Genomic DNA, 144,179 nt, shown 5'->3' with positions numbered 1-144,179 from the left:
AAAGGACAGTTATCAAATCTAAAAATTAAAACTAAGATTTATTGTCAATCAATATCCAAAATCTGGGAGGTATTTGTACTATTAAGGCAGTGGAGATGAAATTGGTGCTAATTAGAGAAAAAATAAAATAAAAAAATGAGACCACCATTAAACTCCAGGTGTATCTATTAATGATAGCATTCGGCTGTGAAGACCAAACATTTGACAAACAGGGACTTAAACAGGATTGGTGTTTTTATTTTGTTTATATGCTAAGTGTGGAGATGGGTAATTGCTGCTGTAATTAAACAAATAAAAACACAAGAAAATAGAAATGAATTAATCTGAAAGCAGAGAGTAGAATAAATTTAAAAGCTGATTGTTTAAAAATTTTAATGTGAAAGACATTCAGGAAAACTGAAATTCACAATAGGAATCTGAAGGAGGCCCTAACCCCTCTTCCCCACCCCACACAGTCCTCCAAGTAACTAAGTCCTCCCAGGAGTCATCACGAGAAGGTAAGAGAAACAGAGATGGATGCCGAAGTATTTTTAATTCCTTTGTGATGTACACAGGCATACCTCGGAGATTGTGGGTTTCAGTCCAGACCATTGAAATAAAGTGAGTCCCACAATAAAGCAAGTTGTGATTTTTTTTGCTGGTAGAGGGTCATATCTTCAGTTTGTAAAAAATGCAATATCTGTGAGGCTCAAGTGAGGAAATGCAATATAATGAGGTATGGCTGGACGGACAAAGGGAAAGGGCAACAAGATATCTCAAGAATAACTCAAAAGAGTCAACTTGCATCTGACTTTATAAAAAAAAAGAAAAAAGCCCTCCAAGGTTCACCGTTTCCCCGAACCCCTCCTGCTATGCCATTCTCTCATCACCATAGCAACTCTTGTCCCTTAATAAACAGCAACTGCCAATGTAAGAAAATGGAGTAAACAAGCCTGAAATGTGATTTTTCTCCCAAATCACAGGAATTTCCTTGCATGTGGGTGACCTTGTAGACTTCAAAGTTTCCAGCCCATCAGGTTTAGAAGGACTACCTCCTGGGCCTGCGCCTCCGGACTTCTTGTATTAGTGACATCCACTCAGAACCACGTATGCTGTCCCCAAAGCAAAGTTACTTAAATGTTATGTAGCATCTATGAGGAATGTGACTGTTGAACTGAGTCTTTCTGAAATGTTACAGTGGGAAGAAAAGATCAGAGATGACTAGAAAATTTTTCAAATTTCAAATCAAACTGCTCCTATCTTCCCATGCAAAGATTTAGTTTTGTCCCCAGTCCCATCTCTTGTCCCCAGTTCCACAGCCCAGATTTATCTAATCACCATCACGGTCAACTCCTGTTGGAGGGGTGTAGGAAAAATACAGTACCTATGGCCCAATTAATATCACAATCAAAATGGAGAATGTGAACAGTACAACATGAAAGAGAAGGTTGGAGGTCCCTGGGATGCACCAGCCAACAGGAAAAGTCAATATGCAGAAGGGACTAGGAATAAAGACAAGATGATGCAGATAAATTTGAATTTGATCTTTCCTCTGGAAACCAATTATATTTCACCAAACTTCTGTTATTCCTTTTTTCAAACATTTCTAAAAAGCGTGTCTATCTTACACATAGAACAAATTAAATGTCAATATTTTGGGGATCTGAGTGAAGGTACACAGGCTCTCCTTGTTCTGTCTTGGCAACTTCTACTTAACTTTAAAATTATTTCAAATAAAAAGAAAAAATATTTCAAAGAGGAAACATGGCTTCTGGCTCCACATGCAAGAAGCTTGGAAGTCACAAACCCATTCCAACAACTGAACCGACAGAAAAATTAATTTTTTGAGTCCATTTGAGAGAGTAGGACACAGGGCAAACCACCACCCGAAAGATTAAAAGGACAGGACAATAAAAAAGCCACAACTCACCAGAGAAGAGACGCAAGAGCAAAAAACGCCGTGGGAACCAGTGCCTGGGCAGGAAAACCTGAACTCAAATTGATGAATTGCTGGAAGCTCAGTGTGGACAATTGAGCTTTAAAAACTCTAGAGGAGACTCACTCCTAACAGTGGCCCTCACAATAGGGTGAGATTTACCTCCAAAAGCTCTATCTCCAGTAAATTTCAGAGCTTCCTTATCTTCGGGTAGGAATAGGGGGCAACGAGCCATTTTCAAATACTCTAGAGCACTCTGTTTCTCTTAACAAGGTCTGCCCTCAGCGGATACTAGTTAACCAAAGCCCAGCCTGTGGGGGAATTATCAGGACCTCACTCACCTGGGGGAGGGGAAACTCGAATCCCAGCCCACTCTAGCCGTCCTGTCTCACCTAAGAAGGAGAACACCACTGAGAAACACCTGTGAAGTTTGCAGTCCAGAGGCACAGGTTCCCTAAAGGGCTGAGACCCAATCACAAGACTAAATAAACACATCCCCTCCCGCTCTACCGCACATCACATTACTGAAGACCTATTTACAGCTGTTCCTTTTACCCACAACCTCATGTTTACCCATCAAGAAAAAGTTAAAAGGCATACAAACACAATTTAAAGAGACAGTAAGTAACAGAACCAGACCTGGCAGGGATGTTGGAATTATCAGACCAGGAATTTAAAACACCTGTGGTAAACAAGCTAGGGCTCTAACGGTATCGCAGATAGCATACAAGAATAAAGGGGTAGTGTCAGCCGAGAGGTGGAAATTCTAAGAGAGAAACCAAAATAAAGGCTGCAGGTTAAAACAAAAAACAAAAACGAAAACACCTGAACAGAAAATCCAAGGACTGTGAGACAACTGCACAACGTGTAACATATGAGTGACAGGAATGCCACAAAGAGGAGAGAATGGGGAACAAGAAATATTTGAAACGATGATGACAGAATTTCTCCAAGTTAATATCAAACAGCAAACCGCATGTCCAGGAAGTTCAGAGAACACTAACTAGGATAAATGCCATAACAAAAAAGAAAACTGAAACTAAAATAAAACTACACCTAGGCATGTTTTCTTCAAACTACAGACAATCAACATAAAGGGAAAATTCCAAAAGACACTGCCGGGCAGGGAAGAGGGGAGGAGGTGGGGGTAGGTAACCCTACCTACTGAGGAACAAAGGTGAAAATTATATCCAACTTCTCAGAAACCGTGCACACAAGAAGAGAGTAGAGTAGAATATTTAAAGTCTTGGAGAGAAGAAAAACCTACTATTCTATACCCTGTGAAATTATCCTTGTAAAGTGAAGGAGAAATGAGTTTCTCAAACAAAACTCAAGGGAATTTTTTGCCAAAAGACCTGCCTTGCAAAAAAAAAAAAATGTTAAAAGAAGTTCTTTAGAGAGAAGGAAAATGTCAGAAACTGAGCTCTACATAAAGAAAGGAAGAGCACTGAAAAAGAAATACGTGAAAGTAATACAAAAACTTTTATTTTTCCTATTTTTAATTAATCTCACATGTAACAGTTTATTCAAAATAGCAGCAATGATGTATTTGATTATGTATGCTTATGTATACATCTGATGTATATTTAATATGCTGTATCTGCTAACATACAAGGAACTGGAGGAAGAAATTGGGTTACTGTATTTTATTATTACAAGGTATTTACACTACCTATGAAGTGGTACAGTGGAGGGTTTTTGGTTTGTGTGTTTGGGCTTTTTTTATCTTGTAATAAAGAGAATATATTTGCTAAATTGGTATAGTGTTATTTGAAAGTGAACTTGGATTATTTGTAAATTTATATTGCAAACTCTAGGGCAATCACTAGAAAAAATAAGTAAAAAAATAAAGTATAACTGATATGCTAAAAGGGGAAATACAAGGCTAGTAAAAGTATGAAGGCATTTCAACTTAATCAGTTGGTAGAAAAATACAGATAAAAATAATGTAACATTTTAAAATTATAATATTCATTACTGGTGTCACCGCAGTATGTTAGTAGAACCTCTTAAATGTTCATATAATTTGCCTCTATCTATTCTAGGAATTTACCTTGAAGAGCTATAGAAATTCATTCAAAGATTAATGTGGGAAAATGTTCATCATAGTATTATTTATAACCAGAAAAAGTAGAGTTGATCTACACATACAATAGGAAAATATTTTTTAAATTACGGTATTCCATACTAATAACTGTTAATAATATTAATCACAGCTAACTTTTAAACATGAAATAGTGTAGTTTAAATTAAAAATTGTTTATAATATAATATGAATTGGAAAGAGTAGGATACAAATCTGTATATAAATTATGGACCTAATGTACAATAGTAGGAGCTATCTCAGAATTACATTTTTCTCCACTTCTAAAGATTTTAGTTTAATGGAAATACACTGTTTTTATTATTTCAAAAGTTAACATTTTTAAAGATTGAGTTACTTTTCTCCTCACTATGTAGAATGGTTGATTTCCTAAACACATTTGTTGGGGACCTACAGAAAAGAAGTATCTAGACATCAGGTAAATTGTCTAAAATACCCATGCTGAAGTCATCAAAAATTGGAAAATCCAACACTTAAGACACATTCTGTCCTCTATCACTTCTAGTTTATAAAAGGTTGTCAATTTATTCGATTAACCTGCATTGAGCTCAATAAATCAATAGAAAAGTATTATTTCTTTAATTTTGAAATTGAAATTGCAGGTCACTGCAACCTGAAAATCCAGCTGTCCCAACAGATCACTATATTCAAATTAATAGGTTTAGTATGAAAGCCAACCTAGTGTTTATAAAGACAAAAGTGTTTCCTTTTACTGTTTTAACTAAATTAGTAACTATTTAATTGGGAAGAATCAACCAGTGGGATAAGCTAATCCCAAAGTTGTGTGTGTACAGAGGGTGTCCAAGTGGTCATGGTAAATATATCCACTTCTGAATGGGTGAGCAGAATTCAGGGTCCTGAGCTTCTAATCCAGTGTTCTTCCAATGATTTTCACTGTGCCTTTATCAATGTTTTTAACTGAACATGCCTTTCCCCATATTTTATATATGTACTTCTGCTGCTACCTAATACCCTAAGATAAAATATGAGACAGTTTATTAATATTAGTGATGAGTGTATAGCTGTAATTCAAATAGCCTTCCTGATTGGTTGAATTTTTTACAATGTCTTGTCAGATTATTGCTTTTACTCTCCAGGTGACAGCTAAAGACCTCATTCAACTCATAGAGAAGAAGCAACTGTGCCTTTTCTGTCTGCATTATTAGAACACACTTCACACTATGTGTTCTCTGAAGAATCTTCTTAAGTTATTTCTCCATTGTTGAGGATTACTTCAAGTTGAAACTAGATAATATCGCCTAACCAGTCACAAGTAAATCGCATGTATCACAAACCATTAAAAATAGATGGAATGAGAACACTCTTGGCAATGGCACTCTAACTTTCTACTCCAAATTATCAATGAATCTTGTGTAATAAGTCCAGGCCCTTTTAGCTGCTATTACAGAGAAACCCCCAAATTTCTCTAACTCAACACAAAAGTTCAAAATGGTTGTTCAGGGGCAGCTTTCCTCCAAAAAATGATTTAGGGCCCCAGGTCCCTTCCTTTCTCCCGCATGTGGCTCCCAAGGTCTCCATGTTCGTGTCCACCAACTCATGAAGACCCTGTAGGAGGTCTGTCATGGGACAATAGTTTGAGAGTGATATACATCACTTACATTCATATTTTATATCCAGAATTCAGCCAAATGGCCACACCCAACTATGTAGTCAACGGTGCCAGGAGGAAGAAAGGGATTTTGAGAAGAGCTAGCCAGTGTCCAACCATTTCCATCGCAGACAGACTGAATTTTGGTATCAGTGACAAACTGAGTATTAAACATGTCATGTTTAACATGTTTCTCTTAAAAGAATCATATCCATTAAGGTTGTTTAATGTTTCCAATATACCAGTAAATAGAAGGATGCCAATATAAAATGAATGGACGTCTACCTTCATGTCTTCTGCTGACATTACTGAAGGTATGAAACCCGTAGACCTCAGGAAAACCCTAGTCTGCGATCAGAAAACTCACATCAAGATCAAGCTATCATAAAGCAGTGGCTCCCGATCAAGGGTCCATGGACTATCAAAGATCTATGGGTTTTGCGTCAGAGGTCATACTGTTTATGTTGTAAGCAAGTTGTGTGCATATGAGTTTTGTGTGTGTGGGCATGTGTATATGTTTGTGTGTTCATTTTTGCAGAAAGGACAGGTATATATCATCAGAATTTGGAATGGGGGTGTGACAAAAATAATATCTTCTTTAAAAAACAGCAATGAAGAGTTAAACTTTTCTCAAACTGATGAGCAAACATAAATCTATTCATCTGTTCCCTAGATACTACAGAGGTCATTACACATACAAGCTAGAATAGTATGTTGCTCCAGCACTGTTCTATTATCAATAAAGCAAAGAAACAGTTACCCCATTATATGTGAAAGGATGGAGATCACTGTAAAAACAATCACGTCCATGTGCTTGTATTCTGTGCTTCTTACCTTGACAGCATGGGGAATTGAGGGATGTGTGGGTGGGATTCGAACAGTTATATGGCAACAGGAAGGTTAACAAGCCTCCAAGGGCAGTTTGGCAAAATTACATTTCCTTTAACTCTCAGATTACCCCCTCTCCTGGGGGGAACTTGGACCTGTAAGACAATAATCCATTCCATAGGGTGAATTATTGTGTAATGTGTATATATGTATTGTAATACAAATGATAACATAAATCCATTTTTCCTAACATGAACGCTGTAACACAATTTAAGACACACAAGGGAATCTAACAGAATTTTGTTTTGGTATTTGCAGCCTGGTGCCTTAGTTATTAGAGAGTTGATAATATATTACTTTTGCAATATTTAAAGCTCTTCTGTAATGTGGACTACCCAGTCCTTTGGCTATGTTTTGCAAAATAGACAATACCATATTTTAAAATCTCCTGGTCGTCTGTCACCCTCCCCTTAATAATCTTTGTGATTTTAAAACCCATTCACTTAGCCCTGGCCACTGTGGTTGAGTTGCTTGGAGCATCATTCCATAAGGGAAGGGTTGCAGGTTCAACTCCTGGAGAGGGCAAATGCCTAGGTTGCCAGTTCTATCCCCAGTCCTGGTGTGGATGATCCCTGGTCCAGGCACATGCGGGAGGCAACTAATCACTGTTTCTCTCCCTTCCTCTCTCCCTTCTTCTCTTCCTACAGAGGTCACAGGTGATCTAAGAGACACAAACACACTTTTCCTTAAATATTATTACATCTATCGGGTACATACACATTTGTACATGACTAATGTTAAGCCATAGTGTTCAAGCTAGTCATGACCTTGAACCTATGCACCCCATATACGTAACAATATTTAAGAAAAGAGTTTATTTGTATCTTTCAGATCAGCCATGACCTCTGCAGGGTAAAAGCATTGAAAAAATGTCCTCAGGTGAGGGGAAAAAAACAACACTCACCTAAAACTCAGTGTTTTCTCAAGAGTTATACAGCAAGTATTGGCAAAACTAACATTGCCCACCCACCCACCCTGAAATAATTTTTTCCTTCCAGATTAATGGCATTTTGAATAAATTACTTGAAGGTTGTCTTTGTAAATGAGATAGGAGGAAGGAGATGATTCAGTATTAGGTTTTCCTCACACTGTAAATTCTATGGTGTGAGGCTAAGCCCCTTTTACTGGTTAAGGGAGATCTTTGGTTTCTTGGGAAATACTCCCTCAAGTTAACAGTTCAACTCAGAGATAAGGGAGGCCAGAATTCCGTAAGGTGGGCTAGAAGAGGGGACTGTAGCCACACTTCAGGGAGCACAAGGCAGTGTCTGTGCCGCTGGAGTTCTCTACTGCCTGCTCTGCACAGGGCAATACACATGCCACTTAGAACAGAATACTCCTCCATGCAGTGGGAGGAGAAAGTATCATCCAGAAGTCTTTATTTTCTTTGCAATAGGTGTGACTCTGTGATGGGAGTGGACTAACATGAATTAGGTAAAAAGCAAAGCAATAACTGGTTTTAAAGCATATCAACCTCCATCCTTTGCTGGATTAGTGCTATAATAAATTTGCATTTCAGAAAAAAATATGATTTGATTGGCCCCTAAATATAGTAGGCATACAAACAGCCAGGAATTCAGCTGGGCTAGAATAATCTACTTGTTAGAAATATAGATTGATTTTTGTATATATGTATTTGTATGGTTTACATTTGTATAATTTACATTTATATGATGCTATTCTTTAGAGGCAATAACTGAAAAGAAACTTTATTAAACTATGCTCATGTGGATTGTCTAATCTTACATCATTTGTGTTTATTTAGTGAACATATCTTGAGTAGCTGCTCTGTTCCAGGCATCATCTGAAAGGGCTTCTTCCTGTGGGTCGTCGGATTGCATGGGCATTTGGGTGCAATCTGCCCCAGTGTAGCTTCATTATCTGCAACTAAGGGAGCTGGCTGATGTCTTGCAAGAACAGCAACAAAATGGCAAAGTCATTCTGCTACTACTTTGTAGCCAAAACCCCCCCAAAAAGAAGCCACCAAGGCCACTACATTATGCCATCCAGAAGTGTTTCATTTCAACTATCTATGTTGCTTACTGCATTTCTTAAGGTTGCCCTTATTTTCTCTGATTCTGAATTCTAACATTGCCTCCATTATGTAAAAATATATCTTAAGATTTGGGGGTTGATGCTGCAGCTCTGCTACTTAACTTGGCTAAATTCTTCACACACAGTCCAGATCACACTTGTTTAAACCACTTCGGCCCAACCCAACCCATTTTATCTCCTGGCAATTCAGCCCACTCATGCTACTTCACCCCAACAGGCACTGCCTCATGGGGAACACCAGCCAAGAAGAACTCAGGATGAGAAAATTACAGCTATTCTCCCGGAGAGGTAGAGGGATGGCCCTCTCCTCTAAATAATTTCAAAAGTGCTCATAGCCCTGAAATTCTAAGTAAAAGGGAAAGAAGCCAATAGGCAAATAATTTTTAACTACAAATTAACTATTTCATATTCTCAGTTTCTTTTCTTTCCAACCGGATATATTCCAGGTATGAGGTACTAATTTGCTTGACTGTGTTAATAATACCCACACTGATAAATTTTAAGTATCAGTTTCTAGGTGAAAGGCACTAATTTCCTTTGCAAACGACTAGAGCCACCTCTTTTAAAATAACATTTTTTTAAGATTCTGCTCTGACTACTTGCAAATCTGAGTGCGATAAAGATGTAGGTTTAGTATATCTCTTAAACTGAGGGTCAAGGGTATTTTCTGTAAAGGACCAGATAGTAAATACTGTAGACTTTGCAGGCCATACTTTCTCTGTTGCAACTACTCAGCTCAACTATTGTACCACAAAGCAAAATAATATGTCAACAAATGAACTGTGTTACAATACAACTTTATTTAGAAAAACAGACAAGTAGGTGGGCCATCATTTTCTGACTCCAGTCGCAGATCATGATTTTTCTTAAGATGTAACATATCCTTCTCATTTCATTTGTTTAAAAATATCTTACCAATATGTGATTTCTGATAAGAGAGACTAGAGATACCCAAATCTGGGAAGTTAAATAATATCACGGAACACCTCCCCTATATCTGGCATATAGTAAACATGAAATAAATGTTGGCTGAATTAAAAATCTAGTTCCCATATCAAAAATATATAGCACAGTTAGCCAAATTCTAAAATAACAACCTTGAAAATAATTTTCTCATTTCATGACTTTTTTCTGTCTTTACCTTCCAATTACCAGACATTTGTTTTAGGTTTTCTCAGTGTCTTCATTATTATGCATATCCATTTTTTATCATTATTCAGCAACTATAAGCTTTCATCAAACTGGGACTCTTCGATATTGCTGTATTAAGGGAAATTATAATAGCTCATTGACCGTGGTTCAATGATCCATTCATTATTCTGTCTTGAAGGCTAAGCTGGTGAAATAACGGATGCGATTATCACAAAAGTCAATATAAGTATAAATGTGAGGATGGAACCAACAATGAGCCCAAGCAGTTAACTTACATTTTTGTACCATTTCACAAACACATGCAACTGGACTTGGACATCCTTCTCCGTCCGTGGTCTACTTCAGCAATCTTCTGAGTAAGGTGTGGGCATGGCAACGGGTTGGCAAGATGTTCTGTTGTGGTGTCAAGCAAAACTTTTGGTCAGAATTACTAGTGTTATCTCGTGTATCTATCTTCTGTTTTGCGAATTTTATAATGTACTCAAAATATTATTATAGGTGTGCATGTATGTAATTGGTGCTGCAAGTTCAAAGAAATTTGGAAAAGTATTGATTTACACGGTGCCCTGTAAGATTGTCAAATGCTCTTCTAAATGCCTAACGTAAATATTCAGAGGAATGCTCAAGTTTTAACACAATTTATATACCCTTTATATAAAAATATACATATATTTCTATAAGTGGATCGGGAAGGTAGATTCAAAGATGGCTTGGCTTGTGTAATTAGCAGCACTCTGCAATATCATATTATAATTTGTTTAATTCGTTTGCTAGTCTGAGTCTTTTACACATACATGCCATAAGGAAAGCATAAAGAAGTACATATCATTCAGAAAAATTACAATGAATTTTGCTGCCTCAAAAACCAATTCAAACTTAGTGGCATAAAACAGCAATCATTGTATTAAGCACATGAATGGGTTCGTATGGACTCCACAGCACTGGGTAACTCCACACAATTTAGCTCTTACCTCTTTCATAGCACTTGACATCTACGGCTTTACAACCATGTAGCTTTGCGTCTCCCTTCCCCACTGGACTGGATGTTCCCTGAAACTTAGAACTTCATTATACTCAGTGGTGTGCCCCTTGCACCTAGTAGTATCTGACACCCAGATATGATCAAAATAGTGTCTTAATTCGGTTAAACTCTGAAATGGATAGGCTTAACTGATTAGAGGCAACTGACCAAAAGCAAGGCCTCAAAAATGTTTATTTTAGGGGTAGAAGTTTCATTGCTATCGATCCTGTTTCCTAATTATTCCCCAGCTATCTCTTTGCCAGGCCATTCCTGACACCCTCCCCAGTGGCTGGTTGGAATCATGAGACTGGTTCTGCCCAATGAGGTACGAAGGGAAGTGGAGAGTGGCACTTCAACGTCAGCACGTTAAATTGCTGGCGTGAAGTGACCCATGACTTTATTTTCCTTGTGCCGGAGGAAGTAGCAATATCCCAAATGGTGGCTGTTCCATCCCCCAAATCTCAGTGTACATCTTAAAGATGAGGTAAGCAGAAGCGCTTGCTAATCTGCAATAGACATGAGATTAAATTAAGCAAGAACAAACCTTTGTTGCTTTTAAGCTACTGAGATTTGGGTGTTCTGTGTTACCAGAGTGTAACCTAACTATCCTGATAGGAAAATGGACAAAATTGAGACCTTCTCTTCCCTCCCTTGACCACAAATCATTTTTAACATAGTAATAACTATTGAAAGAAGGGATTAGCACAAATGATTTAGAAGAAAAAAACAGAAAAGGAAAAGCCGGTACCTCAGAGAACAGAAAGAAAGAAAGCTGCCCCTAAGTAGGTGTACCAGCCATTGCTCACCTGCTCGCCGTGTGAGCTGCACAGTTAAGAAAAACGGAGGCCACAGGATGAAATTACGTAGAAATGGGGCGTTCATTTTTGGCAGAAAAAAAGTGACAATAGTACTTAAAACTATAAGCATAAAAGCAACACAGCTTCAAAAAGGCAATGAGGCAGAAGGAAGGCCTAATAATAGACTGAAAGGGGTTTTTTCCCCCTTTGCAGCGGCCAGCTGGTATCTAACAAGACTGCGTGATAATACTCTGCAGATTCCAGCAAAACTTTCTTTCTTTGTTCATGGTCATTTATTTTCCCTGTAACACTTACATAAAATTCTGAGTGCTCTTGGAATGCTGGGATTTGACTGTCATTTTTAGGGCCTGAATTACTAAATTTTAATGGAAGAGCAACTCAAGGTCTGACATCTCCAAATTTATATTTGCAAAAGTTCCACTGCTATTGTTAAAATGGGTTTTGTGTTGAGGCAAATCACTAAGTTCTTACACAGTCTTTCAGGGCTGTGTGTTTATTTCTAAGAATGCTTAATGTTTTTATTGTTGCCCAGAACTATAGAAAGCAGAGAAAAAACAAAAAGAAAAATAAAAGCTCTCAAGTCTCATATGTAGAAGAAACTAAGGTGGCCATTTTGACGCAAAGCCATACAAATGTTTTTCTTTCTAGACATTCAGTATGCATTTTAACATGATTTTAGTATTGAGACCCCTGTGTTTTTCTTTAAACAGCATTTAGTCATAGGCACTATTCTAGAAGATTCAAAATATCTTTAAAAATGTATACAATTATTTATTGAATTATGCCCCTGTTATTTTGTAGGTCAAGAGCTCTCTCTCTTGCTTAATGGTTATAAATTATACTCAGATGAACCAAAATGCCTTCCACACCTGTAAGTATTACCTAGAAGAAGAACTAATGAAGCACAGGATGGGTGTTTTAAGATTCCTAAAATAACAAGGCCAACTAGTTGCCATGAAGTCTTTTATAATTTGTTTGACAATGTTCTTGCAGTCCTGTATTAATTTGCTTTGCTTGACTAATAGTAAACATAAACATTTCTTGATGTATTTAAAAAGTTATTTGCATTTCTTATTTTTGGTTTGAATTTCTATTCCCAATTTTTTTCTATTTAAAGTATCAGTAATGTTTCTATTGATTTTTAAATTTCCTTTACATAGTTAGCCTATTAAACTTTGGTCGTATTATTTCTTTCCAAGATTAGCTTCAGATTCAAGATATTCGGGGGGTCAATAAACTGAAATAAAGTATATATGAAAGTTGCTTTTAAGCATGAAGTGCTATAGAATTGTTTGTTTTATTGATTGTTTTTTCGTTTTTCAAATTTTCAATGTGTACAACTCCTGTTTCTGTTTTGATATTACTAAACAACTGAACCTAACACCAAGTGTTTGATTGGCACACGCAAGTGCAACATAATTCCATAAACAGATAATTTTTAGAGTTCCTTAGCATTAGTATTGTGTTGTGGTGGTTTAAGCACATAGCGGAGAGCCAGACTCCCCTGGTGTCAAAACCAGGTCTGTGTTCTATTACTTGTATGAACTTGAACAAGTTATTTAACCTCTCTAGGCCTCATGTATATGACCTGCAAAATTGTCAGAATAATTTGTAAAACAAGGCAGTAGCAGACCTCACAGTATTAGTGTGAGGATTAAATAAGATAACTGATACAACTAGACAGCTATTTTAATTAATCTTGGAAACTGAGGCCGGGCTTCTAGTAAACCTATATAAGGGTTAACTCTTTTTTTTTTTTAGGTTTTATTTATTTATTTTTAGAGAGGGGAAGGGAGAGAGAAACATCAATGTGTGGTTGCCTCTCACATGCCCCCTACTGGGGACCTGGCCCACAACCCAGGCATGTGCCCTGACTGGGAATCGAACCAGTGACCCTTTGGTTCACAGGCCAGCCGTCAATCTACCGAGCCACACCAGCCAGGGCATATAAGTGTTAGCTCTTGATATGACATTTTACATGCTCATTAACTAGAGACAAGCCTTTGATTTAGTTTATTTTTTAGGCATTTGGAGTGAAATATATTTCGCCCTGTAATAAAAATAGTTACCATTTTCTGGATCACCTTCCAAAACTTATTGATATTCATTACTCATTCAACAATTAGTCATTACATACCTGAGCTGTCAGGCGATATTCTAAACACCTCAGCTGTGAACAAAACCAATAAGGTCTCCCAGATACGGAGTTTTCATTATCAGAGAGAAAAAATAGGTAGAAGAAACAAATGCAAATAAATAAGTTACTTTCAGAGGGGAATAAATGATATGAAGCCAATGAGGCAGGAAGACGCACTGGAATGTGATTGTTGAGCTAATTCTATCAGGTGGTCAGGGCAAGCCAGAGGGGGAGGCAATGTTCTAAAAACTAGTGACAATGATCCTGTGCCGTGCCCATCACTCTGACTCCCATTTTATAAACAGGATGATGAGGTTACGGAAACCAAATGGTTCTTGCTTTAATAAAGTACATATGCTTTTCTCTGCAAATGGGATGCTTGTTCATAATAGCAAATACAGCTCCAAAGGAAAAGAAAACGCAGCTGTGACCCACTGGCTAATACTGTGTGGGTGTTTTCTGTCCTTTTTCTGCATGTGTCCATACAATATCTTTAACAAAGAAAACCGTCCTATGCGTAACATTTGTAACCTGTTCTACCGTTGAGAAATGTTTGCCATGTCATTAACAAGTCCTCTGAAATATCACTGTTAATAGTTCATATGATATGCAACCTTAATGGCTTCTTTAATTAGTTTCTTACCAATTAATATTTATGGCATTTCAATTTTCCATTCTAAACAATGTTATGATAAATCACCAAATTATAATAATAATTACTATTATGTACTGACTAATATTTATTTAAGTGCTTTTATATAGCATGCATTGTGCTAGGCAGTTGATAACCCTAAACTAATTTAATATTTACAACAGTTCTATGAAATAGGTGTGGGGATAATTCTTCCTTTAGAAACTGAGGAAACTGACAAAAAAGAAGTTAAATAATTTGCTCAAGGTCACATATTTAATAAAGTACAGATCTACGATTTAAACTTGGATGTTCTGCTTCCAGCCTGAGCAAACACTTAACCTTTGCACTCTATTTCTGCCCCTGGCAGTATTTACACATAAGTCTTAATCCTCATCAGCCTTACTGCTGTAGAATAAATTTTTAGAAGCAAAATTAATCAGACCTTGACTCTAGACCTAATGCTTCTGTAGAAGAACCACAGCTCCTCTTATCTGAACCTAAGGCCGGAATACAAGATCTGAAACTCTGTTTCAGATTACACACCAGATTGTAAGAGAAACCCAGAGAGCATTGCAGTAGCCTAAGAAAAACAGATTGCAGCCCCTGCCACCTGCTTCCTCTTTTGGTTCTCTTGAAAGCCTTTGACTAGGAAAGCTGAGCAAAACAAAGAAGTTCCTGAAGTTCAGCCTGTATTCATTCATCCAGTCCATGGTCCCCTACAGAATATTCTCTGCACACATTTCCATAGTCGAAACAGAAAGAGAAATGAAAAGGCAGAGGGAAGACACAAGTGGCTTTGAACTCAGGAGGCGGTGGCTTTCCGTAATGCCCAGGGCGCTCCTCTTAGGCTGGCCGTACCTCCTTTGCAACTTTTGGTGCCTCCTTTCCTCCCTGTGTGGTCCTACAAGGCCATGAAACACTCGGTAGCAGATAATTGGGCTGCTCTCACACAACTGGAGGAGCCCCATGAATGCATGCTGCTAATTGAAACGCACAAAGCAGACCCTCCTGTGTGCTTTGGGCTCACGCTAACCTGAAATTATGACTCACTAGACACCATTTTATCTCATTTTTCAAAAAGTGGTTTTTTTTTTTTTCTTGAGAGGCTGCTCGGTCAACGAGATGAAACAATTCATCTCTGTTACTTTTTCCAGGCTTCAAAGGTAACCTAGAATCATAGGTTTTTATTTTACCAAGGAGGCTCCTGAGTATAGTAAACTTTTTGTTATCTCATCTGGTCAAATGATACAGGTTTTATTGGGGAGTGAAGAAATCAGTTGAGTTATTATGTCTACCCTGTAGATTATCGCTCTTCAAAGAAATAATAGAATATGGAAAAATAAATGTAAAAAATAGATTAAGGAACAAGTAATCATTCTTTGATAATTCAGAGGTCATTTCTGAATCTTAAAGAGCTTCAAGGTCATCATTACAATCTTGAATCATTGCACAAAAATAACTTCTTACTGACAACCTTGGGTTTCAACACTCTGCATGTCCATTTTCTTGTTGGAAACCAGAGGTTACATTTGTAATAAATAGTGCTGAGGGCCTGAGGGGAACCCACACAAGTACTCTTTAACCCATAATGTAGCTGAAGAAAAGGACTAACCACACCAAAGACCCTCACTATCATGTCTCATGTTATTCTAATGTTTCTATCAAGAAAGTGTGCTTCACATCAATAAAGGGAGACACCAGGAACACGTCTCCTGCATCTGGTGGCAGACAGAGGAGCCTGCACTTAGTGTCTTCTGTGGCAGAGCCAGGCTGGTGGGAGAGAGACAGCCTCCTGGACTTGAAACACTTGGGTCACACATAACAGGGAGAAGGCACGATATGGGTTGTATCAAATGGGCATAAAGAGTCACAGCTGCCTGCGCAATGCAGGTCCCATGAAGGCAGGCGGTTTTGTCTGTTTTGCTCACTGCTCTATTCCCAGAACCTAGAAGGGTGCCTGGGATATAGTAGGTGCTCAAAAAAAAAAGTGTTAAATGAAAGCAGGTAGTAGTGATAGAGGTGAAGAAACGCTGAGGAAGAAGAATCTAGATGCAAGAAATCATTTGAAAAGCAGTCAGCTTGCACCACGGTGGAGGATAAATGCTAGGTAATAAAGTCTTGTCGATAAAATGTCAAATAACAGAGAGATAGTATGACAACACAGGCACACAGGAAATTTAGCAAACCATGCAGATAATGCACACAATTTCCTAAAGTTCTGGGAATGAACACAGGTATCGAAGATAATAAAGTATATATAACCCAATTGCAAGCCAATAATTAGAAGACTGACTTAGCTGTGTCATTCTGGATTGATGAAGATGGAGATCAGTATCATGCCCCCTCTACAAAGAGGCATGTAGAAGAAAAAAACTTCTTCGTATATGAGAAAGTTAAAATGCCCTGGAAAATGAAGATGGGGAGAGCCACAGAAGCCACTCCCTCTGGGGGCACCAGTGCTAGAGAGTTCTACTGAAGGATAGGCAGCTTATTATACCCCTATTAACCATGAGAGTCTGGCCAAAGGGCCAAGTTCATATAGCTCAATGTGGTATTTTACAACCAATTTTAGACACAACCCACCTCTTTAAAACCCTGCAGAGCATCTAACTTCATGAGCCTAAGATTATGTTATAAAAACTAACGACCTTGACAATATGTCATCACAAAGACTGGGACTGCCACTGAAATTTCAACTACTGAGGAAGTGAGTGTCATGTCCTAAGTCTCCCATAAAATGACACCATGGCCACCAGGCCCTGGAACAAACCACAACCGCTCAATCTTTTCTCTAATCTAAGCTGGAGAGAGAAGCACTGGGCTCTGGCTCAGACAGAGGTGCCTTGGTTTCAAACATAGAGAGGCCATCACTTTTCCTTGGGAGTCAAGGAGGGTGAAATCCAAAGAACATCCTTGGGAAAGAGGAAGCTTGCTGCAAATCAGAAAATGCTGTCAGTCTGCAGACTCAGGGAAGAGACGGTATAAATATGTGAAGCAACAGAACATAGGCCTGGGACTCTATCTGAGTTCAAGATTACTAGTTAAAGGATGGGAGGCGGTACTTGGAACAACTCCCCAGATAAAGAGGGAAGCTGCTTGTTTTTATAGAATGCTTTTAATTTGAGCTTAGGCAAGGAGAGACACATTGAAGGTGCCAAAGGTATTCTAAGTCAGGAAAGGATTCACCATTTCCTTCTTTTCTTTTTTTTTTTCTTAAGAGTGGTATAAGTAGAGGGGAGGAACATGAAGTAAATTACGCAGGAATTTGGATTTTACCCCAGTCACACCGATAGAGCTGAGTTAGCCATTTATTAACTAGCATAACATTGGGTATTTCTGCAGTGCAATCCACTATTTTTAATCATAATCTACATTTTAGTACAACACTTATCTTCCTATTCTTAATCTCCAAGAGCTTTCTAATTAGCAGAGTGAAGCTTAATAATAATAATAAAAATCTCCTGATAGGAAAAAAAATATCTGCATTATCTTATTATTTCTTCGCAGAATATTATTCTGGAAAACTATAATGCAGAATATGAAAATGCACTAATTTGATTTGTCACAGAAATGTTCTTTCTTTTAAGATCCAAGATAAATCAGCAAATGCTTTCAAAGTTGACATTTAATCCATGAATTCAAATCATTTCCAAGATTTATGGTCCATTAGAAAGACAGTTTCAATTTCCCTTGCCCTTGTGAGAGTCTAATGTATAGCTGGCGGAAAATGCATTTACACTACACACACTCCATGACAACAATATCATTTATTGATAAGGCTTTCCAAGTTTAAAAAAATGATGTTGCTAGTTATGTTCATTTTGATTTGTTTGTATGTAAGGAGTAGATAGATGCTTCACTGTGGAAAAGTTTCCTAAAATGTAGCAGAGGAACAGATATCCATGTAACAAAGATCGCCTGCTAAAGATTAGAGGGAATCTCCCACAATAACTATAATAATCACAAATAGGTACAGATATCTAAAGATAGAGGAGATGTCCATAAATAGATACAGACTCAGACACAGATATAGATAAAAATATAAAGATAAAGAATCAAGCCACTCAAACTCACAAAAGAATGTAATCAACCCAGTTTTAATTTCCCTTTTTTTCCCCTTCTATTCTTCACCCCTTGGTCTAACCAGGAGTATTCTGCCTGTCAAAAAATACTAGCGAAATTTATTGGACTCTCAAGGGTAGATCTTGAAGCACATTCACCCAGCCTTACAATTCAGAGTTAATATCAGTGGGTGGGTGTCCTACCCAGGCGGGGAGACGCTACTCTTCTCCAGCAACTCAGGTTTCCAACATGTAGCTACTAAATAGTGCCTACCCCAATTACTGTACTAGAAGAGCAGCTCCAGGGGTGCACAGGATAGTCCTGCCTTTGAGGAGCTTAATACCCTTAGATTATAAATAAATAGATGTTATGTTAGTGGGTGAGTTAATGTGTCTGTGGTTAATTAAAGGAAAAGAGATGGTCTCCTTAGGAACGATTTGACTCTGGCATCATTAGGAGTTATAGAATTTGTTTAGTTCTCTACAGAAAAATTATATCGTGCTAGAATGTTAATTTCTTCACTGTACGTATGATGAAAAGGAATTCCAAAGAGCAAAGTTATTTCCCCAAGGTCATATAACCTAACTGCCAGAGCTATGTCTGCCCCAACCTGTGTATTAATTAGCAAAACAAAAAGTAAAAACATGTAAGTTAATGCCAGCTCACTAACTCTGTCTAATACTACCCAACAACTGTATTAGTTATCTATTGTTACACAACCGACTACGCCAGGCTTAGCACTTTAGAACAACAAATGTTCGTAATGTTACAGTTTCTGACTGTCAATAATCTAGGAAAGGCTTAGTTGGGTGATTTCAGGTCAGGGTCTCTAAGGTTCCAGCTGCATCTTGAAAGGCTTGACTGGGTCTGGAGGATCCTAACTCATTCATGTGGCTGTTAAGATGATACATCAGTTCCTCATGTGGTCTCTCTGTGGGGCTTTTACCAGAGCAAACAGTGATCAGAGAGAGAGAGAAAGATCACCAGAGAGAAACTGTATTTTTTGGAATCTTGGAAGTGACGGGCCGTCATTTCTACCATATGCTATTGGTCTAAGAGAGCAACCTAGGTACAATGCGGAGGAGACTACAAGAGGGTATGAATATCAGGCAGAAATCAATGAGAGGTCATCTTGAAAACTGGCTACCACAACAAACGTCTCAAAATCCTGGGGTCTTGCTCATACGTGAGAAGTATTACTTTCAGCAAATATTTTCTGATTCACAGATGACCCAGAACTCTCCCTGAATAACGCCTTCCACTCTCCCCTAGATCCAACCTGACTGCCTTACAATTGAAAAGAACAAGAACAATAGCAATTCTGGATGCTTTGCCCATATGTTCATGCAAAAAAAACTTTTTTGAGTAACTATCATATACCAGGAATTGCCCTGGGAGCTGAGAATACAATTGTAAAGAAGGTATCATTTCTGCCCTAAATTTATTTGACAATAAAGAGATAAGAGAAGAAAACTGGAAGGGGAGGAAGAGGAGAAAGAAAATAAATGAACCAGAGAGGGAGAGGAAGAAGGATGTGAGGAAGACAGGGAGAGGGAGACGAATGGAGATAGAGTCAACGTTGATGGGAAATAGGGGCAATCATGGGGTGTTTGCTTGTGGTGTCCTGCATTAAAGTTCATATATTGAAGTTTCAGAAGAAAAAAATAGGAAGATGTTTGCTTACCACATATAGCCACATGTTCAATGTATAAGTGCACTGGCCAATCTTTTCCTGAATGTGTGCTTTTCTTAATATGCAAGAAACTCACACCACAAATCAGAAGTTCTCAAGTCTTTGAGTAAAGAAACTGATGAAAACATTGCTGGAAACAGCCTAAGTGCCATCAGTAAATGAGTGGATCAAAAAACTGTGGTACATTTACACAATGGAATACTACGCAGCAGGAAGAAAGAAGGAGCTCCTACCCTTCATGACAGCGTGGATGGAACTGGAGAGCATTGTGCTCAGTGAAATAAGCCAGGCAGTGAAAGACAAATACCACACAATCTCACCTATAAGTGGAACCTAATCAACAAAACAAACAAGTGAGCAAAACAGAACCAGAGACATGGAAATAAAGAACAAACTGACAGTGAACAGAGAGGAAAGGCGGAGGGGGATAATGGGAAAAAAAGGGGGAAGGTGAAGTCAAGGAACATGTATAAAGGACCCATGGACAAAGACAAGGGGTGGGGAAGGGTTTAAATAGGGGAGGTGGGTGGGGCCAGGGAGAGTGGTAGGGAAAAAACAGGGACAACTATAACTGAACAACAATAAAAAAAAGAAAGTGTTGGACCCTTTCCTTTTCATAAGGAAAATGAGGAGGCATGCGCACTCATATACACATATTTGTAGAGTCCATGGGCCTGAAGTTAAAGACACTTGATCTTAAAATTATTATAAAGTAACATTGTAAATAATTTTCCATGTTAGCTGTCTTTGTCAATACTCAGGATAGACTCTCGAACAAGCCTTGCTGGATCCTCAGGAAATGATGATGCTTCTCCAGGAACAGGCTGAATATTAGAGTACATATTTGCTCTTAAGGATATTTTGCTAAGCTGACAGCTTCCAGCCTGAATGCAAAAATCTTGGCAACGCACAAGGTAAAGGGCATCATGTCAAAAGACAAGCTCAGGTCAAAGTTAATCAATCTAGATGTAAGAGCCATTTAGTCTAATTCTTTCATTTTGCAGATGGGAAATCTAAAGACCCAGTAGCTGACCAGGGCACGCTGGCTGCTAATGCAGTACAGCCAAGCATTCAGAATTTATGTAACCTCAGTCCAGATGGCAGGAGGCTTATCCACAGTGATCAGGATCACACTTGGTAAATTGAGGTTAAACTCCCCATTCCAGAAGGAGAACACTAAATGAAGCTGGATTACCTACAGACGCCTCAGTCCCGCAGGCTCTGGGTTGGATCTTGGATCAACCAAAGTAGGAGAAGTAAGACTGGCCAGACAGTCTTTGGGGCATGTCCTCGTAGTCATTTCTATGAATCTTTGTTTAATAGTCTGGGTTTCCTCCCCTCCAGAAGACATCTTGACACATTTATTCTGCACTGCCGTGATTTTATACCTGGAGGCAAAAGGAAGCTTGAGTTTGAATGCCAAATTCTCCCTTGGAAATATAATTGAAAGTCTCCAATGTACAAGCAATCCTGGTATGCTGCCACTTAAGCCTGGCATTTATGCCTGGAAAACAGAAAACGCTATCAAAAGCAGGTGAGTCAATGGCTGCTAGTGCTATCCCACTGCTGATAAGTTAGAACGGACTTAAAGAGGCACCGTGTCAAAGCTCTGCCAGACCTGCAGTGCCTAGTTACATAAAATCATCCCTGAGAACACACACTGCTGTTGGAGCAGTTATAAACCGATGCTGAAGGGAGCTGTGCTTTAAGATCAGATTACTTTCCAAAAGCTTTGAATGAAACCTCCTACATCTAAACTGCATGGAGAATGCTTAGGGCTCCACGAGAACTTTGTGGGTGTAGGTAAGGAGCCCTACCTTTTTCCCATTCCTCCTTAATTTTTCATGGATTAAAAAAAGAAAGAGACTGTAAGATTACAAAATTCATTCACCAGCTTTCATGCCCAGTCACAAATTTTTGAAAAACAATTTATTTTCAAATTGCTCTCAGGTATATATATAGATTCTCCAAATAAACACCAAAGAGCAATTTCCCTTTCAGTTGCATTCTCTCTGCCACCTTGATCTGGGCTGCTATTTGGTTTTCTGGACTTTCCCAATGAGCTTTTTTCAAAAGTTAGAGACTGTGCTGTGTGAGAGGTAGGATTGCACTGGGCAGACGGGTTGAGAGCAGTACACTTTCCAACTTTGTTTTGTTCTTTGAGCTGGAAAAAAAATGTCATACGCCATTTAGATTTTATTTGAATAAGAAATGACAATTCACCGTATTTATGCTAATATGCAAAAAGGGACATTTCTATAGATTGTGATAGTTTGCGGAAACTCCCAAAATGTCACTAGACATAGTCAAGAACTAATGAGATGGATAAGAGACAAAGTTGATTCACTAAAATACAAAGTGAATGTCGCTGCGCTTATTTTTATTGCTGTATGTAACATTCTATTTTATGAATCTACTATAATTGATATATCCAGTCCCTTCCAGTTTGGAGCAACTGCGAATAATCTCGCCATAAATATTCTTTACAAGAGTCCTAATTCACTTGTGTCCTGGAGGCTCAATACCATACAGATAAGAATGGAACGCTGGGGTCTTGCCCATCACTGTGCCAGAGGGTTTTCAAAAATGGTTGTACTATAAATTTTGCTCCCACCTGCAGTGTCAGAAAATTCTCACTGTTCTTCGTTCTCACCAATACAAAGTGTTGTCAAAGTCTTCATTTTTTCCAAATCCGGCAGATGAAGGGTAGGATTGTTTAGTGGTTGTTGCTTTGCATGTTCCTCATTGCTAATGAGGTTGTGCACTTTTTAACATAATGTTGGCCATTTAAGTTTCTTCCTTTTTGAAATCTCAGCTCAAGTCTTCCAGTTTTTCTATTAGATTATGTATAGTTTACCTGTTAACGTATATCTACTCAAAACCCCATGAATGAGTTTGACAACCATAATATTAAGCAAAAGTAGCAAGATACAAAAGAATATAAATGTATATGTGCACTTATATTAAGTTCAAAATCATGCAAAGCAAAACTATTTATTTAGAATACATAAGTAGGAAGACATAAGTAGGTGGCAATGTTTTAAAAAGCAAAGAAATAATTATATCACAATTCAGGACAGGTTTCTTCTAACACTAAACAGATTGTTCAGGAAAAATAGATTCTGTTTCCGGAGCTGTCATTGTTTCTAAAATTTGGTCAATAAACCCACAGTGCTCAGGCTCTTGAGCACTGAAAATTAATCAAATAAAAAATTCTATTAAGATAATAAGAAGAATCTATAATTTCATGTGTAGATTAATAGTAAAAATAAAGCACGTAAAAAGGGTAATGGTAGATAGTGGTAAGAAGTTCCAATGTTTAACAACATTTTATTTCTATAATTTAAAATACATGCTCCAGTGTACAATTTACACAATTACTTGAAGAAGACTTAAGAGTCTAATGTGTACGCTTCTCTCCCCATAACTCAGTGGGAGGGCAGGGCAATGTAAAGCAGATTTAGAATATCTTGACTTGAACTTCAGGCACATAAATTAGTATGTCTTTAGAAGAGAATATAAGGTAATCTCTAGAGCAAGCACTCGGGAAACTATTTTCAAAAATGCTAATGTTTCATTGGCAAGCCACGCCTATCGGACCTAATGACAGCCCACATCAAGGCAGTGTATTCTCTTTGACAATTCATTTCCCTGCACACTGCCCCTTAAAACCACCTAAAGTTGCATTGACACAAGAACTTATCACCCAAACATTCACAGTAAGGACAGAATTTGTCTTGCTATTCTAAAATCACAGTGGTCTCCTGCTTTAACTCTTTCTGAAGGTCTTTTATCCACTTCTTCACTGCTGTGCGACCCAAACCCAGATGACTGCAGTGCCGGAGATGAGAGCAACGGAGTATCTCCTCGGGAATGCACTCAGAAGCACGGTTACCTTCAAGTCCGAGTAACCTGCCTCATAGCTGGAATAAACTCTAAATTACTGTGCCTTTTTTTAATCTTCTTACCTGGCTGGTCCCCTATCAGATGTCATCTTTTTCCATTTTATTTTTTACTTACCTCCCTCCATATATTCACATGCTCATCAGAGAAGACTTAAGTTCTTCCAGCTTCGGATAATAATTTTTTTATTTTTTAAAGATTTTATTTTGTTTGTTTGTTTGTTTTTAGAGGTGGGGGGAGGGAGGGAGAAAGAGAAGGTGAGAAACATTGATGTGAGAGAGAAACGTCCATCAGCTACCTCTCGCAGCCAGTCTGGTCTCTGGTCAACTACCTTTCACTTTGTGGGATGGCACTCAATCAACTGAGCCACACAGGTCAGGGCAATAACTGCTTTTTAGAAACTGTAAAGTAGTTACAAGAGAACAGTTGCCCAAGATTTAGAATTTTTTTAAAAAATGGAGCATGTGTATTATGTGGCCAATGTCTTCGCTCTACCCTGGTTATGAGACTAAAACCATTCCTCACTGCTCTTCCGTGCTGAAGAAGTCATCTGAGGGGGAGGAAGATGGATGCTCAGTTGTCGCATCAAAGGAAGTGACATTATTCTAGCAGCATCCATCTTTGATTAAGCCTTCCACTGTTAGAGATCTGAGGTTACATAATAGACTTTATGCTGAGAACTGATGTGGCTGGAGAATTGGTATTGAATTTATAGCATCAACAGAACAGAAAATGTGATGTATTTTATGCATGTCAGTAAAGAAATGACCTGCTCTTGTTCCACAGAGAATGAAAATTGGAAGTCAAACACACTTTGTGTTTCAAAATAGGGTCTCAAACATTTTGCGATTTTTATTTAAATTGTTAGGAGGCTTGGAGCTATTAGTTTATCTTCCAATACAGTTGAGTATAACAGTGAATAAATGATGCAAGCTGACAATAAATGAGTGATCAACTAATAGTTCTGCTAGTAATTGATTTATTTTTCTTCAATAAAGTTGCAAAAAACAAAAACAAACCATTCTACAAAGATACATACTTTTAAAAAAACTGCAGATAAAGTAAAATATAACTCAAAATACATTCAAGTAACCCCCAGGTAAGGTAGAAAAGGGGAGAAAGAAACATAAAACAAAGAAAAAAACACAAATAACAAAGTGACAGATGACTTAAAACAATGTATCAAAAATTACATTAAATATAAAGGATTTAAATATAAAAATTAAAACAAAAATCAACAGAATAGGCTTTTTAATTACCCAACTATATGCTAACTATAAGAAACTCATTTTAAATATAATAATATATTAGCAAAGATATATGTAATATTATGAAGATATGTATATATACATATGTAACATATGTATATATAATATAATCATGGAAACACCAATTAAAAGAAAGCTGCATAGCTATACTAATATCAGATAAAGTGAGCTTCAGAGACAAGGAAACTACCAGGTACAGAGAGGGTCACTACAAGTAACAATGGAGTCAATCTACCAAGAAGACACAACTGTCCTTGATGTATCAGTAACAGAGCTTCAACAACAAGACAAAAAGGATAATGAGGAGATGATAACTTTTGTTTTGAAGGCAGCTAGTGTATGCTGCTAATATGTGCTAGACCCTGCTTCAAACTTTCTACATCCATTATCTCTATTAATTGTTACCCAAAGAAAAACAATTACAAAGTACACTTTATTATCTCCATTCTGCCTATGAGTAAATGAACTCTAAAGAAATTAAGTATCTAGCACAAGATCACACAGTTAGCAATTCTCAGGCCAAGTCCTTTTCATTCTTAATTCTGTCTCCTTTAAACACTGTTAGAAAATATGCTGTGTGATTAGCACATAGAACACTGCAGTTCAGTATCTCCTCTTCTGGGCCGGAAAGCCTCAGGTCAACTTTTAATGAAGAACAAACACTGGATTCTCAGTGACTCATAGGAATAAAGTGGCCCAAGAAGACATCAGTAAGTACAAGGAGGGAATGAACAAAGCCTGTGGCAAGAGTAGCTAATTACGGTGAAGGTGGAAGTCACATTATGGCCACAGTGACCCCAAACAGTGTCAAAACTGCCACATAAGGCCGGGAAAGCTGGGCACTGCACAGCATAGGACAACTCCACAGATGCCATGTACACAGACCTAAAATGGACTATCATGTAAATGGCATCACCTGGCACCTCAATCCACAACATTCCCTGCACCATTCATGGCATCCCTCACGATAATAGAGTTATGCTTTTGAAAGTAATAGACTCAAGTCTGCAAAGCAGAAAAATGGTCATTACAGCCTCTGTCTAGGCCCTGGGCTGGAGGGTCCAAACAACTGTCCAATTCAGTGTGTCTAAACCCAGGCAAGCTGCAAGAGCAGTGCCCAGGTGCTGGTGTTTCATGGGCCAGGAAAAGTGTCCAAAAAGTGTAATGAACCTACAAAAGATTGCAAAACTTTATTTTGCCAAGCAATTACTTTCTTTTCAAACTGTCATTGTCACCATCATAATTTCCTCAAAAAAGAATTTAAAACATTTTTTCTTATTTTTGCCAAGACTTGAATAATGTAATCACAGATTAACATTAATGTATCATGGAGCACCTAAAAACCATTGAGCTAGCCATTCAGGAGGGAAGAACCAAAGAGAAAAGACAGAAAGAGAGTATTTTCATTTGTATCTCTCCCACACAACCATGTTCTCCTTCTGCAAAGCCAAAGAATGCCCATTAGACTTAGAAGATCATTTCTGAAACTTATTCAGACATTTGGCCCACATGCCATCTGAAAAGCCCTGCTTCAATGGCAGCTATTGGCACCACGCCTTCATCAGATCTTTCCAAGGGTATCATCACCAAACTTGTTGCGTTGGGAGGTAGGCCACAACAGACCAAGAGAGAACAGCGGAGTCCAGGACCAAGAATAGCAGCTAAGATGCAAGTTTTCTGAATATCAAGAGTCCACTATAAGCCTGCTCTTTACATAGTACACTATCTGGGATACTTCGCAGAGTTCTTAACACGTCATAGGTGCTCAAAATGTTACTTGGATTAATTGCAATTGTTGAGTTGATAAAGCAAGTCTACAGAGGTCATTTAAGTAATGAAATACCCAAGATTACCAAGATGGGGCAAGTATAGAGATAGAGCCCAACATTCAAAAACAACAACAACAAAAAAGAGGTTTGTGGAAGAGGGGGAGAAGGAAGGCGGGGGCGGGGTAGGACAGATTATGTGCGTTTGAATGCTGGCCTTGGTTTAGAAACTGTGTGCTCTCTGGTGTGGACTGTTCGGCCTGTGAATTTCACTGTAGCCTGAAACAGGTAAAATTCTGCCTGCATGAGCACAGGGGCACAGGTGGACGATGGGGCTTCAGCTGAGAAAGCCTGTCCTTCCTGTTTGACTGATTCTAATGGCCAGGAGCCGTTGTTTCTGATACTGTTGGTTGCATGTGTGCATTACTTCAGTGGGGAAAAAATCAGCCCAGAAGAATTTAAAAAGCACAGATGCTGAAGTCAGCATTTGATTCTGAACTCTGCCCCTTACAGTTAACTTCTCGGAACTTCCATTTTCAGCTTGTAAAATGGTCGTGGGAGCATCCATCTCACAAGGTTTTGAAGGTAAAATGAGATAATCTGGTATGTTAAAGGCAATTTCCACTCTGAAAGGTTTTGTAAATGCTAGTTATTGTCACCCTTTGGATAATCCAATTGATTAGGAATTTGGAAGACTATTTCTGAGCTTTGATGTATGAGGGCAACATTTTTCTTTAAGACTTCAAAGAGGGATTTGAAGTTGAACAAAGATAAATACCACAGTGAGAAGTTTAAAAACATCATTTCTGATCAAGGAAAATAAATTGACTAATCTCCATTAGTGCTATCTACTAATTAATAATATATTTTATTTTTATTTTTAACAGATCAGTTATCTAATTAGGCTCTTTGTAAGATATTTAAAACACAATTTTGTGAAGATAAAGCCCATTTGTGAAAGCAAACAGAGCGGAAGCAGCCCTGGAATTGAGGGAAAGTTTTATTTTCAGCAGAATTTGCAAGTCCACTGCTTTCTGATCAACCTTGTGCTCCTCTGAAATCTTGTACTTCTCTTTCTCTGTGTCAAAATTCTCACACTCCTGGTGGCTTGGCTTGAGCAGCGTCTTGAAGTAAGATGTTTGGGGATTTCCACACCACAGATACCAATTTTGGTGGAGGTGGCAACAACAAATTTCTGGTGTGTTCTATGCAGAGGACCTCCATGAAGGACAGAGGTCCAGTCACGAGTCTCAAGACACTGCTCAGTGAATTGAGACACCCACCCTCTTGGCTCTGTAGCGCCCAGTGAGGATGACGGGAATGGTCCCAGGAGTGATGCTGGCCCGCAGTTGTCTGACTTGCTGGCTGAAGGGTTTCTTGTGATGGTTCAACTGCTTTTGAGGCACATCTTCAGTAGGATAATATCTAGGCATTTTGCAAAGTTTAACTACTCGGGTACCACCATTCTTGTCGCCACTGAGTGGTTTCGTGACAGTAGCAAGAACTTTCTCCTTTCTCTTTTTGATCCTGGATTTAGGTGCTGAATACTTCCTCTTATACATGGCCTTCGGGATTACATCACTGACCAAGAGTATCTGTCAATTCCCCTGAATAGTACGGGGTTTCAGCCACAATGAGGCTTCCCTTTCTTAGATGTCTTGGCCTTGAGGTTACCCTTCTTAACCTTGCCACCAGCATCAGCCTTCTTGGCTTCTGTTTTCTTCTCCTCAGTATCTGGCCTCTCAGTTTTTCACATGCCATCTTGAAAGATAGGAAAAGTTTTAATAATATATTTTAATTTAACAGAGTCAGAGAAGTTTTCATGGCAAAGAACACATTCTTTTCATTCATTTTGCTTAATTCCTTCTGCCATGTGAAAAGCAGTTCATTTCAAATATCAAAAAGCTCTGACAGACACTAGGGAACAGGCACTGAATGTAAGCATTCCTGCCCCCTGACCTCATATTTCCAGTGAATAGTATTCTTTTGTCTTGTAACAATTAAGGAGAATTGTTAGGATTCTCCACCATGCACGGGTTCTTACTGGGGTAAACAGAAAGTGATACTTGCCTTCTTCTTGCAACAAAGAGTAAAAAAAGCTACCCAAAACCTCCCAAAAGTGAACCCCCACAAAATACCAACTTGAAGTGGGATAATAATGATTTCACCTGAATGAAAGCTTTTCTCCCCTGCTTTTTCCAAAGAAAATAGTTTTTCAAGCAAATACATGAGATGATATCCAATTTAGAAAACAGAAAGTTGGATATGAAGAGAATTTCCATAAGTATCTACACAAGTAAGATCAACCAGCTTCTAGCTGTTCCTCCCCTTACGCTGTTCCCCACTACACCATTTTAAAAACTCTAATAGCTCCACATAGTACAAGCTTTTTACCTGGTGACAGTCCTTCAGAATTTTGGCTTCAGCCCAACTGAATTATTTCCCAAAGGAGTCCTAGTCTCAACTCCATCTGCAACTTTGCTTATGTTTCTCCTTCTGCAAGAAATGTGGCCTGGGGCTCCCATCCTCCACCTGGATAAGTTCTCTTATTCAAAGACTGCCTCTTCGTGAAGCCCCCTTCTAAACCACCTCTTCTGGCCCTCCAACAGTTATGTGTTCCTTATTCTAAACTCAATGGCTACTAAATTCACTTTTAGAGCATTTGTTCTGTGGCTAAGCTATTGCTGGAGCATCTGTGTCTCCCACAAGACTGTTAGCTCTTTGAGAGAAAATATTATATCCTTTATACTTAGATCCTATATATCCACCACATCGTAAAATGTTACACACTTAACAAATGTATCTTACATGAATGCATAATTGAGCATTTCGCAAATTACTTTGCAAGTAAATATTTCATCCATTTAGTCTGTAGTAATTCTGCTATAGTAGTCTACTCAGCCATGTTAGAGGAAAAGCACCCATAGTTGATATATAAACAAATGAATGTGATGTGTTTCAATAAAACTTTGGTTACTAAAATAGGTGGTGAGTCAGATTTGGCCCAGGGGCCATAGTTGGCTAATCCCTGATAAACTAAAACATAGAATGAATGAGAAGGCCCTCAAAAGTTATCCCTTCAAGACAAAGTCAAATCCAAGAGGATATCTGATGGTATAAGGGTAGAAAATGGTAACAGATCCCTTCTAAGCAGAAATAAAAGGGAAGGAGTGACATCATAACATTCCCTTGCCCACATCCTGTAAACTAGGATTAATCTAGGTTAACATGCATACGATGGGGAAAGTATGAGTCCATCAACAGCCTTATGAAGGCTGCAATTCAAATGTTTGCTATCACCATCTTCTAGTCATTAAACTTCTTAGTTCATAGATTAAGAGTGCCTACAAATAGAGGGCAATAGACTGCCTTACAGGGTACATTCTTTTTCCATATGCTCAGGAGAAGCTATATACCAAGGGAAAATGCTAGGTACCCAGCACATGATTGCCTACCCCAGAGAAAGGAAACAAAAGAGATGGAAATGCCAGTTGGTCTCAAGATTGGACATTTGGCAGAATTCCAAAAAAGAGAGTTCGGACAGGTAATCCTGAAATTAAAATGCAGAGGCAATGTAGGTGACACTGAGCGTATGTTTTTAATTACAAGCCAAAGTACCATACTAACATCATTGGACAAAGATGCATATAGAATCCAACACTCTTTGTTTTAAGGCATAATTCTGATGCATATATTTCATTTTTTCTTCTCCATGTTATATTTTCTCAGGGACTTTTGGGGGCACAAGAAGGACAATCAGAACAAAGAAGGACACTATAAAGAAAAGTGTTCATTTAGGTATCTATCTTGCACTCAAATGGAGATCCGAAGTTTGAGATGTATTTCCAAATGTAAACAACACAGACTAAGTGTTGGCATAGTGCCTGATCCATATAACCCCCTCCTCTGGAAGGTAAAACACCTGACAGCACCACAAATGCAGGAGCCAAATCCTCTTGTTGAAAGCAGCAACGTCACTCCCAGCCGCACCACCTGGCTTCTGTCGGATGGAGTGGAATTACGTGTGAAGGGGGATCCAGAGAATGGAGTTGCACATAAAAAGGCTCCAGCCATAAAATAAGCTAAGCATATTTACTGCCCTTTCGGGAGAAGTGTCTGAACAAATCAAATGATCATGTATGTTCCCAGCCTCCACACTTCTGCCTTTTCCTTCTTTCTGTAAAAAAGTATTTCCAGATTTCAAGAGGTGAACCAAGCTGCATAATACGTGAAAAAACAATTTATCACAAGAAGTCAGTAACCCTTGAAAAAATGTTGATACCATGCCTTTTCTGTTTAATGGGCTTCAGAGGACACATCCTGAATTGCTTTTCAAGCATCTCTGCTCTTTTTATCTGGACATGCCCACTGTGATAGAATGAACTCACTCAGGGAGCACAAACACTATAGACAGCGGCCCACTGACCTCACTTAAATACACTCCCTTTAGTGGAAGGGCACTATGGGAAACTGCTTGGAACCCAACAAGGAGCTTTTGGCCTTAATTTTCTGGACCAACCGTTTGCACATCCCAAGACCACCTGCAATTTTTCCACTTTGGCTCTAAAGACACAGCAAAACATAATAAAAGCTCTGTGAGTCCTTTAATCCCATTCTTTTCTCAATGAAAAATGATTCTGGTAATCAAAGCCATGAAAATATCATCTATCTAATTTACCATTGAGAATAGAAGAGCTCAACTTTGGTAAAGAACTTCTTAACCTCTTTTCTAAACTCTGAGGCCACACTTTAGTTAGTAGTCCTTAATTTTTTTGTTTCTATGCTATCAGTGTCAAGGGTCATAAATTAAGATACCTTGATGGGCCAAACAAAACAAAAATAAGTGAGGTTGGTTGGGTGGAAAAGTACTTGAGAAACAGTAAATCAGACATAGGGCCACCAGTTAGTTCTAACCAAATATTGCTATACAAGAATGTGTGCACGTATTGTTAGCTATTTTGACCTTCAGAGATTTTCAAAATCTAGGTTGTTATATATGTGTGTAGATTTTTTTGAAAATTTTATTTATTTTTGGAAAGGGGGGAAGGGAGAGAGAAAGAGAGGGGGAGAAACATCAATGTGTGGTTGCCTCTCGTATGCCCCCTACTAGGGACCGTGTGGTTGCCTCTCGTATGCCCCCTACTAGGGACCTAGCCCACAACCCAGGCATGTGCCCTGACTGGGAATTGAACCAATGACCTTTTGATTTGCAGGCCAGTGCTCAATCCACTGAGCCACACCAGCCAAGGCTGTATGTGTGTAGCTTTTAAACATTTTCAACTAATTTTGAAAAAGAAATTTTGGTTCCCATTGTGGCCCAAAAAACATATTTAAGGATCACCAATCACTCATGACTCATCTGTGTACCAATTTTCCTTAATATCAACGAAGACAAAAGTGACTCTACAAGTTCACCTGTTGTAAATTGTGTCAGAAGAGAAGAAACACACCAGATAAACACAGAGGCCAGTGTTTGAATTTTCCATTATCTAACCTTGGGGGAGTTAGATACACTAAGAGTATTAGGTTATTCATGCATTGTCAATACTTTCAAACTAACAGAAGGTCTAATTTTTAAAATATAATTCTTTTTGAATCTTAATGGGTTTTTTTTCTTCTGACATTAGTTAAGGGCTCAGCAATCTTCCCAGGAAGTATTGACCAGGAATGGGCAAACATTTTTTGTAAAAGACCAGACAGTATGAGAGGTTTTGTTGACCAGACAATCTTTGTTGCAACAACTCAACTGTGCCATTGAAGGCTGAAAACAGCCAAACACAACACAGAATGAGTAAGCATGGCTGTGTTCCAGTGAAAGGTTATTACAGAACAGGTGGCTGGTTGGACTTGACCCATGTGCTACTGTCGTCTGTAGTTTCCCAGCAGTGAATCTTAATGTTTTAAATATCAATGCAAATAAAAGCAATGATTTTGAAATTCTGAAAGTACAAAGACATTAAACAAGAAAAAGAAATTCATCAAATAAAGTTCAATTTAAAATGACTCTGCCTCACGGTGATAGAATAGTATGTTCTTCAGGTTCCACGTGACCCAAAAGTATTTATTGTTCAAAATCAAATATGCTTAGGATGCAAATTGTACATATTTATAAATGATATGCTCTAAGAGCTTATACAAAACAATTAACAAGATGATTCATTGCCACAGTGTCTAACAATGCATTCTATAAATAGGCAATACCTTTCAAAACATTCAACCAAATTATTAAAATTCATGAGTTGTCAATCATCTATGTTGCTAGATATCTCTATGACTGCCAAGAACTTGCCCGACGTTCAGAATCCAATTAGAAGGCGCAAGGTTTTGAATCTCCTGAATCAATTCAGAAATTAACCCCAAGATTCCCTATTAAATCTGTTTCCTTTTTCAATAAGGTTGGAGCTAAAAAGGAAAGTTTTAGCTATACTTGGAGGCATGATCCTACCTCATTCAGGAGACAAGCCAACCATTCACATACAATAGAGAAATGACAACCAAAGGGGCCTTAAAATACATGCACAAAGAACTAGCATATATGTAGCATATAAACAAAACCACAAGTATCTATATTCTAAGACCACAAATTCCCACATATACCAGTTCCTTGTCCTGATTTAGCCTCTTTGACTTCATTCTCTCATATTTGAGTAAATTGAAGGGTTTAAACTCCTATCAAATTTCCCTTCAAACTATTTCTCCTCTCTCTCTGACATAGTTTGAAGGGACAAAGCTCACTTTAGAACAAGTATTCAGAAGAAAGGTTCTCTGTCTTAGAGACAGTTGGCTAGAAACACATCTGCCTTTGTAACAAGTTTCCATCATAGAACTATTTCCCTAAGACCACTAAGATGACTGAGAACTTTACAAAATGCTGAAAAAAGTTCTACTTCAATAGACTCTTTCCTCAAACTTAGCATGACTGAAATGAGCCCTGTTTAGGTACCAAATGAGAAATCATTCCCAATGATTTCTCCCTACAGTCCATTAATCTCCTAATCACTATGTCAAACCACAGCATTTGCGGGGGGTGGGGAGGGGGATTTTTTAATTGTGGTAAAATCTACATAACATAAAAATTACCATTTTATTTATTTTTATGCGTACATTTCAGTGGCATCAAGTACATGTATATTATTGCGCAACTAGTACCTTTAGCCATCTGCAAAACGTTTCATCATCCTGTACCCATTAAATACTAATTCCCTGTTTCCTCCTCCCCCAGCTTCTAGCAACCCCTATTCTGTTTTTCGCCTCCATGAATTTGACTACTCTAGGAACCTCATGGAAGTGGAATATACAATACCTGTCCTTTGTGTCTGACTTAATTTCACTTAGCCCGCAGCATCTTCTTGGACTTTATTTCACTTGCTTTGAACTTCACTCACAAAATTTTATGAAGTCATCCTTCTCTATTACTTTGCAGCTGTTCTTTTTTTCTCAACATTCCCTACCATCTCATGCAACAATTCCTGCAGGAACTTTCTAACAGGTGCCCCTCTAACTTATTAACATTCAACTTTACATAAGAAAAACCTCTGGAAACACATTGTCACTTCAGAGACTTTGTCAGTGTCCCACAGATCCACAGGGAAAACTCCCAGCTCTTTAGCCCGGTATGCAAAGCCCTTCGCCCCTGTGGGTCTGCCTCGAGCCAGACAGACATTTACCCCATGGCACATTTGTGCCTAATCAAAACAATAAACCCTCTCTCCAAGCAAAACTCACTTGGGTATTTCCTGCCACCCCGTCCCCACCTTCTACACTCTTATTTCCTTGTATCTATATAAAACATGCTCTCAGGCATCCCTGTTAAGCCTGTCCCAGAGGGATCCCTCTGTCACCATATAATTCCATGGCAGCCACTTCCCAATGAATGCTTGCAACTTCCTCCTCCCTGCCTCTGCATTGTGGATCCTCCGACCTACGTTAGGATTCTGAACCCTACACCCACAGCTCCTGCCAGAGAGGGAGTGCTCCATCAGCGTTTATTTAACTTAGGAAATGGGAACGAAACACTTCAGACAGCTGGTTGTTACCTTTGTTAACTCGGTTACATTTTACCTAAAATTTTCTCAGAGTTTTCCTTTAGATCAAAGTTGGAAACATTCGATCTCTTAACTCTGGAGTAAACCTCACACCTTTACCAATACCGTGGATTACAGTTGAAGAGTAGATCTTGTAAAAAAAAAAAAAAGTTAAGTGAAAGTTTGGCCATTCGGCACACTGCTACAGCTGCCACTCCCACTGATGGGTTTGCACTTAACTTCATTTAAAATTTCTTTCCCAGGCTGAATATTTGGACTTTGTTGCAAATCATTTTCTCTTCATGTTTTAATACGTTTCCACTTGCTTACAATTTATTATGCCTCTATGGACTCAACAAACATATTTTAACAACGTACTAGTGCTCCATTACACAGGATGGTTGGCATCTCAGAGAAAAGTTAATTTGTGTCCAATGACAATGATTATGAACTTAGCTAAGTCATTTCCAATGATAGATATTATTCCCCAAAGGATAAGTATCCATCCATTTCTGTTACTTGGCATCAGTTTGCCAGATATCTGCTGACTACATTTCCCTTCTGTACTCTATATATTAAGACCAAATGCATAATTTCCACATTGGATTGTGCATTTGGTCTTTTGCTCCTAGCCTGAGCTGCTCCATTTTTCCTACACACTCTCTCTCAGTAAACCACACAATGCTGTTACAAATGGTTATACTCCGTTCTCTCCTTCCAGCCCTGCTCACTGTGACCCAGGCAGCTAAATGGAATGCCCGCATTGCAAACCATTTGGGATGCTTAACCTCAGAAGAAAGAGGAGTCAGATGGCAAAAGCTGTCATTTGAAAAACAAACCCATGAAGGAAAATATATTTTGCCCATCAGCAAAAGAGCTTCTCACACTGCAAACCAGAGTTAGGTAAACTGTTCTCTTGTGCAGAATTTAAGCTGCCTCCACTGTCTTAGAAAGAGTCCCAGGTAAGGAGCCTGAAAAGGGACATAAAGGACAAGCTCCCATGTGCTTTCATTTTGCAAACACAAACAAGCTTTTCTAGACCCCTCCCACATTCGGTTGAGGGAATTTTAAGTCAGAGTAATATATTCTGTCCTCACTGTTTTACTCACCAATCTGGAGTTACGCATTCAGTTTTCACCTTTGTTCAAATCATCCTCCTACTGCCCCTCCCTACTCGAATCCATCCTCAAAAGCCCCAATCTTGCAAAAAGGCTTCCCTGACTTACATCCTTCACTTCCCAAGTCTTCCAAAGCTTCCTGCCTCCACCAGAGATTCTGACTTGGTTATTTCCTGTCATCAGGTTTGATGGTTTCTGTGTCCATGTCCTCTAATACAATCTCTCTGAAAGGAGAAAGCCTGTCCGGTATTCTTTCAGGTTTAACACCAATGCTTTACCTAGAGTGAAAATGTAAAGGATAGTAGTGGATGAATTTTTCTTCTTCTCCCCAGTCCAAATTAGGTTCTCCTGCCCCAACACTGTATCTAGAGCATCATTTATTACAATGTGTCTCTATGACAGTGAAGTATGTGTGTCTCTGTGTGTATTGTGTCTACCAAAGTTCGTTTTGATTTCACAGAGGACAAGGACCAGCAAGCATGGATCACATAAGTATGTAGTGCCCGATAAAGCTGCTAGACTTACGCTTACCCCTGGAAACAAAGTATCATAGAATAAAAGCATCCTGGGTGAGGAATTTACTGAAGCAAGGGACAACATAATAGATAGGGAATGGACAAAACTTCAGGTGAAAAACCACAAAGACAATTTTGGAGAAGGCGAAAAAAATGAAAAAAAGAAATCATAATAAAAACCCATCAAGCGGGATATGGATACAGCAAGGAAATCCAGGCTCCTTCAGACCTCTCCTAGGAGCTCATCTGTCCTTAGCCAAGACAGTGCAATGACAAGCTGAAGAACACGTTGTGGACCCTTCAAGGCCATTGTATTTAAGAATTACACATCTTCCTCTTTCCTTAGTGTGAATTCCAAATAGACAGAGAGGAAATGCGAATGTCAACTAGGCAGAGGAAGCAAAGAGCCCTGTTGTCTCCTCATCCCCTCCTCCTCCTGACGCAAAGCCTTCCCTCCCTGTGCTGGGGTCCCATTCAGGATTCTGGACACCCAGAGGAAACCAGAGGGGTTTATCTGGAGCATCATCAGCTCAGCCTTGGAGAAGATAAGATTTCCTAGAGATAGGACTGTCTGTTTGTGAATTACATGCAAACACTGTAAAGTACCACATTGTCCAAATCCATGATGCCTGGCTACAGTGCAGGAGAGGAAATAGGGAAAAAGGAAGAAGCAAATAAAAAGCCAATCAGACAGAAACGGAAACAAACCAAAAAAGTATAATCGTCAAGAGAGTGTAAGTGTCAAGGGGCTCTGCTTGGAAATTCCTGCAGAATAGCATGCGTGCTTTAATATCTCACTACCATACATCTGGGGAAAGTACGGAGTAAGAAGACAGCTCCTAATCTTTCCTACTACCGCTAACCTAATTTTAGTCAGCAAAATTAAGCAACTTTTATTTTCTTGGCAAGTGAATAAAAGGAGAACTTTAAAGCAGTGGGAGCTTTAAGCTTTCACTGAAAGTTACAGGTAGCTGCCAAAGGAAAATCTTATCTGTTGAAAAAGCAAGTTCAGCACTGAGCTGTAGAGCTATGAAAGTCTGAAGATAAGAAGATGTGGTATCATTTAATTAACAGCCACCCAATGATGGCTCAGAGAAGATTAGTTCTCCTTCCTAAGAAGTTAAGAACAACCTTGGTCTCTACCAGAAAACACACTTTAACCTATGCTGTGCCTCTGCCTTTTTCCTCCCCCTTTCCTATACTTCAGAGATTGTCATACTCTCTCCCCATCCCTTCTCCCCTCTCTCACTTTTTTTCTCAAGACACCAGCCTTTTTTTTAAAGTGCCTATTTCAGTTGCTCAAGATATTTCTAGCAATGTGTAAACTTCTTGATTCTTCTAAAACATAAGCAGCTCTCACTAATGATCTTTAAGAACAAAGAAGGAAATCAATTAACTCCAATTTATATTTTTAGCGAAAGAGAACAGTGTTCTAAAATCCAAAGGGACATAGACATACAAAATTTTTACAATGACTAAACCAAAAGTGAAACTTTCCATTAAAACATAAAAGAAACTGACATCTCAAAATACTAGATATATGTAGAAATATATAGTGAAGAAAGGGGAATAATACTCTCACAAGTGCATGAAAATAAAATGTTAATATATAATATAATATATAATGTAATATAATAGTATAATGATATGATATGATATGATATGATATGTCAGGGAAAAGTATAACATGCCACTTTGGTTTTTGTCTTTCTTCCTTCTTCCCCATTTAACTGCTCCTCCCCTTCATCCTGTGGAGGGTTTCTCACCTTGTTGAAGATGCTTCAGAGGAGTAAAAAGCATCCGATACCATTTATATTTCCCTGTAGCAGAGAATCCCACTAAAATAGAGGGGTTTTTTTAAAGATTAATAAAGCATAAAAGAGAGCCATAAATATTTTAGTATTTGAGCGACAACAAAAATGGATGTGTATATAAATCTGACAGAGATTCTTCGCCTGAGACATGATTTGATACACTGTATTGGAAAGATATTACAGCTGGGCTCAAGAAAGAGTGAGTTATGGTGTCAAAAAGAGAACTTTCACCCAGTAATTTACCTTTGTGGATGTGAATCAATATGATACTAATAACTATATAAAGCAAAACCATGGCCTAAATAATTCTTAAGTACACAGAGACCACATTATAGGAGAAATAATAAAATTTAATTTAGCCACTAGAGTATTTCCCTGGGCCAAGCATAATTTTTTTCAATACTTGAATCTTCAACCTTACATAAATGAAGTATTGGGTTTAGTCAAATTGGTTAAATATACTCCCCCATTTATCCCTTCTCAAACCACAGGGCAATCTTACAGCTTCTGAAATGAAATAGAATAAAATTGGGTGTCTAGCAGTAACAGAAATTTTGACAGAGTGTTTCATTTTTATAGTCATATAAATATATTAATAGTTTGTAAGTATCAGATTTGTATAGCTTTATTATTTACATTAATAAAAGTAATAAATGGTTATTACAAAAATAATATTAAAACAGAGAATATCAGTAATACCACTAAGCCTAGTATTATTACTGTTAACACGCTAGAGTAGCAGTATAATCTCCCAGCTAGCTTCCTTGTATATGTACATATGCCTTTGTGCTTGTGTATCTTTTTTTTTACAAAAAAGGATCATAATAGATGGATTATGTGTAAGTTACTTATTCCCTTAAGAATATGTAGTAGCTTTTTATATTAACAATATACATCTATGTGACTTCAATGTATTATATCATATATTTGTACCATAATTATCAAACAAAACCCTTAGTGACAGATATTTGAGAATCTTTACAAATTTTGTTGTCACAATCAATGCTTCAGTAAACATCCTTATACATGTCTCTGTGTGTGTTATATCTTCACTTTCAAATTAAACATGAAATTTTTATCTCACAAATGTTAGAGCAACATTCTATAGTCCCCTCTTGATTTCCAAGTTGTTGTTTGATGACTCTATACATGGATAAATTCTTAGAAATGCACACACACAATATTCAAGAAAATCGAGGAAACATCTTGAAAAATGATGGGCAGATAGGTGACAATCTAGAATACAAATAGTAACTATGAAAGGTGTTACATAAGATGTGATACAAAGACAGCCCTGAAGATTTGGGGCATTGTGTAAACATGGCTATGGCATAATAGTGACCTTCTAAAAGGGTAATTTATTATGACTCTTTAAATTTAAATACATTTTGATATACAAGGAGTGCTGTAAGCTGGATGAGGAAATGTACCTGCAAAAGCTATTATGACTTAAATATTTAGATTAATACTCTTAAACCCAAAACTGCACATCCAGAATCTCGCATCATGGACTACTCCAGTTTTCCCAGAGAATGATGTATTGTAAATAATCACAGCTAGAAACGAAAGTAGAGTAGAAAATAAGACAAATTAGGTCTCCATTTTCCTGTTGGTCACATTCTAGTGGGAGAGAAGACAACCCCCCAAGAAATATATTAATTAGCAAGATCATTTCTAAGAGTGATAACTAATTGAGGTGGGGGAGGGAGCCACATCAGAAAAGCTTGTCCGGGGAGGCTGAAGGGGGTGACATCTCGTAAGCAACAGTCATGACAAAGAGGCAAACATGGAAAAATCAAGGAAGGGCATCCTTGGCATCCAACCGGCAGGTGCAAAAGTCCTGAGGTAAGAGTGAGGTGGGAATGTTGCAGAGGCAGACAAAGGCTAGTGCAGCCAGAGAGAGTGAGCAGGAGCAAAATATTAGGAGGCACGTCCACGAGGTGGGGGTCTTCTAACCAAGGGCTGGCAAACTGTCGTCCTCCTGCCACACCTGGACTGCTCCCTGTTCCTACAGACGCAGCAGCTAAGAATGGGGTTTACATTTTTAAAGGATTACATTTTAAATAGTTATATAAGTATGTATGTTTAATATAAGTATATGTATTATATTAAATATATACCCATGGTGGGGGGAAAGTAGGTTTATAGTTGTTCATATGAAAAATAATCCAATAATAAATAAGAATAAATATGTTACAAGATTAAATATTAATCCAATAATTAATAACTAAATACAAGAATAAATACAAGAATTCTTATACTCACAACTGTAAACCTGCTTTTGCCTCACCCTGTATATATATGTGGGTGTATGTATATGTACACATATATATACATGTACACACATATACATACACCCACATATATAATCCTCTTGACTCTCAAAGCCTAAAATACTTACTATCTTCTGGTCCTTTACAGGAACGGTTTGCTGCATCCTATTCTAGACCATGGGAAGGAGTTTCCATTTTAATCCAAGTGTTGATATAATAGGAGTGTGTTAAAGGTTTCACATGGAGGACAGTGGTGAGGAGCGTGTTTTGAAGATCATTCCCCTTCCGTGCAGGGATCGGATACAAGGAGTGCAGGAGGAGCACAGTTTGAGGCTGGAGCAGGCATCCAGGTGAGAGATAAGTAGCCCAAAAGAGAGAACTTCAAGGGTAGAAGGGTCTGGAACAAGAGCAAAGAAAGAGAGAACACTGCAACAGAACACTTGTGCTCTATTACCTAGACATGACCTGGCTCAGCGCTGCCTGCAGTTTCAAAGCTGGGAGTCTAAGCTGAAGATGAAGGGGAACATGGTCTGCCAGTGATTCAATGACAGGTGATCTAACCCAACCATTCTACTCTTCTCTATAACCTCCCTGATGCAAGGCTAATTTCTGCTCAGATATTTCCGGAAATAAGAAATTCACTTGTGACATAGAGCAGCAAATATGGTGTGTGCCTTGTTTTGATGACTCTGAAAAGGGGATCACTTAGCTGGTGTTGCCTCACTCTGGGCACCAACATTTTGATCCTATAAACTAAGGAGTTCACTGCTAGAGAACTTGCAGGAGAGTGATGAAGTCGGTTGTTAGAACTTCATGAAGATGTCACATCTTTCTTCTGCTATCATGAATCATGATGTGGTGCTAGCATTGGTTCAAGGCTCGGAAATGGAGATGGAATATAAGGACAAAGAAGAAACGAAGGCAGGAGTGGGAAGAATACTGCCCAGAACAGGTTGTGCAAATAATAACCTGAGCCCAAGATTCAGGTAAGATGAGAGATGAGTACCAGAAAATTGTGAGGAGAAACAGAGAGCTAACTACACATAGGGAAGAAGAGCAGAGAAGTAAGGAAACAGTGAAGTCTGGAGGTGAACGGAAAAAAAAAAAAAAAGGAAGTCACCAGTGTGAACTGACCGATGCACCCAAATGGCATCTTTCTTACTAGTGATAATTTCACAAGCAATGTTCGTGTTTCAATTCTTATTCCCATAATGCCTTACAGGCAGGCTCAACACTGAAGAAAACCAGCCACCAGTATACATGTATAATTGATCTTAAGTACAGGGGACCAGGAAAAGAATTTTTTTCCCATGGGTTGTAAGAGCATGGTAGGTCCATCTCCCCACTACCTATTCCCCAATCTTCCTCATATTTACTCCAGCTCAAGAGACTGAGTTTACCTGAAACCAGGGACTTTCTCTTGCACAATTGGTATCACCCCAAGGCCAATCACAGTGTCTTCCCATTATAACAATTAATTTAATGGAAGATAGTTCAGTGAGATATGGTCTCAACCCAGGATTTGAGATAGTTAACTCAAATCAGATAAGTCTGATGTCCTCCTCTCACTACTTCTGCCTCTTCAAACACACATACAAATACAGAAAAAGTGAAAAGACCCATGGACAAAGACAAAAGGGGTGGGAATTGAGGGTGGGAGGTGGGGGGGCAGAAAGTAGTGGCAGGAAAATGGAGACAACAGTACCTGAACAATAAAAAAAAGAAAAAGGAAGAAAAGCAAATACAGAAAGTTAAGTTGACTTGAAGATGATAATCCCTGCCCGGTCCCTCCAGTAGTTCAGCTAAATCTAGTATCTTAACTTTCTAAAAACATAAGGAAAGAACAAATCTCTTTGCTCTTTCTCTCCTTCTCAAGGTTTCTGAGCAGATCTCGAACACATAACCCTAGAGGAAGCATAGAACTATTTCTAGAGGAGTCCAAGTTCATCAGTAAACATGTCCTTCCAGCCTCAATTACGAAGCCCAACAGTTCTCTGGGAAGCTTTTGAAATTAACTATGGAGAGAAGTTGAATTTGTTAGTCAGATGTGATTTTTCAGCTTTTGATGTTATAAACCCTTAAATAATATGATTATTGCAATTTGAGAATTAGCAGTCCTTGGTTTTGGTCATCTTTCTCTTTGCTTCAGTGGTCTAAAAGTCCTTCATGGATATTTGCCTGAAAGCAAAGAATTTACCAGAGTAATGCTTAAACTTCTAAATCCCATTAGCCACTACGGACTCCCAGTAGAATAGGACATTAACTGAGTGGTCTTTTTAGATAAGTAAATGTGCAAAGATTTTATGTACTAATTATCCATCTGACTTGCTTCTTTCAGGTGTTGAAAAGAGAAAGAAATCCTCTTAGGCAATACTACTTTGACAAATGTATCTGCTCCTTCACTTAATTATTCATATTCTTCTGTGAGAAGTTTCATTAGTGTTGGAGCCAAATTTTTAGGCACACATCTCTGAAGTTATAATAAAAAGTAACATTTGATTAAACATACAAATATTCATTTTAGACATTATTATAGAGAGCACATGTAATTTATAAAGCAAGATCAAACCATGTTCTTATTGCAATCCTTCACTTGTATTGCTATCAACTTTGCTGATGCTAAATTGAAAGTCAGTAGCTGTTAGGATGAGTACATTTCTGTTATTATGTGTGGCAATAGATACAATATCAAAAAAAGTGTGAAGCAAAAGATGAATTTAATAGTATGAGATGGTTCCACGAATAGGATAGTAAAATGTTTCATGATATTTAGTATTAGAATATAAATTGGTATTCTTTCATTTCCTCTCTTTTGAAAGATGTTCCATTAATATAAGTGATTATATTATAAAACACCTTTAAGAAGAGATAACAATAAAGAAAAGAAGTGATTAATTATATGAGATCTTTGAAGCTTATTCTTGATTGCTTTCATTGTAACCCAAATGGAAAATCCCTTTAATATGGCAGTTTTGATTATTCAAAATTATCAGATCTAGCCTTAAATACTGAAAGCAACAGTAGGGAGAAACAAAGTCCAAATTAATAAAAAGAAGAAAAGAAAAACTTCCCCTGGTAGTTAAATGATCCTTATTTAAGTGCTAACGAATCAGGCCATTCACATTTTTCTCTCAATGGGATGACCCCCAACCCTCTGATTTGATAAAAAATGGAGGAAGCTAAGAAATAAGTTTTGCCTCCTTTTAATGTGTCATAAGTTTGTTACTGTGTCTTTTTTACTGCTCTCCAAGCAGAGGTAGCACAATCCAGTAAACATGTTCATTAAACAGCACTGGAAGCTGCTCACAAGGACAAAGAGCATTCAAATACTGATGCAAACATTTTACTCCAAGCGCGTAGCAATAACAGACACAATAGCTTAGAAAGAAAATCAAAAAGCCATCAACAAGTTCAAACACAAGTTAAAGGTCTTGGTAACTGAATCTGTGAAAACTCCAATATGACCACTGGGTGGAAAATTTGAGACGCCAATACTATGAGAGGTTACTGGACTGAGAGCCCCAGGCCAGTCAAATGGTAAATCAACATCAAATGGTAAACACAAAAACTGATAAAGTATGTTAGACTAAATCAAATTATTAAGTATAAAAAATAACTAACATCTGTGAGTTTATACTTTGGTTAAGATAAGATATTGGTCAAAAAATAAAAAAGGAAAGCAAATAAATGAATAAAATGTTATATAAAGTCCTTTTTATATTCAGGAATAAGCTGTATAATTGATAAAAATAAATATATTATATATACATACATACATATAAATATACACATATATAGTTAAGTATATATGTTATAAATTTAAGGGTAATTACTAATACAGTAAAAATAAAATACACTATAAATTTTCCAAACCAGCAGAGAACAAAAAAAATATGAAAATACAGAGAATATTTTTAATTCAAATAAAGGCAGAAAAGGAATGAAAAATTAGGACCAATAAAGAAAGTTAAGTATAAAGCAAAAAAAGTCCAAAATATCAATTAAAATAAACTTAAAGTTATTAATGGATCTATTAAAAGGAAGATATAATTAGGTTATATTTTTAACCCAGTTTTTTAAGTGTATTTTTTTTGATTATGCTATTACAGTTGTCCTAGTTTTTTCTCCCTTTTATCCCCCTCCACCCAGTACCCTCATTCCCTCCAGCATTCCACCTCCCATAGTTTATGTCCATGGGTCATACATATGAATTCTTTGACTTCTCCATTTCCTATACTATTCTTAACCTCCCCCTATCTATTTTGTACCTACTAATTATTCTTCTTATTCCCCATATCTTTTCCCCATTCTGCCCTTCCCCACTGATAACCCTCCATGTGATCTCCATTTCTGTGATTCTGTTCCTGTTCTAGTTGTTGCTTAGTTTGTTTTTGTTTTTGTTTTTTTAGGTTCAGGGGTTGATAGTTGTGAGTTTGTTTTCATTTTACTCTTCATATTTTTGATCATGTTCTTTTTCTTGGATAAGTCCTTTTAACATTTCATATAATAAGGGCTTGGTGATGATGAATTCCTTTAACTTAACCTTCCCTGGGAAGCACTTTATCTGCTCTTCCATTCTAAATGATAGCTTTGCTGGATAGAGTAATCTAGGTTGTAGGTCCTTGCTTTTCATGACTTTGAATACTTCCTTACAGCCCCTTCTTGCCTGCAAAGTTTCTTTTGAGAAATCAGCTGACAGCCTTATGGGAACTCCTTTGTAGGTAACTGTTTCCTTTTCCCTTGCTGCTTTTAAGATTCTCTCCTTATTTTAATCTTTGGCATTTTAATTATGGTGTGTCTTGGTGTGTCTCTGCAGGTCCAACTTGTTTGGGATTCTCTGAGCTTCCTGGATTTGTATGTCTATTTCCTTTGCCAGCTTGGGGAATTTTCTTTCTTTATTTTTTCAAGTAAGTTTTCAATTTCCTGCTCTTCCTCTTCTTCTGGCACCCCTTTGATTCAGATGTTGAAATGTTTAAAGTTTTCCCAGAGGTTCCTAAGCCTTTCTTCATTTTTTCGAATTCTTATTTCTTCATTCTGTTCTGGTTGAGTGTTTATCTCTTCCTGCTGCTCCAAATTGTTGATTTGAGTCCAGGTTTCCTTCCTTTCACTCATGCTTCCCTGTATATTTTTCTTTATTTCACTTTGTATAGCCTTCATTTCTTCCTTTATTTTGTGGCCATAATTAATCATTTCTGTGAGCATCCTCATTACCAGTGTTTTAAACTCTGCATCAGATAGGTTGACTATCTCCTTTTTACTTAGTTCTTTTTCTGGAGTTATGATCTATTCTTTCATTTGGGCCATATTTCTTTGTCTCAGCACACCTGTTATGTTGCAAGGGGTGTAGCCTTCGGTATTCACTGGGGCAGGGCAACCCACTTCTGTGTTGTGGTGCTGTATGGGGGGAGGGGTCAGAAAAGGGACAATGCTGCTTTCTTGGCTCTGGTCCCACTTTTAGTCACTTCTCCTTCTTCCCACAAGCAAATTTCACCCTTCAAGGTGCTGCCCTGGTGCTTACTCCCAGGTGGTGGGGTTGTGTACGTTCTAGGACCCTGGGGCTCCTCCAGTGGACTCTCCTGGCAAAAATGGCAATAAATTCACCACTATCAAAAATTTACTCCAAAAAGAAAAAAAAAAAAACACTAAGCAAACAAGCAGAAGAGGAACAGAATCATAGATATGGAGATCCTTTGGATGGTTATCAGTTGGGAGGGGGAGGGGGAAGAATGGGGGGAAATGCACGGGAATTAAGAAGTACAAATTGGTAGGTACAAAATAGACAGGGGATGTTAAAAACAGTAAAGGAAAAGGAGTAGCCAAAAAACTTATATGCATGACCCATGGACATGAACTAAGGGGGGGTGAGAATTGCTGGAGGGAATGGGGTTACCAGGTGGAGGGGGGTAAAGGGAGGAAAATTGGGACAACTGTAATGGCATAATCAATAAAATATATTTAAAATACAAAGATTTATAAATAGAAAATGGAAAAAAATAAAATAGTACCAAAACCTTAAAAAAAATGATGCATAACTACTATCTGAGGTATCTGATTTTGAGATATAACACAGAGGAGTGATACTCTCAAGGAAAATATCAACAGGACATGTTTTGGTCAAAAAAAAGAAAATTTTCCTGAAGAATCTGATAAAATAGATACATAGGAGGCCTCTGATTTATAACCTTTCCCATCTGGGGAAAATTACTCCAGAGGTATATTTACACTCTATTGTCCTATCAATATGGAAGACAAGGTAACACTAGAGAAAGTGAGAGGGAACAGAATAGAGCTTGCAGCTTGCAGGGAATGCTGGAGTGTCAAGCTGTGAAAATAACTGGCAATCAACACAAGTTATTATTGCAACAACAAAAAATGGCAATGAATCATTACATGACAAGCTTTCTGAATCTTTGGAAATTGTTTCCACATTTTAAGAAAACAAAAAGTAATTCTTTGTTTTTTAAGAGTAAATAAATGCATACAATCTTTCGGTTGAGGAGAAAACCTCCTCTAGAAAGGATAGGGTTCAGTCTAAAAAACAGATGCATTATTTTAGTGGTCAAAAAAGGGAAATATTAAAACATGTGGTTTATCCATCAAGAAATTACATCTGTGGAACACTACTATATATATAGTAGGTGTGTGTATATATATAGATATTCAAATGCCATCACGTGAAAGATCATCTTGCTTAAAAAAATCTCTAAAAATATTTGCCATCATTTTGTGGATTTGCATTTACCCCAACAACATAATTTTCATCTGAGCATCCATTATCATATTGGTGGAGACTTATTCTTTCATCTCAGACACCTCTGGGAAGGTGATCCATAAAAAGTAACACAGCGGAAAAAATGAGAAGTCAAAATTCCCTCTTTCTAGGACTATCGAGAAGTGCTGGATATTGAGCCCTGTCATCCTCCTGTTCTGGCACTTGTCATGGCTGTAAGAAAATTAGCCAAATTTATAAGTGGATAGAATTGGTTTATGCCTTCTTCTTTAATGTCAGGGTTACCAATAGGCTCTTGGCTTCCCAAGCATTTCTCCACCGATTATGTTGCTAACTAAAATAGTCTCGTGCCTTATAGTTAACCCAGCCATCTCCCGCATTTGTCTTAAACTTACCGATAATCAACTTTCTGGCCAGTGACCTTTGGAAAATTTTAAAGGATACTAGTTAATAAAAATTCTCAATCTCCACTTAAAAACTATAACAGTGTCCTTTAACCTAATTCAATAGCTCAAGAGAGTAATAGAGTAACATTTCTTGGCTGAATCAATACTGCATTAAAGAAAGGTGCTATCATTGAAAAGTTATGAATACAAAGCAGCTCAGTGATGTATTAGTGCCATTGCTTACTGTCTCTTTCAGTTTGCTTGCATTTCTGAACACAAGCAGAAAAGACGCTTTCTCAGTTCAGATTGGTCAGTGAGAGCCTATTGGTATTTCTGCCCTGTGTAAATGCATTGTACATCTTCCATTCAAAGCACTGCGGATACAAAAGAAGCAACCCAAATATCAGAATTACCATTGAAGTCTATTTGGCATTTGTTAGTACATTCTCAAAGGGTTCATGTTTTAAAAATCATTTAGTAACTTGTTTACTAAAGGCAAATTATTCCTGCCGAGGCTCTTTTTGCTTTGTGTTCCAGCAAGTCACAAAGCAATTTTTCAAGGTTACTTAGTACAAACTTAGACACATTTTCAAAAATTAAGCTTTATAAAAGCTCCATATTATTGATACAGAACTCTTATAAATCAATAGGGAAGATACAAAACCTACATAAAAGCTATATTACCCAGTGATGACACAGATTTATTAAAACCTGCATAGTTATCCATTGTGGTGGAATAGTAAATTAGCAAAATCCTTCTGGAAAACAATTTGGTAACTTCATACCAAAATCCTTAAAAATGTTTTACCCTATGATAAAGCAATTGTACATCTAGGAGTTTACCCAAACAAGGGTGAAAAAATTTCAAGCATAGGTAAAAATTTTAATCTTCAGTCTCTGAAAGTATTAATTATATCATCATTAGATTCCTGGAATATCAGACATTACACTAGGAACTAACAGTAAGGGATTATCCCAAGCAGGCACTATAGCCCACTACCCAGCACAATATCTGGCATATAGTAAAAAAGTATATATCAAAAATCGTTTATCGACTGGTTAAGTGAATGTTCATTTTACAAACTAGGGCTACTCAAAATGAGGTCCACAAATTGGCAGCACCAGCATCACCGGGGAGGTTGTTAGAAATATGCAATTTGGGGCCCTAGGCCCCAAACTTTTGGGGGTGGCAAGGAAACTATTTTAGTAAGCTCTCTAGGTAATTCTGTAGATAAAGCTCTGTGGAGCACTAGGCTAGAATACTATGCAATCTTCAAAAATGAAAACATCTCAGCTTCATTATGTTTTTAACAATTTTTTCTACTTTGATCTCTACCAGCAGAGTAAGCTACTTAAGATTCTCCTGATTAAAAAAAGAAAAGAAAAGAAAAGAAAAAGATTCTCCTGATAGCAGAAGACTAATTTCCCTCTAAGCCTAGATTCCTCTCAAAAGCAAACACAGATTGGAGATGAAAAGTCAGGAAGATTTTATTGAACTTCCCTTGTCGAATTTTATTAGGATCTCTGCCACGGACTGTGACTGAAAGTCTCCACATGCAAGAGGCAGAACTCTGTTGAAATTCTGACTGTACTATTTACTAATTTGGCATCTTGAACAAATTATTTATCTTTGAGTTTCCATTTCTTCAGCCATATAATGGGGCTAAAGATACCTATGAGCCAATGTTTTAGAGTAGGGATGAAATATAAAGTCTATAAAGGTCCTTGAATAGCATATATTAAATCCTCAACAGATATTAATCCTTTCTCCTTAAATCAGTGCTTGTTTCTTTAAGACACTGTCATCTATGCTCAGTAGACAGGAAGTTATGTGAAGACATATCTAACCATTTTTGGTATTTTTCACAGTGTTTGACACATGCTAGGATGTTCATGAACACTCAATGATTGATTGATTGACAGCTGTAATGAGTCAGAGTGAGGCAGTGTTAAAGAATCCAGGCCTTTGAACCTCGCTGCACTGCATTAAACCACTAGAAATACAAGAGGAATATGTAAGTCTGTTACCACAGCAAAATTCACACCCCTTACCACGCACTGCTATCCTCCACTATCTGTGCTTTCCCTTTTCTGAATGAGACCAGATCTCTTCAAACATCTGGCAGGCTGCCTCTAATGCAGAAAAACCCGCGATGATATTTACCAAGCCATAATAAGAGATAACACACAACTTCCAGATGTCCTCCGTATTGGCAAATGAAAGTGTTGAAAACAGTCAAAACATAAAAACTAAAGGAATTTAGTTTCTTTTTTCCTAATTGGCAACACAAATTGAAAAGATGACATTATGAGACCAATTTCAACATGGAACAAAAAAAATCTATCAAAATATGGCACTGAATCCTTCTTTGGGAACCCATTACAAGCCAGAAGTTTTCGTGGAAAGAGACTCTATCCTTCAACATAATGAACTCTCTACATTGTAACCTAGCTCCTGTGAGAAGAAACACGTGCATGCGCACTCCTAGAACTGCATGATGCAAAACGAGAGCAGATGGACAAAATTGTTAAGTACTTACTATGTTCCTACCACTGCAGTAGTGCTGCGGGGATAAAAAAAAGAAAAGAAAAGAAAAAGTAAGACATGGCCCTTGCTACGGAGGCATTTATAGACAGACCAAAAGGAGGCACACAAACATGTAAACAAAAGAATGGCAGATACATTTATAATGGTTGGTCTAGGACACAGTAGGTGCCCAGAAAAAAAGAAAGGGTCAATTCTGCTAGTGGTGGGGGAGGAGAGGTGTTTCACTGGCTTTTCTTAAGGTAAGTAGCTAAAGATGACTGCGCTGTAGGAAGCCTTGTTATTCAAAGAGCAGGCCCTGGCCCAGCAGCATCCCAGGAGAGCTTGCTAAGAAATGCAGAGCTCAGGCCTCGCCCCAGGTCCTCTGAATCACAGTTCATTCTTCCATTGTAACAAAACCCCCAGAAGATTCATGGGCACATAAACCTTTGAGAAACGCTAGTCTAAAGCAGTGTCTGAGGAGTGTTGGAGAAAGAAAACTGGTTGCGGGAGGTTGACTACATGAAACGAGATATCAAGACAGCGCAGGCCAAGTTAAAAACTGAGGTTCATAATATATATTCAGCCAACATATGTACTTCATTAGGGTTGCACAGTGTTTTGAAGACTGAGAAATTTCAAACAGAAATCCAGATTTCCTGCTTCTTTTAGAAAAAAAATAAGACAATTTTGGCCAAATTGGACCCCCATTCCCATATGAGATTGGAAAGCAGGATAGAATGTCAAATTCAGACAACCGTGAGCTCAGGATTACCTTCAATTCAGCCCTCTTCACTCATTGTCATTACTACCTCTCATCTTCAATAGACATTTGAGACTGTGACCCTTGGAGTCACCTCTGTTGTACAGAAACCGAATGAGGACTGAATGAAGAGTAATGGACAGCAAATAAAGTGGAATACAGGGTTGATGAAGGGATTCTTTGTTTGAATATGTTTTAGGCTGTGGAGAAAATGCCAACAGAAAAGGAGAGGGTGGATATGTGGGAGAGAGGAATAAGGAACATGATCCAGGAAGAACAAAGAAAAACGGAGATCCTACCAAGAGCATAAAGAGGCTTCAGCCCACCTCTCCCTCTGAGGTAGGCGGAAGCGGAGGAGGTGGGTCAGACATCATTTTTCAGGTGCCCACACAGAAAACTAAAGAGTCTCTGCCTGCGAGCTCCAGACTATCTGTGCAGAGGCAAGATGCTCTACTGAAAGGCAAGCAGCAGCAATGGGAAATTCAGAAGAGTGGTGAATATTTAGGTTGGCGACCCACTGTGGGAACAGGAGCAGGGAATCACTGAAACAAGAAGATGGATGTTCGCCTTTTGGGGAGGCCCTGCTGAAGTTAGCAAGTAGAGAAGAAGAACAGCAAGCTCCATGACAGTGTGATGTACTGGGGGTCTTTGCGCCAGCCTCCCTGAGGACCACAGGAATGAGACAGTGGATGTTTGGATGGGCCTATGTTTGCAGGGTGAATACAGAAGAAGGTCAGTAGGTATGAATGCTGAGAGCATTGATGAGAGTGGCTGAAGGGACTTATCTTGAGGTCCGGAGAACAGGGCAAATGAAAGAAAACTCTGAAAGTGATAATACACGTGCAAAGGAAGAGGAACTCAAAAAATAAGGGATGTAAAATGTCAACCAGCAGTCACTGGGGGAGTCAGAATTTGAACTCAGGGCACCTGACTCCCAAATCTATACTCTTTCTGCTATAACCCTCCAACTCTATGAGTTACATAGAAATACAAAGATAAGTCTCCACGTCTCTGACATGGCACAGGTGGGTTCTGTTTGGCCTAGAATCCCTGGTCAGAATCACTAGGAAGTCATTTGTATGTAAAGAAATGGGAGCTTTCATTTCTGCAGCCTCCTGTTTCCCTTTGATTTCCCATTTCCTCGTGTCAGCTGTTTTTATATTCTATTAAAGTCTTCAAAGGAGAACAAGGGCAGGGATATTTATACATCATCATTTCTAAACCTGCCAGTTCAAAAGAGGACAAATAAACAACTGTATTACAAGTTCTGTGTGTTAAGAGACAGAACCGTCAACACGGATATTCCTGGCTTCAAATTACTACCTTTGTAATTATAAAAATCTCTATTGTGCATCCTGCAGGTTCACTAAATATCATGACAATAATAACCATTATTTTACTCTTACTATTAATACTAAAACATTTGAAACTTCAGAATGTAAGTATCAAAAAATACTAACTGGATAGTGGGCCCACTGAAATCAAAGAATAAGTGATTATAAAAATATACTTAATTCTACTTTAAATCAGTGATCATTATTGTCATTAATGTATTACTTGATTTACAAGGTGCTTTTTTTTGTCCAAATGACTTTCTCATGCTTTATTTTACTTCATTGAGTTCATGTAAGTGACTATAAAATGTTATTGTTATGTGTCTATTCACTCAATCGCCCAATAATTAAAAATATAGTAAGTGCAGACTTGGATGAATCTAACCCCCAACATGGAATGTGTTTGCGACAGTAATAGAGCAAACTCTCAGGAAGTGGGAAGTTTTTATACCCTGCTTTAGCCGCTGAGAAAAAACCCAAAAACGTGGAGGCAGGAACTGAAGAGAAAGAAAAGTTAAGCAATGAAGAAATGTGTTCCAGGCCATATTCACCCCAGAAAGTACATTTCCTCTGCCTAAATCTGAGGACAAGGGAGAGGAAAGGCCTTCATGAGTCTATAAATCCATCCCTATTACAGCTGCAGAAGCATGTTGTAGAAGACAGTCACCGTGTTTGCAAATTATTCAAGAGTCTCAATTCTACATCAGACAATTTTGTACCATAAAATGGAAATAAAAATAGGTAACACTGAATACAGCCACTTGGTTAGCTGTGTGTAGTAAAGTAACATGCATTCCTGAACATTAATTATAAACTTTGTCTAGTTGCATAAAAATAGATGAGGATGCACTCTAATTTTGATACCAAAAAAAAAGTTTCATTCAATGACGACAATTATGTATCAATAGGAAATATACAGATGTCAGCAAAAGTAGGTTTACAGTTGTGAGTACATGAAACAATTTATTCTAGTATTATTAGTTTTCAAGTATTGTGTTGTTTATTTGTATTATAACTGTAAGCCTAGTTTTCCCACCCCTGTATAAGCAAGTGATGTTAAATCATCAGGTTGAAAAGGGGGTCCAGGTCCACAGAGCTATTTCATCAGCCACCTGACACTTTTTCATCTATGGCTAGTGAGAACCCACTACTTTGGGTATTCTGCTCCAAGAAAGAACTTCTCCGTACTTTCATAGACCTTCGGAATGAAACTAGATTGAATGACGACTGAATTAGTTTACATCTACGTATTCTTTGTTTGCCACTTTGAAAAAAATAACATGCAGTTTCTTAGAATGGATTCAGTTTTCAACTCCTTCTTTTACTGTCTTACTATGTGCTGAATTTTAAAGAGAACATCTTCGAGTGTTCATTAAAAATAATTAAATGGACAATATTTGTTATATTATTCTCATTCTTCTGTATTTTTGAAATTGAACTAAACCCCTCATGTACACATTCCTGGTCCTTTCCTTCGTGTCCAACAAGTAAGTTGGTTCCTTCAGAAGGTCGACTGAAAAGCAACCTGATTTTGATTGATTCGGATGAGCTATCTCCCGCCCAAGACTACGCCAGGTACTATAAAGTTAAAATGGGTGTAAACTACAATCACCACATTCAGAGAACATGCAATTTGGCATTAGACATAAATATTTTTGTAAATCAAGGGCTTTATAAATAGAGGATGAGCTTCTGCCCATCCCTCCAGCTCTGTCTTTCACCACATTGTTCTGCCTATGCCCCAAGGACACAGAAACTCTCATAATTAACCCAGAACTTTGCACTGCAACAACCCTCCATACTGTAGGCTTTGTCAGGAACAACCTCATTTTCCACAGACACTTTTACCCAGCCCACTGGTAACAGTTGCAGTTCCGGCATTGTCTCATCTACGAAGCCATTTTTTATCTATAATGAAAGAATTGACTACTCTGTCTTCCCTTCCTCTATTATATTCGACCCTGGCTTCTGCAAACGAACGCCTTCAGAATCCAGAGAAAGCAAATTCAAGGATGTGTTACTGAGTTGTCCACCACCACAGGTTATCAGTGCTCAATTCTCTGGAATCTTCTAAGCACATTTATGAGATAAATATTCCAAACTGTTCACCTGGGGTACAAAGGAGAGAAGCCTTTAGTCATGCATGTGTTCTCCATTGTTCATGGGTGATCTGTGGGCACTAACTCAGCCACATTCCATATTACATGTATGTGAATGCTAAGCACATTTCTCTTCATTGATATCAAAAGATCTGTAGAGAAGGAAGCAAGAGTATGTAGCATTGGTACAAAGCAAAACACTATCAGGTTACTCCTACATGAGACCTGTCGACATCTATTGCAATAGTTGGACGTGGTCACCATGGCAGTGCCTTGAGTAACAGTGAGGCTGAGAATGTAATTTTGAAAATTACAGTCATGACTATGGATAACTCATCAAATGGTTCCCCAGCTTGTCGCACATTTCACCACAATAGCTCTGATGTGGCTTGTGACAGAAAGTTCTACATTCTAAAAGAAGGAAATGCTCATATCCAGCATACATACTTTCTACATCCACTAATTTTTCTGTTTAAAACAAGTTATGTTTTGACTCTGCCTAATATCTTTCAGGCCCCAACCTTTTGACATCCGTAATGTATTTTCCAAGTACTGTCTGATAAGGATGCAGGTTCTCTCTCCCTGATAAATACAACCAATGAACCCACTCTTATTACCTATCCTACATCTCTCCCACAGTAACGGAGCTCAAGGGCTAATATGGCCAAAACTGAAGCGCATTTCAAGCTCCAAAAGGGAATTGTCCAGCTTGCTTTCTAGTGTCATAGTCTTCCTCTGCGTTCATCTATTTCCCTTCCAACTACCTCCTTTCCAGCTCCACGAAGAAGTTTATCTTCATAAAAATGTGCCCCTTAATCCAATCCCTAATAAATTAAGTTTGAGCCAAAAATGATAGTTTTCCAATAAATAATATAGTGTCTTAAAGTCCGTTTTTAAGCATAAAAGTTATCATCATATGTGAGCCGGGCACAATGAGGATTTGTAGACTTGTTTTCTCAATTCATTTGCCCTCTCTGAATGCAAGAAATGCTTAAACCGTGCCTGGACTAAAGATGAAAGAGATCAATGAAGGAACAAAATATGGACCAAAGTGTTCACATCTGGCTTCACCCCCCATGATAATGTCTATTCCTGGTGAGAAGATACAAGCAGTTCAAAACTAGGCTAGGAAGATTTCTTGGATAAAATTCTCATTCTTTTCTGGAAAATGACATTACCAGATGTCTTTTTTCTACTCCCATATTCCCTAAATAGATCAAAGCTTCAATATAAATAAAAAGGAAAGGGGTAAGGAGGAAGGAAATGTCTCTAAACCCTGCTGGGAAACAGGCCCGTCAATGATCATGATGAAGTAAACCAGCAATTTCTCCTAATAAATTTACACCCAGCCCTTCTAGAAACCATTTACAAGCAAGAGGCAAAGGCAGGCCTATTTTTCTTTCAAAGACTAAGAATTCTTATATCTGCATAAACATTTTTTAAGAGATTCCCAGTAGGTCCACAAGAAAGTATTTTTATTTCTCACCCTTTAAGACAGAACATTCTCAGTCACCTGGATAACATCTGGTACTACTGTATACGTCCAAACATACTACTCCTTCTTTTTCACATTCAGGAAGTGCTAGGAGACCAATGCATAAAGTTTCTGGCTTCAGTAAAGTGGGGAAATAGCAAAAAAAAAAAAAAACCAAAAAAAAGGGGGGTGGGAGAAGAAAGAAAGAAAGAAAAGGCATGGACAAGGAAGTTTTTCAAAGCCTGTTTTTTTAAAAGTACTTTACTAAATATTGCTAAGACCAATTAAAGTGGCAGAGATGAGAAACTCTAATTTGCAAGGAAATAAGCCTGGTTGACTTAATACTTAACATAGAGTGCCTGCCTTCCTGACTTTAATATGTACCAGATGGAAGGAAGGAAGGAGGGAAGGGAGGGAAGGAGAGAGGGAGTGAGATTTTTGTTATCACCTACTACGAACCAGGTGATATATAAAATATTTTCATATCCATTATAATTTTAGTCCACCTAACTTGTTGTGCAATGGACTGGGGGTCTATCAATGGAAGGCTACTAAATTGTGGAGAAGTCCGTTTTTAGAGAAACATGCTAGAAAATCTATATTAACGATGAATGTGTAAGATAACCTTAAGCCATTCACGAATCTCTTCATGCCTTTGCACCCTCATCATTAAACTGAAGGGGTCAGCCTACATAATATTTAAGGCTTAATATTCTATGGCTTATTGATAAATTTCAACAGAAATGTATGCTTTGAGCCACTTTCCCATCTCCTTTCCCTTCTACTTCATTGGTATTATCAGCATACATTTCATTAGGTTGACTTCTATCATTTATGCAAGAGCAAATGTTGCAGCTAGAACTGAGAGTTGTCCCTGGCTAGTCAAGGACTGGATGACAGAGGACACTTTCTGAGAAACTGCACATAACACACATGGGGCATTCAAGACATTTCTCTTCCAGCAAACCCTGTATTCTAGTCTGAGAACGGACACTCTTATGCACCGTGTAATCCCAAGAGCTACTGTGATCACCTGCTTTTTAGCAAGTTTCAGGTACCACAGTGCTGGGCTCTAGAACTTCAACCTGAAGAGGGAACAAAGATCATAGGAAGAACTATCTACTGCAGTAATGGATCCAGATCATTCACTCTCCTCACTTATTCTCCCACAAGGACAAGTCTACTCACACCCAGGCTTCTAAAGCAGAAGAGAAATGAGGTACATGGAACAAAAAATAGCACAGATTCTATCCCTGGACACAAAAGAGGCTACGGCCCCAGCATTCTCCAAAGTGAAGGATGCGGATGGTGGCAGGTGCGGCGGTAAGGGATGCGCCTGGCCCACAGACTGGCCATGCAGGTGCCCTACTTCATGACTCCTATCCTGAGGAGGCACTAGAGTTGCATTTCAGGCAACTATAGAGACCGGAAATATGCAAAGTCATCAGGGACAGCCTTGTGTGTACATTTAGCATTCAGTCCTTTTCTCCTGTTCTTAGGTTAAATAAAATGATAGCAACAAAGTTAATGAATTCTTAACTGTGAAAATCACGATACTAATTGCTTTACATGCTTTGCCTTATTTAAATTGGGCAATAACCCTCTCAAGGAGTTACTTATAATTATATGCCTTACAGTCCTATTATCACCCTCATTTTGTAGATAAGAAAAGTCAGTATAAAAGAGGCTAAGGCAATGACCCAAAGTTATATTGCTAATAAAAGCAGTATTCATACTCACACATTATACTTTGACAAAAACAGTCCTCTCTACAGACAGAGTCTGGTGTTCTAGGTGTTGGGAAAGCATATTTTAAAAACATATTCTAACAAATTGAAGTGAGATTTATTGGACCAGCTTGAGAGCCAGAGGTCTACAACCAGCCTGCCTCACTTCCCTTAATTACCTTAGATGGTGTTCTTATTGCACACTAGGCCCTGTCTTCCTTCCATCTTAGATTTTTGTTTACTTCAGGGTATAGCAAACAGAGCTGGAATTCTTTATCTTGCCCATTAGGCTGTAGACAGGGGAAAACCTGGACAGAAACCCTGACTCTAGTGGGACTTTAAAATACCGTTGGGTAAGTCGTGGAGATGTAATGTATAACACGGTGACTGTCGCTAGTAATTCTGTATTGCATATTTGAAAGTCACTAAGAGAATAAGTCTTAAAAGTTCTTATCACCAGAAAGAAGAGGTAACTGTGTCATGGTGATAGACTTATTGTGGTGATAATGTAAACAAATACCAAATCGTTATAATGTACACCTGAAACTGCAGAACGCTATACGTCAATTGTACCTTAATAAAAAATGAAAGCACCAATGGGCCATGGCAGGTCAAGGCCCTATCAGATGACCCAGTGATACAGTTTGAGATAATTTTTCCACATTAATGGGGTGGAAGAAGAGCCCCATTTGCAGGCTCATTTCTGACAATATGTTCGGCTTCTCTTCCTTGAGGTTTCGTGTTGCCTTCTCTCACGATGCCCACTGGGAAGACTGCAGATACTTAAGTGAAAAAGTTGCTAGTGGTAATATGACTTTTAAGTCTAACTCTGATCACAAGTGTAATGTAAATAGACAAATAAAATCCTGTGTGTGTGTGTATATATACACATTATATTATATATAGAATAGATGAATATGCATTCTATAGATAGGCATTGATATAGACATAGTCAAGGACATAGACATGGGTATCGATATAGACATAGATATGAGTTGTCAGGGTTCAAATCCCAGCTAACAGTTTCCAGGTCTGATTACATATACTTCCTAAAGTTCTTAATCTGTGAAACAGCAACTATGGTAACTATATGATTAAGGGGGCTTATAATCTTAAACCTGCCTCATAAGTTTAGTCTATACACTGCGTGACATCCTACATCCCTTTCTATTTCACGACTGTTATGCTTAGGATATGGTTGTGGTCCAAATATTTGCTCTGTAGGAGCCATGTGATTTTAGCATTAGCCTTTTCTTTGACGTATTGATGCTAATGTTGGAGAAGACATTACTGCTCTGGGTTTTATTCCTGGTGCCATAATAACAGGGGCACCTTGGTCCAGAGAGGGATAATTTCATGTGCTGGTTGACTAGGGCAAATATGCTAATACCTCAAGGACCTAAACATGAGATTCTGAATAAAACTCTGAAACTAATAACTACATTATTTACCCTTTTTTTTTCTCTCTTACCAGTGGTTCCAGTTGTTTGAGATGTGGGATAGTGTAATGATTGGAAAAAGTTAAATTAGTAGGGGATATATAAATATCCCCGTAGTTTTTTCTACATAAAAAAGGAGTTCCAACACTAATGCTGCATGGAAGGCCAGTTAATGGGGACAACTGTTACTCAACTCTAGTTACTAGTGATGAAATTAAGCCTCTCATATTGTTAGATCATCCAGTTTGTTTGTTTGTTTTTATCATGAGGCACAAATCAAAATTTTTGTGGGAAATCTCCAAAGTTTTAAATACTGGCATCCATCTAATATAATTTTTTTTGATAAGGTGAGGACCAAATATTCATGTCAGCAAGCCCAGCACGACCCATTCCAACCTCTGATACCAGTTATTGTAAATGACTCCCTCCCTGAACTGGGCGTCAGGGAATGCCTGTGTGCCTTGTGAGGGGAATAAGTCTCAGATGCCACGAGTGTGACTTCCTCTTTCTCTCAGTGAACCTGCAGAAATCACGCCTATTGAAGGTGTTCCTTGTACCAATTTTGAACAGTGCCTACATTCCTAATTCTACTGAGTGTCAAGGGAGATCCCTCCACAAAATACTAAGCAGTATTTAATATATATAAAATGCACTCTACAAACATTTGTTTAGTCCCTTCTTTAAGCTATTATGATTACTTTCCAATCAATCTCCAAGTCATTCATCAGTGATTCCCACAGCTAATTGCACCTCTTTCTGGTAAGAGAATTGAGGGTTCACCAGTAAACCATTTTACAACAGGAGCTTTGAGATTGGGCTTCTGTGTGTGATTAGAAAATTGCAAGGTGGCTTTTAAACACAATAAACACAAGAAGTCAGCCTGCAAGTGCGTGCCTTTTGTCAGCAACAGGGAGATGGCTGTCCTCAGAACACCTAGAGACCCTTCCCTACATTTTAAAGGAACTTGCATCCCAAATGACAGTCATCTTATGCAGAAAATGTAGATGACATCCTTCCCCAAGAATAGATACTAATTATATGTTCTGTCAGTATCCAAACACTTCACTGTGCTTGTATAGGTGACTTAACCTCTGAACAGAAAGAAGCGTCTGCAATTTCTGGTTATCAGCAGCAAGATGATGAACCAGCACCAGGCACAACCTAAGGTTAGAGGCAATAACGAATGTTAGTACAAACAAGTGCTCAAAGTCTGAAGTAGTTTGAACCCAAAAGAGGTTCTAATTGTGAGGACACGGACATACAAAAAAAGAGAGAGACTTCAATTGTTGTTGAAAAACCGAATTGGTTCTGATTAATTTCGCATTTGTTTGTGGTTAGATCAAATTCTTTGAAATTATAAAATATGCTACACCTGCCATGGCTCTGTATAATGTTGGAAAACCTGCAATTTTCTTTTAATTCTCACTTTCATTTAGAGTTAAATGGATTTGTCCTACCAGAATTTTCAGCAACGTGTCAGAGAAATAATAAAACCAAAGGCAAAACAGGATCAAAACCTACTTCCAATGAATAACTTTTTAAACATGTCCATAGATTGAGGGATTGGGTGGGTTTAGCTTAACATTCTGTCTTTAGTTCCAGGTGAACTGTTTCTAAGAGGAGCGTGGAAAATGCCATCAGGTCTTTGTAAATGTGTTGAGCCCAACTTATAATTATTTATTTCATGCTATTTTTCTTATAAGCAGCTGAAATGTGGTCAAAGGCAGGAAAAAATGGAAAAAACAAGGCAGAAAAAAAACTGTTAAATTATAAATTGACATATAAGCCAGGCTACTAGGAAGGCTGCAAACACAGTACATCTCAGCTTCATATGATCAAGCAACTCTCCATCTTTTCTTGTATCCAGGACAAAAGACACACAGATAATCCAATGATGTTCACATAGCTGATAGTTTCACCAATCTTTGGCAATATACCTTATCTGGTTTTAATTTAGTAGGTCCTAGGAAACATTCTTCACTGCTGCCTAATGCCCTGCAATATAATTCTGGTCCAATTTTTCTACTGAAACCATCCTCCTGGAAATCACAAGAGGCCTAGTGATCTCCAGATTGAAAAACCTTTTCTGACCTTGACCTTCATTGACTGTTACTCTTTTCTTCCACCCTTGATTCCTTCCATTCCTGGATTTCTGGATTTGTTTTCTTTTTCTTTCTATGACCATTTATTCTTTGTCTTCTGGTGATTCCTCCTATGACAACCTAAATATATTCTGCCATCATCTTTATAACAGTAACAATAGCTAATGTTTACTGGTTTCCATAAACTGCATTACCTCCTTTAATCCTTGTATCCATTCTATGAAGTAGGTGTTATTACAATATTTCAATATAGTAACTGAGTCTTGAAGGTTAAATGACATGCTGAAGGACAAAGGGGAAGCAGAAACAGTATTTTAATTCAAGTCCACCACACCTCTAAGCTCAGTTCTTAACCTCTGTTATACAATGCCTATTTTTTTCTCTTTTTAAAGATCACAACTACTTTACCTACTACCTCTTACAAAATCCAGATTTCATTTACTCCTACCAACAGCTTTCCAGGGGATCAAGCCTGCTTTTTACAGGCCTCCATTATTTGTCCTCTTAGCCTTCAAGTTGAATAATAAAATTGAGTTCATTTTCTCTCCTCAATCTCCCTATTCCCCAATTTCTGTTAGTAGTATAATATGTACCCAATCAGGTAGTTTGGTAAAATATGCTTGGGAAACTATTGTGTTCTTTTATCATAAACAAAAGTTCTCATCAAAACTACTTAATAAAGAAAATAATCAGAGTGGTGCTTTAGGCAGTGAGGTCACTGTTATCTGTTTATTGAACTCAGGGCAGCCATAGGAAGTATTGAACTAATCCCAACTCGAATAAACAGCGGACTTCAAACCATGCCCAGGAAGACGGAGGACAATCACCTATATAAATTGAGAAGGTCTGCTCCCAACCTCTATGAATCAGGATACTCTAAGCAATGTGAACACAGGTCAAAACCTACAGAGGTCAACGAAGAGCCAGCCAGATTTGGGACTAGAACTGGATAAACAGCCATTCATCTTGTAGCATTGCCTCCAAGCTGGGTAAAAATGACAAAGTCACCTGACCAAACATTTCATGAGCAAATCCTCTATGAGGCCAGAAGCCATAGTTCTGTAGGCAGAAGCTAGAGTTGGCTTACATGATTTAAATTGTTTTAAAACAAATGACTATTATATTCATCTAAAATATATTGTAATATATATTGACATAATCTAGTTTTCCAACCACTTTGGAAAGCAGTTAGCAGCACATATTAAAATTTTAAAAAGTGTTCACATATTTTAAGGTAGTTAACCTCCTTCTGAGGAGTTACAAATGACATAACTAAAAGAGAAAATAGATATCTATAATCTAGGTATCTTGGCTGGATTATTTAATGATTCTAAAAATTGGTAAATAACCTAAATGCCCAACACAGGGGAATGCTCAATTAGATACGGCACAATACTTGATCAGAAAGCTATTAAAAATACAATTTTGCAGGCAGAGTTAGCAAAAAAAATTCAGTATGATTTGAGAGGTGAAAAAGTGAAATACAAATTTATATTTATGACACAACACTACATAAAAAGTATACTTCACATGAAAAAATAAAATAATTTTACTTGCAGTAGCAGAATCATAGATAGTTTTAATTTCATTTTTATTTTTATTCATGTTGCTATTAGGTTGTTTGTGCAATACACTTTGACATTTGTAAACTATTGGCGTTCACCCTATAGATAAGCAGCCCCAAATCAGTTGCAGGGAGCTTTGCAAATGTGGCTGAACTCTCCCTACCCCCCTCCTCTCAGGTTCCCCACTGCCGTGTGAAATTGCAACTTGGCACAAGATTGATTTCGTGCTAACAACGTGGGCTAGCTTAGCTTCTGAGGTCATCAGTATAAAGCAACCAGGAAAATGAAAGAGTGACATTTGGTAATTAGACTGTAAAATGACTGAAAAAGAACATTTCCACTCTCACATAGGCATTTTCTCATTCATCTATTGCTTATCATTAACCAGTATAACTAGGGCTCAACCATGATTTTGCCTTGTGCCCTCAGAAAAGTTATCTACCTTCTGTTTTCTTGTCTATGGTGCACACAAGCAAGTGCTGATCTTGAAGGTCCTGCTCTAATCTAGCCTCCTGTAATTGCTCTGTCATCCTCATGAAAATGGGATATGGAGTTCTGGAGGGAGAATAACTTGGCATGACCTTTCCTGAGGGCAAGTTGGCAATATATGTCAAGAGTCTTAAAAATACCCATACTCTTTGACATAGCGATTCCATCTGTGGGACTTTTTTTCTGAGAAAATAATCACAGATGCCCACAGAGATTTGAAAACCAAGAAAGTTACTCTATATATAATGACAAAAAAAAGTGAAAGCAAATGTCTGATAGGTGTTGGTAACTCCTCTGTATACATATGACGTATTTCAAGATCATTAAAAACAGGTTCTAAAGGAAAGTTTAATGACAAATACACAATGTTTAGCATAACATATTAAGTAAAAGAGCAGGTGGCTACAATCATAATATATAGAGTGGTTATTTATACATATATTCATATATATATATAGTCTGTCTGGAAAATGTCCAACCATTCTTAATATAACAAGAATGGTTTGCACAACATCAGTGTAACCTGACAGCCAAGGAGAAGGGACTGGAATGCGTATGCATGAACAATGATGACTTCATGCTACTAGTCAGTGGGGGCGGTAGATGCCACTGAGTGAGCATGTGTACTGTGTGGCCATCACATTCAAAATGACTGAGTAGAGCAAACAATCTGCATCACATTTTGTGTTAGGCTTGGGCATTCCTCCACAGAAACTATTTAGATGACTCAAAAGGCTGCAGCTATGGGCAACTGGTGATTGGCAGCTTTGTCATGACAACACACCTATTGATGCAAAACGTCTCACGTAGAGTTTTTTGGCAAAACAGCAAATCACCCAGGTGATTCAGCCCCTCTTGCAGCCCACATTTGGTGCCCTGTGACTTCTGGCTCTTCTGAAAACCAAAATTAAGCAGGGCCTTCGACAACTCAGTTGGTAGAGTGGAAGACTGCAGTGGATGAAAACCAAAATCACCTCTGTAAAGGAAGAGATTTCAGACCATGATGAGACTCAGAAAACTACGACACAGCAGCTGATGGCATTTGGGAGAACTGTGTGAAGTCCTACGCACAGTGTTTCTGGTATCTTGTATCTTCTTCAATAAATGTCTCCATTTTTCATGCTACATGGATGGATACTTTCTGACCAGACTTCGTATATCATATAGAGAAAAGAAAAGAAAAGAAAAGGAGAGAGGAAGGGAGGAAATAAGAGAAAGAGACTAGGTTTAAATCTCAACTTTGCTACTAATTAGCAGCTGCACGAAATGTGGCAAGTTATTTAGCTTCCCTGTGCCTCCATTTTCTCGCTGTAAAATTGAGATAATAACAGTACTTACCTGTCAGGACTATTTTGAGGACTGCGTCAATAACTTAAAGCTCTTTATCTTCTCGCAGCCAATACTGAGGACACAGTAGATATTGGCTGGGTACTCAGCTGAGACAATGGGAAACTGTAACAAAAATCTTTCAGTCTCTAAGCACTTAAAGCATTTTCAGACACCAGATTTATTAAGGTCTGACAACAATTCTAAAGAGTTATTCGGCAAAGATTCCCATTTCTAGGTTCTAGGTGAAGAAACTGAGATCCACAAAGGTATCATAATTGGCCCAGTTCCACCAAATAAGTCAGCGACAGAACTGGAAGTAAAATCTCTTTTACTTTTCCTTTCTGGGGCTCTTGCCATCATTTAAGAAATACTAACGAATATACTATTTGAATTTTTACCACTAGCATAGATTCCCTGGTCCAAAAACTTAATGTTGACATATTTTTTACATGACAGCATGTTAAGGGAACATGCAATCTCATTAACGGGGAGGAATGGACTCTGCTACCAGCTCATTGCCAACCTGCCAGCCACTACCTGACAGCCTTTCCAGGTGTGTGCAGGCTCTATTAAATTCTAAGCACACGGTTCCTGTCTCACTACCTATTGCCTGCTGAGGCATAAGGAGGAGAATGCTGAGACAGATTAGTGGAGATTCCTTCATGCCCCAAGGGTCCCTAGTAGATCACTTCAGAGGAACGGAAACAGGACAAGCTCCTTCACTATGGGTGGACCTTCTAGGGATATGTGGCAATAACCGAAATTTTCACTTGCTTCTAGTGTTAAAAATTACCTAAAAAAAAAACTATTGACTTCACAATGTCTTAATATAAAGAGATTTTGCCTATTTCTTGTTAGAGAGTACCCAGTTTACTGGGGGCAGGAATAAGTCTGAGTGCGAAGCAATGGGAGAGGAAAAATAGGCAGGACCTTTGACAATGGTAGGTACAGCAGCGGTCCTAACTGGCTCAGTATCAAAACAGGCAATCTGCATAGGAGACATTAGGAAGCCCTTCTGTAGTAAATTCAGCAGGTTAAGTGGGATTCTGCTGTACATTCTGCTTTTTCATAAGTGCACTGAGCAGCATGAAATTAATCCATTCACCCCTCCGTGTCACACACGCCATTCAAGAAACCAGGCTCCCTTCTTCCAATGGTCCTATAAGCAGATCAATGGGCAATGTAGAAAGCTCCTATCGAATTGGAAGTTTAAATGGAGAGAGCACCTAAATTTCTTCTGCAATAAGATACCACTAAGAATGAAAGGAAATAATATGGAAGCATTTCTTTCCTAGTTCATGCAAATTTGCTGCTGATGTCAAGGCTGCTGAACAGAATAATAGTGTGTCTGACTCACTGCCATGAAATGTAAAATGCAAAAGAAAAAAGCAGAGGCAGAAAAGGCAAAAGTCATTATCTTCAAACTTGAAAAGAATTGGACTCGTAAATTCCTCTTCTTCTGCTATCCATCAAGGATTAAAATACTTTCAGCTCATTGCTTCAACCACATCGCTGTGTTTAATGCTACAGAGGGAGAGACTCTGAAATCCTGCAGCTAATGCCCATGGTTCATTTTGGAGTACGACTGGGAAGGAGGGAAAGGGGTCATTTATTCAGTTTAAGAAAAAAATCTATTCTCTACTGCAAATAATTTCTTCCAGAAATATAGAGTTGGTAGTAGAGTACAGATATAAAACATATGATAAAAAACAAATGTACAATTGGTAAAAAGCAAAATAGAATCATTACCTAATACATATGTGACAGTAGCTCCTTTTACTGTCTCTTCAATTCAGTTAACAGCCTCACAACCTCCCAGGAGTCATCTCTGATGGTATCACAGCCTTATTCTCACAGCCAGTGGTTACTGGGCGGCTCAAGGCTCTTATCTCCATCCTTCTTCTCCTTCCCCCCAAAACCCCACAAATGCCTGATGTCAAGCCTTCATCATCTCTCAGACTCCAGCTGTCCAGGTGTCTCCATGCCTGTGTCATCTCCCATACAACTGAGTCAGCTCTGTGAATATAAACATTTGTAGGTTCCCATTTGCCTTCTTCTGTAATACAGGCCACTAACATGTGGGCAGATATAAACCTTAAACTGGCTCTTTTTCACCCCCGGGTGTTTCCAAAAATGTTATTAGTTGCTAGCATTTAAGTATCATGAGAGCTCACATTTTTTAAATATTTATTTATTTATTTATTTATAGAGAGAGGAGAAGGGAAGGAGAAAGAGAGGGTGAGAAACATTGATGTGAGAGAAACATCAATCACTTGCTTCTCAAAGGTGCCCCGACTGGGGACCACCCCCAACCCAGGCATGTGCCCTGACCGGGATTCAAATGGGAGACGCTCTGAGGGATGATGCCCAACCCACTGAGCCACACCAGCCAGGGCAAGAGCTCATATTTTTAAAAAAGAGATGTCAGCCTTCTCTAAGAAAATTGGGATATGTGGTAATACAGGGTTCTTCCACTAGAATAAGCTCTAGCTCTCTAACTATGGGAGTAGAGTCTCAGCTGCCTCCCTTAGAAGGGACCATGCTACTCAAGTTACCACAGTCACTATCTGCTCAGTGTCACTCCTATATTCTACCTTTCTGGCTCTGTCTACAGTTGAGTTTGTAACCTAGGACCAACAATATCAAACCCAAACTCTTTATTCAGGACTTTCCAAGCTCTTCAAAATATTGCTCCAACTTAAATATGCCAGGTCGAGTCTCCAGCCACATCCCTCCTATAAACACCTGCCAGCACACAACCCTCCCCCACTACACGTCACACCTTTGCACTTACTATCCTGCTGGTTTTTTATGGTCAGAGTTGCCTTCCACGATCCATTACTTAAATCCCCATGGATCAACTCAAGTAATATAACCCATGTATCACTTCCCTGGTCATTTCCCCTAGAAGTCTCATCATTTGTATTTATAACATTATTACAGCACTTCTAGAAATGTATTTTAAAATGTTATGGGTCAGTAACCCCAAACCTTGATGTGAGAGTGTCTCATCTTTATTTTCTCCACAGAATCCAGCATGAGTATGCTGTCTAATGGATGTTCTCTAAATACCTGTTCAAATAAAATTAGATTCTTCCTCACCTTCTACAGAGCTTCGGCCAAGGGAGACAGCTATTGTATCTTACACCAAATCTCCCCAAAACTTATGAGGCTCATTCTATAATGTCCTTGACCCATGTCCTCTCTTGGAATATAATGGTCTAGATGGAATTGCATATTAAATCCTTAGTTTATCTGAGAATGATTTGGTTGCAACTCATTTCCCCCCTCCCAAGCAGAAAACTGACTCATTCACGGAGGCAGCAGAATGCTGGCCAAAGGTCCCTCCACGGTCTGTCTGTGGGGGCGCGACAGGAGCAGACTTTGTGCGATTTCCTCCCCGGTGCTGTCACTAGCAAGCCACAGTCCCACCCTCCACAATCAAAATGGACCCAACTCTTTTAATGTTGTTCTGCTAAGACAAGAATCAAGATCATCACGACCATGGCATTAAGGCCGTTAAAGGCTTCATAAAGACGATCACATCAGCTATAAAACGGTAGGTGATCAAGGCTGCCGCTCCACTTTCATCATAACTTAGTTTGACGTGCCTGGATGGAGAAACAAATTATAGGTGACTCCCAGCCCACCTTCCACTATTGTGAAAAATGACACATTGCACCTATTCCCAGGCAGGCTGCCACAGTGGTAAAGAGAGAATAAGTGTTTTCCAAATGATAGGAAGTAAGACTGGAAAAAATCTCGCTGGGTAGATTGAGAGAATAGTACCTGAAAATTGGAGCCATCCCAAAATTGTTCTGGGCAGTATGGGGTTCAAAAAGATAGCCGACAAATCTCGATGCCCAGACTCCTCATTTAGAATGGAAATAGCCAGTCCAGAATCTGACACATCTTAAATTGCCCACAGTCACATTGTCGGTCCACTTATTACACGTATGACCTTGATCAAGGTCCAATCTATTTATAAAAAAAAAATATGAATCCTGCCATAGAACCCATGACTGCACAATTTAATGGAGTTCTTTTAAGGGTTAAATAAGATAATGTATATGCAAGTGCAATGCATGCAAGATAGCAGGTTCTAAGTAAATCAGTGTTGGTGACCTTCTACCCACGTGTCTGCCATTCACGGTGAACTACCTCCCAAGTCCTTCACCCTCACTCACACACACAAATGCATATCACACTCCCCCACACACAACTGACGCTTTCCCTGGCTTTGCCCCACTATATAGAGAAGCCCCTTGACGTATGAAAGTGTACTCACTAAGGTTTTATATAGTATGCTTCTATCAGCCTATCACACCAAATATGAATTTTGTTTCAGGATATTTAAAATAAACCAACAAAAAAAAAAGATCAGAAAGTGAGGAGACTTTGCAAAAGCATCTCAAGGTGGGGAGACTCAAATGTCCCAGGTTTCAACTTTTTCATTTTCAGGCCTCCCTAAAAAATTACTTGGACGCCCAGTCACGTCTCATTGCACTACCTTGATCAGTGCTGACAGATCACGGAACCATTCGGAAGCTGATGAGGTATGAGCATTATGGTTCAAAACTCAGTGACACAGGTATTACAGTGACAGATGGCCTGGCGAGGTAAAAGAGATAGAATGCACGGGGATGCCTGACTAGTGCAAGTCCGACTAGTGCGGACTGACTGTGAATTTGGAGATGGTCAGGAAAAGTTAAGCCAATTTCATGAATCAGCATGGTTGGGGGGGTGCTATTTTAATGACAACTATAGACAATGGAACTGTAAACAGCATTGTACATGTAAATGATTCCTTCCTGGTCCCAGTCTGTCAATAACCATGGCACTGGGCCGTTTTTCTAGGAGTGTTAGTGAGTTGCATTTATTTTGGGGATGGAAGCACCCCCACAGAATAAACCTATTTGTTCCCCTTGCTGGGTACTGTCCCTAGGTGAATCCATGTAATAAAATTCCAAGCAGAGAAAGTTGAGGGAAGTTTAAAGGCAGGCACAGTGTCCCCTTGTGCTGCTACCTTGTACTTGTGCCCTGCAGAAACGCTCGCTGTCCTACTGCACAGAACTGTTTTATCTAGTGGGACATTCCTTAGGCCACGGAGGAACTTCCACACGGACGCCTCCGGCTCTTTAACAGGCAGATTCTATATTCCTGCCTCCCCCCCTCCTCGTGGATCATGGAAGTTTGCAGCCCTGCATTCAAGTTTTTACACCCAGATCATCTTTCTCATATTCATTTCTGCTCCTGCATAGAGGCCATGGGCTGGGTTTCATGCCAATGTTCAGGAACAGAAGATTATGTTGGGGGTGGGCGGTGGTATTCAACTGCAGGGTGCAATTTGCTTTTTGACCTGTTTATCCTTAGATGTGTTATCTAAATACATGAAACATCTTATTTTTCAAGGGTTAATGATCTACCAGTAACTGTTGATGTCCATGTATGAGATTCCTATTTCCCCAGCTACCACTTTTTTCTGAACCTTATGCTGTTAAACGCATATACACATATAGATATACACCTTCCTCATGTTTGAAATAGAGTGCAGTAATTCCTTTACATTACATCTTCCCAATCAAGAAAAACCCAATTCTAAGAGGGTTCACAGTCAAGCCAGGGTAAAGCCAGGTGACTAGACAGGCAGGTGCAGAGCACAGCTGTAGCCCAGCCTTTCATCTGTAACAGAGAAGACTGAATGGCACATAAGAAGGATGAAAGGGCCTACAGGAGAAATAGATGGGGCCAGCCCAGGTCACGGAGTTGTGACAGGAGGTTGATGTACCCATAATGAGAAGCTTTAGTCAATCCTTCAACTAAGTCATTGTTTTTGGTGCCATCTAGCAGCTTTCCTTGGCTATAGATAAAGGGGGGAAAATTCTATTTCCAACCAACACTTCTAGTGAGATATTCCTAAATGTTTACTAGGCTAAAATTTCCCTGGTTACAGGCCCAGGTGTGACTAACAAACAGAGCATGGACCCGTGGACTAAAGCTCAGGCCACTGGGAGAAAGAAGGAGGAAAATGGAAATAAATTTCTAAGTTTTCTCTAATGTCAATCCTTGTTATATTCATTCATATCAATAAGTATAAGCTGGTAGAGCTCTCAAGTAAAGGACAAAGTAGATACATTTCAGAAATAGGTTTCAATTTCTTTATTATTATTAAAATATAATTGACATGTAACAGTGTGTAAATTTCTTTGTCTTTTTTTATCCTCACCCCAGGAATTTTATTGATCTCAGAGAGAAACAAAGAGAGAGGAGAGAGAAACATCAATTGATTGCCTCTTGTATGCACCACAACCCAGGATTCAACGAGCAACCTAGGTATGTGCCCTGACCAGGAGTCAAACCTGCAACATTTTGGTGTATGGGACCACACTCTAACCAACTGAGCCACCCACCCATTGATGTTGCATAAATGAGATATACAATGTCACCCTGGCTGGTGTGGCTCGAGGACTGAGCACCGGCCTGAAAACTAAAAGGTTGCTGTTTCAATCCCAGGTCAGAGCACATGCTGAGCGAGGCTGCAGGGCAGGTCCCCAGCTGAGGGTGTGCGAGAGGCAACTGATCGGTGTATGTCTCACACATCAATGTTTCTCTTCCTCTTTCTCCTTCCCTTCTCCCCTCTCTAAAAATAAACAAAAATATTTTTTAAAAAATATATATACAATGCCTATTTGATACACTCACATAATGCAGTACCATTATACCATAGTATTAGATAACATTTAACATCATGTCACACAATTATCGTTTCTTTTTGTGATGAGAACATTTAAGATCTAGTCTCTCAAGAACTTTCAATATATCATATAGTATTGTTAACTATAATCACAATGGTGTGTATTAGACCCTCAGACCTTGCTTAGCTCTAACTGCAAGCTTGTACACTTTGTTCTAAATCCCCCCAATTCCCAATGACCACCACTCTGCATTCCGTTTCCACAAGCTTAGCTTTTTTAGATTCCACACATAAATGGTATCACACAGTCCAGTACTTGCCTTTCTCTGCCTGACTTACTTCACTTAGCAGAATGCCCTCAAAGTCCATCCATGTTGTTGCCAATGGCAGGATTCCCTTCTTCCTAGTGGCTGAATAACATGCCATTGTATATAGAAGCCACCTCATTTTTATACATTCACCCATTGATGGACACTTCGGCTGTTTCCCTATCTAGGCTATTGTGAATGAAGCTGCAATAAACAAGGGAATGCAGATAGCCCTTCAGTATCTTGTGCTTATTTCTTTTGGCTACATACCCAGAAGTGTGATTGCTTGTAGTTGTGTTTTTAATTTTTTGAGGAACCTTACACTGTTTCCCATAATGGCTGAACCAATTTACACTCCCACCCACAGTGCATAAGGATTCACTTTTCTCCACATCCTCACCAACACTTATTTCTTGTCTTTTCTGTGATAGTCATTCTGATACGTGTGAAGTAATACGTCATTGTGGTTTCGATTTGTGTTTTCCTGATGATTAGTGATGTTGAGCATCTTTTCATGTACTTCTCGGACATCATGGCCTTTTTTGGAAAACTGTCCAATTACTCTGCAGATTTTTAAATTAGATTGTTTGGGATTTTTTTTTATTGAGTTGTAAAGAAAAAGTTCTTTAAACATTCTGCATAGTAACCCCTTCTCAGATATGTGGTTTGCAAATATTTTCTCCCATTCCATAGGTTGACTCCTCATTTTGTTGCTTCTTTTGCTGTGTAAAGGCTTTATAGTCTGATGTAGCCTCCCCTGTGGACTTTTGGTTTTGTTTCTTGTACTTTTCATGTCGTGTTTAAAAGTCACTGCCAAATGCAATATTAAAGAGCTTTCTCCTGTTTTCTTCTAGAGTTATATGACTTCAGGTCTTATGTTTAAATCCTTAATCCATTTCAAGTTAATTTTTGTGGGTGGTGTAAGATGGAAGTCCAATTTCATTTTTCTGCGTTTAATTTAATTTAAAAGGAATAGTAGCAGGATTGCTCATTTATCACACATATGAGAACCACTGAAGAGAGAAACCAAGATATACAGGTTTAGTAAGCTGATTAAATGTTTAACCAGCTGATTACTATGAATGTTTCTCAGTCCTGTAGCAAGATTAAGGTTGATCAAAAACAGTTGCTCTAAACCTGACTCTGTTACTATGTGTGTCCAAGAGGAAGACACATTTTTAAATTTTGCCCTAAATAGATCCGTCTGTAAAATAAACATAGCTTACCTACTACTCTTGCCATAACAGAGTAGATATATAAATACGTTTTCTTTAGTGAAAAATGTTTACACATTTTAAATAGTCAAGTACCCATCTAAATATATTATCTCCTATTATTATGCTCCAGGCATGACTTCCATAGATGTTATTCCTGGTTTGTAATACTTGGTAGGAAGAAGAGCATGTTACCAGCTTCTCCAAAGCTGAAGAACCAAGGTTATCTTCTCCACAACTGAAAGCCAGCAATTCCACACAGCAAATCAATCCACTCAGCTACTAACTAGTACATTTTGCAAACTGCTTACAGTTGAAGAATTCCACTGAGAAATTTGCTGTTAAAATTTAAATATTCTATGGGAAATTTGGGAACTCTGTTGCTCCTTCTTCAGGGCTGAAGTAGGCACTCGGAAATATTTTCCACGTGAAAATTAGAATGGCCTTGCTCTGTAATGTCAAGTTAAGAGGTCCCAGGTGACCATTTGTTCATAAACTGGAGCAGATTCTGTTTTCCTTTCCAAGGAAGACCATGTCACTGCCCATGGGTCTCTTCTCAACCCATCTTCCTGACAGGTTAAGGTTTTCTCCTATCAAGCTTCTCAAATTTCATGAGAAGATGTCTACATTGCCCCAAAGCAGCAGAATACTAAAGCCATAATAACTGCGAGAGCTTATTTCTAGTCCACGTGCTCCTCAGACAGTATAACCTCAAATTCACTGACACTTATCAAAACTTTGGTCAAGGGAAATAATATTTATAGAAAATTGCCTGTAGAACGAAAATAGTCCATCCATACCTTTAACATTCAAAACCTTATCCTCAGGCTGAACCATATGATTACAAAGCTATATATAAAGGGTATCTTCTCCCCTGTATCCTCTTTCTTCAAGAAAATATTAAAAACTGCTTTTACTGAATCACACTGTTTTATACCACCCACACACACTAAGGGATACTGTTGAGATCATCATTCATGACATATCCGATGTCATTATAAGGATGATCTGCAGGGAAAAAAATGATTCTCAATAATTAATAATAGATTGCTTCATTTGAAAAATGATTTGTTTTATCTTACAGATATATAAACCCTTTGTCTTCATTGCTTTCCTCTTTTACTGATTACCAGGAAATTCAAAGGCAAATATTGGAACAGTCCTGCCAGGATCTTATAGTAGATATTCTGTGTTTTAATTTTATCCACATACATATGGATACACAACACACACACACACACACACATGATATAGAGACAGATTAGGGATATATATGTGATACATAGGGATATGTACACCGGTATGTGACATATAGGGATATGTATGTATGTGTGTATATAGACACACATATATGTTTATATATCATTGTACTTTACTTGATTACTTTCATCTATTGTATTACATTTTGTTTTTTTTTTTAATGACAATACTATTAAAAAGTAATTTAACTTCCTTAACTAAGCATTTGCTATTTACACGGCATTTTCTTAGGCCCCTAATACATTTCCTATAACTATCCTCTAATCCAACTACTTTAATTGGGATCTGAACATTTAATTTAAATCCAGGCAGACGCTTACCAATAGTGGCAATGGATGGGAAACTCTCCAAGGATTTTCAAGACTATGAAGGAGACCATGTTAGAAATGTTCAGAACCTTATTATTATTTCTCCCCCAAAAGAAACACAAGCTGATAAAGTCCTGTATTTTCCCAGTAAATTAAGTATATTTAATTTATATATTTATAAAAATAAATTATATTAAATAATATTCCACAATGACTGAGGGAAGACTTCAGAGACAAATGCAAGCCTTGGTAAAATGTTCCCAACACTGAATTTAGGACTAAGATAAGAAGAAAATTATTGAGTTATATCCTTGCTCAACAGGGCTTTCAAGAAAACTGTGCTCTTCCTCATCAATAACAAAGTTCTGAGCATTTACAACACTTAAGCCTCTATTCTTACTCTCAAGAGGCTTGGAAGTCTCTTGTTCCATTTTCTATATCCTATTGTAGAAGAGGTAAAATTTTACTAGCTGTCTTTCAGCTTTCCTCATCTCTGCTTTTATTTTTGCTGTGCATCTAAATTTGAATGCTCTCTTGTGTTTGTTTATATCCAATATACTTTAGCTAATTATCCCAATATTTCAGGATTAGTGAACCAAAATTAATAAGGCTAACTAGAATTTACATACTAAAATGAAGCAGAATCATCTTACTTCATGATTCTCATTAATTTATTACCTATTCTTACTTAAAATAAGACAATAACTACGAGACTGCCACTTCTCACAGCGTGGTTGCATCAGTCAGTATGGTTCATCACTGAGGATGCACTGCTGGACCTCCATAGATGTCCATCTCCATGGGAACAGCCAATAAAAACTGAAAGTGTGGCAAGGGCACCACCGCCAAGTCTGTTATGTTATGAAATCCATTACCGAAGCTGATAGTGAAATCCCTTACCTCTTTGTTCATGGCTATCTTCACTAGCAGCGACTGATGGAGGCCATTCTCATCAATAAATTCATGACACCAGGAAGTCAAAGGCCTCCTTCAACAAGACCTGGGAACAACAGCACCTTGCGGTTTGTTTTGTTATTTGAAATTGTGTGAGAAACGTGTGCCTGGAGCACTGCCTGATAGCCACAGCTATTTGTGAGTGCATTTCTCCTCTTCAGTTTTCCAAAATGGTCAGCCTATAAGGCCTCATAAGCCTCTGTCCACCAAAGCAGCTCCTTTCTGTTGAAACCCAGAGAGTAATGACTATCAAAGTGTACTAGAATGGAAGTTTCAACTGAGGCGCCGAGATACCACAGATACCAGATACCAAAGTGTGCTGTCAAAGAGAACAAAATGTTGATTTTGAAAGGCGGCAGCAGAAAATCAATTTCATGGCTGATTCTCAGTGAATATTTCAAAGGATCAAGCAAGTTAGATATTAGAATATGTAAAGAAATTTCTTCGGAAAGAACTGCCCTCCTTCTGCAATTCTCAAACCCCACTTTTTCCTCGCATTGCCAAGAGGGAAAGTAGAGTGAGCTCCCCTCCTCAGCTCAAGCCACAAAAGTGGCTTCACTTTATCCATATTAGCCAAAACTTGAAAAATCTTGGTGCCCATAAATAGGAGAATGCATACGCAAACCAGACTAGAGTCATAAAAGAGAATACTACTCAGTAATAAAAAGGAATTACTTACAGGAGCTACTATAAAAAACACATGGACAAAATCAAGGGGGAGGGTGGAGGTGGGGGAGGGAGGGGGTTCAGCTGGGGTGGGGTGGAGGGATGGGGAGAAAAGGCACACAACTGTAATTGAATAACAATAAAAAATTAAAATTAAAAAAAAGGAATTACTGATACATACAACAGCATAGTTGAGTCTCAGAAACATTATGCTAAATGAGAAAATCCACACACAAAGAAATACATACTAAATCATTTCATTTATCTGAAGTTCTAGAATACTAAGTCTGATCTATAGTGGAGAATCCAAACCAAAAAGTGGTAGCTTCTCCTGGGTAAGGGGTGTGGGGCTTAATGTTGAAAAGTTATGCAACAGCTTTCTAGGATGATGTCTCTGTCTTGACCGGATTTGTATCATACAGCAGTATGTACTTCTTGAAACTCAATAAAAGTACATTTGATTTGTAAATTTCATTGTATGTAAATTTTATATATAACAATATAAACATATATTGAATTCTCGTTGATAATATGCATACTGAGGTATTCACAGAGAACTATGCACATATCTGCAATTTATTTTGAAATGCATCAAAAATAAGATGGATTGATAGGTGGATAAAGAAATGAATAAATTGGTATATATGTAATAAAATAAACAGTAAAATGTAATGGTAGATATAAGGATATTCACTGGAAATATTTTTCAACTGCACTACCTATTTGAAAATTGTCATGATAAACTAGTAAGGAAAAATAAGTGTGGCTTCAGAAGGACTCTTCGTTATCAGCCTCCTAGAATTAAATATACAGAGTGGACTGGTGACTTTCTCTTGTTGGCAAAATCGGAGGGCAAGAGAGACAGGCTGACCAGAATCTTTGCCAGTAGGGACAAGGCAGCTGCTGTGTTTGGTTTGCCCATCCAGGTTACAAGAACAAAGGATGTCTGAGTGAATATCTCCTGTGGACCAGATGCGGGTTCTATAGGAAAATGATCATCTCAGACCCACTATGATTCTTGCCCAAGAGGACCATGTGGGATGGCAAGGTGAACAGAAGACATTATCCAAGATGGGAAGTTTAGAGTTACAAGGACCCAGCAAAAGCATCTCTGAAAAACTCAAACAAGTATTCATGACAGAAAGTATCCATTTACCAAGCCCAGAGAAAATAGTCATCTTACACTAGTACTGGTCTCGGAAGAACATCCGCCACCTTCTCACTGATTTCTGATCCACGGTAACCCTGCAAGGGTCAGTAACAGCAGCATGCTGAGGGAGGTGGTGAGCAAGCAAACACTCATCTCGCCTTTTTCCTTCCGAAGGCCCATAGCCAGCTTTACCATGCTATGCCTGAGGGAGCTGGCATGGTGGTAGGCAGGGAGGGGAGACAAGACTCATCTTAGAATAAAGTAATACTTAGGAGTATTACTTAATATGTTGACCTGCACATTCTAACGTCTTCATCAAAATGCTGTCTTTCAAAACAAAGAGACCGTGGGACTATCAGTTGTCCAGGAGTGACTGGAAAATCTATGGACCATGCTGGGAGGGAAAGATAAAACCCCATACTAAATAAATTGTAAATGGACAGGAGACAATAGATGTGGTGGATGCCTTTCTCATCCCACCCAGATCCCCTTCTGCAGGCCACTGTGCCCACCCTGCTGTCAGTGCTCCTGTGCGTGGCTCAGAGCAGCCTTCTCAGAGAACTGTCTTCATCAGAACCAAGGCCACCTCACCCAGACACATCACTGTCCACCACCCCCCTCAAGTAGAAAGTAGCCAGTGACAGAGTACAAAAGGTGGGGTGTCAAGGTGGAGCTCAGCTCCATGGTACAACCTGTGCACCACAGGGCCCTGTGGGACAGACTCAGCTAAACTTCATCAAGACCACATCCTGTCTTCTTTGCTTGCCCTGCCTTGCTTCCTTCATTCCCCTTTTCCTAAAGATGCCCTCTCAATAAGTCACTTGCATAAGAATGCAAGCCCGGCCCTGCTTCTAGAGACCCCTACCTAAGACAAAAATAAAGTGCCATTTGCATTATATCGTACCCAGGCAGCTGGAACAGACAGCTTGATGTAAGTGCAAAGACAAAGTCTCACCCGCTGGCTGATGTTGTAAGGTCTCAGAGTCCTGTGCCCTATTGCTCCCCCAGCTCTCCTCATCCATCAGACGGCTGCACCAGCCTTCCTCAGGGTCCAGGAAAGAACCAGCATCTCTTCATTGTCTCTACATACCCATTTGTCTTTAGACAGTTCTACATTTAGAATTCAATTTTTTGGTTTTCTCATCATAGAAAGTTCAATTATAAAATTTTAACATGTTCATCTTTTAGGGGGAAAAAACTTTATACCCTTTACATACAGAAATTTTAGGGAAATATTTCACTGAGTGTTAAATATGGGCTCCAGATCTCTTTGGTGTAATAGCCTGGCCTCCAGCTGGCGGATAAACCCTGGTTGAGGCAGCCACTGCAGTAGAGCCAGGACCCACAGATGGGTCAGGTGCTGCTTCCAATGTATTTCTCATGGAAGCCTGAAAAAAAATCACTTTTTACATTAAATAAAAACAAGAAACCATATTGGGGTAATGCAGCCACTTACGAGTCAGTCCATCTGAAAATGTATTGTGTGCACTGACCGTCAAAGCAGAGGCCCAGTTCGATAAAAGTTTGAAAGCACAGCTAAAGTACAGTGGAATTATAGTTAATTTGGATGGGTTTTTTTTCTCTGTGCTTTCAATGACTGAGGTTAAAAGACAAATGATATAAAAGCAGCTATGCTGCAAATGTCACAGTCTTAAAGCTCGGGAAGCCATTTATGTCCCCTGGAATGGGGTCAAAATCCTAGAAACCACAATCCCATCTTTCTGGTGAAAAATTTGCCTTGGAAATTGTCATTTTGGACCTACCATGTAAGGGAACATAAGGTTGGAAGACAATACAACATGCAGCTGGAGGTGTGGAGTGTGTAAGATAATAGAGAAAGAATTACACAGGGTTAGTGGCCATTCAAAAAGAGAACTGGGAAATAAATATTCACCGATCAAGAGAGGAAATGCACCCAGGACCCCTCTTTGTTCTCACAGCTACCTTTGAATATACTATGCATCATCGAAAAACTAGAGTAAATGCTAAATTCAACCCAGAAATGTCACATATTCATAGCAATATCTAGGGTATGCTTTAACATATTCCCAGTTAGGAATTCGAGGATCAAACTATGTTTTCTGTAATTGGTTCAAGTACCTTCCAGAGTTTTGGAGACCTAATTCCACAAGGAAAATTTTATTCTTCAGTTTACCATGTTGTTTTGGGTTTAGTTTGGTTTCAAAGTATGCTCCTTGGATCTTTGGTGCCTGGATCAACTGAGCAGCTTATTAAAAAAGCACCTTCCAGGCTCAGCCAAGGACTAATACTTCTCAGTTCTGAACTAAGGGCTTGGGAATCTGCATTCATAACAAGGTCTCCAGGTGCATCTGAGGCGCCCAGTTGAGATGGAGAAGAATTGAAGACTAAGGCTTCCCCTGCATTTGACCCTGAAGTCAAGAAGGCAAGAGTAGGGACTCTGGTGCCCATAGCCTATCTGCTGTTTCCAGCTCCCAATGATTCTGTCTAAGACACTCCCTGTTTCTGGAGATACCTGCCAAGAGTTAAACAGATCACTGTCCCTCTGCATGCCAACTCCAAGCAACAACTGTTTTATGTTCTCTGGAGACAGCTAACGTTGTACATGCTTTCTATGAGAAAAACATTGTTGAGACATTATTTGATATCTTCTATTTAGAATTGCACTTAGAAATATTATTTCATTCTACTCCACTTATAAAATTTTTTACCCCTCCTTTATTCTTCTCTAAACCAAGGCCTAGCTATACTAAGTCCTAACTGCGTGATTCTGTAATAAGAATTGATTAAGCACCTACCATGTACTGAGGGTAGGTGCTGAGGACAATAAATACAAAAATGAGCCCATGCTATCTGCAACTCACAGTGTAATAGGAAGAAAAGGCAAGTAAACTCATGATTACAGCACACTGAGAATAGACAGCTAAGGGATCTCAGAAATGGCATCAAAATCATCCAAGGAGTTTCAGGGAAAGTGTCTTGAAAAAGGCCCTGTCTATGCTTAATGTGGAAATATGAAAAAGAACATACCACTTGGACATGTAAGAGGGCAGATGATCAGAGGACTTACCAACACATTCACCCCATATGATGAAGGCATTGATGCAAATCATGTCAGGAGTAACCCATAGTTCTTTAAGGTAGCATACCAAACAAGCTCGGATGTTCCGATTGCTGTGTTGCCTAACAAATCACTCCAAAACGCAGTGGCTTAAAACAACAACTTCTTTCATCGTTTCTGTGGGCCAGGGAAGTCTTACCTTTGCTCCACGATGTCTGTCTGGGGTCTCAGTAGGAAGACCTAAAGGTTGGGGTTGGAGTCATTTGAAGGTTCCTTCACTCTCACGTGGCAGTTGCTTCTAGTTGTCTCTAGGGAACATTACCTTCTCTCCACACAGGTCTCTCTATGTGGTCACTCTTCATGGGCTGGTTTGGGCCTCCTCACAGCATGGCAACTAGGTGCCAAAGTCAAGCCTCCCAAGAAGAGAGAGCCAGGCAGATGCTATATGTTTTTGATGACCTACTTTTAGAAGTCATGTAGCATCACTTCTGACACTCACTATTTGTTAGGGCAGTCACAAGCTTTCCACCCAAGTTCAAGGGGAAGAAACATAGTCCCTTTCTGGGACTATGTTTATTATACACACACACACACACACACATAATATCTCCATGACACATGGTCTGTCCAGAAATTATCTATTCGTGTAATATGAAAAATAGAGACATTTATTGAAGAAGATACAAGATATAACAAACACTGTACCTAGAACAATGATGCCTCAGTCCCTTTCAAAATAGGCACCTTGGGACCTCACACAGTTCTCCCAGCATCATTAGCAACTGCAGCACAATGTTCCTTCTGCTCTGGCGGCAGAAGCCATGGAATGAATTTTGCCGCAACACGTTTCATGCCAAGATCCTACATGAAAATCTAGGAGTAGATTTTTGGAATCCCCAGATCAGCTTCTAGTTCTCACACTGTCAGTCACAAATCTTAGTTGACTGCAGCCCATACACATTCAACATTCTCAGCTGTTCTGCTTGTTGCAGGCCTTCCAGAACCTGAATCACTTTCAACAGATTCTCAACCATCTTTGAAGCATTTGTGCCACCTTTTTATTTGTGCTGCACTCATTGCATCATCCCCAAAAGCCTTCTGTATCATCTAAATAGTTTCTGCAGATAGTTCAGGCTTAACACAAACTTTGATGCAAGTTCATTGCTTTACTCGCTCAGTCATTTTTAATGTGACGGCCACACAGTACACAGGCTCACTCAACAGCATCTACCTCCCCCACTGACTGTACAGTGAAGTCGTCATTGTTCATGCATACACATTCCAGTCCATTCTCCTTGACTGCCAGGCTACATTGATGCCATGCAAACTGTTCTTGTTGTATTAACAATGGATGGACTTTTGGGAAATATAATATGCCACATCTAGATTACTAACATAGAGTTTTGGAATATCCAGCTCTACTGAGACATTTAACGTATAAAAATAATATAACTGGCAATATCAGCAAACAAATGTAGATGGTAATAGAGTACATTATGTGTGAGACTCAAGGCTGAGTCATTTTTTTATCTTGTCTATGTCTTCAAGCACATGTGTCATGTCTATGTAAACAAATACTATCATTCATGATCCCATCATATATCTTTCAGAGATACGACTTTTTAAAAACCCTGAAGAAAATGTGTCCAGCATATTCTAAAACTTGTTGTAATGAAACCCAGGGATCAGTTTTATACATCTTTGACCTGGAAAATATTGTCACCTCAAGGTCTATATGCTCAGCCACCCAATCCCTTGCCCAATGCGTGTGTTGACAAGTTGCCCCCGTCTGCATTCTGTGGAGTCATTAACAGAACAAATAAAGTCTGAACTTCATCATAAAAAGGTTCTTGGATAGTTTGCAGTAGGAGGCCAAAAGCCATAATCAAACGATTGGCCACGGTTCCCGTTGCTGCAATGTGCTCTACACTGGCCTGGAGGACTCATTCGAGGCTAGCCTGGACTCTTTTACTCCCACACGGAAACTTGCAAGAAGAGAGCATCACAATTTCGGCTGCCACTGCACCATTCCCCTCAATTCTCCATGAAGGTTTAAACGTGAGGCCTGCCCAGCAGCCTTCTGTCTGCAATGCTGCCATTACATTGGCACACGCTTTACATCTGACGCAGGGAGTGAGGGACGGCAGGGAGCACTGAGAGATGGAGAGGTTCTGTGGCTGACCCTCTAAAGTTGCCAGGCTCCTATTACATCTGGGTAATCGCTGGCATGACCTGTGAAGTGTGACCCAGCACTGGGTGGTCACAGGCTGCCCATTAAACTTCAGCTCTAATCCTAAAGACTTTGTTAGGAGATTGAAAACCAGAAGTTCCTCATCTAAAGGTCATGCATGCATCATACTGACCCACCAGACAATGTTAAGAAACAACTATATGGCCCACAGATGTTTGCTACCAGGTAAGGATTAAGAAGAAGAAAAATTTCTCCAAAGTCCAATCTTTTTAAATCTTTGAAATTTCCTAGGGAAGCTAGCTGACACAATAACCCTTTCTCTCAATAGTTACAATAGTTGTATTAAAATAAGAATGCCATTTAGAAATAAAGTGAATGTGTTTTGGTGGTTTTATGTGTTGGTGTTTTTCAAGAATAACTGCTTGGGGCATTTGCACATTAGAAAATGGACCCCAAAGTGACAGGCATAAGCATTTAAAAAAAAAAGCTTTTAAAAGAAAATTATGGCTTTTATAGAGGTCAAATACCAAAAACATCTATTGCTCTCAGCTCTAGTGACTATTTTAGGTTTAAACGTTAAAAAAATGTGAATAAACAGATATAGATTGGCCCAAGGAAACAGTTATAATATATAATTTATAAAACTCTTTGACCTTTACATGTACTGATTTGAAGCTGGCCCTGGAAGTCATCTTGCTGATGGTTACAATGATTGCTATGTGACTGAATGAGCACTCTTTATGTGAAAAGAGTTTGCCAGCCCGTGGGCTGGGGAACAGGCATATTCCACAGTCCTACTGCCAAAGTGCAGTTAACTCAGCGAGATTCAGTAATGAAAACAGTGCTAGTCTGTATCCAGCCCTGGCTTAGAAGATCCAGATAAACGCTCAAATATTTAAGGTTATGTTCTTCTCCCCTTACTGTTCTCCAAGACAGCATCTGGGTATATTAGAAATATGGCTTGCTTGTGTGACCTTGTGGCAGTGTGTGTGGAGGAAAATACAGTCCTCAAATTTTCAGTGTTCTCTGAAGACCTGTACAGTAAGGAGTTGGTCTCTGCCTTCCCCTGCACTGTGACACTGAGCAATGGGAGACTGGCCTTTGGATAGAGGAGGAGCTAGTACTCATGCACCCACCCTTGGATGGAGTCCATTGGTTCCGACCATATACCTGTGGTCGTGTTGCTTCTTCCCCCGGAACACCCTTAGCTCTCTTGGATCTTCTACATCTCTTCCTCAGGGCATTCAGGAATATTCTTGGCTTTTCAGCATAGAAGGTGGGGAACTGGGAGCTCTGTCCAAGCTCATCCATTTCCTGCTTTCTGCTACCACCTCTGTACCACCACTCCCCAGCCTTACCGCAAGTAACACCAGACAGAGACTGCAGTGCTCACAGAAACTGAGAGCTTCCCCCGACTCTTCCCAGGAAAGCAGCCCACTTAATCTTATGTCTTCAGAGGTTCACTAGTTCTCTGGATGTTTCTAAGGCCACTCCCTCATACTAAGGTCCAACCTCAAAAAGTCAGGTCAAGGAACACAGAGAGCACATACTTCTCATTTAGCCACTGTTTCTCTCCTGTAATCCACTTGAACGATCAAGTCCACAGGCCTACATTTTGACATTATAAACTCCCTTTCTCAACACAATCTAGCTTTTAAAACTATTGTTTTACTTATGGAGATTTTAAAAGAAGCATCAGCATTAAAATTCAACTAGAGGATTTACCTTGAAGACTTTAAAGTTTTCTTGGAATAGTGCCTCAGCAACTGTATTATTTTTTTAAAGCTCCCGAGGTGATTCTAACATACAGCCGAGGCTGATACTCACTGAACTCAGCCTTTCCTTCCCTGCGACATAAGCCTCCCGGATCTAGACAGAGAGAACTACATGGACCCATATTTTAAGGGGATAAGATTTAATATTTACACAACAGAATCTCTATTAACCTCTTTGCACAGGGAGATCTGAAATAATATTCCCTTAATATTAATTATCACTCTATCAGGATAGTGAAACTGGGGATGAATATTTTTGCTCTTGATACTTTACTTTTCAACCTTGTTCTTTTATTATTTTTTACCATTTTTATAAAATAAATAATACCTTTAGAAAATAAAAAAAACAAAGTACAAAGAAGACCACATTCATAAAGATATCTAAAACAATGATTAATGAAAAGTTGAAGGCAATCAATAACAAGGGAATAGTTAAATCAATTAATCGGCCACTCAATGGAATATTATGCATCCAACAAAAATATCATTATAAAGTTTTATGTAGTATCATGGAAAATGTTAAGTAAAGTAATGTGAATAGAAATTATAGTTCTAGAAACAAAAATATTATTTATAATATCCCATTGCTTAATATCTTAATTATTTCTCCTTCCCCAAAGTTTTAATTAAATAGTGAATTAAATATTTCAAAGTCATGAATCCCTAAAGGTGCAAAAATAACTGTCCTCTGAGACAAGAATGACTTATTTAGGAACATATTATCTCTCAGCAGAACAGCTCAAATTAGAAGTTTGGCTGTAGTCACCTCTTTGACAGATAAATGTGGTTAAAATAATTCAGCTATAGGAAATGTGGGAGCTACTTTGCAAATAGGAAGAAAAGAAGGAAAATAGGAGAAATCCAGGAGAGCAGCAAATACTTTATTTGTAAAATCATCTAGTGTAGCAGTGTAGACAAGTCTTGGTATCTTTTTTCTTTGGTGATTTTCAATCACAAGAACTTGTATCCACTGAAATAAATTATTATATCAATAATATTAAATTAAATGCCAAGCAAGAGAAACTTATCACACAGGATTCCCAAGTGTCTTAGGCAGATGAAATAAAGAGGTTTATCCCTTAAAATTAGTGGGTGCAAGCTGAGCCTTGAACAGTTAGGGGGAGAAAAAGGCATAATTCTAGATGTAAGCTCCTCCTCTTCACAGGATAAATAGAAGAGTGGGAATGTGTCCTGGGTCCAAAAGAGAAGAAAATTTAGACAAATTAGTAGAAACTAAATCAAGAGATATGAGAAATGACATAAAAACTATTAATAAAAACTATTAAATGTAGCTTCTCTCATCCTAATTTAGAGTTATTACATCAACTCTTGTATCAATACTTGTGTCAATATAGGAAGCCCCCATGACATGGATCTTACTGGAATTCTTTAACCCACTGAGGTGGCCACTTATAGGCGTTGTGGACCCCAATACCCATAACATCCTAACAGTCAGCCCCTTTCCTTGCAAGGTATCTAGCAACTTGCCTGTGTAAGTGACCTGTCTGTAACAATGACTACAAGCTTGTCATCTTTCTGTTACTCTTACCCTGTAGGCAAATAATATGAAGGAAGCAATGCCTTTGTTTACTTATTGTAATTCATTCAACAAATGTAAGCTGAAGTCTTACCATGTTCAGACACTATTCTCGTACAGTGGATACAGTGCAGAAGACAACAAAGAGATTCCAGTTCTCACAGTGCTCACATAGTAGCTGGAAAGGGAAACAATAAATAAGCAATCACATACATCTGACATGAGCTCACTGCATAATGCTGAAAAGAAGCCTACAATAATTTCGCCTTAAAGCTAATTTGAGAAGGACACAGTCAACCCTATTCATCACACTATGCCTGTTGGATGGCAATATCTTGAGTAGGACAGTGTATGAATGTGTGAGTGCATGCATGTATGTGTAATTATTGTAATAGAATCATAGCTTTGCTATGAATTTCAACATCATCATACCATCTTATACCAAACCTGTTCCAGTTTTTCTGATTAGCAACATAAGAGGCATTGGAAGAGATACTGTGCAAAATACCGGTGAGTAGGTCATATCCCTGTCCTACACAGTCAGGATTTCATAGTGGAAACAGGCATGTTTAGACATAATAACAGCAGAAGGAAAATGTAAGTCTTGGAAGAGAGGTAGAGCCCAATTGCCATGGAAGTGTTGAGGCCCAGAGTGGACAAATGATTTGACCGAAGTCCCACTTCTCAATAAGAGAGCTACAAACACGGCAACCACTTCTCCCTTAAATCCCCAGAAAATGTCAAACTGACATAGAATCAGCATCTTTCAATGGCCCCAAATTAGGATCAGCCCCTCCTCCTGGGTTTCTTCGCTGTCTGTAGATCTAGGTTTGTTTAATAGAGTCAGTAACTAGAATAGCAAATTGGAGATTAATGGGACTAGATTCTAATAGAAAGTTTGGTAAATCCTTCATTTATGTTTTTTCTTTCTCCATCTGCAAAATGAGACAACAGATTGAAGCCAATCCCTTATCCTATGGGGAGGAAAGGAAAAGAAAACTAACAGAGACTGACCCCTAATTTTACACAAGACCACGCATTAGACCTCGTACCACATGTGTCACTTAATCTTCACAGCATCTTGGTGTGGTAGAAATTGCCCCGTTTCTGTAGATAAGTGTAGGTTAAAAGAGGTTGAGAACCTTGCCCAAGTTCACACAACTGTGCAAGAGCTAGCATTTGAAGGCTGTCTGTCTGCTCCTAACCTCTGTGCAGCTAAGCATCCTCCCACTGGAATAATTTGAGCTCCTTATTAAAAAAGCATTATGCAGGCCCAAGACATGAGAAGCAATATCAGCCATGTGTAAAACCCTGTTATAATTGTGAATATAAAGTCCTCATGGGAATTTTAATTTTAGGACTTAATCACCAAGATAATATATGCTTTATAAATATACAATTTAAAATAATTTTTCTACTAGTAAATTGTGTTTTAAGAAGTTTCCTATAATTATATCCACAAAAAGAACACTGACAGAATTCTTATAACCTCTGAGATGAAGGTAGAGCATCCAGAGAAAATTGTTCTGCCTGGAGGAGAAGCCAGAGTGTGTTAAATATTCACACACACTAAAGAGACTCCGCAGGGGCCAGCTCCTCTCCCTCCCCCTCCACCTCCTCCCACTCTCCTGCCATCCTGTGTCAGCACTGACTCACCTAGCTCTTCTCACTTCCTTTTACAACCTAGCTATCCTTTTGTTTTTGTTTTTTTTTTCTCCTGCACTCCTGTTCAAGGATTGAGAGTATCAGACGGAAAAAAACAACTGATGGCAGACATGACCCAAATAAACACAACCAAGTACAGCCTGTGTAATTATGAACAAATTATTTCAACCCTCTAAGACTCAGTGTCTTCAGGTGTAAATGGAGAACATGATATCACCCTCTCTGCTGTTCACATGAAGAAGGGGTAGGGGACACCTCTGTGATGATGACAGCTCAGGAAATGCTTTCCCCTTTCAAAAATCAAAATTTCTGAGTAAGGACTAAAGATTTCTCCTTCTAGTCCTTTCTACTTCCTGCGTCTATTCTGCTTGTCCTCAGCCATATGTAGAGGGGAAAGAAGGTGGCAAGCTTTTGTAGGTAGAGTACTTGTTTGCTGCTCTCAAAATTGGCAAAAGCAACCCTGGAAATTTGTTACCTGAGAAAACTTTAGTTTGTTTAATGTGATTAGTGGGCTTTATGCACAAAAGCCAACTTTGCTCCTGTGCCTAAACAGTCTCTGCTGCAACACTTGGTAGCCATGTAACTGAGCAAACCTGGGCCCGACCACATGTTGTTGCCTTGATACATGACCTAACAATTAGCACTGAAGAGAACAGGTTTTTATTTACAGGATTCCAGCCTTGAAGGGGCTGGGAGCACTCCTGCTCGGAGCCCTGCTCTCCCACGAGACCCAGCATTTCCCTTGCTCCCCACCAAAAGCATGCCCCAAATTCCCCATATCCTTATCTTTTCAGCTGCACAAAATTCTCCATCCCCTCTGGGAATTACGCTCATGGGTTTCAGAGTCCCCATCCTCTCACAGCAGCTCTCTGCTTCAGGATCTGGGGTGCACTGGTCTCAGTCTCTGTGTCATGGTCCCGGAAACATCTACCACATTACACTGGGTCATGGTGGAGTCCAGGGAGGCACACGTCCCAAGAGAGTGGCTTCTCTGAACATCCTTCAGAGAATTAGAAGTCTACATTCCTGGTCACAGTTCAGATCCAAAGCATCTCCCACAAACCTGTGCTCGGCTAGGCAGGTTCCCGCACAGCTCCATCAGCTCTCTCCTTACACCCTTCCCTCAGCCCACAGGCTGCCTTCCTCACGATCCAGGCCAGATGGCAGAATCCTGACTCCCAGCCAGCATGGTTTCTACCTTACACACCAGCCCTCATGGCAGACCGCTACAAACTGCAGAGCTGTCTGCTGCTTCCTCTCTCAGACCTCATGGCTGAATCCCCCTACGTCATGGCTCCTTCCTCATGGCTGCCTGTCCTCTCTCTCTCAGCCCACCTTTATTTTAAATTGCTCAGCCTGGAACTTCCTATGTGACCTCATATTTGGGCCCTCCTATGATGTGCCAAATGTTTTTGCCAATTCCCCTGTATCTTTTACCTTCTTTAGGCTGCCATCTTCAGTCAGGGCAAGAGTTCCCTGTGACACAGGGACATCCAGGGAGGACATTCACATCCTCTGGCTATGTCATGAGCCGCTGTACACTCTAAAAGTCATGTTCTCCTTTCGCCCTGGGCGACAGTCCGCTTCCCTTCAGGAAGGACACGGCTATCATCTTGCCATTGTTATGAAAAGTATCTTAACTGCTGTATCATCTGCTCCTCCTTCCCTCATACATGGCCTGTGGGGAATTTCTCCTATATTCTGGGGACATCTGCTTTGCACCCCATTACAGCCATATGACCCTGGCCAAGCAAGGTCATATGTCAATTCATAACTTGGAAACAAAACCATGGCTGGCCTAGACTCCCTGACAGGAAAGAGGTGATCTCTGATGGCATCGGGGGTGTGAGGGCATCACCTATGCACTAGTCACAATTATTAAGTGATCAGAAGTGCCAGGGGAAAAGTTTTCAGGAGAGTGAAAGGTGGATCTGTTCCCACTCCTGGAAAACAAATTACCTGTACCCCTGAAGGCAAAAAGTACGTCAGAATTCAAATTCTTAATAAAACAGATGATTTCCAACCCTTGTCTCACATCTGTGTCAGTATTGGTTCTCCAAAGACAGTCTGAAACTCACTTCATAATTCACACCCTCTACTTTTCTTTTATGTGATGCTGATCGATGCAGCCAATGTAATTTCAAAATCCATACAAGAAATAAGAATTACCACTCCAATTACATCTACTACATACAAAAACCTTAAAGCTGGGGAATTCTACTCATCTTCTCATCCCAAGTGCTTAGCACAGCCAGTATAAAAACAGAAACTTAATAAATAATTGCTGAATGAGTGACTAAATGAAAATCTGTGTGTGCGCAATGGGTGTGAGTATGATATGCTACAAAATATGAGTCTTGGGCAATTTTTCAGAAAAATTAGACATTTGAGGTCTACCTAAGACTGAACACTCACTTCTTAAAACACTTGCGTGAGCATTTATCACAAATTAATAAAATATTTTAACAGAACCAAGAATTTTTCATTAAGTACATTTGACATACTTAAAGAGAAAAAACAAACCTTCGTCATATTGCTTACTCCATAATTCTTCAGCTTCCCGTGCCTTAATTTCACTCCCTCCAGACTGTATACTTACTCTGTACCTAACATACAGGCCTTGCCAGAGGAGCTAGTGCCAAGATAGTCACTGCCTGGGGAGTGTTATAACAATACCAACTATCCAACAGGTCAGCTCAGAACTCAAATCCCTAACATGTATAAGGACCTCACGCTGTAGATTTTAACACTTTTTATGAAGGTGGGATAAATAATGGCAATGCCAAGCCAGAAATTTGCATGGTACCCAAGTTTTATAATGCTCAAACCCAGTGTCTGTTCCATGGAATATTGCCTCATATGCTGTATATGAATAGAGATGTGGCCCTCACTGTGCCCATGTGGGTACAAAAGCCCTTTGTCTATGTGGTGGAGGCTTCTAGCTAACTATATCTGGCCACCGTTGCATTGGAAACCACCCCCTGCAAGTTTTTTTCAGAATGGTGCCTGGACCAGCACCACTGGCTACCACATCATAGGGCTTAAAAGAGGTGTTCAGCTTTATCCACAGCTTTGAACTCATGAGATTCACATCGCTGAGTGGGAGTGGGAGCCATTCAGTGACACTCACCAATTCAAACCACTTGCTATGTCCTGAGTACTTTCTATCCACCAAGGGTGGAACCATAAAATAGAAAACCAATTCTATCTTCCTTAATTTTCAATTTCACTTTATTTTATTTTATTTTTTAACTTACTTTTCAGTGCATCAATAAAATTGTGTCTTGGTATACTCAATTCACTCTTAGTTTCTGTTTCCTTCTTTGTTATTCCTGTACTAAAAAAGTAAATTGAACAGCTTACTATGTTCCAGAGGGAAGCTAACAATTCTCAGCTCTCACTTGTGAAATATAACATGTGAGCAGCAAGGATTGCTTTTAAGAAAAGGTGGGCAGAGAAGAATCAAGAGAACATGTATCCCAGAGTTCCCTGAGTGCAGTAGCCTTCTGGTTATGTATCCATAAAGTGTCTCAAATCCTTGTATGCCACTCTGAGACCTGCAAACAGAATGTAGCTTCTTTGTTAGTTTTTATAACTGATTTGATCTCCCTGAACTCATTGCTTGATGGTACTGAAAGAGATGTAAGAATGAAATTTGGGGGAGAGACCTTTATCCCAACGGAAATGATTTGAAACACTTTATGTAAATTTATGATTGAATTTTCCTTTGTTAGAACTTTTTCCAGTAATTACTGTCCTATTAAGATGTTGGGAACCGCCCTGCCTGGTTTCAGAATCTTTAAACCCCCAAGGCTAAGGCTTAGTGAGAGACCTTGGGACCCTTAGTGAAGGAGACAAAGCTTATCTCCCTGGCAGGGGCACCGCCTCTGCCCACTTTACTTCACCCTGCTTGGCCCTGAGCCTGACCAGTTAGCCAATGATGGGTAAGATTCCTCAAGGGAGGGATGACCTAACACAGGCATGGTCATGAAGAGGCCCTCAAGGAAGGACTTGGGGAGCCCTCGCCCCTCAGCTTTTACATAACTTGAGTCCTCATTCTGTCTGCAAGAAGTCTCCTAATTTCTTGCCTGCCTTAAGCCTGAAACAATGCCGGAGGTGGGTGTGGCCCTGTGCTGGAAAGGGCAGGTTCCCTGGGGCTATCAGGCCTAAGAAAGAATACATAAAACCCTGTGAAACCTACTTTGCTAATACCCTCAATTTAAATGATAAGGATCCAAGCACAAAATGAGTTTGTTCCCCCAAGTTTTATAGCCCTTTAGCTATCTGACCCTGACTCTAAATAAGCCCTCATATTTCTTTGAATGTTATCTACTGTTTGATCATTACTACCTGACAATGATTGACCTTTACGTATATGCCCTGTATTCCTATGCAAATTAAGCCCAATAAAAGCCCTTTGAGGAAAAGGCTCCTGGCCCTTCTCCCTTGAGAGATCAGCCACCTTTCCTCCCCAAGCAGATCCTGTCTTGGTAGACTTATTTTCATCCATGGTGGACAGGGGGGCTCTGCGGGCTGAACGCCCCCACATTAAGATACTAAGATTCTACCTCTGCAGATCCAACCTACTTTTTCTTAACTCCTTAAAGCCTTCATTGATTAAATTCCATGAAAATTATTTGTTCAAGTGGATACAAACCATAAAACATATTCTTATTATAAATGCAATGGTTTCTCTTCACCACACTGCAGAAAGGACACTGCTAAAATCAAGCAAATGAACAAGCTGTTCATCTTTGTCTAGATTTGTGATATGCAAATAAAAAATACATGAGCATCTTAAGATAAACAGAAGTGTTACCTACAGTCATTATCCTTCTTCGGTCTCTTGCCCAACACCATCCACACAGAAGCAAGTACTTTACAAAGTATAGCATCTGTTCATACAGCTTCAAGCATTTGAAGAAATGAACTGATTAGCTCTGTACCTAAAATTCAATATCTTGGAAAACCTTAAGTGCTTCTTATTTTTGTTCTAGCCTTATGTATCTTTTTGAAGAAATAAACCAAATTTTGTTGAGGGCAAGGCTATCATATTCATCTACACAAACCCAGTCAATATGTATTGATTTGTGTTCTAACACTTATGAAACAATGGCTCAGTTCAAAAGCAACCTCCTGTATTTGAGTCTACTTTAGGCCACAAAGGAACAGCTAATAGAGCTCTAGTTAATGATGGCTACATCAAAGAGAACACTCATATAACAGCCTGATTGACTGCAAGTAGCCTGGCAGAAGAAACATAATTCAAGTTAAATTCTCATAATTAATTTCCCCCTTCCATTTTTTGGAACCCACTGTGTGTAGACTGATGAACTGGGTAATGCTGGAAGATGCAAAGGAATTCATTGATAAGATTTCTGCCCTTTCTAATCAAACACAGGACTCACCTTGGTTTTCCTCCAATAAAATGCCAGGTGTCTCATGCTTCTCTTTAAAATACTTAGTAAAGAAAAGTCTTTGAGGAAAAAAAGACTTTCTGAACATTGTGAATTGGATATTGTGGTCATTTAAAAAACAATCACAAATCATTGATGTCACTCCCATCAAGGGGCGAGATCTGCAACACCTCCCCTTAAATAAGGGCAAGCCTGTCATTGCTTTGATTGGTGAAACAGGACAGAAGGAACAGTCTGTAGTTTCTGAGGCTAGGTCACCAAAAGCCATACGGTTCCACCAGGCTATCCTAGAACTCTCCCTCCTCTTGGGATGTTCCCATCCAGAACCCAGCCACCACACTAGGAGAAGCACATCCACATGGAGAGTCACGTGTACGTGATCCTGTCAACAGCTCCAGCTGAGCCCAGCCTTTGCATAATCCTGGCCCACATATCAGACATATAAATAAGGAAGTTTCCAAATAATTCCTGCCCCCATTAATCTGAGCCATTGCTCAACCATTTAAGTCTTCCCACGTGAGGCTCCAGAATTTGAAAGAAAAACCATGCCAATGTAGTCTGTCTGAATTCCTAATCCATGTTTGTTATTGTATTGCATTTTGGGATGTTTGGGTTTGCAGCAATAAATAACTAGAAATGGTGGTTCATAAATGCCATAAATGGTAACAATTAAAATAACTAACATTTAGATAATCTAAAGAGACATGTGTTTCCATGCTAGGAGCTATTACATCGAGTTTGTCTGAGTAGAAAGGAAGGGTTCCAGAAATCAAGGTCAATCTCAATACCTAGAAAAGTTTTTAATGAGTTGCTGGGCCAACTCATTTTTTCCCCACGAATGTGAGGATGCACATGTGGTGTTTTAAATGCATCTGGAAATTTATCAGTCAAGTCAGAAAGACAAAAATATTAATCATCAGTTTTTTATTGTCTTATTTTGGTCAGTTCAATCCCATATCCTAGATACAAGAGAGATGAATTGGAAAGCAAAAATGCAGGTGATTGGTATTATCTCTGTTAATTGTAATATTGACCCTAATGTTAGAAAATTACTTTAAAAATGTCATGGGCTCTTCTCAGTGTTGTACAGAAAAATGCAAACTCTAAGTTTTAAAATTCCAGATCTTAATAATAGATGTTAAAGGACAAAGACCACAAAAATGTAAACTAATTAATATTTATAACTGTGAAAATCTTTTTTAATGTATAAAATATCATTTAATTGTTAAGACTTCCCCTTAACCTTGGTTTAACTCAATATTTTTTCCTAAAAATCTTTTCATTACTAATGAAATATCCTAAAAGCAGAAACTATCTCCTTTTAAACCGAAGGTTGTAATTTTCCACAGCTTTGACTTCTGTTTAATAACCCGTAATGCTACCATTCTGTGAAGTAAAGAATTAAATGCTAAGTGAAATGTGAAACCAAAGTCTTCCTTGGAAATGTGTTTCTCTGAGAAAAAAATTAAAATCTGCCAAATATATCTCTACAAAGAAAGAAAGGGCATTCTTCCCGATATCTAGTCCAAGAATAACCTCCCTGGGGAGAAGTTGGAAAAGATTTGAGCATTTTAAATGCCCTGAACTAAATTAGTTAATTAAAAATATGGGTGAGCAAAGTCCACCGAGGTTAAAGGAAGGATAGTCAGCAACCATTTATCACAGTGCCCTGCTCCAGGATTTCAAGATACCTGATTAACGGTGGCGATTCTCATTTAGATCTGTTATCGGATGGAGCAGAGTTGTTATTGATCCCACAGTTGACCTCCTGCAGGCTTGGGGTGTGACAATAATAATTTCTCCATATACCATGCCTGCAGTCATTGACAGGTTAAGTAATGATTAGATGAAACAGATGATTGAATAGCGACTTCCTAAAAACTCTCATTCCATTTCTATTGATGCTTTGGACTTTCCCCAGTCTTCATATCTTATCTTTTTATCCTTCCTTCTTTATTTCTTCCTTTCCTCTTTTAAAATGATTTTTTAAATTCTTGCAAAGAAAGTTTTAGTGGAGTTGAAATTGTTCAGGAGGAAAGTCCTTTCCTCCACTCTCTTGTACTCAGTTACTGCAAATTTAACTGACAAATGACCCATTAACAAGAGAAAAATAATACAAATGTATTACTATTCTGCATTCACAGGAGTTCACAGAAAAGAAGTGAAACTTAAGCAGTTAGACTCAAGGGGTTATTGTACCATTGTAACAAAGGGAAGCGGGTTGGACTTTGAGGAACAATCAATTGTAGAAAAGTGATTAGGGAATATATGAGGAAAACTAATGGAAGAGAAGGATTATTTCAGTAAGGTTTGTTCATACAGATTCATCCTAGTGCAGACTGTGGTAATAAGAGTTGCTTTTCTCTTCCTGGTTCTGGGCAGGGAGACACCTTCACTAAGAGAAATGCCCTGCTGTTAGGCAGATCAGGGGAGGGCAAAAAACCCTTCCTGTATCTGTTGATTCTCAATTGCTTTCAGCTTAAAATAACCCTTGTGCCAAAGTACCATATTTGGGGTTGAAATAATCTGGACCCCTTCAAAAGCCTTACTTTTCATTTCATCATATATTAATAATAGTGACTAAGAATATCTTCTACCTCCACTATATAAAATGGCAATTTAACACAAGGGTGGAAGAGAAACTTGACCAAATGTTAGGTTTAAAAGACTATAATTTTCATGAATAATGCAATGTAGACATGAAATCAATGCTTTCAGAACTTTTTCTACTAAAAATTCATGAAATGTCTGAGAGCAATGGGCTTGAGCTACATCAACACAGAGCTAAAACATCTGGAGAAGTACAAAATGCAGGCAATTATCCAGATACCTCGCCTACACAAAATCTAGCCCTCCAGATGTTGGCTTTCCGTAGACCAGCCATCTAGATGATTGATGGAATTCCCCTCATTTCTATTTGTGTATGTGAATATCCCACATCTACTATTATTTAACAATGAACCACATCCCCTGAAGGGGGACACTAATCTGTCTCTTCTACCCAACTCTTTTTCTTCTTTCAATGCATGTGTATATATATATTTAAAAGAACCAATTAAAGAAAAAATAGTAAATTGTCTGCATCTTCTTATTTTATAGTAAAGTAACTGTAGAACAATGGCTGGGTGGTTTGAATTTTCTTTGCAGCATCTAGCACACCAGGTGCAGTCAATAAACATTAAGCCATCAAATAAATCAGAATTCCAAGTGTGGTCTGCATTGAAAAATACTTTATAGTCAGTTGTTTTTGCAGCAGGGTGCATTTTGGAAAAAAGACTCAGTTGATTTGCTTTTCTCTAACCTTAATACGCATACAAATCTCCTGGGGATAGTAAAGGAATTAGCCAAAGAACACATAGGCATACCACAGACACAGACAGCAGTGTGGTGATAGCCAGAGGGAAGGGAGGACAGGGGTGGGGGTTGGGTAGAGGAAAAGGGGGAGAAAGTGGGAATATCTGCAATCATGTCAACAACAGAAATAAAGGAAAAAAAATGAAGATTCTGATTCAATAGTTCTGGGTTGGGGCCCAAAACGTTATGTTTCTGTCAAACTCCCAGGTTACACTGATATTGCTGGTCCATGGCTGAATAGCATGCAGATTGATTATTGTTAAGGAAAAAAGACCAAATCTGCCTCTTCACCAATTCTAAAGACTATCTAGTGTAAACAATTTCCCAAGTATATTTAATTATTAAAGAAAAAAATTTTAAACAAAACATCACTGTTTTTAAGTCTGAAAATCTTTTAATAAATCTAAACCACCAAAATATTTTTTAAATGTTTTATTTATTTATTTTTAGACAGAGGGAAAGGGAGGGAGAACGAGAGGGAGAGAAACATCAATGTTTGGTTGCCTCTCACGTGCCCCACACTGGGGACCTGGCCCACAACCCAGGCATTTGCCCCGACTGGGAACTGACCCAGCGACCCTTTGGTTTACAGGTCAGCGCTCAATCCACTCAGCTACACCAGCCAGGGCTCAAAATATTTTTTAAAAACTCTCAAAATAGAACCTGTAATCTAAAACTAAAAGTACTATTTACCTAGGGAAAAAAATGGTTTACAAAATACTAATCAGAAAAGAGTTAATAGAAGGAAAGAGTCAAAAATACACTTTAAAACTAGAAGTAAAAAGGTAAACCAATAGTTTCTTTAATACAGGTCTTGAAACTGCTGCCTACCCCCCCCCCAAAAAACTTAGTCTTTTAGGCCTACTTAAAACAAGAAAAATGGAATTATAAATTAGTTACATCTTCAAGTCTAGAATAGTAAGCATCATAAATGCAGTCATGATTTCAATAGAACATACTGAATGGTCAATTTTGAGAAAATCTTTATAATTTAAAATTATATAAAGTGATTTGTCAAATTGTTTCTTTTACCATTCTACAAGAATCATCACATAGTGTTTCAAACAGAAAAAAGAAAGTTATTCATTTAATCAATATTTGACTCAATCACTTTGGAAAAACACTGGGCTCGGAATTCTCCGGGGTTGTGGTGCTGATCTGACATGGATTCCATCACGGATCTTGTAGAATAATAGGATCTCATAACATAATAGACAGAATATGCAAACGTAAATAACTACAATATAAATTCAAAGTGTAATTGACAAGTCCCTTGAATCCCAATGAAGAGGCAGAACTGTAAATCAAATCCAGCTGGTTGGAGTGCCATTTTCAATTCAGTTTCTGATTTATTCCATTCTGAAATTTAAACAATTACTTACTGGTTATATTTTTACAAAGAAAAGAAATTCTAGATTTACATGCTTCTCTTTAGAACATCATTTTTTCATGCGGGGAGTACTGATTTTGTGCACATCCAAATGTAAATCAGATGTCAGCTGGGCACTCTTTATCTCTTTGGAGATGTAGGAATAACTGTCTTTAGTTCTCAACAATTCCACGGCCTAAAACATGGCCAAAGTGTTGCTCCAAAGTTTCTGCAGATTCTCATGGTTCTATTTCTCATGGCCTCCTTTGCCTTCTGGCTTTATGGTTCCTCTGTACCATACCACATTAACCCAGTTATAAAATTGGGCTCAGTTTCTCAAAACATGTATACTCTCCCAAGTTCTTCAAAAATTTTGAAATATTTTATGAGGGAAAAAGAAGGATTTACTTCAGAGCAAAGCAAATAATATTCACAATTAAGCTATAGAATTTTTTAATTTTTTGTTGGTTCAACCTGTGAATTTTCACTGGCTCCTATCTCTTACCATCTTTTGTCTCTTCACCCTTACTCCTCCTCCCTTCTCTTTCATTTCTATTTTCTCACCACCTCTCTACTGGGTATTCAACCACAAAATTCTCTCCTCTAGGCTTATAAAAAAATTATAACTATCCTCTTGCCCTAGCATCTTGGTTTCACCTAATATCCTTGACTGTGATATTCTAGGAATGCTGGGAATGTGTTGGGGAAAGGGAGGTGGTCCTCTACCCCTATCTTTCTTCCCAAAGCAAGATAGAGCATGCTTTCAAAAGAATCCAGGTGAAAATAATATTCTGTGCCTCATTAGACAACATATAGCTCAATTAGAAGGTAATTACATTTACTTAAAAAGAAATGATGCTGACTTAGAGTGGAGGCAGTGAAAATAGAAAAACGTGGACAAATACAAGAGACCATTAGGAGTTAGAAGCCACAGGTATTGGTGGTTGATTAGGTAGATGGGGATAAAGAGGAACAATCAAGTATAACCCTCATTTTCTGGCTTAGGCAATTGGAGAGTTGGTGGCCCCATTTACAAAGAAAGAGAGTCTTAGGAGGGATCAGGCTCAGACGGAACTGGATGAGATTGGCCATGGAAATTTTGGATATAAAGAGTCCATGAAACGACCCCTCGAAGATGCCTCCTAGACAATTGCATATGTGAGTTTGGCACTCAGGGGGAGAGCAACAAGTGAATAAGGGCCCTGGCTTTGAATTCAGTAATACCTGGCTCCCAAGTCCTAGCTCTCCCATTTAATAGGAATGTGCCTTGGGCAAGCTACTGAACCTCTCCCTGCCTCAGTCTCTGCATCTGCACAACAAGGATTACTAACTACACTTCTGTGTTGTAAAGATATTGCAGGAGACCAGAGATAACATATGTGAAGTTCTCCGCACAGCTTAATAAAACTAAGTAATTCAAAAATATTTATTCACTACCTCTTATGCACCAGATACTATTATTAATCTCCATTTTAAAGATGAGGGAACGAATGCAGAGAAACTTACGAACAGGAAGTGATTGATCTGCACCCAAGCAGGTTGGCTCCAGAGTCTGCATGCTTAACCACAGCACTGCAGTTTCTCTTAATGGTGTTAGCTAAAATCTTACCTATAGCTTTGGAAGTCACCAGAACATGGTGCAGGAGCATGTGAGTAACTAAATAATGATACTATTAATAGCTAAATTTTATTGAGTACTCATTCTTTTAAGGCAACATGCTAAAAGTTTTATATGGATATCGCTTTTGATTTTTTCAATGTTTTATGAAGTAGGTACTATTATTTCTCTCATTGTGAAGATTAAGAAACTGAGACATGAAGAGATTAAGTAGCCTGACCAATGTCACAGAGATATAAAGTAATGGGGTCAGACGCAAACCCAGCCAACTTAACTCTCACATACTAAAATGAAATATTGGTTCCATTATCCTTTTAAGAACTCTTTTTTAAATATAAGCATCACCTTCATTCCCTTGACCAAAAGGACTGCTAAACATTCCTTCCTCCACCCTTTCACAGCCCTTTGCCTCTGCCCAATTTAAAGCACCTGCTCACTGCCATCATCACACAGCCCTTTGTCCTACCGCATGTAAACCTTGCCACGGCAGGAACCCCTCACTCATCACTAAATCCCTTCTAGCATTCAGCACCATGTACAGCCCCTTGCAAATGCTTGCTGAATCAAATGGACAAGAAAATATTAGAAAGACGAGCCCTGGCCAAGTAGTTCAGGTGGTTAGAGCATCTTCCCCATATGCCAAGGTTGCAGGGTCAATCTCAGGTCAGGGCACATACAAGAATCAACCAATGACTGCATAAACAAATGGAACAATAAATCAGTGTTTCTCTCTCTCTCTCTCTCTCAAATCAATACATTTTTTTAAAAAAGAAAATATTAGGAAAATGGAAAACAGGGGAAAGAGCCAAAGAAAAAGAGGCAGGGAAAGGAACAAGAAGCAGCAAGAGAAAATATCATGCCCTGTCTTCCTAGCCTGAGCAGAGGGAAATCTAGGGTAAAAGGGGATGAGAAGTGAAATTTCCAGATCATGCTGCCACCTTGGAGGCTCAGCAAATCAGGAAGATCTTTGTAGAGGAGGTGACAAAGCAGCAAATTCTGCAAGGAAGAAAAAGAGATTTCCCCAGACATGAGAGTGAAGAGGCATGGAAAGAAGGAGGGGATTCCAAGGCATATTTGAAGAGCTTCTCTCTAGTTCTAGATAAATGGAATATTAAGGCTAAAACTCAGTAGGGCCTGTGAGAAGAACGTTGAATGCCAAAGGCTTTTAGGCTTTCGCCTGTACAGCAAAGGATCTCAAACTCAAAAGCCCAGAGGAGCCAGGGAGCTAAAATCAATAATAGATTAGGGGGCCTCTGTCACACTGGAGAGCACTTGCCCTGTCTACAGAAACAGCCTCTTCTCAGCTTCGGCCTTCCGGTACCATGCTGGAATGCAGGCCCATTGTGGCCACACTTCATTTTGCTAAGAGAAACCAGAAATCTACATTTTTGTGTAAAATAATCCTAATTTTAAGGAGGGGGGACCTCCTCACAGACAAAGAAGAATCATTCAATGTTTTAAGTGGAAAAGGAATAGCACCCAATTTTCATTTCAGAAGGATTATCTGTGCATCCATAAAGAGGAGTTACTATAATGGCCCACTTCTGGCCACCTGCTAGGAGTGGCCAGTACTAACCTATTGGTCTGATGAGACACAAGAAGACTAATCCAGTGAGAAGGTTGGAAAATAGGGTTTATAAGTAAAAAATATTTAGGCAGCAGAAGGACTAGACTTGTAAACTGAATGGAAGTAGGGGATAGTAATGAGGGAGAGAACCTGAGGACTTTTTCTGTCTAAAATCTCAAGGTGTTGAAAGGAAAAGCTGAGTCCACTCTTAGATCTATTAATTGTGAAATTCCTATGAAATATCCAAAGGGTAATGAGTATCACTATCACAATAAAATTATGAAATCATGGAGCAACTTGAAAAAGTGATCATGCATTGATGTCAAGTGAGAAAATGACTAAATACATATCTTTTTGTAATACATATTATAAAAATATCTAATTATATACAAGTTACATTTGCATACAAAGGCTGAATGTAATTTTGAAAATAGTTTAATCTGTTGAAATTACAGGATTTTAAAAGATTTTTCTTTTCCTCTTTTTGTATCATGACCTTGTAAAAATTGTTTTGTGGTAAAAATAATAAAAAAGATGGCCAATAGTTTCTGTGGGAGTTAAGAGAAGACAAGCTTGCCATAAGCTAAAGAATTTAGCGAAGGCTTCACTGGAGGAGGTGAGGCTTGAACAAGGTCCCAAAGGAGTGGAAAGTAATTATTGCCTAAAGATGAATGTTTCCCTTGCTTCTACATGAGAAACTGAACTACTTCCAGGAAGAAAAAACACAATTCTATTCTATATCATGGCAAAGGGTGAATAAAGTCTTCTGCAATCTTGAAACTAATCTGATTTGCATCTAAAAATCCACTCTGAATTTCTAAAGATGAGCCCGTGGTTTTTATTTAAAAGATGGCTTGATATAATGGAATTTTCAGGAACCTAGAAATCAGAATCAGTCATTAATTAGCTCTTGCATCTATTAAGTCACTCTCTCTGGGCCTCCATTTTTTTTTAATGAGACTGTTGAGTTAGTTGATCTCTTAAGTTTTTATTCAATAATAAATATAGTTTCTCTGTAAAGAGTGTATTACTCAGATTCTTCACATATAGCTTAAAGCTTATGAAATTATTGACACACCTTGCTTTTGTTTTTCATCACATTGTTTAGTAAAAGAATATATTTTTAAGATCATCCATGAACTTAAAAGGGACACAGTGGTGGTTTCACTGAACTAGAAGCTACATCTACCACTGGGATAGTTTGAACTCTTCGTGACAGTGGTAGTCAACACAAAGTTACTAGACTGGCTGAGACAATCAAATGTTGGGAACCACCCTGCCTGGTTGCAGAAGCTGCAAACCCCCATGGCTAAGGCTGAGTGAGAGGCCTTGGGACCATAAGCCATTAAGGAGACAAAGCTTATCTCCCTGGCAGGGGCACAGCCTCTGCTTGACCCTGCTTGGGGGTCTTACTTCACCCTGCTTGGCCCCGAGCCTGACCAGTTAGCCAATGATGGGTAAGATTCCTCAAGGGAGGAATGACCTAAAACAGACACGGTCATAAAGAGGCCCTCAGGGAAGGACTTGGGGGGCTATAGAAATAGGGGGTGATGGACCCTCACCCCTCAGCTTTGACACAGCCTGAGTCCTCATTCTGTCTGCAAGAAGTCTCCTAATCTCTTGGCTGCCTTATTTCCCCTGCCTGACTTAAGCCTGAAACAATGACAGAGGGCAGAGCAGTCCTGTGCTGGAAAGGGCAGATTCCCTGGGGCAATCAGGCCTAAGAAAGAATACATAAAACCCTGTGAAACCTGCTTTGCTAAGAATGCCCTCAGTTTTCTGATAAGGGTCCAGGCATGAAATGAGTTTGTTTCCCCAAAGTTTTATAGCCCTTTAGCTAACTGACCCTGACTCAGAATAAGCCCTCAGAGTTCTTTGTATGTTATCTATTGTTTCACCCTTACTGCCTGACAATGATTGATGAGCTTTACCTGTATTTCTGTGCAAATTGAACCCAATAAAAGCCCATGGAGGAAAAAGCTCTTGGCCCTTCTCCTTTGAGAGATCAGCCACCTTTCCCCCCCAAGCAGATCATGTCTTGGTAGACTTATTTTCATCCACAGCGGACGGGGGGCTCTGCAGGCAAAGCTCCCCCACAATCAAACCTTGATTACCATGAGAAGGTAGTTTGCTTCTACACAATGTGGCCAGGGAGGAGCATGTCTATGGATACAGGATATTCACTATGTCATGTCTTAGTATTTCCATGTCCAATAATAACTGTCATTGGTCAACTGTTATAACAACAATCCAATAACATCCAGGCACCTAAAGGCTTAGACTCCTCAGAACGAAAGTCTGGGTCACTTCACCAAGCAAGTTGACCACTGCAAGTGCTGACAGTGTGAGGGAAATCAGCAATGAATGGTAGAGGAGAAAGATGATAAATACTCCTTACAGCCTCAGGACCAGCGGTAGCAGCAAGGATTGTAGTTGCTTTTCACTGACCCTCTTGCCCTACCTCTTCCAGGAAAATGCCACTTGAAGTTGACTGTGTCACTGGTTGGACTTCTTTTTCCACTTTCCAGGAAGATGAGATGTCCTTTTGTTCTACCAAAAAAAAAAAAAAAAAACAACTGTTCCCATATTTTACTTTGTGACTCAAATATAATTGATATAATTGGAGGGCATAAATGAATCACAAGAGTACAAGGGGGAGACTATACAATATCTTTATGCAACTTTTCAGATTGTCTTGCTTCACTTATCATCAGACTCTGCTGTGAGAACCAATCTCAGGAATCTTTGCTACCTGAAGCCAACCAGTCATACTCTAGTCTCTGTCTTCTCCTGCCCTTTCTGACTCAGATTCAGATGAAATGCAACATCAAAGAGCATTGGTATTGGCTTCTGAGAAGTTGCTGAAGATGTTGGATAATACAAACCAATAAGGCTGAGGGGCAAACTTTGGGGCAAACTTTGACCAGGGAAAGGTGAGAGATGGGAGACGGTTAGGCAGATAAATTCTCTTTTCCTTCCTCACCCCAAAGGAATGTTCTGAATCATGATTTTAACATGCAGCCTGGCCACATGGGTTGACCTGCTCAGTGATCTACTATCTTTTGCAGCTACTTGTGAAGTAACAGCCAACCCGTAACCTTGCATGGCTTACCATCGTTCTCTGCCCCATTTCCCTTCCCTCTCACTCTTGGGCCCTGGACTTATATCTCTCAGATAAAGCATTAGCACTTAGTCCTCGCCTCAGATTCTATTTTCCAGGGAATCCAAGTTAAACAACTACATTATCCAGACTGCTTTGAAGGTAAATGTGACCGTGCCACTGAATTCCAACCAATAGAAAATAAGGAGAAATTATGTGCACCCCTCCCAAACTTGGCACATTAAAATTTGCCCTTTTTCCCTACAAACTAACTAAAAAGGAAAAAGAAAAATTAAAAAAACAAACCCAGGGCTATCTTGGAAGCCTATATACAGCAAAGCCTCTGTTAGCCTCAGTCCCTGAATGACTGAGTGGAGGAGAGCTGTCTGCTGACTTGTTCACATTCGTATCACTATTACCTGATCAAAAAATAAGCTGCCGTTATGTTTGATCCATTATATACCTGAGGTCTATTGGCCGTGGAAATCAGCATGTCCTAGTGTAATAGGTTTATGTTGTCATCATACCAATAAGTACAATTAGTGAAGTCAAGATCCTAAAAAAGTATAGTGTTAAGGCTAGAAGTTATGTTTTGCTTTTTTGTTGTTGTTATTGTTGTCCATTTATCTGAAACCATATTTTATTTGTAAATATGTGTAAATTAAGTAAAACAACAAAGTCATGATACATTTTCCCAACTTTCACAATTAATAGGTCCTCTTTAAAAGCCATTCCTACTGCATCAACCTTCCACCCCTCTCTCCACACCTCCGGGGAGGAAAAAATGCCAAGTCATCTGAACTAGCAAAAGTTCATCCGAGTAAACAACTTTGTGCTGCTTTTACTAGCAAAGACTACATTCCTAGGAATGCAAGAAAAACTAAGCCAGATGCAGCCACTGAAACTAACAGACTTTAGTTCTCCCCTACATGTTACCCATGAATGAGGACAATTATTCTCTAGAAAAGAAAAAAGTCCCCATGGGAAGAGTACTTCATTTTTTGATATTATACTAGACGGTGCCCTGTAATCTTAACAGCTCAGGAGGATACTATGGCACATTACCATTTCTCCCATTTGCAATCACTGCTCAATCTCTTACACAAACAACTGAAACATTTCCACCCAACTCATTCTCTTCCTCCCTCCTGGTATCCATGTAATCACTCCCTAAAGGTGAGCCTGTGGTTTGGTGGAAATAGCAAAGTTCCCGCCTTTCTCTCCCAGCACTGTATTCAGTAAGAAAAGAACAGATGCTGGGTCAGTCATGTGCTGAGAATGGATAAGAGCAGCGTAGCAGAGACGCTGCTAAGAGAGACACAATCCAAACGAATGGTCAGGGGACGTGAGTCAGGAATGCTGGATGGAGTCAACACCTGTGGATTCTTGCAGGGAGGAAAGAAATAGTTCCTAGCAAGATCTTAGCTTCACTAATGGGACATCTTAAACAGAGAATTTTTTTTTGCATTATCTTTATTTGCTTACTCAACATATACTTACTGAGCGAGAAGTTACTATGTACTCTTATATAGTAAGAGTAACTCTGACTGCACCTCGTATATAGTAACTTCTTGAGGTGCAGTCACTAGGAACACTACACTGTACAAGACAATTACATACCTGTTCTAACGGAGTTTGTGGTCTAGTCTAGAAACTCCAGATTATACTTTCAACAAGTCAAAGGTTTCCAGGGATTCATCCCCACCTGCTTTCCTGAGAAAAGTGAATTGCCAAAAAGAAGTGATTTTTAGTATTTCACACATCACTTATAAAACTTCTAAGAAGGTCCTCTCGTGGCTTAATATAGAAATCTCAAGACTGGCTGCTGAGCTAACAATCAGAAGATGAGTTTCTGATAAGTAGTAATTTGTACCATCTATCGAGGTTCTTCCCTAAGATCTTTAAATACATTATTTAATTTGCTGCCATGAGGTAGGTATTGGAGCTCCACTTCCAGCTGAAGAAATGGAGCCTCAGAGAGGTTACATAAAGTCACGGAGCTCTTCTTCCACTTCTGCTTATTATTTATCAGGCATCCATCTCTACACCTATTTATTTGGCATCCACTAAATATTTTGGAGCATATTTATTAAGTATCCACTAAATTTTCTGTTAATCCACTAGAAATCTCTATATCTATGTGTGTGTGTGTGTGTGTGTGTGTTGTATACTATTTTAGGTTGGAAAGAGAAAAATGAACAAAGAGATCCCTCACTCTCTCAAGAAAGAGCACCTGGCCTCATAGAGTTTGCTTCTTGACAGGTGAAAAAGGTTAAAAATATTTTAATGAGTAAAATAATTCTTATTAGATAGTGAAAAGTACAAAAGGCAAAACATAACACAGAGGAAGGAGAAAGAAAGTTTCCAGGTGGGGGTACGATTTTAGGTAAGGAATCCAGAGAAGAACTGACTGAGAAGTGGCAGGTGAGGAAGCACCTGAGGAGGTGAAGGAGTGAGCCATGTGGACACCCAGGAGGAAAGCGGTCTGTGTGAGTTACAAAAGTGCAAAATCTCTGAGCTGAGAGCACGCTGGCCTGTCTGAAGTGCAGCAATGAGGCCAATGTGTTGAAGTGGAAGAAGCAAGGGGAAGAGTAGTAAGAAAAAAAAATTTTTAAAGATGAAAACTCATGTAAAAACTTTGGCTTTAATATGATTTTACTCATGTGTGGGATCTAATGAACAAACTGAACTAAGAAGCAAAAGAAAGAGAGAGACTCATACATAGAGAGCAGGTTGACAGTTCCGTGTGGGGGGTGGCAGGATTGAGCAAAAAAGAAAAAGGACTCATGGGCACAGACAAGAGTGTGGTGATTGTGTGGGCGGGAGGAGGGTGGGAGCAAGTGAAAGAGTGTATAAGGGGAATGAATGGTAATGGAAAAAAATAAAGAAAAAGAAACTGGCTCTACTCAGTCATTGTAAGAATGCTGGTTTTTTACTCAAAGTATAATAGAAAAACTATAGGAGAGTACTGAGGATAGGAAAGACATCCTCTGGCTTATTACATTTTAACAGACTCATTCTGGCTGTTTTGCTGAGAATAGAACAGAGAGTTAAGGGAAGAAGCCATAAGACCTGGATGCTCTTACCACAATCCAAGTGAGAGATTTCTGTGGCCTAAACCAGAGGGGTAGCGGAGAAGGTGCTGAGAAATGGCCAGGTTCTGCATATGCTCTGAAGGAGCCAACAAGATTTTCTGGCACATAAAGATGGATTGGGAAAAAAGAGGGAAGTCAGAGATGACCTCAACATTTTTGACCTGAGCAGTAGGAAGAATCGATTGTGACTTACTGTAATGAGGAGAGACAATGGGACGGAATCCTTAAACTCAGAATCCATGAACACTACAAACCATAGCCCACGCCTAGCTCTATGTAAACTGTTATTTAAAAGTATCATTTGTATTGTTACTCTTTTGAAATAACAGCAAAGAAACAGCAAGCAAAAGAAAACCAAATAATGAAGGAGGGATTTTTTTTTTTTTAATTAGTAAGAAGGTATATAACAAGCCTTCATCAACCTACCATTCTGGATTTCTTTCTCTTTACCTAAAACATTGCCTCATTTCTACCAACCTGGTTTTCTTAGTTTGGGCCCACAAAGCAGAGTCTTCAACAAGGATCTGGGAGCACAGAGTTTATTTTGGAGCAGGAGAATGGGCAGTGGAGATGAAGAGGAAAGGAAGGCAAACCAGTACAGAGGTGTGTGTTTGAGCTGGTTAGCACCATGTCAGGCTCAGTCCCAGTGAGGACTCTCTCAAAATCTATGTAGAATGCATCTCAGAATTGTCCCTGTGACTATTCTAGGGCAATTGCCATTGACTCCCTACTTCCTTTAGTCAAGATCTGCCACCACAGACATTGACTCCCGATACTGGCAGATGTCTCTGTGGTGTTGAGGAGATTTTCTAAGCATCAAAGAATGATCTGAGGCCAGAAAGCAGAGAGACATCATAGTAGACACTTGAGGTGGAACTGTCTATCCCACTTGACCTTAAATCAGATGAGAAGGTGGTGACACGTGGTGCAGGTCACCACAAATGACCGCTACACTGGGTTACACATACTTCTCCGTGCCTGGCCTGTGCCTTCGCCTCTCCACACTTTGCTCGTCCTGCTTTGTGTCCCACCACCACTCTACTCCAAACACTCCATTCCTTCCTCTCTGCCTCTGACCATGACCAGCAGTCAAAGTTCAGGTGAAATAGCACTTCCTCCAAAAGGCCCATGACTGTTTCCAGTTAGAAGCCTCCAACTCTTAACACCCACAGCTGAACACCCCTATCTTTGGACCCTTAACTCTAATGCCTTATGGATAGTTAGATCTCTGCATGAGTGTTTTACCTTGTCAAGTAGACAATAAGTACTTGAGGGCCAGAATTCTTTGTATCTACTGTATTGATGCATCCTATTCCACACGGGCGGCTTTGACCTTCTCTAGTAGCAAAGAGAGCAACTAAGATAGCTGGTTGCAATGGCTGCTACCATCCCAAGTTAGCTCCTTAAGTCACTTGGTAAACTAGCTTCACTTTTTCCCCCAACAGTGATAGGTCAGAACAGGTGATTCCTTGTATATAAACACCTGCCATATTTACACTGATTGAAAGTCTCTAAGAACTCTCAAGCCAAGATTTTTAAAAATAAACCCTTTTAACATAGCTGAGAGGGGTGAGACTTGAAATAGTGCTAGATTAGTTTACTGATTGAATACATGTTTCTGCTAATTGAAATGTCAGGTACAAGCAGAACAAAGGCAAAGGCAAGGAAACTTCATTCTTCATAGGTGGTATTTTGCAAATGGAAGACTCTGCCAGCACAAGCAGAATGGGAATAATGGCTGATTCTTCCCTCAAAAGACAGTAGCTTCAGGCACCACTGGAAACAGTATATACATCCTGATAAAGGAGTGGGATGAAGTGGAAGGGAGGGAGCCAGTCCCTTGAGCATATTAAAAGCAACCCTGGAAATAATAATGGCTTGGTGGTTATATTACTTGTAATCTCCTTATCAGTTAGAAGAACATACTGATACACTTTTGTATGAAATAATATGAGTCTCGAGTTTTGGTTTTAAATGTCTGTTAAAAAAGAACCACAAAATATTGATATTTGTTAAAACTAGGTCGTGTGTACATGGGTAAAATCCCTCTATTTTGTGTGTTTGAAAATTTTCAGTATAAAATATTTTTTAAAGAGCTACATGCTGGGCCAGAAAGTTGTATACAGCTGAGGTACCAAGCTGTGAGCCTCTAACTGTAGCAGCTGCTACAGAACCAATAAATAGAAAATTCATGAACCTTCATTGCTCATCGTCACCGAGGCATTGCTGCAGGGAGCGAGAGGGTCCTCACACTGAGGGGAAGAGCGTCCCGGTGCAGGGAATATGCCTGCAGTCTTATTCTCTGCACAAACTTCTCCCAGATGCCACCTGTCTCCCTCTCCCTCTCCCTCTCAAGATAGTTGACAGAATATCAGAGTCATAGAGCTCCTTGTCTTCACCACACCTGCAGCTTCAAATGCCTTACTGAGCACATTCATTTTCCTGCTGACCAATTCCTGTTCATCTAATCCTACTGTTTCAACACAATCCATTCCCATCCAAGCACATGTGCATAGCCACCACTAATATAACATTTCCCACTCACACTATTTAACCTAACAATGATTTTCCATAATATCATGAATCTCTCCCCTAGTCAGTAATAACTATACTCCCACCACTTATTGTCTGTCTTTCTAAATTTATTTGCCCCTAAAAAATGAACCCACATCTACATTGGCCCAAACCCTTCTCTCCAACTAGTATATCCCTCACTACCCAACCTCCACATTGGACCTAACCCAGGGCTAGGCTGACTCCTAGTAAATAGTGCTCAGTTTTACTTATTAAGTTACTAACTAAACACTGGGATTTAAGCATGAAAACTTTACTCGTTCATCAAATAAACAACTACTTATTATGTGCTATGTCCTTGATCTGCAAACATAAATCAATTAAGTATCAACCTTGAAGGTCTAAGTCTAGTAGGGGAGATAAGTGCATAAACAACTAAAACAGGTTATAAAAATGTAGTTAGATATATAAACTAGATACAGTGGCAACATCAATGAATATACTCACTTTGACTTGGAGCTAGGAGGTGGAAATAGGAGGAAGAAGAGGCTTCTAAAGATGGGAAAATGTTGACTTTATTTTGCCTTTAAAAGGCAGAGTAGCGGTTTATCAGGCATATATAAAGAACTAGAGGTATAAATTACAAAAATCAATAAAGGGACATCATAAGAGATAAGGTTGGAGGAATAGAATATGAGGGTTCTTAATGCTGTTAATTTTGAGATTTATTCCACAGAAAATAGCCAGTGAAAGCTTTTAAGCAGAATTGTCAAACAATAATATTTGCATTTCAGAAAAATTTCCCTGTAGCAGAGGGGAGTGGAGGATGACTTTGGAGGCTAGCAGTGAAGCAACAGAAGCCGAGCAATGAGGCAACGTCGGCCGAGGCAGGGTGACTGTAGCTGTCCAGAAGAGACAGATACGGACCTGAATAAAGCTGTGGCAGTAAAGGTAGATTGGACAGGCCCATAGTATATTCACCAGCCTGATTTAGACTTTTATCCCCCCACCCAAAAAGGCATATTTCCTTTAAGAAGTTATCCTGAGAGTTTGTCAGGGAAAATCTGGGAGCAGATGACAAATAACTAGGAAACCTGCAAAAATATGTGCCCTGCTGTCCCTATTACTCATCACCTAGAGACTGTCTCCCCTTCTCTCCCTCCCCACAAAGCCCTCCGTGAGGACAGGGTCCACGTCTGCGTTGACCTCCCTGCCATTTCTCAGTTTCTTGCTTCCTAATTTTCAGCTCTAACCTTTACTACCCCTTAACTCTCAAGCCAAGATTTTGAAAAATAAACCCTTTTGACATAGCAGAGAGGGGTGAGACTTAAAATAGTTTCAGATCTGTATGGCAAACACTCCTAGTTCTAGAATGGTGGTTGAGATGACCAAACACATCTGCCAGAACAGACAAGAATGTGGAAATGACACAGCCGTTGGGATACGCCAAAGTCAAAACTGAGTTTGACAAGGATAAAAACTTCCTGCACACTGCCCATCCATGTCTTACAACATTTTCAGGGTTTGGAGAAACAGCCATCATCTGTTTTAAAATTCTTGAATGCCTACATGAGATTGAATGCCATTTGGATGAATGAGCCATTTGTGGTAATGCTCCTTATAACAGAATGATTCAGTTGGTTGCTCTGGAATTTGATCGTTTTATTTTTAAAGTTAGCGAAAGTTAGTTTGGGCCAAGTACTTTGCACACTTTGTTGAGAAATTAAGTTTCCATGCGTATGGTCCTGGACAAGTATCAGTAGGTGTGGCAAAGGTACCAGGAACATCATTTGTCTGAGTGAAGCGGTGTTTATTGAGCACAAACACAGGGATGCTCTATTCTAAGGCAGACACAGATGTATGAGACAGTTCATTCCTCAAGAGAGACAAGCCAGGTCATGCGCGAAGCAGACAACTGCAGAACCATGACATGGGTTATTTCGTGGTATGCCAAGCAGGATTCCTGCCACCGTTGCTGCGTGATCAACACCTGTTTGGCAGCTTCATCCTTCTCTTCCTGGAGGTGTGACCACTTCTGCTCCTCTCCCTACGTGTGTTCCCCAGTTTCCAAGAACTAGGACACACTGTTTGCTGCTGTCCTAAGCATCCACTTCAGCACTTTACCCTGGTCAGCACCTTTGCCAAAATATCTCTTGCTCTAAAACTGCCCTTTCCTCCTCCTCCTCCAATTCCCTCCAAACAAGACCACTGCTTCATCTTCTCAGCTAGGTGCTAGAGGAAAAGCAATCACAATGTCTGATTAAACCAATTCATACCGAAGTACAGGTAGCAGGAGGCTTAACTCTCATAGCAGCTTTTAGAAGAACCTATTATTTGAAATGAATCTCTGATTGGTGGAATGTGTGAAGGAGTTATTTCTGAGGTGTGAGGAGTTAACACTTTTTCCTGCTCTATTCATGCTGACCGGACCCTCTACATCCAATTTTTCTTCCTCACAGAGATTCCATTCTGAACTAGAAACAATGCATGTGACAGTCCCAGGTCACCAGGCTATAAAGAAAGAACCTCAGTAGCAAACCTGGTTTGGTTTCACGTTCTTACAATCTGTGGTTTCATTCCTCTTCTAGGGTCATGTGCACACATTTGAATGTTTTCTGGATAGGCTTCTATGGCTTTTCATAAAGATAAACATGATATTGATTTTGTACTTCACTGTTATCTTTGTCGAGGAGCAGAATATCTAGCTTGGAAGTTCATGTTAGGTAAAAAGAGTGGTGAAGTAGTAACCCCAAATAGAGCAGTGAGTTACACATAATATTTACGACATTACATCCTAACGCCAGCTCACTGCACATAGACAAACCTGCCCTTGAAACATCCCAAATATTACCCATAAAAAAGGGAACCAGAAGGAAGCACACGCACACATACACCTTTCTCACTAATGGCCTTACAGTCAGATCTGCCTCCGATTTCAGTTCGGATTGCTGATTCTTCAGTTGTACACCAGAGGAAATCGTGGTTTGCATTCAGGGACTACACTGTAAGTAAAACAAGTTTCTTTTCATACTAAACATACTTAGCTTTGAGCACATAGAGTAGAATTTCCTTAAGTTAAAGGTCTAAAGAAAGAGAGTCCACTGATTATTTGCCTTTCTTTCAAAGAGCTCACACTCTATCCTCAGGTTGTCTCTGAGCGAGAGACTTGTTCCTTGTCCATGCTGTGACAGAACTTGGCTCTCTGACTAAGTGTGCTAAGCCTCAAACCTGTGCTATACCCCTGCTACAAAACCTAAAAAGCAAGACTAAAATTCATAACAGGCCCCTGGATAATCAAACCTTAACTATCTAATGCATGTTCCACAACCTTACTGCTTAGCAAATCTGTAATGAGTTCCTTCTCTGTGCCAAGTAATAGCTAGGCTCAGGTGATACAATGGTGAACAATGAGATGGAGTCCCTGCCTTCTTGCCCAGGCTCACAGTTTAATGACATGGACAGGTGGTCACAATACAGTGTAATGGGTGTTAAGACAGAAATGGGCTGCAGGTCAGGAGTGCACAAGGCAGGAGCACCTAATCCACCTAAGAGTGAGGGCACGGAAGCATCAGGGAAAACTTCTTAGTGAAGGAAGTATCTGGGATAAGATATTTCATTTTTCATTCATGGTTTTTGTTACTTTAACTTTGTATTTTTTATGTCATTTCAGGCTTAGAAAAAGACTTGCACAAATAATACAAATAATTCTCATAGACCATTCATCTAGATGTACTAAAATGTTATATGAAAATATGCTCTCATATACGTAATACATATATATACACATATACATTTTTTAAATCATTTGAGAATAACTTTCAGAGAGTATGCGCCCTTTATCTTAAATACTCCAGTAGGTGTTTCCTAAAATCCAGGACATTCTCTTCTAGTGCCTACAATTAGCAAAATCAGGAAATTAACACAAACCTAATATTACAATCCTATCTACAGACGTTATTCAAACTTTGCCACGTGTCTTAGTGCATACATTAAAGCAAAAGGATCTCCCAGCACTCAGTTGTCATGTCTGTTTATTACCCTACAGTCTGGAAGAGTCTGTCTCTCTTGCCCCTGTCATTTTTGAGGTGCACAGTCTAGTTATCTAGTAGAACGTCCCTCATTTTGTTTTCGTCTGATGCTTTCTCATTACTAGATTTAGCATAAGCATTTTTGGCAGAAATGTCACAGAGGCGATACTGTGTTTTTGAGGTGAGCTTTGAAGAACAAAGAGGAGTCAACCGGTAGAATCTATTGCCAAATAAGTTTATTTTTATGTTCAGACTTAGGAGGATGGAAAGTGGAAGGGAAACAGAGAGGCTCTACTGTTATTAGCTGATATTTATCAGGTTTACTAATTGCCAGGTACTGTTCTAAATGCATTACACAAGTTGACTCAATCATTCTCGCAACATTCTCGTAACTGTTCTTTACCCATTTTTCAGGTGAGAAAGGCCGAGGCACAAAAAGATGGCAAAGCTAGCAAATGGAGCAGTCTGGATTCAAATCCAAGACGACTGAGTTGACTGACCACACTGTCAACAGAAGAGAGTGAAAGCAAAATCTTTGCTGCAACCCTTCCCCCCACCCCGACTCCCACCCCCAACCCACCCCAGCCCCCTAAAAAAGACAGCCAGCTGGCTATCAGAACTGCGCGAGGATTGATTCGAGCAACTACAGTGAAGAGATAGGAATTTATGGTCGGGGAGCTCCTGCCCCCTGCTGGCTATGTGAGCTTATTGCATGCTTTTGACTGCTTTCAGTTCAACTGGATGGAGAGGGAGGGGCATCTCCAGGCACAGCAACGATCACGGAAATTTCTGCACAACTCCTGTGTTATGCCTGACCTATGAGCATGCATCAGGAAGAATCTGGCATTCCTTCTATTCTCCTCTGTGCCTCTCAACCCTTTGCCACATTCTAAAGGTTTCTCAGCAGAACAAACCCTCAGCCGTGTCCTCACCAATTTCGTTTATGAAACTTTCCAGGAGAATTTTTTTTTAACCATGACAAATGTGGAATCCACTGAAGCAGTAAGGAAGCTAAAGTTAAAGTAATCAGAATACAATCCCCAGACAAGACAATCATTGCAGCCGAGAAAACCGGTAGGGAGGGTGTTTGTCCTTGGAAAATATTTGAAAAAGATCCAGTGCAGCTGAAGCAAGTCACCTCACAGTGGGCTCTGGAGAGCCACAGATCAAACCACTGGGCACAGAAAATGAGAGAGAAGAACAATTCCTCTGAATGAATCTTAAGTATCCTCTATTTTCAACCAAATTCCCCTTTTATTCACAGACAAAAGTCTGTCCCTCTTAGATTCAGAACGCCTGGGGCTTCTACAAAATCCCATTGTTTTCTCTAGTCAGGGGAAGAAGTGCAAGTGAAATAAGGGTGGCACACTGTTTCATTCCAGATATACCAGAGATGGGACTTGCAAAAAATAATAATAATAATGTAAGGGTCTGTGTTTCAATTCCCAAATACATTTTATAAGAAACTTGGCTCGTTCTTTCGTGATGGCAAGTACAAATAAGCCCTTGACCGGTATTAAGTCACATCTATTCTTCAGGGGGAACGACCTCTTCACTGGAATTATGACGATGCTGATGCAAGGAGGTCCTTGATAACTTCTAGACACCTATCGGTCGGGTTCAGAGGGACATAAACAATTTGCATATTGCTGCTACCAAGGAGAGGGCTGAAACCTTTGCTCCCAGGTCAAATCAACATGGTAAATAAATGTCCTGTGGGAAGTGGTTGAGCTAAGCAAGACTATCACTTCAAGGACTTCCTGTTTTTTTTAATAAAGCATCAAGACTTCCATGAAGAATTAATCAGATCTCCATACCCTCAGACAAAATTAGGGCCTTATATTACCCCTCTGTTGCCACAACAGTGCTTCATAACAACCACCCAACATCAGTGGCACGCAGCATCAAGCATTTATTGCTCCCATGTCTGGAGTGGTCTACTGGGCAGCCCTGTTGATATTACATGGGCTCTCTCAGAGGCTCACATGTCTGACACTGTCTCTCATCACACAGCAGGCTAGAAAGCTTGCTCTCAGCTAGTGAACAAATGGGAAACACAATGCCTTCTTAGACAGAAGCGCAGGGATGGCATGCTTTCACTTCTGCTGCATTCTATTAGCCAAAGCAATTCACAAAACAAGTACATATTTAAGGGAAATAGACTCTTGTCTTTTCAATGAGAGGAAATGCAGTCTCAGAGCAATGGATGTGGGTGCAAAGATGGGTTAAAGAATTGGGGCCACGACTGGAATCCACCACAGACCCAGAGAATCAATAAAATCTGCTAGGTAACTCTCCATTTTCCCAATATAGTCTTTCTTCACTTATGTCCCTCTTAACAGACGACCCACAAACAGTGCTCTCCAGATTGTCCTGACTAAATTCAATGAAGAGGAAATTCTTAAACCATAAGGACAACTTTTCTCCCCATGAGATCGGAAACATCCAGCTCACTGAAGAGATTATACCAGAGTTGCCCCTTATTGCCATCAATTTCTCATTGCTACCTGATCCAAACTTCATTCTAGAACAGTCTAGAGTTAAAGTAAAAGCAGGAAGCTGTCGCTAATTTTGTCTCATACTATATCACAATCTTCGATCAAATTATATATATTTGTCTATATTTTTAAATTTTTTATAAATGTGTGACAAAATAAGACTTAAAATAGGGCATCACAGGTTAGTTTTTTGATTAATTGCTATAGGAGTCTCTCTGGGTGAAAATTAAAACACACAGTATCTGGAATTTTTTTTTATGTATAAAAAGAAATTCAAGAATTCTTTCTTTGGAGTAGTGACTGTTGAATGGCTATGCTTAATTCTCTTATTGAATATGTTCAGATAATGATTAGTTATCAAATGACTAAGTTTTAACCAAGTCATTATTTCCTTCCTTCTCAGCTTTTATTGGTTTTTCCATTCCATAACTGCTCTGCTACCTCTCTAGAAATAATAAATAAATGGAACATATAAGTCCTTTCTTCTCACAGTTTGCAAATCAATAAATATAATTTATATTATAATATATAATGTAAATTTAATTTATATTATCTTTCCTTTAGTATATTCCAAGTGATTTTGCAAAGAACAAGAGTAAAAACTTTTCTTGTTCCTATTTTCTTTATTTTTTTCTATTATAAATCAAGATTACAGTAACAACATGATGAACCATAAAATGTCTCTCCCAGCATTTCCATCTTGCTGGATTGATGATATACCTGGCAGCCCAATTTTCCCCCAAAGGATAGGTACACATTCAAAATATCAAATCCTTAACTAAGACAAATGTGGAAGCAATTTGAGATTTCCCATTACTTCCCAAGGCCACTGAATCTCTTAATTTAGCCCCTTGACCTATAATCAGCTTGTTTCACTGTCATACAAGTTCTATTTTACTCCACCTGACAGTCCGCCTACCTTCCTGCACACTGGAATGTAAAAAACAATTTCAAGGAATAAAACCATCTTGCATAGCCTCGTTCTGCTAATGCCCACCTTGCCGATTGCTTGATCTTCACTAAGGCTCCTGACTAGATGGTGCGCAATGTTTGGGAATTAAAGATATTGACTTATTTCTTTTCTCAGTCAAATTTAAACTCTGACTACCCAGAATCAAACCCTTCATACTGTCTCAACCTGTCCCCACTTTGCACGACTCTCTCTGACATTTGGACACCACTTATCGATTTAATTTTTCGCAGCTGTCGTTCAAGGACACCCAGCTTTAGCTGGACCTGCATTAAAATGGAAGATTCCCAAGAGACAAAAAATGACCTGATTTGACACAAATGTGTATAATCTCTCTGCAGAAATAACTGAGCTCAACAAGGTTAGCATTTTATCTGATAATTCTCATCCAATTATGATTATCACAATTAACGAACGGTTTTAGTAAAAGAGTCATGCAGAGTTAGTTTTCTTTTTAAAGAAAGAAAATAGGATAATAGTCACTTAGTTCTCTCATTTTCAAGTATTTTGGGTGTAAAATGCATGGGCCAAAATCTATTTCTAACAGATGAGTTGTTAGTTTGGTGAGGCAAGAGCATCATCCATGACCGTAAACCCCCACCATCCCTGCGTGCACACACACACACACACACACACACCATTAGAGAAGGCAGCAGAACAGGTCTTTTCCAAGTCTGGTTCTGACACCTAACAATTGGCCTGGTTGCGTATAAGTTGATGCTTGTTTTAGCTTGCAATCAAAGATAATTTTTCATCTTTTGGAAAGGATTTCTAAGCACTTGACAAATGGCAAATATTTCTGAAGTTACGTACCTTGCTCACCGTTGACAGCATGTATTTGCAACTTACTCATGACCTCAAAGATCAAAGGCAAATCTTGCATTTTCAATTAGTAAGCTGGTCGAGATAAGACTATAAACACCTCCGCTTAATAGAAATAATCAATGGAGCACCACATTGACTCAGTATAAAATTCAGACCAGGACGTATGCATTTTAACATCTCGCACGGTTTAGTTTAGAGCACACAGTGAAAACACTGGTCCCGATCCACTTTGAGCTGTTTCCCTATTGACAAGGAAAAGATCTTTTAAGTCAAATTGTGTATTGCATATTCCCACATTATACCTAAAATAGAGTTAAGGTGATCAGGTTATTGGCCATTTTTAGTGTGCTGTTAATATTGTATTCCTGGAAAAATAGTCACATAAAATAGAATGTAAAAAACAAAATTCGCACTTCCTGCCATTAAGAAAGAATTCCTCCCATAAAACCAGTGGTGATCTGGAACCAAGTCACACTGGCTCTCAAGAGTTCATTGTGTGTCATCTTTCCAACTCCACGTTCAGTGATATCATGTTGGTAGCCTGACATTGGTTGTGGCGGGAGTGTTGACACAACAGAAATTAGCAAACACTACTTGTAGGTTTACAAGTTTAGTATCCAGGAGATGAAGATGTTCTATATTTGTACTGTCCTACAAAGTAGCTGCCAGCCACATGTGACTACTGAGAGCTGAAATATAACTAGTAGTATTGAGGAGCTAAGTTTTTTATTCTACTTAATTTTAATTTAAATAGCCACATGTAGCCATTTGCAGGCTACCATTTTGAACAGCACAGTTCAACTGTGAAATAACAAGGGATGGCATCTGCCAAGAGTCACAAAGATTGAGGAAGCAAAAAGGCTTAAGAAGACAGAGAGCACCTAAGAAAGGGGTCACATCAGGTCTTAAAATAATGAAATGTAACAGCAAAGCCCTTCCAGGTTTTCACATCACTTTTTAAATCTGCTATCCACACATTCATTCATTCATTCACAGACCTGAAGCGGTCAGCAGTGCTTCAAGCAGATGACTACCTCCTTATTAAGGTAGCTCAGTAAAGAAAAGTGACTCCAATGCCCTAATTAGTGATTCTCAAGTTTTAGCATGCATCAGAATCACCTGGAGGACTTGTTGAACCATCAATTCCTGGGTCCTACCCCCAATTTCTGATTCAGTTCATCTGCTTTTAGGGCCAAAAAATTGCATTTCTAACAAATTCCCAAGTAATGCTGATACTAATGAGGGCAGGGAGGGTGGACACACTTTGAGAACCAGTCCTCTCAAGCTCGTTTATGTCGGTCTCCAGCTCCTGCTTCTTCACTCACAGTCTACGTGCTTTTCACTCAGGCTGAAGTCCTATTGATTGTGTTTCCTGAGGTGCTGGAGCAAATCTTACTATTCTTTGGTGTTTAATTCTGTTCTTAAGGTCTGGACTTAAAACTGTAAGAAACCTGACAAGCTCTCCTACTTCACCTCTTCTAGGATCCCTGGAGCTCTGTTGTTCCCACTATGCCAGATGCTCCATTTGGATGTGCAATTTAAAGGGTTTCTGCTCATAGCCCCAGCTGTTTATGAAAAGTGCAGATACCAACTAATCTCTTTCTCTCGCATACATACACTCTCTCTCCCCAGCCTTCATAATAGCTTCCAATAGAATACATTTAACACAAACACAAAGAGACAAAATAGCTTCCAGTATGTACCTACATTTTGCAGACCCCTCAACAATGTGCATTCAGCAGGAACTAAATGAGTCTTTCCCAGAAGGAAAATGGTATGGAGAGACTCTTCCCCAAATGGAAATACATATATTTGAGTAGATTGAAGACCTGGGAATTTGAATCATGTGAGGAGAGGCTTTTTAAAGACTGTTTTAATCTAGTTTAACAAAGAAAAGAACAATAAAAGCTTTGTACGTTCTTCTATTCTTGTTCCATCCCCCTTCATCCAGAGGAGTGAGAAGATGGTAGTTGGGGTGGGGGGCAATAGAAACTGGTCCTGATAAATAACAGGATAAATAAAGGCTGATGATCAAGAGAGAAATGGCAGCGAAAAGCAGATGTTGGTGCTATAAAGATAAATTATAAAGCAGGAGAAATACAAAAGGATCAACTCCTAAGGCATCAGCTATTGCCTTCATCTCTTGGATTTTTATTCTCAGTCAGAATGTCCCTCATTCTCTAAGATGGGCTTCTGTTATGTCTAATAAACACACTTTGGGGAAATTAAGGAATATTTTTAAAGTAAGAGCAAAGGTCCCAAACTCTGTTATTTCAGTGGCATGTGTCAATTCTTATCCCTAAGCTAAATCACTTCTAGACTAGAGGAAAATTCTTTAGTTTTTCCACTATAAATAAGACATTAAATCTAAACTCAAAGCATAGTATTGAATAAATAAAATTGGATACTCCCTATTATTTCTCTTTGCACATAGATTATTTACAGTATAAATTATTTTGCATATTTTTAAATCTATCTAACTTGGCCTGTAATAGTCTTAGTGGCAGAAACAAATGATGTGTCCAAAACAGAAATTAATTTTAAAATTTTAGCCTGAACAAAATATTTTGATATGGTAAACCAAAGTGTTTCCCTTACACACACACAACAAAAATTTCCAAAGCATATGTAAGTTTATTTTACAGATCCCACTACCTCCTCTGTACAAAAAGGCAATAGTTGACTTATTTGTCTAAGAATATTACTCATATTCTTTAGTCTTAAAAAAGGGTGAAATTGAGGTTAATGACATGCCTATAATATAGCAATGACAAATATGATTTCACTATATATATATAGTGAAAAAATATAAAATATATATTAATTGTATTATGTTATAAATATGTTTATTATAAATATGCAATAAAATTAATACATAGATGTTTTACATTAACATATTAAAATAAATTTATAACTATATATTAAATAAATATATTATGAATACATAAATAAAATAAATGTATTTATTATAAATATATTTATAACATTGTATTTATAAATATAAAATATATTATAAATATATTTTAATTATAAAGAAATTGATCTAGCAACCCCCTCTTCATCCAATCAGCATTTCCATTTCAGGGCTTCTTATTAATAATGAGCATGACCTACTAATGTGTTCTTACCATGTGCCTGACAATGTTAACACTTTACACATCTAACACTTTATATTAGTTCATTTAATTGTCATCACAACCCATTGCAAAAATCATTTCACAACTGCATTTGAGGTGTTTTTTTATTTAAAATGGTCCTAGCTCACCCAGCTAGTAATCGAAGAGCTGGATTCAGAACTGTGAAGTTTCAAAGCTCATGCATTAAAGTCCATGCACTGTAGCCTACCTTAAAAACAGTTATCCCAGGGGAGGGAAAAGTCCAGAAGAAAAGATGGCAGAAGTTTTTCAAAGTCTAATGAGATCCAAATGTCAACTACAGTTTCGCATAAGAACTATCCATTACAATTATCAGCTCTTGCTGGCTTACAAATAAGTTAAAAGAGGAAATTAGCTAAAGTAGATTTTAATCACTTAAATGACTTTTTTTTCTTCAACAGGTGATTTGTTTCACCAAAAGCAAATCCTGCCAAGAGAATTAGATAAATAAGCAACCTATAATTAAATAGTTCTTATCTAGTCTTCCTTGGAAGTTAGCTGAATTGAATTCATGGTCTCTGTCCCATTAGTACAGAAAAAAGTTAACATTTCCAATAACAAAAAAAAATCTTAGAACAAAGGAAAGGAGCTAACAGTGACATTTTTCTTTTCTTCCATCTTTCCTGTGCTCAGCTATTTGCAACTGAACTAGTATTACTAAAAGCATGTAGGCTGCTCAAAATCGGACCTTGACTCTCAAAAATACTTCATGATTTTAAAAAAGGCAGTGTAATATAGTTCTTCAGGTATTTATATAAATATTCATTTCTTTACATAGGGCACATAGAGAGTTCATCAGCACTACCCTCTTCAATAGTTACAAATGAAACAACTTGAAATTCTGATGATGGGTTTCTTTGGAACTTAAGGACAAGAAAAGGTTAAACAAGGAATTGGGTGAGGGGGTAAAATTTCCAGTGAGCTTAATTTAGATAAACCCTGGATCCTGTCATTGTAATCACAAGTTCTGAAATAAAAACGCCTTACTGGTAAAGTATTTTAAAAATTACCAAAAACTTGGCACCATTTGAATACTGCTCATCTGCTTATCTCTCTCATTTAACATAATAATTGAATACTTTCCGGGGGAATGGCCACCATGTTAGGCCCTGGGGATACGGAGATGAATAAAATAAACAGGGTTTCTCCTCTTTAGGGAGCTCACAGTGCTAATAGGGGAGCCTTTAAGACTTTAAGACTCGCTTTGTCTTTAAGACACACAAATGTAAGTACAGTTTACCCATGGGGTCAAGGGTCCCCACCGCACACCCCCACCCACCACAGTCAAAAAATCCATGTATAATACAATAAAAAATAAACTATTAAAAATAAAATTTAAAAATCCATGTATAACTTTGGACTCCCCCAAAACGACTACCCTTGGTATCCATAGGGGATTGGCTCTGGGATCCCTCGCAGAGAGAAAAATCTGCAGAAGCTCAGGTCCCCTATGAGAAATGGCCTAGATAAATGGATACAGTCAGTGTTCCACATCAGTGATCTCAAAACCATGGATCAAAAATAGTGCAGGTATTTACCAAAACCAAATCCACCTGTAAGTAGATCTGCACAGTCCAAACCTGTGTTGTTCAAGGATCAACTATATAATAATCTTCCACGAATCTGTAAAATTGTGTTTCCTAGAGAATATTCCATGAAATATTATCTGCCCAGAATTCTCCAGCTGTCCCTATTTAGGGCCAATTCCATTCTGTCCTCAGAATTTTCACTTCTTTGAAAGATCACAGAAAACCAGCCAAGAATTATACCTCTAAAGGCTAGGGCTGGGAAAGGCGAGGAACTTCCAAGATTGAATAGATTCTAAGAGTTCTGAGCGAATGTTAATGAGCATAATCCAACTCTTCCCAGGATAAGATCCAAGCTAAAATCACGTTCAGGAGTCTCCTCTGCACACTAGGTACAGCACCGTGCAAAGGAAAGGAAGCAACAGGGACCATAAAAATACCCCATGTTTCAGTGAGAGTGATAAAAAACAAACAAACAAACAAAAAACCCAAATCAAATTGATTCAAACAATAAAGGAAATTTACAGGTTCAAGTCACTGAAGGTCAAATGGGCTTTAGGTGCAATTTCATCAAGCTTTAGTTTCATTTCTCGGTGACTCTTTAGGCACTCCTCCCTGTATCCACTTGATCTTCAGGACGGTTTTTCTCATGAATACAATGTTACAGAACCAGCCAATGCTATTCTAGAACAGCTGTGGGGTTCAATTGCCTGTGGCCAAGATGCATGACTCCCAAGGCGAGAGTTTGGTGAAAAAGGAAAGGGGTTGTTTATTTAAAGGTTATACAGATTTAGAATAATGACAGATTTCTGACGTTAAGTACTGCTCCCTTTAAAAACACCCCAAAATAAATAGCCCTGCCACCCTCTGCCTTGCCAGACCAATTTCAGAATACTCTACTCAGAAGTATCATCTTTCAGAAAAACAGAGGTCTGCCGCTCAGCATTCCTGGTCACAGTTCAGCTCCAAGCATCTCTCACGTGTCTGGGTGTTTAGCCAGGAAGGTCCCCACAGCTCCACCAGCTCTGTCGCCCTCTTCTTCAGGCAGACCTCTGGGCATACTTCCAGGTAGACCTCCAGGCAGACAGACCTCACGGCAGATCCCTGTTACTCAGCCTGCCTTCATTTTAAATGCTTGGCTCAGAACTTCCTGTGTGACCTAACATCTGGCTCTTTCCATGGTGTGTTAATGTCTGCCATTTTTGTCAGCTCCCCAGTGTTTCACACCCTATTTCAGCTGCCATATTTAGTCAGGGCAAGAGTTCCCAGCCACACACAGGCATCCAGGGTGGGCATCTGCCCCCTCAGCTCACGCAGGCACCGTGTGAGCTTCCCCTCATTAGTCACTCTGCTGTCACACATTCTCACAGTCACATACACAATGCACAGCTTTCCCAGATCTTCCCTTCAGGAAGGCACGGGCTGTTAATCTGCCTTTGTTATGAAATGTGCCTCAAATGCTGCACTTTCTTCTCTGTCTCTCTCCTGCCCCCCTGCAGGATTTTGGGGAGATGTTGGGGCTCCCTACCCTTAGTAAACCCATGCTCTGCACCCTGTTACAATAAGAGCACTGCTAGCAGAAAGTGAACGTGTTCAAGGTGGGAGATAATAGTTTTCCACAACAGTTGAACAAAACCCCTAAACTTTACTCTGATTCCTTTGTAGCAAAGGAATCTTATCCACAAACTGGCTTCTGCTTTGACCAATTTTTGTGGCAAGGGGACTCAGATAGCCCTTAGTGGCTTTGCCTGTTCACAGTCCAATGCGCAACACATGGATCGTGGAGGCCACAAAATGGGATGAAGTGGAATGGATGCCAGAGAGACAACTAGAATAACTCCTCCGTATAGTTTTCTTTTCATTGATTGTCTATCTCTAGTAATATTTTCCTCCCCACAGGCACAATGTCCAGCAAGCAAAGCCTAGACTTGTTGATTCACAACCCACAAAAGAAGTACAACAGTGTTCCCAAATTCTTTCCCCAGCTATATCAACGATGATGTGTAAACTCACAGTGCTGCTCTCATAAAGTTTTATCAACTACAGTAAAAGAACCAGGCTAACCTCCCAGCTAATCTCTCAGCAGCAGCTGGGGAAACCATCAAAAAATTACTTTTTCAATTGTCTGCCCAAGTATTGTCTGCACTTAATCTGCAGATATCCAACTGTTAACACTAGGGGACTTCACTCAAACAAAGCAACTCCTACCGCACCCTGGGCACACTGCCCCATGTGACCACCCTCTAGGAATGTTAATTAAGAATTCCATATTCAGAGTCGGCTTTGTTCGGAAAAGTTCTTAAACCCAGCAGAGCAGACTGATTTCTCTGCTAATTGCTCTGATTCCCAAATGCTAGGATAGACTTTTTGGCAGAGCCTCTTCTAGGCAAAATGAAGTTTTTCCAATTCTTCCTAAATAAACTTATTTATCTCTTCTTTTCCATTTGAGTTCCCTATGGGAAACAATGGCTTTAAGCATTAGCACATTAGTCTCAATCGGCAATATGCTTTGCTTCTGTACTTTGTCTTTTAGCTTCCAAGGATAATGTGGTAAAAGCATGTGCTCTGTGGTCTGAGCCTTGTTTGTGAGACAAGCCTCCCATGCTGTGTAACCCTACATTATACCAACTCCTCCATTTAAGGAAAAAAATCTAAAGCTAAAATCAAGACTCATATACAAAGGAATACAAAATAAACATGTATCAGAGATTTTATGTAATGCATTAATTAATGAGGAAGCCAGTAAGATGTTACAGCCCGTGCAAAGGACAATTCAAAGAATTACACCTACACAGACAATAAGGAATGCTGAAATGAATTTATAAACAGAGGCAAAGAGGTCCGTCAAGGCAATCACCAGGTGCCATTTTGGACAGTCTATTTGCATTTTTAAGGAGAAGAGTCATGATTATTATCAGTTTTCTGATGCTTATAAAGCTGTAAATTAGCTCAAAGACAGTGAAAGACATAGATAACTGAAGAGTACACTAACACAACACCGGTAACTTTTTACAGACTGCGGGATTTGACTGTTTCAGTCTTTCACAGTCTTTTTCTGAAAATGTCAGTAAAGTAAAAAATCCATCAAAGGAATGAAAAGACAAGCCTTGGACTGGGGACACATTGCAAAAGAACTGTTATCCAAAATATGCAAAGAACTTTTAAAACTCAAAAAAAAACCCCAACCTGATTAAAATATGGGCCAAATACCTCAACAGACGCCTCACCAGTGAAGATATGCAGATGGATAACAAGCCTGTGAAAAGATGCTTCACGAATGTCATCAGGGAAATGCAAATTAAAACAATGAGATACCAGTACATACCTACTAAAATGGCCAAAATCCAAAATACTGACAACACAAATGCTGACAAGGATCTGGGGCATCAGGAACTTTCATTCATTGCTGGTGGGAATTAAAATGGTATAGCCACTTTGGAAAACAGTTTGGCGGTCTCTTACAAAATTAAACATACTGTTATCATGCAGCCTACCAATCGTGCTCCTTGGTGTGTTTACCTAAAGGAGTTGAAAACTTATGTTTTATGACCGGGATATCTACAAGCATCTCAAGGTCTGGCAGAAAAGGGCTTTTCTGTCATAGGGAAGAGTAAATAATGCTGAAAAGAACTGGATGTGGGAAGGTGGAATGAATGCTTTCCACCTGTATTGCTTACAGAATGTAAGCAATAGCCTCCTGAGGACTCTTGTTCATATTATTCCTGCCAAAAATAGTTGAACCATCTACACATTGAGAGGTGGTGGCAAAGGTGAGTTTTTTTAGGGTCCCACTTTTGTAGGCATATTAAAAGTGATGACTAGAAAGAAAAAGAGAAATATTAGCATGAAATGTTAAATTAGAGTAAAAAGCTAACCCTTGAGGGTACCTAGCCAGTGCATTCCAAGAGGTTGGTAAGTGGAAATATTTCAATTTTATAGCACTGCTTATTGAGTTTCTTGAAGCTAAGATTTCAGTGCTCTTGATAGTGGTGTCCACAGCCTTGATTACCTCGAATATAAGGGCAAGCATAACTTGAGCATTTGGCCAGACTTCCCTAGTGACCCAGCCTCATCCAAGGAGAAATCCAGACCATTCATGGTCTGATGCAATGTGAATCCTTCAAGGAGCACATCAAGTTATTGGGCTTTAGCTCACAGAGCTTCTACAGATCTCTTTACTCAATGTGTTCTGAGCATCTCTTCATTTCCACAAATAGTCCCCGAGAACATTTGCTATTAAAGTTATAGCATAAGACTATTCCCTCTATATTATTTTTCAGTTACCCTCTGACTCTCTGATTTAGAATTATATGGTAGTAGGTGGAACATTAAATCAGCAAGATCATACAGCAAGACCCCCAAATAAATCTTCATTTGAGACAAAGAAGTATCCAAACTACAAATTAAATGTTCAAGAGGACCAGAAGAGAGAATTAATAGAGAGGAAATTGGCCACTGGAAATGTGAAGGAAGCATTCACATTACAGTCTGGGGTTTGGAATGAGCAGATTTGAAGGGATTGAGGTCCTCCTCCTACTCCAAAGGTGAACTAGAACATTAGAGTGGTCCTTTTTCCATTCTTACTCTTTAAACATTTATACTACTATAGTTCCCTCATACCCATATTTTTCTCATGCCTATAGTTTTACACCGGTTGTTCTTCTGTTTGGGACACCCCCCACCCTACTCATCCATCCGGAAAACTGCTTTCCATCAACTCTCAGTTCAATGACACCTTCTGCATGAAGCTTTCCCTGATTCTGTCAGGGAGAGTTAAGGTTTCTCGTCCTGATGTGACTATTTGGCTTTGTAGGCATCTCCATTGTAGCCATCTCTTTTGGTCTTCCCTCCTATGCAATGAATTCCTTGACAGAATGTTCACACTGCATCATTCCCAGTACTTAACATAGTGTAGATGTTAAATAATCATTTCAAAAATAAATAACTAGACAAATGAGAAAACACTGTCATGGAATGAAGTAGAATTTAATTAATTATTAGGATAAAAAATAAAGTTTGGAGTCATAGAAATTTGGGCTGCCTAGTTAGTAAGAATTATTAATATTCCCATTTTATAGATAAAGAAACTGAAGTCTAGAATAATTAGGTAACTGACCCCAAAAAGTAAATTTCAGAAAAGAAATACAAATGGTTCTTAATTATATGAACAGATATATGTAAGTTGAAACCATTTTTCACTTATCAGACTGGCAAAAAAAATTTATAATAGACTATTTTGGCATGGTATAATAGGCGCTTTCATGTATTACTGGTAGAAGGATAAATTGGAACCACCACCAAGCATATATCAAGATTACAAATTTATATAACCCTTAATCCAAAAAATATCCACATTTAGAAATTGATCCTGCAGAAATACCTGTATCTGTCTGAAATGGTAGGTGAACCAGAATATTCATTGCTGCATAGTTTGTAGTAACAGAGTTTGGAAAAATCCTTTTTGTTTTCCCACAAGCTAAATATGTTATGGTACATCTAAAACAGTAGTTCTCAAAGTGTGGTGCTCAGACAATAACATTAGAATCTCCTGGCAACTTAATGGAAAAGCAAATTCTCAGACCCCACCCCAGACCTCTTGAATAGGGGATTTAGGGATGGAGCTCAGTAATCCATATTTTAACACCTCTCCAGGTAATTCAGATGCATGTACATATTTTTAAATACTGATCTAAACAATAAAATACCATGCAGCTGGGAAAAAAATGAGGAAGCTCCCTATATCCTGCTAAGATTACCAAGATCCTTTGCTAGGTGACAAAAACAAGCTACAGAAGAGTGTCTGTAATACGTATATTCTACCTGTTATGTAAAAGGGAGAAGGAGAGAAATCATAGTTTAATTAGATTTTACATATTTTTTTTAAACTTCAAAAATCTGGATATGTAAGAAATTAAGAACAGTTATCACCTATTCTTATGACTGAGGGTTCTTGGCACAAAGAATAAAAGAAAGACTTGTAACTATGAACTTTTTACACTTTATGATTTCTTTAACCATGTGAATGTATTAAGATAGATAGACAGACAGACAATGGATGGAAAAATGAATGGATGGAAGGATGGATGGATGGATGAATGAATAGATTGATAGAGTTTTTTTTTAAGCGTGCTTATCTTTAAAGTAGTGGCTAGAAAGGATCATTACCTTTACTAATTTCTTCCTACTGCATCTTTCTCATCAAGACTGCAGAATTTTAAACAGTTGTTTTTTTCTGAAGAGGTGCTGAAGACCTTATAACAAAATCTAGTAGATAACACACAGGTGGACACACCCGCACTTTGATGTGGGCACACACACATATACACACGTGCAAAAAGGACTGGCTGGTTTTATTGCTTTGCTGTCAAGACAATTTTCCCATTGCTATTTCCAAGTTTAAGGACTTTTCCTGCCCAAATGCAGGAGATTACCCAATTAAAGAAAGGTGCATTTATCCACACACTGCCTGCCTAAAATGAGGCAATCATTTAGATGGATCTAAACTTAAGGGCCGTTAACAATGCAAGAATCAGGACACGCTGAGAGAGAAGTAAATTTGATAAAACAGTACATCTAACATATAGTCTGTGACTCTACAATCTGAGCAAAGTCCAACAGTTTCAAATACGCTGAGACCAAGAAGTGTTCTGTGGTATCATAATAGTTGTCTGTGTGAGCGCATTGTTGTAAATTCCATGTGTGACACTCAAGAATTACTAAGGGATTCCTTTGTCCCTTTTACTTAAAAAATTAACATACTTTTCATCTCTCTCACTGGAACGTGATGGGGATTAATTAAGAATTTTTTTAACTTAACAATATTTTTAGATCTTCAATTCCAAAAATAATACAAAAAGCAAACAGCCTTGTCATAAGTGTTTGACTGTTTTGTCCTATTTTCAATGTGGTGACACTCAGCAGAGTTAAACCCCAAGGTCCCTTCCTGCTGCCAAACTCCAAACTGGAATCAACAGCAATGACCTCACCTCAGTCTCCAGAAGGCCTGGAAAATTACAACTCCAGGTGGCTCTTTCTGGCGTGTGTCCTCGGGAGACCTTTACAGGCCCTGTGCTGTGGGACAAGAGGCCTACCTACACTTGGCGTATTTATTGAGCTGTTTGCTTTGATCTGAATTTGCCTCCAATAAGTACCTTTGAAGTCCACATATTTCCTGTGACTTCTGTCCTGCAAACGCACAGAATGAGCCATGAGAACTATTAAGCTGTGTCTCGACCTTCTGGGGAAGCTCAAATGAACCATCGGCAATAGGAGAAGAGAACCAAGAGAGACGGTAACTAGTGATGGGTGCAACTGCTATCAGGGAACTTCTTATCTATTTCAGAGACAGGCTGTAAAGATCTTGGAAAATGTTTGCCAAGTGCTTTGAGTCCTAGAAAAAAAAATATTAGTGGAATTCTTTGAGACAAAGAAAGGAAAAGAGGTTTTTTAAAAAGGCAGAAAGAGCAGAGGGAATAATAGAAATTCAATTCAACAAATATTTGTTGAGTACCAAGATGTGTTAGGTGCTTACAAGACAGCACCCTGGAGCAGGAAGGGAAGACAAATTTAAGAACAGCAAGGTAGATGAAAATAAAATTTTTGAGGGGGGGGTGTTCCTGTTTTATTATTTGCTTGTTTGTTTGTTTATTTTCATTTCCAGCAACTAGCACTGCACTTCCCACAGAGAAGTTGGTAATGCTGAACGCATGGGTGAACAAATTATTGGATACATAACACTGGAAAAACGATTGTTTCTGTCTTCTTATCTTTTAATTTGTTTCCCTTTCTGCATATTCCCCAGCCTGTGACATTAAAACTGTATTTATCACTTTTAAATGGTGCCTTTTAGAAGCACCATTTGCAGAGTCTGAAATTTGTTAGTGGCAACTATTCCTACCACTTGACTACCATACAGGGCCAGCTTGCAGCCTATACTGAAATAACGCTGCTACAGACCGAGTGTTCATGTCCCCCCGCAGTTCATATGCTGCAACTTCTTCCCCAGGGTGATGATACTAGGAGGTTGGGCCTTTGAAAGTTGATCAGGTCGTGAGGGTAGAGACCTCATGAGTAGGACTAGCACCCTTATTGTAGAAAAAGGTACATCGAGCTACCCTTGCCCTGCTGCTCCGAAATTCAAACCACGTAACCAGCTACCTTTATTTGAACCCTATACCTACTTAACATTCTGCTTTGACTGAACTTCTAAAATAGCTTGCCTAGAAAGACAGTGTTCCTAGCCAAAGAATACCACCATCCATTCCAGTGATCTTTACCTTTCTCATTCTAAACTGATAAATTTCCATGTTAGTTTGTACATTAATCTTCATGAATTTGGTTAAGAAATTTTGCCTTGGAAGAAGCAGCACCGTCAGGAGGGAAAAACCTCTTCTCTGTAAATTATGGAGAATTCCTTCTGAGGCCCTTTGGCCTCCAGCCAGCTCATGTCTCTTAGTGATGCACTGCCCTTGGCTCCATATCTTCCACACAAATATCACCTGATAATCGTTCCTCATTTCACATGTGAGACCACTAAATCTTGGAATTAAATGTCTTTGTCATGGATACTCAGATAGTATAATCGTGGGCTGGAATCCAGGCCTGTGACGCTGATTCCAGCACACTCTCCTCCTCTGATTTTGTGGCAGACATCCCTGGTATCCCATACCGACATTGTCCTGAACACGTAGAAATTGTCTCAGCTGAAATCCGCATGGGCTTAGACTATCCTCAGGGTAACAGGGTCCCACATCAAGGCATATCCTTCATCTTCTTGCTTTCTGCTGGAAGGCCCTCTCTGATGCCACAGAAGCCTTCTCAGCCCATGTGTAAGCACGGTGCAGGAGCTGCCCTCAGGGATAGCCCTCAAGGAGAGCTTCCCAGGAGACATGAGAAGAGTTGGATAAATATCTGACTCCTGTCCTACAGGAGGATACTTCTGAGAGGTAAGCTTCTCAGAAGGTCCCAGAAAAAACAAGGCCTTGTTGCCTACAACAACCTTGGTAACACCCCTTCTATTAGATTTTCCTCCAACTCTCTAACTCTTCTCTTCCTTCATTCCTGCTTCCTGGAATCACTTCCCCAACAAAGCACTCGTGTTCTTTTCTTAAGCTTTATATTGAGAGAAACCCAAACTAAGACAGACACCTTCATCCTCAGACTAAACCAAGACACAACTTCTTCCCTCCTGAAACCCAAAAAGTACTTTCTCTCACTGTTGCTCTGGGAGGACCTACAGAAAGCACACTCTCTGTAGAGGGTTTCACAAGAGCTACAGAAATAGTTTGAGACCAGGTTTTATCGCCCATGTTCTGACCCAGTACATCAGTAAATCTGAACTCTAGCTCCGAGAGACCCCTTTGGGTCCCATAAAGGGCCCTAGAAGCCAATAGAAGAAGTCACACTCTCCCTGGGTCCAGAAGAACACAATAGACTCTCCATCTTGTGGGATTCTGCAATTACTAATGTCCAAGTACTCCAATTATCTATTGCTATATAATAAGCCACCTAAAACTTAGTAACTTAAAACATTGTCAACATTTACTTTGCTCACAATAATATAGTTTTGTAAATTCTGTCTTGACCCAGTTCTGAGGCCCTGCCTGGCCGGAAGCAGGTCAGTTCCCCTTCTTGAGCAGCTGGTTAAGTCCACACCTCCAAGCACTTCCCTTATCTTGCTCTCACACTCAGGGCTACTGTAAACCCAGGATAATCACTGAGGACCAGGTACCAGATAAGCAGGGAAAACCCTTATGCCCCAGACCTGCTGCTATATTATTCAAAATAGCCAGTCCTCAGATTGTTTGTCCTGCTTTGTCTTTTCTTCCTACAGAAGCCACAATAAAGGCACTTTCCCACAGCTCCCCTTCTCCCCCTGACTTGTGACAGGCCCTGGTGTTTCCTGAGTGACTGCTTACAGCATGCCATGTTCACCCCCCGGGAACATGAGTTTAACAAAAATTGTAAAACTCCTTCCAGTTTCTCTTGATCTGCCTCTAGTCTCACCGTACCTTACCAAAGGTAAAATGGTTAAAACGCTCAACAATTCTGCCATTTTGGCAGGGCTCAAGGGGGACAGCTCATCTCTGTTCATGCAGTACCAGGTGGGGGCGCTGAAAGGCTGGGTGATAGAACCAACTGCCGGCTCCCGTTCACACCCCTGTCTGCCACTTAATGCTGGCTTCCAGCTGGGACCACTGCTGGAGACTCGGCTGGAATATCTACACATGGTCCTGCCATGTGACTGCTAAATGTGGGAGATGTAAATGACTTAGGCAAGTCACTCAGTAAATATAAACCTGGAATTGAGCACAGACTGAGTTCCAAGGGCGAGCATCCCAAGAGAGAGTCAAGTGGATGCTATATCACCTTTTCTAATCTAGTCTCACAAATCATGTAGAATCACTTCTGCTCCATTCCTCATTAGAAGTGAGTCACTAAAACTGGCCTTTATTTTGATGAGAGGAGTGTTGAGGAGTTTGTGGCCAGAGGGCCTAGCCATTGCTGAACCTATCATTGACCTTGCCATACCATCTTGTCTTAAAGATCTGGTGCTTGTATTATCTATCTAACCTCCCAGAAACTGATCCCTAGACTTTCTAAAAAACAAAAAAAACAAACCTATGAGAGCACTGAGACCTGTGGTCTTTAAAAGGCATGCAGTTCACCGTCCCATCAATCTACCAGACAGTCACCTACACTAGGTTTAAATGCTTTCTTTATGTGACAACAAGGCAGGCTGGTACTGCTCAAGCTGTCCATTTGCACTGCGAGCAACTCCACTAGAATATTCTTCCTTACCAAAATCTACTTTTGCTCCAAAGTCCCAAGTCACAGTTTCATTTGTAGTTAAAAGATTATGCATACTAAATCTAATCCATGTTGCATGTGATAGTTTTTTAAATATTGGGAGACAAATTATCACATCTGCTTAAATCTTCTCTTTTTCTAGTTTAACATCTGAAGTTTCCTTAGCTATTTCTTACAGAATGGAGGTTTATAAGATCTTTCCTCAACCTTATTTTTTAAACTGAGTACGGTAATTTATTTTTTTATTGGTGTTCACATACAGTTGTCTCCACTTTCCCCAACACTACCCCCCCACCCATCCCTTCTGCCCACCCTCAATCCTACAGTACAGTAATTTAAATATATCCTAAGTCCCATGTTAAACATTCTCTGTTCAGTTTTTCTTCCTGTCCTGATCTTTTCAAATTTTAGTTGTCTGAATCTCTAGTTTTATCTTATCTAAAAATTATATATATATATATAATGTTATATATAATATATACACCATTATTGCCATGTAGAGTGCACACGTTTTTGCCCAAATTTTTTAGGGAAAAATAAGAATGCACATTATACATGGGTAGTACTAATTCCATATCTATATAAATGTTTTTTAATTCTTTTATTTATGCTTATGCATTAAAAGTGTAACTCTAGAAAGCAATAACAATACCCATATGTTCAAAAATAAATGCTAAAATTCCTTTATACTATAAAAAGCAAGTATCTAAATATAAATAAAAGAAAAGGTTTTTTTCCTGAAACTTTGGGCCAAAAACATGGGTGCACATTGTACACAGCAAAATACAGGTAGTTAATTTAGTTAATTCATTGATTAAAATGCTAAAGAAAAGCTTAATGTACACCACCAAGTGAGAACAGATTTATTCATGAACTCTCTACTGGCTAACCTAAATGCCAGGATATTGAGAGACAATATGTTTATTTTATATTACAATATAAAATACACTTTGGCTTATAATAGTATCTTGATCTGCCAGCTTACTTTATTTTTTAAAAAAGAAAATTAATTCCATAACTCTATTTAAGAAATACTCAATGAACAAACTGACAGTGACCAGAGGGGAGGGGGATGACAAGGGAAAGAAAGGGAAGGGGAAGAGGCAAGCAAAGGAACACAAATAGCAGACTCATGGGCACAGACAATGTGGGGGGGGGGGGGTTGGCTGTGGGAGTGGGGGTGGGTTAGAGGGGAGCAATGGGGAAAAGGCAAGACAACAGTAACTGAACAATAAATTTAAAAAGTTAAACGTGCATGATCAAGGAAGACCTCTTGGAAGACATAACATGTTTGAATGAAACCCCAATAAAATAATCAACCCTGTGAGTATCTGGAGTCAGAGAGATACAACAGAAGAAATAGTACCTGCAAAGACACCATAGACCCATCTGAGAAACAAATAAAAGGACAAGGTAGTTGTAGGTAATGAGTAAGGCAAAGAGTACAAAGTAAAGTCGAACAGGTAGGTGGAGGCTACTGATTAGGATCCCCAAGGCCATCATAAGATGTTCAAGTTCTGTTCCAAGTGCACTTGGATGACCACTTGCTGGAGTTAAGGAAGTCCCCAGGACAATGTTCACTTCTGACACCAATTGGAAGTTCAAGGGTCTCCAAGACCACCATCAGATTTGATAATTCCCTGTAAGGACCCACCAAACTCACTGAAAGCTGTTATACCCAGCTTTCAGTTTATCACAGTGAAAGATATCAATTCAAATCAGCCAAGAGAGGCATGGAGAATCCAGGAGAGGCCCACTCGAGGACTTTTCAGTTATTTTCTTGCAGTAGATTCACAGACAGAACCAAATTTTCTTTGCAGTCATGTGTGACAATATACACAGAGTATTGCCAACAAGGGGAACTCACCTGAGCCTTGGTGTCCAGAGTTTTTATTGAGGCTTTGCCACACAGACATGGTTACCTGCTTCCATGGCTGACCATCAGACTCAAGCCCCTCTGAACATCAAACTGATATCACATGGTCCTAAGTCTGTACCATAAATCACATTGCTAGACTATGAGAAGAGGCAATGATGGAGGAGACAAATATTAATAAGCTGGGGCAAAAAGACTGGCAGTCCAAGACCAACTTGGCTTGCCAGTAGTACACCAAGGCCAGCTTCCAATTATCTGTTTTATAAGAATGCCTACACCACTCATTTGTCAATCTTCTCTAAAATATGCCAGAAATTGCAAACAAAGATAGCCATCTACCTTCAGAATCCACGTTTTTCCTTCTTTGAAAAAGTAAGATGTTTACATTTCTATCTTTTTCTTTGAAAATGTACATGTTTTCCGGGTCATGCCATGATTTGAACAAAATTCCCACAAAGGCAAAGTGAGGAACAAAGCCATTTTTGAGTACCTAACATACATCAGACACTGCTAGTCATGTTTATAAATGTCACTTCATTTGGTTATAAGCAGAGATTTTTAAAAATACTCTGGGATATAATTCACCTAGATCTGAAGTCTTGAATTTATCTAAGTTTTATCATATCTTGAGGATCAATGCATCTTTCAGGTAGTAATTTCAGTATGTACAAACATTAATTAATTTCACTTATTCAACAAATATTTATCAGTTGCCTACAATATGCCCACAAGGTGCTCTGTATTCACTAGTGAAGATGGTGGGCCCACCCACCTGGAATGGACGGCCCATTACTATATGGTGCAATAAGAAACTCACAAAATTTAGCACCAAACAAACATGGACTTGAATGATGACTCAACTACTTTGTAGCTCAATGGCTATGGGAAAATGACCGAATGTCTCTGGATCACAACTTGTGACTTTGCCAAATGGGGCTAATACCATTCATCTCCAAGGGCTGTTGTGAGGCATGAATGAGAGAAAGAATTAATGTAAAGTGTCTGACCTGCAGTAGAATATTAGTTCCCTTCCAACCCTTAAGTGATTTGACCTATAAGCTACATTCCTGTTCTCAATTCCCTTCTCTTTTTTAAGAGAGAGTGAAAAATTCTAAACATGATATTTAAAGTGATGAGATTATGTGCTTCCTAAAACAGAGAAAGTCCATTTTTATGGTCAACTGAAAGACTCCAAACCCACAGTTCTAGTCTCACTTTTCTTCATAACTTTCCAAAATGCATGTTGTGGTAGCCAGTCCCCACACTGGCCCCAAATTACTCCATCTCCTGGTATCACACCTATAAGAGGCTGATCTGCATGACCAGATAATATTGTGAAAATGACAGAGTGTGACTTCCAAAGCTAGGTCATAGTTCTACCTTGCTCTTTTGGATCATCTGCTCTGGAAACAGCAAATGGCCATGTTTTAGGACACCCTATCAGCCCTATGCAGAAGTCTTCATGGCAAGGAGTAGCATCTGCAACCAACAGCCAGCACTAACTTGTCATCCCTGTGGAAGTAAATGCTTTCATCCCCAGAAAAGCCTTTAGCCCAGTGAACATCTTGACCACAATCTCATGAGAGACCTCCATAAATCAGAACCACCCAACTGTGCCACTTTCTGTGTGACATAAGAAATGTTTAGCCCTGTCTGGTGTGGCTCAGTGGATTGAGTGCTGGCCTGTGAACCAAAAGGTTGCTGGTTCAATTCCCAATCAGGGTACATGCCTGGGTTGCAGGCCAGGTCCCCAGTCAGGGGCGTGCAAGAGGCAACCAATTCATGTATCTCTCACACATCGATGTTTCTCTCCCTCTCTTTCTCCCTCCCTTCCCCTCCCTCTAAAAATAAATAAACGAAATCTTTAAAAATGTTTATTGTTTTAAGCTGATACATTTTAGGGTAATTTATTATTGCAGCAAAAGATAACTAATACATCTGTAACAGGCAACTCGAAGAGCTAAACACAGATAACCGAGAGTTTTCAGAGACTCAAATATGATGCAAAGACGTCTCTGCTGCTTTCCAACACATTTGAGGGGTTTGTTTTGCAGGTGTTTTTGTGGTGGCTGTTATTGTTCTACATTCTGGCTTGGGTTTATGTGTTACTGACACAAAAGTACTGGTATAATAAAAAGTGGGCGCACTTATCATGAAAAACTAGGATCTAAAAATGTTAGAGAAGTGTTTCAAAGGAGCTAGCCCTAACCTGTAAATGTAATTTATTATCAAACCAGAAAACAGGGCAGAAATACAGTTCTTGGTTGTAAGGAGTTCAAAAGAATACAATGTAGATTCTTCTTGAAGTATAGGTATAGTATAAAGCAGGCCACCAACAAGCACTGCTTCCTTCTAGCAGACATAGCTCTATGCATTTGCTAGCTGAGTCATTTCATATGCTATAACATTATCTAATTTATGGGTACAAAAATTAAATAAGGCACAGCTTTATCTTTATGAAGGATGGAGATTAAAAGTTGAAATCTGAGAACCTGAGGCTTGGAAGGAAATAATGTAAAATAAATGAAAACAATTTTCCATAAATATGTATCTCCTTAACTAAATTTAATTTACATAAAATTCTAAGAGAGTAAATTAAAATCATAATTCTCGAACTCCTCCATTATTCTCTTCTTTTTCCTACTTTTCTTTCACACCCCCTACTCTGTGAATTCCACATACCCACGTCCATCCTGCAGTCGCACTCCTCCCCACAAACACACCCCTTCCTTCTGTGCAATAACTGTAACCTTCAATAGCTGAACAAAGAAGGGGTGAGAAGTCTAAATTCTTTGGTCTCAGCACACTGAAGGAAAAGTGAGCCTAAAGTTTAATCAAAAATCTCCATCTCCAAATGTGAAGACTCTAAGTAGACTTTACTTTAGTTCCAATAAAAGAATCCACATCCCTTTGGTTCTTTCTAAACTGGTTTCCATGTTTACAGAATTAGGCTGCTTAATTCCTTCTGCACATCCCAGGAGGGTTAGCTAATCCTGTACCTGCTATTTACACGGTCACATTCCTATCACTGTGCCAGATCCCTAAGCTGCCCAAGAGAGTTGTGCGGTAGGCCCTCCAGAAGTCGCAGCTGGCACGGCAGATCCTACAGCCTCTCTCACAGACGATACTCTGAAGTTGCTACAAAATATTTAGTTACAGCCCATCATCTTGTTTGAAAAACTTCCTTTCAATACAAGAAATTAATAGAATAAAAACTTCCATCACCAAAGATTTTCATTCTGAGTTATAGGCACCATCCCTGAATTCAATTCTACCACTATTCAAAGATATTTTTTAAACATTCAACACCATTTCTTAATCTCAGCTGCCATCCCAAACCAAGAATGTTTAACAAAGTAATCTAGTTGCTAATTAGTTTTTCTTATTTACCTGAATGTAATAATATTCAGAGTAAACTATTTGGAGCATGGGGATTCAAATTTCACACTCTAAACTTTCAGAATCTCTTTTTTAATAGTTCCATTGTAACAATTCAAAATCTTCATCTTGTTTTAATCATCAGCTCATTCATTTATTCCATTCATTTGTTCCCAAATTATTGTTACTAATCTACACACAAGCAAATAGGATTGAGATGAAATGCAAAAAAAGAAATGAAATCATGTTAGGGCAATTCAAACATTCAGTCCCAATATACACTTACTTAGTACACATACTTAGCAAGATGGCTGGGGCTAAAGTTAAGAAACGTTTTACTGCTCCATCCTATTAATTATAAATTTTAATTTTATTTTTATTCCTAAAATATTTGGGTATAGGGAAAGAGGTGAAATGTGATTCAGTTTTAGAATCTGCAGATGTTCCTTTGTCAAAGGAAGAGGTGAAGTATCATTAGAGATAATAAAATTTTTGATCTTCAGTTTCATCTATTAAGATTTCTCAGTCAGTTTTACTTTTTATGTCTTTTTTTAACAAACCAGAAAATAAGTCCACTTCAAGGTTATTGGTTTCCACGACCATCCCAAAGCACAGACTTTAAATGGTTGGATCCAGGCCCCATTCTGCCCACACACAGAACTGAATGCTTTCATAGAGTACTGTTTGTTTTCTAAAATGCACATGTTTAGGTCTTCGAAACCAGTATATAGTTCGGTCGGAGCAAATGGCCTTTTTAAACTTTCTAAGAAGTCTTGTTCCAAGAAAATCTATAATTGGAGCAATGTTAGAAGACGTTGTGATGGAGAATCATTGAAGTCTCTGGACTTTCTATTATAACTGTGGTTCTCTTTCAAGACGGGTTTTGCTTTTTTAAAAAATCAAAGTCACTGTAACAAAGGAAGACCTACAGATTCTAAAACAGAATCATAGAGAACTAGGCCACGTTAATAGCCATACAGTGTAATTGGGTGCATCCAAACGATACTACTGTTCATATTTTCCACAGTTTGTTAAAATAACTCTCTGTGAATGAGACAACCATTATTAGAGCCCCCAACGTCATCTGTAATGCTACCTGGATATAGAAGCAATCAAATCTACCAAAATAATGTCTCTCTGGCCTGGGGTTCAGATGCTAAAATGGCCAAATCCACCACTAACGGAGCAATCGTCATCAGCACTCCCTGAGCAGTGCTTCTCACACTGCCCTGTGTGCCACACTCATCCACAGGGCTTGAAACAGATCACTGGGTCCGACCCTCTGAGTTTCACATTCGGTAAGTCTGGGGCGAGTTTTAAGAATACAATTCCAGGCAATACTGATGCTGTTGGTCTGGAGACTACATTCTGAGAATAGTTTTAGAAAAGTGGCAGGGGAACAGCAAGCCTTACACAGCTTTCGATCATGTGCAGTACAGACCAGACATGCTCAACTTGGATTCTATTATGCAATAGAATCATCTGGGGAGCTTTGAAAAATCCTAATGCTCCTGAGCATCCTGTACCTGCAGAACTACTCTCATAGCTCCTGCTGCTGAGCTCAGAGAGGATAGGGCTGACCCCTATCCTCCTCACCTCGCCCTGGGCACTGCCTTGCGGCTCCTTGGGTCCCATCCCCTTTGGCCCTCACTAAAGGATTTCACACTCCTGGTCCTTCCTCCTGTCCCGCCTCCTCCACTTCCTTAACTCATTTGGAGCAAAGTCAAGGTGGGTTTGGAGAATTTGAGACGTCACAGATCACCATAACAAATACAATAATTTAATAGTTTGAAATATTATGAGAATTACCAAAATGTGATATGGAGACACAAAGTTAGCAAATGTTATTAGAAAAATGGTGCTGATAAACTGCACCACTCGGGGTTGCCACAAACCTTCAATTTGTATAAAACACAATGTCTAGGAAGAAGAATAAAGTGAAGTGCGATAAAATGAGGCTTGCCTGTATCTACCATTGTTTCATTTATAATCAGGATACACTGGGAATTTAAATTACAATCTGTTAGTTGGACATACACACATACATGAGTATGTTAAAAAAGCTGCAGTCGTACCAACCTTTTAATGCCTTTTTATCACATCATGGCTTGACTCAATGTGTTTTAAGATTAACTATTATCTTAACGGAATTGATATTATGTTAAATCTCATCCCAGCCCTAAGTCTTCAGCCCTCCCTATATGCATGTTCTTTGTCACGTGATTTTGCAGTTTGCCCCATTCAAATAGTTTAGTATATTTGGGGTTTAGACACAAGGCTTGCTTTGACCAATGTTTTAGAAAAGATCATGTTCCAATTCTGAGCTAAAAATCTAAAGAAGCTTCACATTTTCACTTGTTCTCTTGTGTGTCTAACATTGCTATAAGAGGAATATACCTAGAAGAACTTGCTGACTTCAGGAGGAGGTTGAGAAATTACCGAAGCTGACTCACCCAGCCAGCTATCCTAGTGAAGAACTCCCAATCTACCCTCAGGCACATAAGCTAAAAAAATACTCATTGTTGTGTGCCACAGTGTTTTGTGGTGATTGGCTATGTGCTACTTTTGCAGATATCTGTAGGAGTGACGTGTTCTAACATCATCAGCACTTATCAGTCATAATGGACATATGTATATTTACCATAAACTAATTATATGCCAGTCAAAATCGAGAAGGCTTCTACATTATTTCTTCTTAAATTTCCCATTTTAAGAAAGAGAAGGTTCAGGCAGCTCCCTCTGAAGCACGCCAGAGTCTTTCTCCCTCTCCTCCCCCGTGCATGTATCTCCGCTTTCTCCGAAGCTCCATGGGCCCTTCTTTCACCTCTGTAACTTGTTTCCCGGGCCCAGGCAGCCCAGCTGGCTCACCTCTTCCACAGCTCACTTCTTCTACCTCTGTGACTTTCTAAGTAAATTTGCTTATTTTGAAAAGGAAAGAAAAAGAAAGAGAATGAAAATGGAATTTCAAAATACAGATACAGTAGGTATGGCCAATTGCTTTCTTCCCATAAACAACAGTTATAAGAAGCTGTCCTATCACCCATGGAATTTGATTTGCTTTACCAAAAGAAGACTTAAAAGTCACATTTTAGCACTATGGCTGTATTTGAAAAATAAGTAGACCTGAAGGCTGCCTTTGAAGGGGATAGCAACATATTTTAAACAGTCATGACATGAGAGTAGTGTTATCACTTGTCAATTAGTTTTTGATGATTTCTTTGATTTTATTTTGTCACTACAAGTTTTTTTTTTTTAATTCACTTGGGTCAGTCCCAAAATTTAACCAGTATAATAGCATGCTTAATTTTATTTTTGCATTCCACAGTCCTTGATAATAGCAAACTAATTTATAGAGCTGCATTTGATGAAAATATGCTGATGGAACTCATATTTCACATCATTGACTATAATGAGCTATTTTATCAAACTGTCCTTATGACAGTGTTATAGAGAAAATGATAAATTTACTAATTTATTCACTCGAGATTCCATTTGAAAATTTTAAAAGAAAGAAAAAGATCAATGAAGTCAGGTAAATTGGGCTTTCATCAAATGAACCATCTGAGTCTGTATGAAACAATAGCACTAATCATCCCTATTTTTAATGAAATGCTATCACTAAATAATGGTTGATTAATTATTAGTTTTTTAAAAATTCTGCAGAACAAATAAGTAGTTGTGAAATATCCTATTATGAACACATATGAACAATATTTATTCATGTTCAATATAATTACTGCCATGGTTTTATACAGAATTGGGTTTTTTCTCTTTGTTGGAATTTTTTCTTTTTACTTTAGGGTTTTAATTTCGAAATTATTACTAAGTAGCTATGCAATTAATAAGACTTACTAGTCAATTTGTGGGACATTTCAGAAAATTTTGAACTAGAAACTGCAACACGGTATCACTTTCTGGGATGCTGAAGTGCCACTTGGCATAGAGAGAGCCGATGTTGGTGCAAACACAATCAGATCTACAATGGGCTAAAATGCCCCTCGTCAGTTGTGGGCTCTATTGAATTTATGCTCTCTGAACCCCAGACACAGCATCAGCCCAGACCAAGTCAGGGTCTCACGGTCTAGATAAACAACCTGCAAGTGTCCCAGGACCACGAACATTTTGTTTGGGGATCTCTTCTCAATATAAAGTGATTTCTTGATTTTTTTTTTCACATTTACAAGCCATAAGCAATGAAAACATTGCTCTAATAAATTATTTGACTTGCTTTTTCTTAAGGGCTTCACTCTACCATGAATTATTCTCTTATCTATCAGAAAACGCCTCAATATACTAAGGTCATTTTCAGTGACAACTATGTTCTTAATAAATGTTCACAGAAAAATGCACTGATGCTGTTGCATACCCTGTTTCCTCCCTTCCTCGTATTGTCCTCTATTTCTAATGTTTCCCACCTACCGCGTGAAGACTGCCATCTTTCCTTCAATCCAACTGATAAATACTCTCCCAAATTCTAAAGGGATGATGAATTCTAACATCAGTCACTGAGATTAGAAGAACATGACATTCTTAATAGAAGTTGACATAGAAACAATAAAACTACAATTTTTGAAAAACTCAAAATCTTCATTAAATAAATAATGGAAACACGGTTTGAACTTTATAATTTTAATGTTAAATGCCAGTATCCTCTGGGGCTTTCAGTCTTGGGGAAAGAGTCCTTTAAAAATAAGGTGTTTTAATGTAGATCTATCTCTGTCATTTCACAATAATCAACTGTTCATTAAAATAATTAAAGAAGTGGAGAGGTGATCTTATCTTTTCCTCTTTTGGTTATAAATGAATGATCTGCTGTTTATACAATTTGAAAACAGTGCTACAGTAGTCAGTGAGTCTATGTTTTCATCATAAAATACCTGATCATCATCATAATAATACCTAAACATTATGGAGTGTTTTTCATATGCCAGGCTCCAAGAATTCGCTCATATTATTATCATGTATTCCTCACCCACCCTTGTAAGATATATACTAATACTTCTCTATTTTACAGATAAGGAACCAGAGGTTCTAAGAGATTCAGGCAATCACCTGTTACCCCAGTATTATAAGTAGATGTTGTAGCTAGGCTCTGACTCATCAAAATCTAACATTTCTAAATGTTAAAAATTTACTCTAACTTCTTAGGTTTTCATTTCATCCTCAGTGCTATAATTCATCAAGAATGATGAATGAGGAATTATTTATTTTCATGGCATAAAGAAATACAGCACATAATTATTCTTCCACAATATCATTAATAAACTACTGAACTAGTGATCAAGTTCTATGTCTGCTGGAAAAAAATTAGAACTGGTCAACCCGATATTCAGAAAGTTTACAAGTTCCATAGAGTAACTTTTTTTAAGGCTACTTTTTTCATGAGAAGATGGTCTAACTCCCACATCCTAGACAAATGAAGAATTCTACTGGCTTAGTGAGTGGGTCAACAGTTTTATTTAAGAGTGACTTTATATACAGAATACACATGAAACATAGTACACATAATATACATACATATAATATGAAATGCACATGAAAAAAATATCCCACCCTAATTTTCAAAAATGATGCCTTAAAATACATATACA

General features: G+C 38.9%; 1 pseudogene; it reads right to left on the bottom strand.

Moving 5' to 3' along the window:
• Positions 1 to 27,942: 27,942 nt before the first annotated feature.
• Positions 27,943 to 132,753, bottom strand: LOC112309705 (large ribosomal subunit protein eL6 pseudogene; annotated as a pseudogene).
• Positions 132,754 to 144,179: the final 11,426 nt, after the last annotated feature.

This window comes from Desmodus rotundus, chromosome 8 (assembly GCF_022682495.2).
Source record: "Desmodus rotundus isolate HL8 chromosome 8, HLdesRot8A.1, whole genome shotgun sequence".
Classification (NCBI taxonomy): Eukaryota; Metazoa; Chordata; class Mammalia; order Chiroptera; family Phyllostomidae; genus Desmodus; species Desmodus rotundus.
The sequence above is the reverse complement of the archived record's forward strand: the minus strand, read 5'-3'. Positions and strand labels throughout refer to the sequence as shown.